Below are 144,179 nucleotides of genomic sequence, written 5' to 3' on the forward strand. Positions count from 1 at the left end.
TCGGGCTTAGCACGCTGGGCAACAGCAAACAGCCATTTCATCAGCTGGAGTCCCATAAGCAGGCTTGACGCGTCACGGTCCTCCAGTGGAGAACATACACAGCCGTGCCAAAAGCCCAAGGGTGACTCCAAACAAGGCCGGGGGTGTCTGTGCATTTGCAAAATGATGATGCGTCAAGGCAGAAATCATTTCTTCTGTCACTCCAAGCCGCCGTGTGCAGCAACACCCCCAGTGACAAACAGCAGCTCCCATGAGGGGACAGCGGTGCCAGGGGCGGGGTACAGCCAGACACTCTCATATCGTGTTCATTCCTTCTCCCCTCCCCCTTTTCAGCTGCTCAACTCTTATCATGGATTTTTGTCTCAAGAACTATTATTTGGGGAGCGGCGCCAAAAGGATAGCGTTCCAACGACTTCTCCAGTGTTTCTAATACTCGCCAGCCTGCCAGGCAGTTTCGTACTTTGACCAAATTGCTGTGGCCCCTTGTGGGATCGCTTCTGCTGAACTGCGTTTGGCATCATGCCCTCAGCAAGCATCAGGGCAGGCGAGGAGAAGCAGTCATAGGAAACAATTGTAGCTTTTATTGAAAGGATGTTTTTAAGTATGTTGCTCATCATCCCTGTCTGCTTTACGAGGCCCGCAAGCGGCATTTCTGTTAAGCCTGGGCCAGACGAAGCTGTCAGCCTGAGCAAGTGCTATGTTCCCAACTTACAGACGCTGGGCACCTTCTAAAAGCAAGCTCGAAGAAATTCAAGTAAATAAAACAATAATAATGTAGCTAGGGTACACAGCAGTCATGCTACTGCTGATTATCTCATCAAACAGGCTATAGTTCACTTGGAATAAAATGGTCCTATCACTGATCATAAAAACAGCCAGGGTATTTCCATGCGGTGGAGAAAATGGTCTGGATGTAAACATTTCCATTCACAAGAGATATTCATGCTTCCAACTGGATGAGGATGGTGATGATGATGATGATGATTTGTTTTGAGGAGTTGTTGCTTTTTATTTTTTCCTCTTTTGACCGCTCGTGATGTCAAGGACTTTTGTTGTGGTTAATTAATAAGAAATCGAAGGCGATGACAAGGTAAATGGCAACTTAGAAATTCTGACTGGGGCAAGGCAGAGAAATTTATCGATAGGTAAAGAAAGCAAGCACATCTCAGGGACCACAAGCCTCTGGAGATTTTACTCTAAGTACTGAAATGTTCATTGGCTGATTTACTATAGATCAGTTTAATATGAATCAAAACGTAAAGACTTTTTTTTTTTTTTTAATTTTTAACCTTTATTGATTTTTGAGACAGAGAGAGAGAGATGAATGGGGGAGGTTCAGAGAGAGATGGAGACACAGAATCTGAAACAGGCTCCAGGCTCTGAGCTGTCAGCACAGAGCCCGACGTGGGGCTTGAACTCACGGACTGTGAGATCATGACCTGAGCCGAAGTCGGACACTCAACTGACTGAGCCACCCAGGAGCCCCAAAACGTAAAGACTTTTAAAGTTGGGCAAAACCTGTTGCAATTTGGAAAGTAGAGGACAAAACTTAGCATCAGTACCCAGGGGAGGTGGTCAGGATCAGCAGCCTCAGCGTCCCCAGTAGCTGTGGAATTGTAAGACCTGCAAATTCCCCCCGAGGGTGATTCCAAGAAGCTAGAGAACCACTGCCACAACTTCTCCACTGTCAAACTTCTCCATGGTGATGGTACTGAGTCCTTTTCTCACCCAGACTGATCGTCCATAGGCCTAATGTCTCAGAAGGAACTGCTCTAGGCCATAGTGTAAGAAATGTCCTGATGAGAGAAGTCTCACTTACTGATCAATTTTACATTTTCCTCTACATCACAAGGTAGTGATTCAAATGGATCTACAGAGAAATTATTCACATTTTACGGATCATCAAATACATTTATCTTCATATGGTACTTTTTCTTCAAAGACGTCATAGTTGGCTATGATCTGGTAAGCCTTCCATGGTCGATGTATTAGTAGTGACTGAATTTGTGTCAATCTGGGAGGCCTCTGGGTAGCGGGGTCTCACCCTGTGCTTTGGAATTGCCGAGCAGCGCTTCTAGAAACATGGAGTATTCGTAAAAACTGAAGGGAATCACACAGTATCCATTAATTCTGTCCTAAGTTTTTTTTGAAATTATAAAAAAAAATAATGCTCACTCTACAAAAATGAAAACAAACACAATATTTTTTTTTCAAAGGAAAATTAAAGTCTCTTACAAGCTCCACCACCTTTCCCCATCCCGCCAAAACCCTGCATCGTTATTTATTCTTCAGAGGTAATTCCTGGGAACAGTTTGGGGTACATCTTTCTAGAACTTTTCCATCCCATAGCAACATCTAAAAAGATTCCATTTTTTAAAATGCAAATTAAATTATACCCTGCATACTATTCTGCTACTTGTTTTTTGCACAAGAGTATATTGTGGGACAAATTTTTGTAACTAGGATTTACAGAAAATACGATTTTGAAAAATCAGTGTGCAACCGGGTCGCTCGCGCTGCTCTGTTAAGGAAGGATCAAGTGTTTGCGCTCAGTAGGTCTACGGTGTGGTTGGGAAGGGCACACTCATCCTCGGGAATCCGAGCAATTAACAGCTGAGTCGCCAGGGACTACTTTATGTGTGGTTTTGTAAAGAAGACAGGTGAGAGGTATCGTTAAGTCTCAACTGCCAAAAAATTGTTCATGAAAGAGGACGTAGTTAAAATGCAAAGGATCAGGAACACTAAAAAAGAAGTAGGGGGTGGTGATGCTGAGGTTTTCAGCTTTTCTAAAGCAGGAAAAAGTCATAATAATAATAATAGCAGAACTGAGCACGGCATCTGGAAGGATACATTAAAAGACTGGTCTGGAGTGAAGGGGAATGTTTGGGATTAGTGGGAAATCCTTCGGATTAGTGGGGGAGGGGGAGAACATTTGACACGAAGGCAGGGAAATTTAGACATGATATCATAAAATACTTGGATAAAAGAAAACATGAAAACATTATGTGATACAGACATGAAGGAACATCCTATTTTCTTCACATTTATCTAACAGATACTTTAGATTTTTGAAAAGCAAACACACGCGCGCGCACACACACACACACACAGCCCTTCTTTTCCAAGCAGTTTCATAAAAAGGGTAATTTTTTTAGTAGTATTTAGTTTCATAGGGTGGATGTTTCAATAATTAATACATACATTTGAACTTGCATAATTTATTATGTGATGATTTAAAGACCAAAGCCTTGATTTGCATAACGGTTAAACTCGGGAATAGTTGTGGCTTTAAAAGACTCTTTTGGGTAAGTGTTGAAGTATGATTTATATCTACATGTTAATTTTTAATAGAAGGGTCCATCTTGAACCGCAATCAGCTCACTACTTGTCATCCATAACAAACACTGTTCATGGTAATAGTTTTACTCTAAAAATACTTAAATGGCACGAGGCAGATGTTTGGTACTTTTCCAACAAGAAACTTTCTCTGACAAAATATATCTAATTCTTCCTTTGGCTCCTAGGATTCACTGAATGTTATAAAAGTGTAATCATCATTGCCAGAAGAGTCCAGCACTGGGTAAGCAGAGTGTTAGTTGCTTTTGAAACAGACTGAACACTTAGCAAGATTTATTTACTTTGTCTCCTTAGACTAAGATCAAACGAACAAACTCCAAGTGAATGCTGTAATAGAAGGAGACAAGGGAAAATGAGCACCTATATTCCATTGCTGACCTTTCCCCAGTATTGAGATAGAAGGCTCCATGGTCCCGACTCACACATCGGATGAGTAGGGTTTTCCCAAGGAAAACAGCAGAATGTCATGGTGTTACAAATGTGTATTTTTATGCCTTTAAGTCTTTTATGATGTAGCTGATTATCTTTACAAGGGAAGATCACCACACTAAAGAATCTCCCTAGGCTTTATGTAATAATAAGATATGTCGGGCGTGTTTTTTCTTATTTCCTTTCTAAGTACCACACAAACATAAATACACAATTTGTTTTAAAAAATCTGAAAGAATGAATAAATCATTTGCAATAGGAGGGAAACACATTAAAAGCAGAAATTTGGAAAAAGCCAAAGAAAGCCTCAATCTGTGTATTCTTTCTATTCTATTTCCCTCTTGTTTTTCAAAATCCAGCTTGTATTTTAGTATTTGAAACTATCGTACCTAAAATGTCCCTCTCTCCCTTTTTCCAATGTTTCTTCCCACTTTTTTTTTTTTTTTTTTTTTTTTTAAAGCTCTACGCTGGTGAGAATTTGGTGTATGAGTCTGGGGAAGTTTATGGGCACAAGTTATTTTGGTCTACTAATCTTTCCCAGGCTTTCCCTATTTTCAAGACACATTCTAATTTGGGGTCATATGGATCATTTATAAGGAAATGCCTTTTTGTAATCCACTTGCCCCTACATATATTTTTATTTGTAATATTTACACAGCTAATTTGACCAGAGGAGAAACTGCTCTTGGAACATGAGTGATTTCTACACAGAGACCAAATTTAGTTCCAATCAAGATCTCTATGATTAGGAACGGGTGTTCAGAGTAATTTGGAATTCAGGGCGGCTACTAATGTAGCACACGCTTAGATTTTTAGATGTGGTGGCGAACTGTTGAAAAGAAACTGGCTGAGATTTGAACCTCATTTGCAGTGGAAAAAGAAAAATAGCTTGTCTTTGGGCTTCGTGCCATTTTCTTCCTTTGGTATCTGAAGAAGAATTTTTTTTCTGGCCCAGGGAAAAAGTGAGGCACCAAGGACTCTAATGGTAACCAAAAATGGTTCCTCTATAAGCAAGGGATTTCTGCCTGACATATCTCAATAAAACTAGGTCTAGGAAATTTCAGACAGACTCTTATTGCTAGGATTAGGATAGAAGGAACAGAGGATTACGGTGTTCTCTATTCTGAAATATTTGATATTGGGTTGTTTAGAATAGTTTTAGCTGTAGTAATAAAAACCTGACATAAACTGGTTTAACCCAAAGGAACGTTGTTATACTACATCCTAGAAATCCCAGAAGTAAGGCTTCAGGTGTGATTAGTTTAGTAACTGGGACGCAGCATCACGGACCAGAGTTTTTTGCTTTCCTCATGGTAGGTCTGGGACCATCCCAGGTATTTCTTCTGGCTGTGAGAGAACAGCTAGGGATAGTCAGGATTCTCCCTTCCTAGATTGCTCCCAACGGGAGAGAGAGAAAGAAATTGTTTCCTTCAAACACAGTGAGAGATCTGTCCCTTCAGTCTGGTTACACCTTTCAATCCATGGGAGACCTTGGGAGATAATTGATTGATAAATCAATTGATAATTGATTTAAAGTAATCACGATCCACCCCAGGAGCTGGGCATAGACTCAGTTCCTGCCTTTTTTTTTTTTTTTTTAAGTATTTATGTTTGAGAGAGAGAGAGAAAGAAACAGAGCATGAGTGGGAAAGGGGCAGAGAGAGAGAGGGAGACACAGCCTGATGCGGGGCTCGAACTCACAAACTGTGAGATCATGACCTGAGCCAAAGTCAGATGCTTAACCCACTGAGCCACCCAGGCGCCCCTCAGTTCCTGTCTGTTCATTGCAGTATTGAAATACTATTTGTTGCCATTTCTGGGAAAGCGTTGTTATGTGCCACAATTTAAATTTATTCTTGTTAGAATAAGTTAGTACCGGCAGTTTAGTACCTTCCCAATTAGGATACAGAACTAAGAACAAAGGATGATCCAATAGAAACATGTGGTATACACAGTTGATTTGGGGGTGTCACCTGGAAACGTAACCTCATTTTGAAGCACTGCCTCAATGGAAAAGTGCATTCTAAGTTAAAAAATCAACTTCCAATTGAGTAGGGTGTATTTATTCCCAACAATTAGCAGATTCTGGCAAGGGTAGGTGATCAATAAATACATATTGAAAACATGTATGACTTTGGAAATACAACCTATTTGTAAGTTCAGAATGCCTGCCTGCGACCCAATTCTTTTCTCAAGGAACTTTAGTGGGAGATATGACATCTATAAGAAAGCGTTAGTGATCACAGAACAAAGTATGTAATAAAATACTAAATCCAATATCACCAAGAATTCTAAATATAAAGTGTAACCATTAATGTCTAAAGATAACCAGGGAGAAAAAGACAACAATTATTGCAAGAGCATGTGTTTTTATTTTATTTTATTAATTTACTTTTTCAGAGTATGTGTTTTTCAAGAGTTAAATCAAAGTTGAACCTGACAACAATAAAACAATGAGTATATCATAGTATTTAAAAATATAACTCAATAGACTATAGAATTTAGAAGAATTTTCACCAGTGTTAGATATTTGGATTCTATAGCTACAGGTATAAGTTAAAAAATATCAAAAAAAGGGGTGGCTTGGTGGCTCAGTCGGTAAGCGTCCAACTTCAGCTCAGGTCATGATCTCGTGGTTTGTGGGTTCGAGCCCCGCACCAGGCTCTGTGCTGACAGCTCAGAGCCTGGAGCCTGCTTCAGATTCTGTGTCTCCTTCTCTCTCTGTTCCTCCCCTACTCACACTCTGTCTCTCTCTCAAAAATAAATAAACACTAAAAAAATATATCCAAAAATATTTTTTTAGGTCAAACTGGTATTTTGAACATGTGGTCAAATGTTTTTTTTAGCCATATCATTGCAACATGTGTTAGAATTTCAACCGTGATTTTAAGAAAAATAATTTTTAGTTTGAAGAACTCATATAGTGAAGGGCAATGTCCTAGATGTAGCTTTATTTCTTTAGAGCAGGGCAGGACCTGATCATGTTGGCACAGGCCATTGCCCTTGAGTGATGATTTGAGGAACCTAGAAAGCCTCTTTTGCCTCAAAATATGTTTCCTATTCTATAGTCTCCCTTGTGGAATCTCACCACCAGATATTTGTTACCGTGAGTCAGCATATGTGCTCTTTTGAAAAGCTACTCATTCACCTCTTAATATAAAAAGCAGCTCTAATTCATTCTTCCTCCTCTGTAATTAAACCTGGCCATTTAGGCAATTCATTAACTTGTAGTCATTTAATGACACCTGCCATGAACTGGACGTTATGTAAATCTCTGGCTTGCAAAGAGATTATAATTAGTCTCTTTTTTGTTTTTATCTCTTTCAACTTTTTAAAAAAAATTTTTTTTTAATGTTTATTTATTTTTGAGACAGAGAGAGACAGAGCATGAATGGGGGAGGGTTAGAGAGAGGGAGACACAGAATCTGAAACAGGCTCCAGGCTCTGAGCTGTCAGCAGAGAGCCTGACGCAGGGTTCGAACTCACGGACCGCGAGATCATGACCTGAGCTGAAGTTGGACGCTTAACCGACTGAGCCACCCAGGCGCCCCAATCTCTTTCAACTTTTTATTTTAAATGTTTATTTATTTATTTTGAGAGAGAGAGAGAGAGAGAGAGAGAGCAAGCAGGGGGAGAGGCAGAGAGAAAGGAGAGAAAGGATCCCAAGCAGGCTCCGCACTCAGCACAGGGCCTGATGTGAGGCTTGATCTCACAACCACAAGATCATGATATGAGCCGGAATCAAGAGTCGGAGGCTCAACTGACTGAGCCACCCAGCTAGGCATCCCATCAGCAGTCTCTTTTTTCTTTTTAATTTTTTAAAATCTTTATTTATTTTTGAGAGAGAGAGAGACAGAGTGCAAGCGGGGGAAAAACAGAGAGAGAGGGAGACACAGAATCCAAAGCAGACTCCAGGCTCTGAGCTGTCAGCATAGAGCTTGACACGGGGCTTGAACTCACGCACCACGAGTTCATGGCCTGAGCTGAAGTTGGATGCTTAACCGCCTGAGCCATCCAGGCGCCCCTCAGCAGTCTCTTTTTTAGAAGTCCGTAATTTCATTAAGAGACCAGCTTGAGTACAGTGATGTGCTGGGGAGTGTTACGCGGGTGGCAATGCTAATCCACATACTAGGGATGAAGGAGGGACTGTTTTGTGAGAATGTGGAACTTTGGCACAGGGCAGGTGGCAAAAGGGGCCTTGGACTTTTGGTGGGATGGAATTTCTAAGGTAAGGAATAGGGAAACATATGGCAAGAAGTAAAGATAGCACAGGTTATATTTTAAATATTTAAAACTAATTCTTGTAAGTGGAACCTTTTATAAAATGATCTCTTAAACGGAGACATTCCTGTAACGCTGGTTTGAATTTTAGGATAAAATTGTGGTCCGTTGATAACCTTGATGAGAGCGTGTTTAAGACAAATGTTACAAGGTGCTTCTTGAACAATACATGGTGACGTCACTTCTGTCCTCCTTCATCTCCCAAATACACGACAGATGAAGGCAAAGTGACAGACGTGTATACCAATGATGGTTATGGTTGCAGCATTTGAAGTTACTCATGACTGGCAAACCGTCACAACATTCCTTGCTGTTTTCCAAATACTCCTCCTCAGGTCGGCAACGATTTCCTGTGCAAAAGCCCAGAGCAGTTGTTCTCGGGACTGAGTCTCACCATCATCATTCAGATGTTAGTTCTCAGTTATTTTAAATATTAACTTAGAACATAAGTCCTGATGGTAAGATGCACGAATGTATACCTTGATTGGTCTATAAAGCTGGTTAACAGTACTGTCTATGTCACAGGTTACATTGATGCGATTATACCATCCATGTCTGAAGGCTGAGCTTGTAAGACTTGGGTGCCAAATCACTTGCACGTTCCTAGTTCTCCTTTTAAGTATGAATTATGCTATCATGGCGGGTCACATGGTTTCTCAGTCTTGGTATTTATTAACCTTTTGAGCCAGATAATAATTTTATGGGGGAGGGAGATTTCCTTAGCATTCCTGGCCTCTACCCACTAGATGTCAGAAGCATACTCTTCCTCTACCAAATTGTGTTGACCAAAAATGCCTCCAGACATTGCCAGATAACCTCTGGGGGGTAGAATCGTCCTTAGCTGAGGACCACTGGGCTATCTACTACACTAATATCCACTCTTCAGTCATGGAATTGATATTATTTATAGATCTATTTTATAGGGCTATAAGGTATTGAAAAGAAGCCTACACATGTCTCAGTGAGAAAGAATGACAGACCAACTGGATCAACAGCACTCATAGCCAATGATACATTAGAATGCACTTGACCACAGATGACAGTATCGAGTTTGATCAGGAGGAAGTAAAGTAGGAGGTGAACCATGTGGTATGATACAAGAGGTCTCATTTTGTGTTTGATGTTTTTTTTTTTCCTGCTTTTAAAAGTAATATATGTGTTCGTTACAGAAAAAGGCAACGTATATAAGCGTATGAAGAAGAAAAGGAAAATTAGCCTTAGAATTATACCAAGGTTATTGTGGAAATTGTATTATATTTTTCTAATATTCGCTATTTCTCCATGTGATGTGTGGCATCCTCCTTATAAGAGGATTACTCCTCTTGCCCCAGTGAAGACACTTTTGTCCAACTTGCTTTGGCCAATGAAATATGAATGGAAATGACGTGTTATTCCTGAGTACCGCCTTTACAAGTCGTCACATGGTTTCTCCTTGGCTCTTCTTTCTCTGACATGGAGAAGGACAAAAAACCAAATGACTGTATCTTCAGACTAAATAGTAGAACAAAGAGGATGCACGGAGAGACTCCCAGATGACGTTAAACAAGAGCAAAAATTTAATCTTGATTGTTTTGTGACTAAATTTTAGGATTATTTGTTACTACAGCATCACCTCCTACAATCTAACTTACAGTGTATTTCATTCTAGTCCTTTACTATACATGTGTGTATATGTCAGAGAGAAAATATACCTATGAGTAACTTTCACCTATGTTTCTTTGTGATTCACTTTTCTCTCTTGGGAAATTTTCAAGTATAATTAATCCCTCTCTTACATGAAGTTTAATAACTGCCTCGTATCCTATTGTGCTAAGTCAACGCTCTATTTTATTGCATGTTTACTGTATTTTCTTACACATTGTGTATCTCTGATTATTTTCTTAGGATAAGTCAAGGAAGTGAAAAACTGGGCAAAGAAGGTGAACATTAGGAGAACTTTTAGTAGAGATTGCAAAGTTGCTCACCATAATTATCGCACTCAAAGAGTCCCTCCACAGTGGGTCCAGGTGTTACTCATTCACACCCTGGTCAAAGTTGGAGTCCACCTGAAATTCAAAAAAGAAAAATTTTGAAAATGTCCTGGAGCAAAATAGTATTTTTCAGTTTCCTTTGTTGGTGCCATTATTTTTTGCCTATTATTTTAAGTGCCCTGCTCTTATTTTCAGAGTAAACAGGAAATAGGTTTAGGAAACCTGATTTTCCTACTCAAATTCGAAGATTAACATGGATAGGATTAAGGTTCCAAATCAATAATTCTGCAATATGCCCTTAGTAACTTGGAACAATAAAATACAGTAGAAATGTCATCATGGAAAAATTCACATAAAGACAGTGTCAAGTGGGTTTTGAAAGGAATGAAAAGGCAGAGAAACACGTATACACCACTCATTCACCCGTGAATTCATTCAACAAAGAAGTGTCAGGAAGAACCAGGTATTGTGTAGATGTTGAGGATAGAGTGTTGCGCAAGATAGACAGGCTTCCGGACTACACTGAGCTTGTAGCCTAATGGCCAAGACAGTTACACCAGCAAGGGTCATTTAATTTGATGGTGCCCCAACAGGACAAGGTCAGAGCCAGTAACTGCATAGAAGAAGTTTCCAACCATGTCAGATACCCCCTTCAAAACATTCCTGTGAGGAAACATGCCACTTGGAAAGTGGCTGATTTGAGATTTGAATCCAAGTCTTCTGGATGGTCCAAGTCTGTGTTCAGTCAAAGATTTGTATAGTATCATTTAGGAGGGCAGGGTATAGGATACGTAGAAAGAGAGAATATATTGACAAAACAGTATCACCTTATATTTCAGGCCTGCAGATATGTATCTCTAGTCTAGAAAGAAGTAGGGTGTGTCTTAGCTCTTTAGTGACACCACTACGTTAAAATGTCTCTGTCATTATTATTACCTCCTCTAACCATTTCCCATACAATAATTGAAAAGTTACGTTCTGGGGCATCTGGGTGGCTCAGTCGGGTTAGGTGTCCGACTTTGCCTCGGGTCATGATCTCATGGTTTGTGAGCTTGAGTCGGCTCTGTGCTGATAGCTCAGAGCCTGGAGCCTGCTTCGGATTCTGTGTCTCCCTCTCTCTCTGCCCCACCCCCACTTGTGCTCTGTCTCTCTCTGTCTCTAAAGAGATGAACAAACAGTAAAAAAATTTTAAAAAAAGAAAAAGAAAAGTTCAGTTCTTCGGCAAAAATTATAATTACTACATATGTATGTGCACAAATATGCTTATTTTATCTTTATGACTAAACATTAGTTATTGAAGCAGAAATGGGTTTTTAGAAGCGGGATGGCTGTTTGGATTTGTAAGACAAGTTAAGCCTGACGATAAGGCATGTGCTTTAAATTTCCTTGGTTTGCAGCACTGTTTACTCTGGTGGCAACACTGTGCTTGAGTCAAGCTTTCTTGCTTTCCCCTATAAACTATCACGTGGTAGACTGATGTCTACTGATGTCTATTGGAAAACAACCCATTTATTTTTTTCTCGAATCCTGACCAGTCAGGCCTCCAAGTCCCTCTTTAGACTATGTGGGAAAAGCTTTCGAAGTCTGGGAGAACATTATAATGGAGGTCACCAAAATTTCAGCATTTTATAGAAAGGAGACCATGGCATAATTTAAATGTGACTTTGCCAAGTAAGCTATTGTTTGCCTAACTCAGGGTCTCAACATCTTCATTAGCTTATTTTAAAAGTATCTGGAAGCAGTGGTCCACCAGATGACAGAGAATGGTTTTTTTTACTGAGTTTGACACATTTTACCTTTCAGTTGACAGTGTTAATGAGCCTGGATATCTGGGTCTTGGCTGACCAGAAAAGACAGGTCTCGTATGTGTATGTTTGTTATCTTTATTTGCTATGTGGCGGTATGCGAGAGCTCCTCAGTTAAATAGGAACTTAAGAAGGATCCTTCGAAAGCTCAGATAAGTTCTTAAGCACAACGAAGGCTTAAGAGTTATTCAAGGGTTTTGATTATTTGGGGGAGGGGTTGCTGCACGTTGCTCGGGGAGGAATGATTTTTCTGCGGTACTTTCTGAACACTGCTCTCTTCTTTGGCCCCACTCTGGTTAAGTGCTGCCACTTACTTCCAGCCACAGCCTCCACCAAACCAAACATTCCCACTGTTCATTTGTTTATTTGTTTCTTGGTTTGTTCCACAGATGTCTGTGGACAATCTACCATATTCTAGTTCGTGTGTTACACTAGGGCTGCGTAAGAACTTCAAAACTCCATGCCCCTGATGGTAGCCTAGAAAACCACAGTACTTACAGGCATGTGATGCGTTGTGGCTTACAGAAATCTTCCTTTGCGTTACGTCATTTGATTTGCAACAACTCTGTGAGGTAGCGAAGACAGATGTTATGTGCAATTTATAAATTAGGTAGCTGATTGTTGTGTTTTTGAGTAGAATTTGGTCTATATTACACTAGAGCTGAAATTTCATCTGTTTTGGTACCTACAAATGTTGACCTAGACAATAACAGTCTCAGTGGGATGGCAGGACGGAAGGAGGTTTGGTTGAGGAGACGGGGAGGTGAGGAAGTGGAGACAAGGACTATTTAGAGACCTCTTCTGAGGAAGTGGGGAATAGGGGAATAAAGGCAGACATGAGGTCAGGGGAGGTTTTCCCTAAGTGTTGTTTTCTATTTTTAAGATTTTATTTTTAAGTAATTGCCACACCCAATGGGGGGGATTGAACAACCCTGAGATCAAGAGTTACATGTTCTAGCAACTGAGCCAGCCAGGCGTCCCAAGAGCTTTTTGTTTTTTTTTAATTTTTAAATTTTTAAATTTTAAATTTTTTATTTTAAGTGATCTCTTTGCCTAATGTGGGTCTCGAACTCACAACTTTGAGATCAAGAGCCGCATGACCTGAGTGAGCCAGCCAAGCAGCCCTTTTAAAAGTTTTTTGAAGCATGTTCATATACTGATAAGAATGAGCCAGTAACAAGGAGAATACTGATGACGTAGGATAGAGAGGGGGTAACTACAAGAAAAAATTCTCTGAAGAAGTTGGAAGAGGATGAAATCTAGGGTAAAAAGTAGACTTAGAAGAGAAGGGGAAGAGTTAACTCAGCTTAACAGAAGGCAACAGAGTATGGACATGGTTAAATAGGTTGGTAGATTTGGTGATTGGAAATGAGATGATTGTCTTTTTTTTTTTTAATATAATTTATGGTCAAATTGGCTAACATACAGTGTGTAAAGTGTGCTCTTGGTTTTTGAGGCAGATTCCCATGATTCATCGCTTACATACAACACCCAGTGCTCATCCCAACAAGTGCTCTCCTCAAGGCCCATCACCCATTTTCCCTCTCCCCCATCCCCCCACCCCCCCTCAGTTTGTTCTCTGTATTTAAGAGTCTCTTATGGTTTTCCTCCCTCCCTCTCTGTTTGTAACTATTTTTCCCCTTCCTTTCCCCCCACGGTCTTCTGCTAAGTTTCTCAAAATCCACACATGAGTGAAAACATATGATATCTGTCTTTCTCTGACTGACTTATTTCACTTAGCATAATACCTTCCAGTTTCATCCACGTTGCTGCAAATGGCATGAGGTCATTCTTTCTCATTGCCAGGTAGTATTCCGTTGCATATATAAACCACATCTTCTTTATCCATTCATCAGTTGATGGGCATTTAGGCTCTTTCCATAATTTGACTATTGTTGAAAGTGCTGCTATAAACATTGGAGTACATGATTGTTTTCTAATTGACAACTATTTTTTCAGTGAAATAGGAGAATAGCTGAGAGTAGAGAAGGGAGTAGATATTGCTTGAGTTATAAGAAAAGGAAAGGTGAGGAAGGGAAAAGTCATTATATATTTCATTTTATATTTTTAATGTAGTAGCTTTTTTCCCTTCAATTTCCTCTATAAAGATAGAAAACATGAACCCTTAGAAATTTACCTAATTGTAAAAGTCTTCACTATTGTCATTATTATATATTTACCCTGTAGCCATCCATTGAAAGTTTTACTTTAATGTAAGATCGTATACACTACTTGAACATTCTTATGGGATTGGTTCACACTGTGCCACATGAAAACAGTGCTTAATATGTTAAACTTTTTGTTGGTTTGCTAGTTTTGAGAATCAAAATACTTTCTGAATTAAAGGTGGTTATGTTTGTTGCTGAACTCTGCAATGATGTTTTATAAAGTTGAGTGGTAGTTCTTATAAACTTCCAACAGAATTTTTATTTTTTTTAATTTATTTTATTTTTCAAGCAGGCTTCATGCCCAATGTGAGCCTGAACTCACAACCCTGATATCAAGACCTGATCTGAGATCAGGAGTTGGGCGCTTAACCAACTGAGCTTCCCAGATACCTCCAAATTTTTATATTTCCAAAGACTACATGAAGGGATGGATATTGTTCAGGTCAATTCTCCATGGTGTTTCTACAGGTCTTGTGACAGCTTTCATTCCACACTATGTTTTCAAGGCTATTTTCTGTGCACATGGCATAGCACTGGAAAGAAAGAGATCTTTCTGGAATTGAGGGTGGATTTGCTTTCTGATTAGAATGGTAAATATAATAGCTCTCTCTGGAAGAGGGTGGGCAGATATATTTAGCAACTCCTTATAAGATTGGGATTTCCCAAAGCTCAGAATTCCTCAGCTGTGATACATACCCATTAGGATGCAGCCCCCATCTAGACCTACTTGCATCACTCCCAAGGGACTTGGGGCATAAGGGGAACCAACACAAACTTGAAGCTCATGTTGCCTGCTGTGCTGTGAGTAGTAAAGTCTTTTGTCTCTGAACCAGGAATCTCATGTGTTCAGCATATATGACTGCAGCCAGCTAACTTGTTAACTTACAAATAAACATCACAGTCTTTTCACAGTTCCTGACATTTCAAAAGACAATATCAGCACAGTCATTTAATAGCATTTAAAAATGCAAAACACTTTTCACTTATTAGAGCCCTGCATTTGCCCTTAATCCTTTCTTTCTTTCTTTTCTTTTTTTTTTTTGCTTTTCCTTCCCTTATATTATTTTTAATTTTCAGGATTGAATTTAAACTCCTGGTTATCTCATTCAACATTTAAGACACATAATATATTTTAAAGTCTTTCAGTAATAATATTTAAATGTTTGAATTTTAAAAATGACAACTTTTCCTCAATTTGTTGTTGTTGTTGTTGTTGTTGTTGTTGTTAAAGAACAGTTATTCTGTTATTTAAGAAGAATTTTCTTCTGGGCAGAAATAGTAATTATTTCTGAGCCCAGAAAGCAACAGATTGAATTTTGAACTCTGAAGATCACATTCCAGCTAAACTATTTCCCAAGGAACAGAAAGCCCAGCTACTTCCCTAAATATCAAGCAAATGATAGCAATAATTGGTAGGGGACCGCTTTGAACTGACGATGGAGAGCAGCTCACTGTGGTTTACCAAATTTAGACTTGGTAAAATGAAACCCAGTAGGTACAGGCAGAGTAGACACTAGGGTCAGTCAATGGGGCAGGCCAGGGAGAGCCCAGCTGCCTTCTTTCAAAGGATACAACCAAAGAGGGGGTCTTGGAAGTCATCAAAGAGCGAGAGACATGAACAACATAAAATACTCTGGAGATGGCAAGGGAAAATTGCATCCTGTGCTTTTAGAACAGCAGGATGTGGGTTGACAGAATCAAGCATGGAACTTTCCTACTCAAAATGAGTCAGGGGATACGACTGGTGATCAAAGGCAGGAAGTAAATAAAGTTCCCAATGCAGCTGGGACCCATGATGCATACTGTACAATGAAACCCAACTGAATTGTTTCCCAACTGGTAAGGAAGCATCATGAAACAAATGAGAGCAGGCCTAATTCTGAAAAATGTCGTGCATCTTCGTTAGGTCCCTGAATTGTCCAGGTTAAAACTCCATTAAATATAATTCTTAATTATTTAAATTTGCAAACATGTATCTATTTTAAGAAATTTGATATAACTTTAAGAAGTTAAAGTTATAGACCATTAAAATACTCTTTTTTTTTAAACCTACTTCCAAACAAAGGTGTTAGGAATGGATTCAATTTGTGTTGTTTTTTTTTAATTTTTATTTATTTATTTATTCATTTATTTAAAGTAAATTACACTCACTCTGCAGCTCAAACTCATGACCTGAGATCAAGAGTCGCATGCTCTACTTAACTGTGCCAGCCAGGAACCCCTGTTAAAATACTCTTGTTGTGAAGTGTACTGATTCAGGAATCATTGTTTAGATTTCCTCCAAAATGTATTAAAGTAAAAAAAAAATTCATAGAAATGCTAAGCTTTCATAAGTATTACTCTTTTTGGAGGGGAGATACAATGTCAAATAAGGCTATTCTATTGTGCTATTTCTACGTATTTATAAAAGCAGGTGGCCTCTGAGATCTATTTTGGATCATGCTAGATGTGTAGCCCCTCTTCTTGAGAAGGAAGTCAGGATGGATCATTGGTGATAGAGTGTTTTTCCTTAATGCCAGTTGAAAGGAGGTATCAAAAGAATCTTGATTAACATTTTAATCCTCATGTTTACAGAATGGTGGCTATCCCACCAGAATAAATTGCCCCTGGAAGAAAGGGCAATTAAATACATGGGTGAGTTTGAAGGTGAGAAGTTGTATGAAGTGTGCTCCATATGCCATTTATGTAATGAATGTTTAATGCAAGACAGGTGCTTATCTATCTGTTCTTATTGAGCTTACACTCTGGCAGGGGGAGACTGACAACCAACAAATCAAATAGTATGCCAGGTGGTGATAAGTGTCATTGAGGAAAATAGAGCACGGGAAAAGGAAGAAGGAATGCTGGGAGTAGGCTGGGGATGTTGTCTATTAGATATTTTGAAAGCACACATCTGATAGCAATGTTCCCTTGCTCAAACCTTTCAAAGCCACCCCATTACCTTCAGCACCAAGATCACACTTCTAAGCCTGATATACTCCGCCCTATATGCTATGACTCTCGGCAAACTGTCCATTCTGAACTCCTTCAATGCCCTCAGACATACTCTTCATTCTGGCCATATTTAATTACACAAATTGCCAGATTAGGCCATGCTATCTCATGCTTCATGTATATATCAATTTTTATGCACCTTAAAATACCTACCCCTTCTTCCCCAATTTTATTTGCCTAGTAAACTTCTTCTTATCCTTTAAGACTCAGATCTCTAACTCTCATATCTTCTTAGAAGTGCTTTCTGATCCATTTTTCTTCTATCACAGGTCAGTTTCAAGCCTCTCCTCTTTTCAGGGCCCTGTAAATGGATCACCCCTGTTATGAAAAGTTCTTACAATTCCACAGCTCTGTGCTCTGTGCTTCTCTGTTCTAACACCTTTCACACTGCTATAGACAGAAATTTGCGACTAGGTGGGCATGAACGAGTAATATCCTCACTCACTTCAAATTGGTTTTCACTGCAGTGTGAATTACTTGAGGATGGGGTTTATGTACGTTTTCATATATACTCTATCCAATATCGCAGTCCCTGCCACATGGTATGCATTTCATAAATGTTTGTGTAACCAACAGTTTTCTATGTCAACATTCCAGTCAAGCTCTAGATATCGATTGATTCAGTGACGAAGATCCTTTACATTACTTTCTACTCACTAGTATCAAGGTACATAACATGAATATATCCACCCCTATTTCTTTTTTTACTTTTTGCTATATAGATGCCATGTCATATTCTAAGGACATAATAATATATAACATTCACTGAACTCATCGTATGTGCCAAGCACTGTTCTAAACATTTTACACGTAACAACTTATTCATTCATCATGACAGCCCTAGAGATGGGTTTTATCAATTTCCCCATCTTTCATGGCCAAAAAGTGCTTCAATAACTTGTCCAAGATAAGTCACACAAGTTGGTTTTAAACCCAGGTAGCCTGACATCCATTCTTGTGTTTTTAACCACTATCCCATGTTGTTTAATTTTTATTAAGCTTCAGAAAGTTAAATTATTCATTCTTTAAGAGAAAGGAAAAGAAGCGGCTGAGAAATATTGGCAGAGAATTTGAACTACTGAGATTTTTAAGGGTTGTTTGGAATTATGTGGAGGGTGCAAAGTACCTTAGGAGTTGTGCCAAAGCTTTGAACTAAGCCTCTAGGTACAGTAAATTAGACACATGATATTCTCGTCATCTGCTGTCTTCAATAATAATTCATTTAATCCAGTGAGGGATGGTAAATGCTTTGGAATCAATACAAGATGCTGTGGTTTCCATGGGGTGAAGTAAGAAGATTTAAAACAAATAAGCAACTCTTTGTAGCCCACAAATAGTTTTCCCACCATATACTCTATGTCCTGTTGGTATCATAACAACACACATTTGAAGAGCGCGTGCCCGGGCCCTGTTTGACTTGATTCTTTCCACAACTCTGGAAGGTAAGTAGTGCATATATGATTCGTATCTTACAGAGGCGAAGACTTGAAATGTAAAAAGCATGAATGCGACATGTGAATTGCACCTCTTATTGATTTTTCTCTCCTCCTCATCTTGCTTCTTAAAATTATATCAGATAAACAAGCTTAATTGCAACTGATGCTCTTGGTATCAAAATTGGTACGGTACAGTTCCTCGTTAAGGCTGAGAAAATGATTCATCGAGAAGCCATCCCTGAAGTGGTAAGAATTGATATACACAGGGCGTAGTCTTTTGCAGTAACTTTTTAAAAGTTTATTTATTTATTTTGGAGAGAGAGAGAGAAAGAGAGAGGCGAGAGAGAGACAGCATGAGCAGGGGAGGGGCAGAGAGAGAATCCCAAGCAGGCTCCATGCTGACAGCGCAGAGCCCGACTTGGGGCTCGAACTCACAAACCATGAGATCATGACCTTAGCTGATGCCAAGAGTCAGTCAGATGCTTAATGGACTGAGCCACCCAGGTATCCCAACTTTTAGGAACTTTTAATTGCTGGTCTTACCTACCAGCATCCCAGCTATTCTGTGCCCATGCTTAGCAGCTCCTGCCTCCTACATTCCCATGTGGGGAGAGCCTAGAAAACCCACGAATGGTGGTTCCTAGGAATCTGCATGGAGCTCTTCATGATACTTTAGTGATAGTGACCCACAGTTCTCTAGAGGAAGCAAAATACTTCATATATTGTACTACACATTGGGTCATTCCCACAACCCTCTTAAGAATGTATAGTAGATACTAATGTTCCAGGTTTATAGAGGAAGAATTGGTTAGAATAACATGACTCTGTATTCTTTTTTATAAGTTTCTCATTGGCCTCTCCATATATGTTTTTGTGAATTTCGTTTTGCTATGAAGCATGAGAAAATGTTTCTCTTCTCAAACCTATCCCTTCTCAATTCTCCCCATCAAATAAGCAGCGCTATAATTTACCAGTTGCTTGAGTAACAAACTTAGGACGTTTCTTGATCTCTTTATTTCCCTTCTCCCCACATCAAATCCATTGGTAAGTCCTGATGGCTTTATTTCTAAATTATAACCCAAATTTGTCAACTTCTTTTTTTTTTTAATGTTTATTTATTTTTGAAAGAGACAGAGACAGAATGCGAGCAGGTTGGGGCAGAGAGAGAGGGAGGCACAGAATCTGAAGCAGGCTCCAGGCCCCGAGCTGTTGGCACAGAGCCCAACGTGGGGCTCAAACTCACGAGCTGTGAGATCATGACCTGAGCTGAAGTAGGACGCTCAACCGACTGAGCCACCCAGGCTTCCCTTGCCAACTTTTTTACAGTACAGATATTTTTGTCTATTTTTAGGGTTAGCATTCCCAGGACCTAGAATAGTATTTACTATGTCATAGGTTCTCAGTAAATATTTGTAAAATTAATATTTTTCCCTACACATGCAATGATACTCAAAATGTTATAGGGGTACCTGGGTAGCTCAGTTGGTTAAGTGTTCGACTCTTGATTTCGGCTCAGGTCATGATCTCATGGGTTCGTGGGATCAAGCCCTGCGTTGGGCTCTGTGCTGACAGCCCAGAGCCTGATTGGGATTTTTTTCTCTCCCTCTCTCTCTTTCTGCTCCTCCCCCACTTGTGCTCATGCGTGAGCTCTCTCTCAAAATAATAAACATTTAAAAAATATTTAAAAATACATATGACAGGAACTTGGACCATCAGTAGGAATACTGAAGTCCTATAAGTTCTCTGCTATGCCACATCTTAACCCATTAGTTACTGAATGATGAAGACATTTAGAGGTCCTGAGGGGCCATATAGTATAGTGAGGATAGGAAGGTGGGCAGCATTCAGGGGATTCAGGCCGAGGACTACTTATCCATCAGAAGGGCAGTATTTCAGTATTTTAACAACGGAACGTTATATTATGACTTTATCTGTGTGTAACAACAAATGTCAGCTATCACTTGGTCTAAGCTAACATCCTTGCTCCCAGGGTTTCTTAGTTTCCACTAACCACCTAATTTTTATGGCGGTGTTTTTAACACAGTAATCAAATCAAGTTATTCCCCTTTTGGAATCCTCCAAAGGATTTCTCAATACTCTTGTAATAAAACGCAACATATTTTAGCCTTATGGGTCTTTTTCGATCCTCAACTCATGGTCCTTCAACCAGCTGTTCCTCTCCAAATTCTCACATGACTGCCTTTCCTTAATCATGGGGGAGAACTGAGCTATCATCATGCTCCTTCAGAGGGAACTTTCTGGCTACCCAGTCGAACAGAGCTTTGCCAGTCATTCTCTGTCTCATCACTCAATTTAAATTCTCTGCATGGAACTCCTTGCTACCTGTTGTGTTTGTATATGTATTTTCTGTCTCATTCTCTCCACGTACATCAACCAGAGCACTGGAATTTTATCTCCCTTGCACATTGCAGGATCCGCAGGACCACCTAGAGCAGCACCAGGCACATAATAGGCTCTTAATAAATATTTATCTATTGATCGAATGAAGGAACCAAGATAGGCATCACGGGCTAGAGCGCTGATGATCCTTTTTTTTTTTTTTTTTTAAGTTTATTTATTTATTTTGAGAGAGTGAGTGCGAGCATGCCCACATGTAAGCACACGAGCAGAGGAGGGGCAGAGAGAGAGGGAGACACAGAATCCGAAGCAGGCTCCGGGCTCTGAGCTGTCAGCACAGAGCCCGACGCGGGGCTCGAACTCACAAACCGTGAGATCATGACCTGAGCCGAAGTCGGTCACTCGACCGACTGAGCCACCCAGGCGTCCCTGAAGTGTTTTAAAACATATGAATACATTAGGGAAAAGGAAAAAAATGATTCTCTTATAACAGAGGCAAATTTTTGCCTGAACCATATAATTTGGGAAATGTTACTAAAAATGTATTCATTCTTCAAGAGAAGTAACTTGAGGGTCGCCTGGGTGGCTCAGTCGATTAAGCGTCCAACTTCAGCTCAGGTCATGATCTTGCGGTCCGTGAGTTCGAGCCCGTGTCGGGCTCTGGGCTGACAGCTCAGAGCCTGGAGCTTCTTTCGGATTCTGTGTCTCCCTCTCTCTCTGACCCTCCCCTGTTCATGCTCTGTCTCTCTCTGTCTCAAAAATAAATAAATGTTAAAAAAAAAATTAAAAAAAAAAGAGAAGTAACTTGAGTCCTCATCTCCTTTTACAGAAAACATTGTGGCAGCCGATGTAATCATGTTGCAGTAATAATAAACAAGTGTATTTACCTAAATATTAACCAATCATCAGGAATACTCCATAGATTAAAAGTAAAAATAGATACTGAGATACAAAGATGGGGGCTGTAAAGTGCTCTGTTGAGAGCAGGAAAAGAGCAATCAGGTATATTATTCTATTTTATTTTGAATTTTGTAAATTCTAAGTAGTATCGGACAAGAGTGCATGATTACTTCCTAATCAAGCAGCTTTGTGATTTTGTAGACTATTTACTACATTAAAAAAAAAAAAAAGGCGAACAGGCAAACAAACCCTGGTGAATCCTGAATTCATGTATCAATGTGAAACTATTACGACTCTGTTGGACTTGACTTGTCCTCGATTCCTCAGGAATAATCAGTTTTAGAGGGTCCGGGGAGAACCCTGACTGTTGGAGATTTTCTTTGTCTGTTTCCGTCAGCTGTATCAGATAGGAGTTAGGTTAAAAGTGAAACATGACATTCTGACAGTGAATCCGGCCGACAGATTCTTGGCTGCGCTCTCAGCTGCACTTGAACTTCTGCTAAGCATGTGTTGAAAGAGCGCTTTCAACTGCACCAGCTGTGGAGAGGTTAATAAAACAAAAGAGGAGAAACAAAAGTGCTCACTGCAGAAAGCTTCTGACTCTGCCGATTCTTCTGGTTACAAACAAGATGTCCTAGAGCTGTAACTGCTACCGCGTTTTGGCCTTGGAACCGTTTTAAGCAAGTTGAGCTTCTGAGTTAAAGGTTGAAGGCTGATAAATAAGTCACACATCAAAATGTAATTTTACCTCTTCTGACCTGGGAACTTGGAAGTCCTTACTTTGCCATGGGCAAGTGGTAATTAGGAAAATTGTGTTTACTTTATCGACAACTTAGGTAGCTCCTCCTGCAGACAGAAAACTGCACGGGCTCTCTGATTCTCAAGATACGTGGAAGTCAAGGTGGTCTTGTCTTCCGGGCTGGGAGTAGGGACTTGTGTTTTCTGTCCCTCTTCCTGTGTTCCACTGCTCCAGGAGAGCTCCATGTAATGTGGAGCCTTGCCCAGCCTGCCTCTCAGGAGAGGATTTTGCAATCCTGTCTTGCGCAGAGAAGGTCAATTGCTGACCCACGGAGCATTTAAACTGGAAGAATTAAACAATACCCGGGAGACTGACTGCAGAGGATATTTCTTTAAAAGGTAGAGTATGGTGTGCAGGACAGGAGGGCTATCCACAACCTCCGTGAATCCTCCAGAGGCCCTCTGCTCCCCATAGCTGAGGTCCAACACTCAACAGTGCTGGGTCACCTCTGCTATATTATTGTCCTGGCATGAGCTGAAGGCAGATGGGCTAAGGAGTCCAATCGCTTCACACAACAGTAAGGCTTCCATCAGGAGGAGGGACATAAAACCAATCTTTTACTGCCAGCTTCACTCCTGGCCATCAAACTGGAGGGCTGTGATGTAGTAAGTATTTGAGGGTACAACGAATGCAATTTACATCTGTCACCTGGGAAATAGGGCATTTACGTTGGCTGAATTGAACTGAGGCAGAAAAAAGTTGCGGACACCTAAAATTTGTAATGACCTCTTGAGAAAGGTATTTTTTAAAGTTATATTTTTAAAAAGTTATTTCTGTCTAATATTTATCTTCATCATTTCCTCCATCCATGATTTAGGAAACACAAAGAATCAGAAATTTCTACTGAGATAAAATTGATGTGTTGGAGACTGTTTCTGAGTAGCTGTAGGGCTCCCCAAAGTCCTAATGCTGGACTCCTTCCCCTTCTCCTTCCGACCCCCAGGATTCCACCTGCTCAAGCTCACCCATCCTCTTCCCTTAGCATCTTCTCTTCCATTGGGCAGAGATCCTCCTGGAGGCTTCTCGGCGGCTTATGGTTTTATTCTCTCAAGCACTGAAACATTGTGGCAGCAAACACGGGAGGCAAACGACACCTTTGTTCTGCACCAGAACAATCGGCTGTACCAACATCTTGATTTATTGGGTTTATGAGTTAGGGAATAGGCTCATCACAGCAGTGAGGAATCTCCTTTTCTTTTTCTTTTTAATGTTTATTTATTTTTGAGAAAGAGAGAGAGAGCGAGAGCACAAGTGGGGAAGGGGCAGAGAGAGAGGGAGACATACAGAATCCGAAGCAGGCTCCAGGCTCTCAGCTGTCAGCACAGAGCTCCATGCGGGGCTCGAACTCACGGACTGGGAGATCATGTCCTGAGCGGAAGTCGGACGCTTAACTGACGGAGCCACCCAGGCGCCCTGGAAACTGCCCTTTTAAACTGTATTTGCACGTTTGATAAGAAATGTGATTTGGTTTAGGCAAATGTGATCTGCAGAGAAGTCTGGGTGTACTTTAAATCACAAACTGAGGTGTACTTCAGATAAAGTGTTTGAAGAGGTGAAGAGAGCAGTGGGGCAAAAGTGGGGAAAGTGTCAAGTTGGTTGGACAGTACGGGAGAAGCTGTTTCCCCTTTATTCTATACAACAGTAGTAAACATAAAATTGTCAAATACCGGTTTGCATATCAAGACAATGGTCACTTTCACTTTGTTTTACTCTGCAGCTAGCCTATGGAGAAGAAAGCAACACCTACTATTTTTCCATCTCCCACCTTGCCCTCAATAATCTAAACAACCTGACATTTACCTACATATCACTTATGAGAAATCTCTGGCAATTTAAGAAAAAGAAACAATATGACAGTTGGGGGAGACATCTTCAAAGATCACATTTATAGCATTATTCTTAGCTTCTGAGCAAAACTGTATTTTTATTACCATTATTTTTTTAATTTTATTTTTTATTTTTAAAAATTTACATCCAAATTGGTTAGCATCTAGTGCAACAATGATTTCAGGAGTAGATTCCTTAGGGCCCCTTACCCATTTAGCCCATCAACCCTTGCAGTAACTCTCAGTTTGTTCTCCATATTTATGAGTCTCTTATGCAAAACTTTATTAAAAAATTTTTTTTAACGTTTATTCACTTTTGAGAGACAGAGAGAGACAGAGCATGAGTAGGAAAGGGGCAGAGAGAGGGAGACACAGAATCTGAAGCAGGCTCCAGGCTCTGAGCTGTCAGCACAGAGCCCGACACGGGGCTGGAACTCACAAACTGAGAAATCATGACCTGAGCTGAAGTCGGACGCTCAACCGACTGAGCGACCCAGGTGCCCCTGCAAAACTGTATTTTTAATGTGAGTAACTGATTTTTCCAGACCTCAGTTTTCTACATCTAAAATAGGACTAAAAGTACCTGGCTAGATATAAAGAAGATCATTCCACGCATGTGTAATCAAGTTATCTAGCGGAAAATATGCAAACCAATGTGAGGTTCCACATCCTTCCGTATGAGAAATACGATTTACACTTACTGAATTTGATAGCAGAGGTAAACATACATTAATTCCCATTAGACAGCCTTTAAAAACACGTAGGATCCACCAGTAAAATGAGCTTTGAGGAGACATTTGGCTTCTAATTCAGAGACGACTTCATCTTTGCATTTTCTCCGGAATTTTTGGAATGTGTGAATGTGTTCAGTGAGCAGCCAGCAAACAGAAGTTTCAAATCTTCCTCTTGGTTCGGAAGAAGTAGAAATAGCATAACTATGGGCCCCGAGACTCTGCGGCTTTCCCAAGAGACAAGATGTGCCGGGCGTGGAGCCGTAGATTGTGGAGGGACAAGATTACAGGGCTTGGAACAAAATATTATTCTACATGGCCCGACAAGACGTGTTATCAGATACTTAGTACTGGCTGCCTACCTGGGCAGTGCACCAAAAAAGGAGAAGAGTGTGGGATAGAGGAAATCACTATTGGAGGCTGTTATTCAACACTTAGAACCCATGTGAGGGAGCCACGGCACAGTCTCTTTTGCTGCAGTCGGTAGGAAAATGTCCACTCTTTCTGTTTTTAGGAATATGTTGTTGGCTTCAAAATGATGACGTCAAAATTTCAGAATCACAGCAGGAGGTTTAGCAAACAGGAAAGATCACCGGCTCTTCTTGGCCAGTGTCGGCCACTGAGGGAGAACTCCTGAGAGTTGCATCAGTGAGGAGGCCAAGAGGGTCTCCACCTTCGGTGGGGGGGAGTGGGAGGAGGGCTGCCTTTTCAGAGGGCCCTTCCCCCGTGGGAGGCGAGCAAAGCATGGAACGTCTGATTTTTGTTTATTCTAAAATTGTGAGCACGGGCCTTTCTACGTATGGACCACGGCACATAGAATATCTGCTTGTCTTGCCTTACCGGGATTCAGATCCTCCCCTGGAATTTCTGCCATTTAATGTCACAAAACAAATACAGGATGGTAGAAGGAAACTTTAGAAATAACTTTTCAGGATGTACATTTGGCAGCATATTTCTTCTCTCTGGCCTGTCTGCTTCACTCTCAGTTACAAGTAATTTTAAGTGGTGGATTTTTAACAAGGTTTTATGATCTCTTATCACGTACCGGATCCTGAAAGACATTGGAAACACCCATCGTAAGATGCTAATAACTGTAAATTTCTATAACATTGTTTTAAAAAATTACTTATTACATCAAGGCCAAACAAATATTTATAGATTTTTCAGATTAGTTTCTGTGGGCCTTAAGGGTAAAGGTTTTGGGGTTTTTTTTGTTCCTAGAAGACTTATTTATTGAATCGTCAATATGATTTTTAAATTGTTGTTCCTGTTTAAAATTGTCACAGTTGTAAGTTATTTTGTGTCAGTTATATCTGTTAGGAAGGTTTTCTTCTGTTCCTCCTTTCCTTGGTAAGAGAGCTGGGTAACATCCTCAACATCACCATCATCGTCGTATCGCTTACTCGGAACCATTATGTGCCAGGCACTTTGCGTGCATTATTTTAATTGTCATAACAACCCTGAAGTGTTTACAGGTGAAGCCCAGAAAGTTAACGCTCCAAGGACCCAAAGCTAATAAGTGATGGCTCTGGTAGAATTTGAACTCGGGTTGGTCTCTTTCAAAATTCTTCCCTGTCCCTAATTCTGAAATACGTAAAATTCTCAAAATCTAAAACATTGCCTCTCCGAGCACGGTAATAGTACATTTATAAGACTTAACATATTCAGTGGAGCAAATCCTTTGCCTTTAAAGTGCCCTGTGTTTGTTCCTCAGAATCTCTGATGATCTAGGACTATACCACACCATAAACTCTTGGTTTTGTTCTGTTCTCAAAGCATCCGATTCTCTGCCAGAAAATAGTTCAAACATGTTGGAAGAATCAAGCTTCCTGAATTGGGCAATGCATGATTTGGTTTAAAACTGATATAACAATCGGAAATTCTGCTTATCCACTGAATCATATTGACTACACGCCAGAATCTCGTTGTTTGCCCTAACCACACTCATCTCATTTTTTTTTTTTTTCATCTACAGAATTCTCATAGCCTACAAAGCAAATTTCAAAACAGATATTCAAGGGGATGAAAGGGCTTAGGTAACTTGATAAAAATTACAAAGGGGAAATTAACTTCAAAGATAACTGTAAGTATCTGGAATGTGTAAATAGCATCCAAGTTCTTGATAATGAAGTCATGTTATTTTATATTTTCAGAAAATGGAAAAAGCAAAAAAACTCAGAATAAAAATAAAAGTAGAGATAAGGCCTAAAAATGGAAAGCAACCATGGAGATACAGTGAAAGACAAACAGGAATGCTTAGAAAAATCAGATAACAGTGATCCAAAAGAGTGAGAACCCTCAGGACAGAGAAACATACAAAGATAAATACTGATGGAAAATAATCAGGGCACAAGGTTATAATTCAAAATAAAATTTCCGAATTGCACATCCTGTTTGAAATGTGTATCTTGGAATTTACACGGGCCTGCTGCAGTGGGGAAGTGGGCTGGATCGGGAATCAGAGGTCCTGGTTTGGGGTCTGGCTCAGCCACTTGTTATCTCTGTTTACTTGGACCAGAGACTCAGGGCCCTGTTTTCCTACATATAGATCAAAGAGATGCTATTAAATGCCTTCCAGCACTAAAGAACTTAATGTAGCAACGAGTAGAATTTAGAATGACATCTCATTTATGGCAAGATAATATTTTCTTACCTTTCACTGATGACAAGCTACATAGGACCCACATGCACTCAGAGAACGTATTCTTGAACAAGAGTAGTTTTACCCCAACACTGTAACAACCATATTTTGCTAACGTTATGCCAACATCATCATAGATTTTAGTGTATGTGGCTCATATTTGATCTTCCTTGCTGATTAGAAGCTGACTAAACAAATAAAAGGTTGATATAATCAAGGCCCATTGCCATTTTTGAGATCTGGATGAAATCAGTGTACAATTGGTCACTACTGTAATTTGGGTCGTCTGTAGAATATACATTAGTTTTCTGTTTAAATTCTTCCTGCAATTGCCCAAACAGTAATCTTTTTAATTTCAAGTACACAATAATGCAAAAAAGTATAGTGCTGTAGTTAGCATACATTTTGAGATGGTCTAATGGAATGCATGTTAGGAAAAAGTAAACATGAGTTTGACATTGTAATGTTCACATAGGTTTTAAAGTAACATGGATAAAATTTTTTTTCTGGCAATAAAGAAGAAATCTTTTTCCATCTCTTAATTATGTTTTATGCAAATAACCATCCCTGCCAATACCCGTGAGTAACATATATATAAGTAAGCCCTGCCTCCCCACTCCATGTTCTCTCTCTCTCTCTCTCTCTCTCACACACACACACACACACACACGCATGCACACACACACACACACACACACACTCACACACCATCAGTGGAAGATGCAGGCATTTCTCATTTAAGGGATAATGACCATGGGCACAAAGGAAGGCAGGTGTTAAACATGAGCCCATGTTGGAGTTTGAAAAGCTGGTTTGAGGGAAGGAAGCATAGATGTGAGTCAGTATTCTGAACAAAACTGTACCTTCTCTCTCAGTTCCATAACATGTAGCTATGAAGTAGATCTTGAGGCATCGTTTAAACCCCGTGAAGTGCAATATCCTATTCTGTAATGTGAGTATAAAAATAGTATCTGGGGCGCTGGGTGGCTCAGTCAGTCAAGCGTCAGACATCGGCTCAGGGCATGATCTCACTGTTCATGAGTTTGAGCCCCACAATTGGGCTTTCTGCTGTCAGCACAGAACCAGCCTTGGATCTGTGGTCCCCCTCTATCTCTGCCCCTCCCCTACTCTCTCTCTTTCTCGAAAATAAATAATCACTTACAAATTTTTAAAAATCATACCTATGTTATAGAATTATCAGTAGTAAATGAAAGTACTTGCTTCTGAGCTCTGTAAGCTCTCTAAAAAGGTAAACTGTTTGGTCTATTTTTTTGGATGTAGGTGGGTGGATTTTTTTTATTAAATTAAAATAAAGGATACTCAAAGGAATAAAAGTAAGAAAAGCAAATGTGAAACATTTATAAGGATTATAGGAGAGACTTTTGAATTCTAGAATAACATGTTTAGAATATGGGAATTACTGAGACCAAGTCATGAACAAATCAGATCCTTTTATTTTTGTAAAGAAAAATGTAAATAGTTAATTATTCAGCAAGTGTCTTTAGATACATAGAAGTATTTACACAAGAGTCAGAAAAAAAATCAGTGAGTCTGAAGCAGATTTATAGGAGAAATAGGGCTAATGAAAGCTGGTCTCTCTGTTCTCTCAGAGAGATTTACCAAATCAAAATGATCACCTAGTGCAATAATAACTACTTAAAACTATTCTATTTTTGTCACTTGTCTTAACTTGGAAGAATTTCTTTCTTCTTGGTTTTCTCAGCCATCCTTGTGTGGGTAGATTAAAAGCATCTAGTGTTAGTTAACATTAAAAGAATCAGTAGCCAGATTATCGCAAAAAAAACATTAGTAAGTGAAGGCAGAAGCCAGTGTAGTAAAGGACTCCCTATGCTTCCTCTCCAAGGTGGCCAGGAAGGAGGTGGGCATCATGGAGGAGAAGAACTTGGGTCAGTTCTGTCTCCCATTCACTCCCACTCATTCATGCCTTCATAACTGCAGGACCCCGGGGTAGGTAAACAAGACTATATTTCAGGATTAATGAGTTTCCAGTCTCAGTAGGGAGCCTGGTTAGTCTCAGGCTATAGAGGTGCATAGACAACAGGTATGTGGCTTGGTTAAGGGAGTTTGAAAACTGTGAGACTCCCATGTGACATAGATAATCTGAAGCCACGATGTGATAAAAAGCTCTTTCTACCATCTTTCCCAGCTGTGGGGTTCTTAAAAAATATCATATTCCTGTATTTTTTATTACTCTTTAACATAATTCCATCCAACCTGATGAAGCGTATGTGTGTCTGTGTTTCTCATAAGCTAAGAGACCACTTTGATGAATTCAGTTGTTGCGTAATTAGAATTTTATTTTTTAGTATACAATTATTTTTCGTATGGAAAATACAGGTATGGATAGAAAATCAGATAGTTTGTAGGTTCTTGAGTACCTTAAACAGTAGGAAAATATAAGAAATTGGTAGAAATGTAAATTTTACATTTGTTTTTGGATATGTAAACATCGTCCTAGGGTCCTGATTAAATTAATTTTGCCGTATAATTTAAGACTTTCGTAGTGGTCTAAAGTTTATAAATATAAAAGCTATATTCCTTCTATATTATAAGCCCTATTTTCCTAAAAATGAACATTACCTTTCTCAACAATGTAAATAAGCAATTAGGAAACATAGACAGGAAGAGATAGCATGTTACTTTATGAAACCCTCATTCATTTGGACTTATTTAATAAGTACCAGAGTCACACATTGTAAAGACCATTTATATACTTTGTGTATACTTTCTATGCAAATAAAAAGCAAACCCAGGTATATTGAAAGAACAGAATAATAAAAAAAGTTACAGTAGTTACCAGATTTCAGGACTTTTTCCAGCTGCGGAGATAGAAATCCAGGAGCAAAAGGGACAAACACCTCTTAGGGGGAAATCTGAGGGCATGAGCTAGACCAGACTCCAGACCACCAGCTAGGAGCTGAACCCTGGGAATAGCAATGTGACTTTCTCATGGGTGTCTTTATTTTCACATTGTGGCCTCTCTTTCCTTTATAATATTTGTTTCTCTGCTCCACCCCATCCCATTTTTTTTTTTTTTTACAAGTCTTTATAAGTTATGGGCATGATGTCCACCATAAGAAGAACTCTCAAGGGTTTTAATGAGGTTAACTGCTAATATTTCTTAAATGCTCGGTGTCAGGTATTTCATTAAATTCTTTATGGGGCTCCTGGGTGGCTCAGTCCGTTAAGCATCTGACTACAGCTCAGGTCATGATCTCATGGTTCATGAGTTCAAGCCCCACATCAAGCCCTACACTGATAGTGCAGATCCTGCTTGAGATTCTCTCTCTCTCTCTCTCTCTCTCTCTCTCTCTCTCCTTGTCTCTTGGCCCCTCCCCCAGTTGTACCTTCTCTCTCAAAATAAATAAACATAAAAAAAATTCTTTATCTGTAAAGGCACTTATCTTTTCTCTATTGTTCAATGCCTCGGACAAAGAAGGAAGCTTTATCAAGATTGTAAGTGACACAAAATTAGGAGGATTAGCTAATGAGTTCGAAAACAAAATAATCCGCTAGAAGAATTTTATATGCTAGGAAGGCTGGTTCCAACAAAGAAGTGGAAATGCAACAGAATAAATGAAAAAAAAAATCTTCCATTTAGAGGTGAATAATCCATTTCTCATGTGGAGAATGGTGAAAATATGATTTGGTAATAAATGTAAAAAAAAAAAAAAACTTGGGAATTTTAATGCAAGTTCATGTAACCCAAGAGTGTGCATCTGGTCCTGAATACCTAACTCAGTCATATTAATTGAAATATAGCATTCACATCAAGGGAATTATTAGGCTAACCTCATTCACTGCCGGTCACACAGGAAGTGCTGTGTTGAGTCCTGGGCACCACATTTTAAGAGAGAAGTTGACAGCAAACTGGAACGTGTTCAAAGGAGGGACGGTGAAGGGTCTGGAAACCATATCATATAAGGAGTAACTGGGGGAATGTGTTCATTTAACCTGAGAAAATGACGAGTTGTGTTAAAAATTTCAAAGTCTGTTCTACAGTAGAGGAGGTAGATTTTTCTGCATAGTTACAGAACTAAAAATGAATGGGGGGGAGTAGTCACAGGGTGCTAAGTTCAGGTTCATAGAAGAAAATGCTTTTCTGATAATTAAAGTGATTTAGGAACAGGGTGACTCAGTAGATGGCGGGCCACCAGGAGTGTTGGGCAAGCTCTGTGTGCTCACCTGCCAGAGTGGTGGGAGAAGAGAGTCAGGGCTGAAAAGTCCTTATGAGTCTGAGGTAGCATCTATGGCAATACCTTTGTTCACTTCCTATAAGAATCATATTGGGATCTTGGGTAAATTCTTCTTTCTTAGTAACTAAGGCCTATTTTCATTTCCATGCCACCCAGGCTACTCTTATGCCTTTGGGACACACAACTGAGGCTTCCCTTACACACACACAGACAGATGTGTGCACGGGTATGTGCACACGCATACGTGCACACGCATACGTGCACACACACAGGCACACACACACAGCTACTCTACATTTACATTTTACATCCTATATACATTTAATCTTTATTTATTTTTGAGAGAGGGGAGGGGCAGAGAGAGAGAGGGAGACAGAATCCCAAGCAGGCTCCATACTGTCAGTGTAGAGCCTGATAGGGGGCTCTGACTCACGAATAGTGAGATCATGACCTGAGCCCAAACCAAGAGTCTGACGCTTAACCGACTGAGCCACCCAGGCGCCCCTACATCTTTCTTCTTTTTACCATCTCTTAATTTTTTAAAAAAGGGAACGAGGTAGGTCGAGGAATAACAGTGAAATACATTAAAATCAAAGTTATCATCAGCAACTGTAGCAGGAGTCCTTTCTCCAGGTTTATTTGTGACTCTGAGGGCAATAGTTCCTGATCTAGCTGGACACACATCAGTCGGGCTGTTACCTTGTACCTTGTGTGGGAAAAGGTATGCTGGGAAGGAAGAGCTAACCCCTAATAGCGTTTGCTCTATAGCAAAATCATGAAGGTGTTGCATTAAATTACAAAATACGAGGTTGCAGAAGCCTGTGGATTTTCTTGGGATTGTAGAGCAGAAACATTGGGTGAAAAGAACAGGTTGAACAAAATGTCCTATTGTCGGCATCCATCTTGATATAGTTTTCTGAAGACTTTTGGGCATGTATATTAGCAAAGACTGCAGTCTTCGGTGTAAATCCTTCATTCGTGCTTAATGGGAGGACCAGGTTATGTATGCATGAATTGAGAAATGGGCGCTGTGTAGATGAGACTTTCTTTTCTTTGATTCCTCCCTCCCTCCGCTCATCTCCCTCTCCCTCCCTCCCTCCCGCTCTCTCCTTCCTCCTCCTCCTGCTGCCCCTCCTTCTCTTTTTCCTCTCCCTCCTTCTCTTCCTCTTCCTCCTTCCCCTTCTCCTCTTTTTGTTCTTCTAACAAAGGGTCGCGATTCTTTGGAGCCACCTCCACAGCCCCCAACCCACACCCAGTCTTCAGCCTAGTGATTAAGAATGTTTTTGAGCTTTGACATTTTAACTTCTTCCTGTGCGTTCCTGTTTGCTGACTCCACAACTTTGCAATGTCTTTCCCCCCCCATTTCTAGACAACAAACAGGACAGTATAAGCTATGGAGAAATTGTTAACAAAATTTCAAGAAGTCAATGCAGCATGGATTGAATAATGGATGTGTAATGGTCGTTGCATGGGCCAGCCAGGCAGCGCTGGCCCGGGTGCATGAGCCAGCTTGCCCTGTGCGGTTTGGGGCCTTTAACTATGGGGCAAGTCATTAAGCGGCTGGAGAAGCAGCATCACATTGTTCTGTTATTTTCAAACCACAACAGCCTCTGTGGAATCCAAGAGCCATAAAGACAAGTTCTGATGCTGCCTGACAGAGGCATAATTCATGGACTCTATAATTTAAAAGGATTTCAATGCGATTGTAAAACTAATAAAAAATAAATTGCGTTTGGGGAAACGGGTACCTTTTAAAATCAATTGATTCTATTAATTTAAAAATACAATCAGCCTGGTAGCTGTGTGTGTGTGAAGATAAGTAAGATTAAATCTGATGCCAGTGGTTTCAAGTAAGTTCATAACATCGCTGTCGGACCCAAGAGGGGGAAAAAAAAGAGCGAGAGCGAGAGAGAGAGAGAGAGGGAGGGAAGAAAAGAAAATCCCAGAACAATTTATGGCCTCTAGCCAGTAACAAAGTGTTTCTCCCTGTACTTTTTTATCATCTCCCCACCAACTGTTGATTATGCCCAAGTTAAAAAAAAAAAAAAAGTTATGGTAACTTTCTAGAAGGTTTAGATTTCAGTCTGGATTGAGAAAAAAAAAAAAAAAAAAAAAAAAAAGGCCTCAAACGAAAGGCTCTCTTTAATCAGATAATTGACCAGTCAGTAATTTTAGCCTGTCTGTGTCATACCAGTTGGCAGGTACAGAGATCCGCAGCCCTGTGCCTTCCCCTCCGTTCCCCCTTCTCTGCCTCCTGGGACTGTCAGCAAGCTTCTCTGTCTTCTTGCTGGTCCCCAGAGACTGTCCCCAAACATTTTCAAGTTCAGAAAAGGAGAGCCAGCTGTCAGAGGGGACCATGCAGATGGCACAAAAGGACCTCCATCCTTCCATCACCCAGCTGGAGGGGGGGGAGGGGAAGTAGGGCCCCACTGAACAGCTGTCTTAGATCCAGAGCACCCACGTTTCAAATTGATCCCTAGTTTCCTGAAATCCTGGCTCGAGAGTTGTTTGGGAGGCTTTGGTGGGGCTTTAAATACAAGTACATTAACTCCTCTATTTTAACTCCCTCATCATGAGTAATGGCAGCTCAGAAATGCCCTCTATAATGTCACGTCACAAAAGGCTCGGAAAATTATCCCTTACCCTTATTGTCTGCCTGTTTTCTTTGATTCCTTCTCTACTCACCACGTTCCCTGGCAGCCATGAATGAAATGTAACATGCTACATGACTGACATCCATTAAAGCTTCTCGACAAGCCTTGGACCAGGTTTTGAAAGGCCCTTGGAAGAAAAAGGATTGTGTGCTCTTTGAATCTTGGTCTGCTGAACGGTTGCCAAGTGAGGGCTGCTCCATTCAAAAGGCTGAGTGAATAAATGAGAATAACATCCTTGGGGACCCGCAGGATCAGCTTACTCTGAAAATGCTCAGCTCCACAAAAGGTCAGAGTCACAAGGTAAATGAAAATGGCTACGAGGGGACTTTGATGGCCGAAACGCGGTAACAGTAGAGGACTTGAAAGAAAACTTTATGTAAAAAAAGAAAAAAAGGAGGAAAAAGAAAGAAGCAGGGGTGGGGGAACATCAGAACTGCAAAAGTCAATTGATAAGAACAAAACACTTCGACAGTGAAATCCCTGAATTTTTGTTTGTAAATTATACACAGGCGGCATATAAACAAGTTTATGTGCTTATGAAAATGTATAAGCTCTTCCTCTACCCACATCTGTAAACATCACGGATTAATTTTATTTCACACATTAATTAAAACTGGGTCAAGTCTGTAAGCTCTCTGTCTTGGTGGGATATAACATAAGTAATCTAATTTCATCTTCGTTGCAAGTTGATAAAGTCTAGTGAGCCATCAAACATGTCATTTCTTAGGTCACACATTGTTTTTTTGTTTGTTTTGTTTGTCTACACGTGATTTCTCAATTAGAATGATTTCTATTACCACTTTAATGGAGGTGCATTAGAAGTTTCTAGACAAAAAAAGTCAGAAAACCAGAGGAACTTGGTTTTGTTTCCACAGAGACCCTGCATGATACCTGCCACAGGGTCACTCCTGGGAAGGCTCTCTGTCTCCTGACTTTTTCAGATCGTTTTTGGATATATACACAGAGGAAGCATTTCTTTATGCTAAAATTAGTTAGATCAGACTGCCTCCCGCGAAGATTTAAATGGAGTTCCTGTCCCTCCTTTGATTCAGCAAATGACAGCGACAGTGGGGGCTGTGGCTCAATTGGATGAAAACCTGTGGCAAAGCACGGCTTTGCCCCTGTGGGTATGGTTTCCAATGGCGGTGATATGTTATCATATAAATTCCATCGCAGAGGTTATAGTGGATTCAACGGTGCCCCCACCTCCAAGAAGATCTGTCTACTCAGAATCTTTGAATCTGAAGTTAGTTGGAAAAAAGGTCTTTGCAGAAGTAATGAAGTCAAAGAATTCAAGAGGAGGTCATCATGCATTAGGGTGTGTTCTAAATCCAGTGACAAGTGTCCTTAGAAGAGAAGAGAAGGGAGAAGGAAACGTGAAGACGGGAGCAGAGATTGGAGTAATGTGTCTACAAGCCAAGGAATACCACGAGTTACCAGCAGCCACCAGAAGCTAAGAGGGAGACATAGAACCGGTTCTCCTGAGGAACCTTGGAAGGAGTGACCCCACTGACACCTTGATTTTGGACTTCTAGCCTCTAGAACTGTGAGAGGAAAAAATTCTGTTGTTTTAAGCCACCAACTTTGTGGTAGTTTGTTAGATCAGCTCCGGGAAACTAACAGATGGCCAGGGCCACATGTGCTATTGTAATGGCAAGACCATCCAGCTCGGGCTTGATGATCTTTGGTAAGAAGAAAATCAGCAACTCCTGAGGCCGCCCACGGAGTCATGGGGTCACAGTGGTGATAGAGGTACCCTCTGCCCAAGCTCCTCCCTTTGATCGTTTTGCCATGACAAAGCTCCCTGGTTTTCAATAACGAAACACGCGCATCTCCTCAATACATTGTTTAGATAATGCTTGTAAAGAAAAAAATTGTTTCCCCAAACTCATCCGTATGTGGGAAAAGACTCCTATTATATTCTAAACACAGTCCACATCATCAGAGTTAAGGCTGCTGGTGTAAAGGAAGGCCATGCTACTTCACAAAGCTACTCTGTGTCAACAGCAAAATTAACTGTTCAGTAACGAGGAATCGATGTTTTCAGCATTTTAGAGTCTCACTGACTAGTGTGTTACACTTAGGAATCATTGTATTTTAATAAATTGGTTGGTATTTGGGGGTTATTCTATAGCACAGGTTTTGTTTTTTTTCAATTTAAAATAATGCAAAATTGGCTTTCAGTTCATGTTTACTTTCAAAATGTCTGATAATCAAAGATGGACACCATGTTGTGTATGAGAGGTCGGCACTTGCTTTTGTGTATGTATGTATCTTAAAGGGGCACGATTGTATTTTAGAGAAAATCTTTTGTTAAAAGATGCAACTTAGTATCTTCACCTAATTACCTAAATTAGAAACTTTTGGGAGGGGCCAATTTAATATAGATTTAGAATCTTTCAGTGTTTTCAAGTTCTGGTAGATTCTTCTTCTTTTTTTTTTTTTTTTTTTTTTTTAAAAAAAAAATTTATTTATTTTGAGAGAGACAGGTGGGGAAAGTTCAGAGAGAGAGAGGGAGAGAGAGAGAATCCCAAGCAGGCTTCATGCTGCCAGCACAGAGCGGGGCACGGGGCTTGAAGTCATGAAACCATGAGATCATGACCTGAGCTGGACCCAAGAATCAGACGCTCAACCAACTGAGCCACCCAAGAGCCCCTCAGGTTCTACTAGCTTCTTCTTAAGTTTTCATTTATGGTACTAGCTAAAAGAAACTTCTGAATGAAGATCATTTATTTAAAACAGACTGTTTTCAGGACATAAAAATGTTAAAAGAATGCATATTAAGCTTGAGTTTTTAGGAATTAGATTGATAGAACAAAATGCTTCCTATTTGTTATAAATCTTTACATTTAACATTTACGTTAAACATATACATTAACATTTATATATAAACAGCATTTGAGGAAGAGTGTTAAGTATGCCCAATTATCAACAAAAAGTTTCTAGGTGTCAGTGGCCTGAAAAAGTTCACCTGTTTTTCTGCTTCAGCAAAATATTGGAAAAAGTGGTTGCAAGTATAAATTAATAGGGCAGGAGTTGTAACTAGCAGTTAATATGTAAATGTCCATTTGACTGTTTAAAATCTGTATGTGGAAGGAATCCTAGTTCCAAAAACAAACAAAAAACCCCACAAAACATATATTATAAACATACAACATATACCGGATACATCACAATTATATGTTCTAAAAATCCTATCTTTTTTTTTTTTTTTTTTGAATGCTAAGTAAGACTGACACATGGAATTCATTACATTCGAGCTAATGGTTTCAGTCAAATTTATAACAGAGCTGAGTAGGCACCAAGCATTTCTGGGCCTGTGTCTCCAGAGACAGGGTACCCAGAGACACAAGCATTCCCACACAGAGGACATTCAGTGCCCAGACTACTGAAGGTTAATTCCTCTGCCTGCACCCACATTTTTTATTCCCACGAATAAAACAAGTTGTTTTGTTTTAAAAACAAACGTAGCCTCTATGAAAGGCCGAAATAAAGGATTGGCGGGATAAATGATACTGTAGGATAAATGGTGTTGAATTTTTCTACATTAGCACCACAATAAATTCATAGTAGAGTCTGATAAAATGGGAGAACACTAGATATCCTTATTGTGGCATTGGGTTTTAAAACAGTTTATACATGGAGGAAATGAAGAACGATTTATTGACACTGAGAGTGCAAATTTGTGTTCACTCTTGTTTTCATGCATTCAGATGTGATTTAAAGTTGGCGTTTAGCTAGATAGCCTTTAAATTCTAATTTTTATTTGGAGTATTTTGTTCATTATTCTGCACTGTTGAACATATTTTGGTAACTTCAGTAAACAAAACTTATGTTTTCTTTGGGATGCGGAGATTGGTGAAAAGAAGAACTCTGTGTGAGTGTTTTTTAAAGTGAATTTATTTTTGCATGGATGCTTTGAAGAGAATCAGAGCCTGTGAAACTTAACTATAAGCTGTGGATTCTGCTGAAGTGTAAAGGTTGGGGGGGGGGGGGCGGGTGGATTCTTTGTCTGTATGAGCACTTTTGGCCTGCAGGGGGCAGCCAAACACAGCGAAGCTAAAGGAACCGGCATGCACCGCCCTGTTTTTCATGCTACCTGAGTAACCCTAGTCCAGAAAAACGCACCAAAAGCCAAAGTAAGCACTCCTTCCCCATCTGTCACTGCGTGGAAGAGAGCTGAGGCAGCCATATTTAATCAACACTGAAGTCTCCCCCTGGGTGATGTTCGTGCCCTTCTGTAATATTTTATTCTAAGCCATTTCCCAGACAGCATTATTGATTCGTGTCATTATTCTCCCCCCAAGCTCCGGGAGCTTGTGCAATGTGACACCAACTGCAGCTCTCTTCCTGAACATAACCTCAGAACCGAAAAGTAAGGTGACTGCCTGCCACATTCAGACTTACCCAGATGGCATATTATGGGGTGTACTGTAGGCATTTTAAAGTCTCACAATCTGACATCCGTTGGTTATAATGCATTTGCAAGAAAAGAAAGTTACCAAATAATAATAATAGTAATAATAAAGAAAAAAGAAAAAAAAAAGAAAGAGAAAAAAAAGGAAAGAAAGAAATGGGGTTTGGCATTTGTTTCTTAGTTCTGCTTTTTTACTTCTTAACTAGCAGATTTATGCTCACAGTGAGAAAATACTGTTCTTTAGGTATTTTGTGTGGGTGGTTTGGATGAGGAACGGGATCCCCTCCCCTGGAAGACTCATTAAAAACAATAATACATTTGATATTTATTTTGACTAGGGTTCTGAAATTCTTTGCTTTCCCTTCTCTCAGAGGTAAAGGAGGACAGTAAACAGTTTCTTTTTTCTTAAGGACAGATACTAAATTGTAAGAGGAGGCCCTGTATGTTGAGTGGGTGAGTGAGGGAAGGAAGGAAGGAAGGAAGGGAGGGAGGAAGGAGGGAAGGAAGGAAGAAAAGGAGGTAGGAAGGGAAGGAAGGAAGGAGGGAGGGAAGGAAGGGAGGAAGGAAGGGAGGGAAGGAAGAAAGGAAGGAAGGATCGATGGGAGGAAGGGAGGCAGGGTAGGAATTTTCATTATTCCCAGAGGTCTTCTTACTCTCAGGAAATGGCCCATTAATCAGTTTTCTCAAAGCCATTTCAAGTTTGAGTCCATAAGCATCCTGAAAGGTGTGCATGCTGTTATTTACCTTGTAGACACCGTATTCTGAAGAGTAACAAGTGCTCTCCATATCATCCCTCAGCCATACCCTCACGCACATATACTTGCATGAAGGTCTATAATATACATCCTACGTGTTTGCAGTTGTAGCACCAACTTTTTGTTTTGTCTTGAGTCCAGTGGAGTCATGAAAGTTGAAACGCCCACTCTTTCCTCCTCCATCAGCAAAGGTTTTCTAATTATTGTATCAAGGGCTGCCCCTGTAGTACTAAACCTGCACGGCCAGTGCTTCAGGAATCTTCTTGTCTAGATCAGTTTACATTTCCTATTGACATGTCTCACTGCACACTAATTATTATCAATTTAGAGTTATCAAGATTGTTGATCAATTGTTGATTGTTGATCAATTGTTATCAATCAAGATGACAATAATCACAATACTACCTCTTATTGAACATCTTCTATGCTTCAGACACTGCATTAAGCAATTTATTTACATTAACATCTGACCTTCATGAAAGCGATAAGAAGTAGGTATTACATCCAGTTTGTATGTGCTTAAACTGTAGCTCAGAGAGATTAAATAATGGTTATTGTTTTAATTACACCACTCAAGTTACTTCAAGGAAGGTAGTTGTTTTCTAAAGAATAACAAAGCCTGGATAATTCTAAGAAAAAATTAATGTAAGACACTTGCCTCAGTAGATATGAGACATAATCATTAAAAGTAACTTATTTTGGGAGTACCTGGGTGGCTCGGTCGGTTAAGCAACTGACTCCTGATTTCTGCTCAGGTCATGATCTCTCGGTTCATGAGTTCGAGCCCTGTGTCAGGCTTGGTGCTGTCTGTACCTGGGATTCGCTGTCTCTCTCCCTCTCTCTCTGCCTCTCCCCCGCTTGTACAGGTGCGCTCTCCCTCTCTCTCAAAATAAAAATAAATAAACTTTTTTTTTTTAAAGGGTAACTTACTTTTACAGGAATGATAGGACTGAAAAGAAAATCTAGTAATAAGCCCAAGTCCAGCTAGGAACTAATTTTACTGAGATTTTCATAATGCCAGATGCCTGGCTAAGTGGTCTGCCTACTTTTTATGACTTAATCTTTATGTGGTTTTAGGAGGCATTATTGTCTCCACACTTTAGAAAAAGAAACTGAGGCTTAGACAGATTTAGTAACTTGTCCAGAGTGACAGTCAGTGTGAGCACTGAGTCTTTCTAATTCTAGCATTAAACTGCTTTACCACTATGTCCACAGGCTTTCTAGTATATCATGGTGTTTAGTACATGATAAAAGTAGCATTTTGAATCAGCCAGTGGAAAAACAATATATTATTAAGTAAATGGTGCTGAGGATGACTCTACAGATTGAGGCAAAAAATTAAACCAAATATTTTCTTTAATCATACCAAAATAAGTTCCAGATGGATCAAATGTATAAATATAAATAATGAATCCATAAACAGCCTTAAAAACTTAGAATGAATATTTTTTTATATTCTTGGGAAGGCCATTCTAAGTATGATAAAAAAAACCAGGAATCATGAAGTACAAGGGTGGTAACTTTGACTATAAAATGTTTTAAACTCTTGACCGCAAAAGATATTTTAAACAATTTAAAAGGCAAATAACATACTAGGGTAATGTTCATAATATATACAGTAGACAATATATTAATGATCTTGATGTATAAAGAACTCTTTAAGTCAACAAAAGAAAATCAACATCTTGACAGCAAAATGGGCAAAGTTTATGAATAGGTGCTTATAAGAAAAATACAAGTAGTCAAAAAACATTAGTAATAATCAAAGGAAAGCAAATTAAAACAGGAATGAGATAGGATTTTTCATCAGTTTGGAAACGATCAATACTGTGTGTTAACAGTGGCTTAGAAAAAATGGGCATCTTATGAAATTAAAATTGCCAGTATTATTACTGAATCAAAAAGAAAAAGTATACCATTTGTCCTAATAATTCTACTTCAAAAATCTTAAGTTGAGAAAATAATTAGATAGTTAAGTAAAAATACGTGTACAATATTTAGATTGTTGAAGTAGATTTATTGCTGCATTACTTATTACAGAGTAAAACTGGAAACAATATAAATGTCTATTATGAAGGCATTTCTGTTAGACATTATAGTATATGGATACAATGGAATACTATGAGCCATTAGAAGTAATGCTACAAAGCTATATTTATGAGCATGGAAATGTGTTCATGACATTTAACTTAAAAAATGCAAGCTCCAAACCAGCCATGACAAATCATACGTGAATTCTAGTATATATCTAAAGAGACGTCTAATGGCTATTAGAGGTTTTTTAAAAAAAAAATCCTTATTACATTAAATATTTTGTTTGTTTCACAATGTCTTATGCTTACTTACCAGGAAAGCAGCAAAACTATTTTCCTTTTGGGAAACTGTTGAAAGAATATATGTGGACTGGAACTGAATGAAGCAGAAATGGAAAGGAGACAATTCTGAGACTTTCTCCTCAGGCTTCCTGGGGATTCACAGCCCCGTTGGAGCATCTATCCTCCTGCTGGGTAACGAGTCTGTTCTTTTTTTAATACTAACATGTTCTGCTCTGCCATTACTTTGCTGGCTTATGGCTTTAGCTAGTCATGGCTCTTACTGTCCGGGTGTCATTTCTGCATTTTTGTTAACTGGCTATACTGCTTTCTGGATATTTCTTACTTAAAATCACGGAGGAGAAAAGGAATTTGACTGATTAAACGAACTATCTTTTCTTTCCTTCCATCTAGACCATGTCAGATATTATTGGCGGGTTGTGGTTTGGCTATCCTTGGGTCAGGTGATTTCTTAATAGAATTACTGGGGCTGGGGCGTCTGGGTGGCTCAGTCTGTTAAGTGTACGACTTTGGCTCAGGTCATGATCTCTCAGTTCATGGGTTTGAGCCCTGCATGGGTCTCTGTGCTGACAGCTTGGAACCTGGAGCCTGCTTCGGATTCTGTGCCCCGCCTCTCTCCTTCTGCCCCTCCCCCACTCATGTTCTGTCTCTCTCTCTCTCTCTCTCAAAAATAAATATTTAAAAATATGAAAAAAAAAAGAATTACTGGGGTTGATTAGAGTATCTCGTGATATCCAAGCCACCGGGCCCAGACACTCAAATAGCCGTTGGAAGCAAGGCCATTTCCTTTACAAGGGCATTTTGGTAGGCAGGCAGGGATTAGCTACTTGGCAATGAAATCTATCATCCAACTTATTTCTTATGATGATTCATTTAACAATTTAAAGAGCTGGCGTGGAAAAACATATCTGAATTTCCTCTATGTAACTGGGTTACCTTGAAAATGCAGAAAGAAGAGTCAATAGAACTACATTCAGTAGAGAAAACTGTTTTTCTGTTTAGGAAAACTTTGGCCTTGAAATAGTCAAATATCTTTAGTGAATTTAATGTGCAGGTAAAAAATACCCAAACCATTGGGCACTCTGTTGTGCATTTTTAAGAACCATTCAGAAATACTTCACAGCATGTGTAGTATGATAAACTTTTGCTTCAAGAAATGTAATGTGTAAATCTTTACAAAATTAAAAGTTGAAAAAGATAGAAAATAGCTTTTAAAATGATAGTTTAATCGTTTAGCCTACATTTCTTCAATAAAAATTTATAGTAGTATTAAGTGGTTCATGTTGTACAATTTAAACTTTGAATTTCTTAAAAAAACAATGTTTGAATTTCTTACAAATTCTAAGTGGCAATTATCTGCACTGAGCAATTACTATGATTTACTAAGTGTCTCCAAATATCTTATTACAAGTCACAAATCTTACGGATTTATAAACTGAGATAAGAAATTTAAGGAATGATTTTGTCCAAATTCATATATTTAATTTTTTGCTTGAACAAAACAAACTCAAAGCTTGTATAATTATCCAGGGGGTTAATTTGCATGACCAGTATCAATAATGCTGTGAAAATTCCCTAAGCAAATAGGGAATTTCAACATAAGTAAACATAATACTTTTCTTTTGTCATTCCATTATTCAAAAACCGTGATTAAAATTCCCAGTGTTTCTTGGAGTATGCCAGCACAAAGGGCAGAGATTGAAAGATGCAACCCCTAATTTGAAGGAATTTAAAGTTTAGTAGAGGACACGGGCGAGCAAATAGCTTAACGCATGTGCTTTTCTAGAAAAGTACTCAGAATATTATGGGAGGCCTGGACATTATTCCTTTTCTCATTCTTGTTGGGAGCCATCCATATATTAATATTCTTATGAACATTCAAGTATTTCAATATCCTGGCTTTGAGTGTCTTCTCAGGGTAGAGCCATAACACGTTTTTGGAGTTAATAGATAGTCTACACACATGCACACAAGCCCATAGGCATAATTTCTACTGATATGAAACATGACTTTAAATTCTTGCCAAACAATACTTCTGTAGTGTTTTTTGCTTGATGAGAACTGTTGTATTGAGTTCTGACAGCAATAAAGGTGTTTCATCAATCCATCTCGTGAAGCAGTGGTACCCATCTAATGCAACCAACCACACACTTTATAAAGTTTAATATTCTCATTTCATTCCAAACACTCACTAAATACAGAGTATATATATATATATATGTATTTTTTTTTTCACACACTTTGTTGATTTTCTGTGTAGGGTAAAAAGTATGTGCCTTATTCAAGTAATTGGTATCCCGTCTCCTACACTCATCTTGTTTAAAACTTCTTTTTTCCTACTTTCCAATATCAACTTACAAGTCATTTTGTAGTGCCCTGGGTCATCTTGTTTTGTAGATAAAAATCACTTAATAGAAAAAGGGGGGCAAAAAAGGAAAAAAGTGAATTGACATACGACCTAAACATTTCCTTGATGGGCAATGCAAAAGACCTAAGGAATTTTCTTGATGACCCGTTTCATTTCCTAGTTATTCAACTTAGAAAAAGATAACCTTCCAAAAAATTCCATTGAGAAAGTGCTCTTCTAACCTAATTGTGGGATTTCAATTTCAATTAAAATAGGACTTCTCTCCACACAGTCTGAAATTGAGAATGAGACTGGAATCTTTCTTTCTTGGCTAGGGCTACAAGCTGGTAAACTCGCCCTGAAGGATAGAAAAGCAGGTAGAATAAACTCTCTAAATCTTCAGAAAATGTGTTACTTCATTTTAAGACAAATATCATATAAGAGAGGAAAAAGGTAAGTCTTTCAAATATATAAAACACAATTTATAGCCACTTGCTTCAACCCAGCTAATAGAAATACAGTTACACAACAAAGATGAATAGGTGTTTTTCAGAGACAAAATGCTGAAGGACATGTGAATTATTAGAACCTTAAATGCTAAATGGTCATTATCAATATCCATGTTGTGATTTGCATACTAGTTAAAATGTTCCTGATTTGAGTGCAGTTTTCTTTCTTTTCTTCCTTCCTCCTTCTCTCACTTCCTCCTTCCTTCCCTTCCTCCCTCCTTCCTTCCTTCTTTCCTTCCTTCCTTCCTTCCTTCCTTCCTTCCTTCCTTCCTCTGTGCCTTTCTCTCTCTTTCTTTCTTTCTTTCTTTCTTTCTTTCTTTCTTTCTTTCTTTCTCAGTCCTCCTCCTCCTTCTTTTCCTCTTTCTCCTCCTGGTCATCCTCCGTCTTTTGGTTTGATGAGAGAGTGGGACAATGGACGCGCATTTTCAATTATGCCCCATGTCTGCCTATATTTCATTTTCAAGCTTGGGACAATACCTGCCTACCTACTTGGCCGTTGGTGTCTGAATTCAAATAGTCTCGTTGCTGAAGTTTCTTTCTAGAGAGTTCGAGTAGTCCCTATCATCCTTAAGTTTAATTAATTCTTAGGTGTGCTGACTGGAGACTTACTGAGGTAGAATAAAAATATCTTTGAACTTCATGTTCCTCTGTGACATTTATAATCGAATTGCCAGAAAACTCAACGATAAATTAAACTGGTAAAGAAATGTTTATGAATGTTTACGAAAGCCCTCAGGAGGATCCTTGGCCCGTTATCCTTGGAGCCATGGCTCATACTTTCAGTACTCTGCCCCAGTCCTGATTCTTGCAGGCTGTAGTTCCCAGGTTCTGGTGCCATATGGCTTTTCGTGGGGCTCAACCAATGGCAAGCTCTGGCAGGAGATAGGAGGGTAGGAGGAGAGGGGAGTGAGGGTTTCTCCTAGCCCACTCTCTGCTTCTGGTAGCATCTTTAGCAATGATTCCTCCATGGTGCTGGGTCCCACCAAACTTACTTGCTCTGCCTTTTTCTGAACAATACTGACTTTTACGATAGCATCTTAAAAGTGGATGCTATCCACTGTGTAACCAGTTCCCAGTGTCAAAATCACTTGAAGCCATTTCTGTTTTCCTGGTCAGATCTTTTTTGATTTAACTTAAGTTTGTAAGTCATTATTGAATAAATTTTCCAGGAGCTGCATATTTCAGGGGAAAATAGACTGGGTTATACCAACCTTATTGGCTGGATATAGCAAAAGTTAAAAAATAAATCAATGTTTTTTTTTTTCCTAGATGACACCAAAAAGCCAGTTTAATAGTATTATTTTTCTTTCATAATTGAGTAATTTTTTGGATTTGTGTTGGTGTAATTTCATACCGTCATTGCTGTCTCCCATATGGTTACTTAGAGAAAGTCTACTCAAAGCACAAAATTTGGAATTGAATGCCTGTTTGGCTTAGTGGGGACATTTTGGCTGTAATCATACCATTGGACATGTTGCATAAAAAATGGGCAGTGTTGGCTGTCTGAAAAATTTGAAATGGTCAAATTTACTCTGAGTTTAGTTAAGAAAAGGGAGGAGAGAAGAGGAGAAAAGAAAGGAAGAGAAAAAGGAAAAGAAAAAAACCAACAACTGCAAACACATGTCTGGTTCTGTCACAAACGGCTACTTTGGGCAACTTCTTTAATCACTTTGAGTCTCAGTTTAACCTAAAGAGATTTGTGTGGTTTAGATGCATCCCGGTGAATCAAAGAGTCAACTCTTTCAGTTTAAACATTAAGGACTATTTGTTATCACAAATGACAAAAGTCCCAAGGTGGCCCTGCTCCAGTTGTCCAGGTTTGGATGCTGGAGCTCCTCACAGGCCCAAGGTTTAGGTTCTTTTCCATTGTTCTCTCTGCCATCTTGGTTGCCCCCGAGGTCATGGTCACAGAGTTCAAGGTAGCGCCCGCAGCTGAGACAATCAAGCAGAAGAGTCATTCTCTTCTTTGAGCCTCGTTTAAAGACCATTTCTCAGAAGTAGCCAGGTAACTTCCCTAAGTTAGAATGAATCACTCTGAAATTTGGTTATATTTTTAGAAGTGATTTTAATTGTTGTCTTTGCTTATACTTTGAGGGAATAAGAACAGCATAAATCTGATCAAAATCTGAATTTTTAGAAGGTGGGCCAAGGTAACATGCATCTTTCTTATTTTTAAACATCTTTTAGGGTTTACGTGGAGAATAGTTTGAAATTCTTCCCCTCTAGGAAATAGTAATAATTACTACTAAAGTTTACTGAGCCTTTACTCTATGCCAGTCACCAGCACTTAAAGCCCACTGCTGTTTCCAGCCAATCAATGAGGTAGGTACTAGTAATATCCTGTTGTCCAGATGAGGAAGTTCAGATACAGAGAGGTTTCATAATTTTTACGCTCTTCCTCTGCTGACAAACTTGGCAGAAAGCTAGGATTGGAGCTCAAAGTTTTAACGGCAGAATCTCTGAGTCCCAGAGCTACAGGAATGCCAACACACATTTTATCCAGAATTAGCCAAACAAAAATCTGGGGGCCTTATGGATTTTGCAGCAATTCTTTGCAGCTGTTTTGAAGCATCTTGATTATTTGAGGTTTTCTTGAAAGATTCTTTCGAGTCCAGCAGTTTAAAAAGTGAATATATACGTACGCATGTGTGTGTATTCATTTAATGTATATATTCACTAATTGGAAAAAAAAATTTAAGTGTATTTATTTATTTTGAGAGACAGCAAATGTGAGAGGGGGAGGGGCAGAGAGAGAGAGAGAGAGAGAGAGGGAGAGAGAGAGAATCAGAGGTAGGCTCCACTCACTGTCAATGCAGAGCCCGGTGTGAGGCTTGATCTCGCGAACCAGGAGATGGTGACCTGAGCTGAAATCAAGGGTCCACCGCCTAACCGACCTAGCCACTCAGGCGCCCCTTCGTTAATTTTTAATTACAATAAATTATATACGTATGTATTTCCCTAAATTAGCATCCCTTCAAGCTGTTCATTAGCTCAGTTCCTCTCAAATTTTGATGTGCCCCAGAACCACTTGGGGATTCTGTTAAATGCAGATTCTGACCCAGGACTGTGGGATGGGGTCCCACAAGCTCCTAGATGATGTTCCTAGTCGAGGCTGCTGGACTGAGGACCACGCTCCGAGTGGAACAGCATTAAATGGCCATTCACGTGGTGACGGTGACTTGTGATGTGCTGATGTTAGCTTCTACGGCAGCGTGAGAGCCCGTTGTTACATTTTCAGGAATATTGGGAGCCGTTGTCAGGCACAGTCATTACTAACAATTCACTCATAAAAGTGTACAATCAAGTGAATGGTAAACAAAAGCAATAAGCACTCCCATCATGACTCACTAATTATTTTCCTACAATTCTCAGTTACCGATGCTCTTGATGTTTCTTTATGTGTGTTGGGGAATGTGTGCCACTACCCATCTCTTCTCATCTCTGTGCGCGGGGATGTGATGTTGAGAGCCTGAAATCGATCATAGTGGGAATATTTACACCCTTGGAAACTGAAAAATACTGCAATCAGGACTTTCTCCCCCCGGGGAGAGCCTGTTGTTAAAATGCTAACTAGCGTACCCCTCTGGTAAACCTGTGTTGCATTTATGTTTCGTGTTTACGGATCAAAAAAAAAAATCTGGTTGCCATTTTCAACATGAAACTAGCTTACATGGAGCTATCTGCTTAATTTTACAGACTGGGTCAGAGTGTGAGACAGGGTCTTTTAGTTCCAATTCGTGAGTCAGCTGGACTGTCGTTCCTGAGTGGGCATGTCTGCGTTCTCACTTGGGGAGGGGCAGGCTTAGCGCTAATGCTGGATCTGCCCTCCTGGCTGGTTGTTCAGACGAGAGGGGCCGGAAGGAGCCCTGTCTGACCTGTCCAGTCTGTGCCTTTACACATAAGTTGCTACATCCATGAAATGTCAACTCGCTCTATTTGGCCTTCAGCATCCCCTCATTGTGGTCACGTGTTCTGCGTGTCCTGAGCACAGTTTCTTATTCTGCCTTTGGCAGCTGAGAGCTATTATTGGACCCCACAACATCTGTTTCCGCAACAATGGGTCCCTGGCCAGAAAAACTAATCAGAAAAGAAGTCCCAAACAAAATGCCATCCCTTGTGTTGTACATATACGGTAAACAAGGTTACCGGCGAAAAAAGGAAAACCCTTTCATATGGTCGGAGTTATTTACAAAGACTGTGACAAGTGATGAAAGACCTGCCCCGGATTTGGAGTTTGAGGCTGTCGGAGAGGACGCGAACCAGCCAGCTCTCCTGATGTGGGATGCTTTGCAGAGGCCGCGCTAATTGGCAAAATCATTCTCCGGCATGATCAACTGTAGAAATAACAACATGTAATGGGTCCCAAAACATTCACTCAGTCCTGCTGGTTCATTCTTCCATCAAACTTTCACTCATCAAGATGTAAGTACAAAGTGCTGGTGATTTCCTGGAAGGCTAAATAGTTTTTCCTAACCTGGCAGCAGCCAGAGCAGGGATGTTTACATTGAGCTGATGAAATGCAAGTAATAGACAAAACAGAGAGAAATGTGGGACCAGGAACCCGTAAAGACTCCATCACTTTATCTTTCAGTTCGCTGCCAAAGTAAGAGATGATGGCAAAAAACTCAAAATCTCTCTTTTTTCCTCCCTTCCATATCCACGGGATCATGCTTTCTACTGTTTTATCATGAACGGGCCCTCAATGATGATTGAAAATGCTGTGTGTGTGTGTGTGTGTGTGTGTGTGTGCATGTCTGCTTTTGAGAAGCACAACTTCTTTTAAAACTTAGAGCACTTAGAAGTGAACCAATGATTAATGCTACATCTAGAGTTTTAAAGACCAATTAATGAATATTCCTTCTATGAACATTTTCTCTCCTACAGAGGCTGAGGCAGGGCTAGGTCATGCTGGTCGTTGTACTCGGTTTTATTTTAAGCCTCTTAACCCAACGGAACAGCTGCAAGAGTGCTGGGACCCCTGGGGAATACAGCCCACCTGGTTCCATTCTTTTCCTCCCATCCAGATGAAATTTTTAGTTTTTTAGTCGCTAACAAGGCAACGACCCATTTCCACGGTTGACTGCCTCCGTCCCAGATAGTTTTGAAACTGGCTATGCCTTAACCTAGTGGTTGCCTCTCACACTCATTTGGTGTTTAATGGCGTGAATCAGCATGATTCCGAAGCAGTGGTGCGTGCAGGTGAAGGGTGTAGACGCAGCTAAACGGTGTGGGTTAGAATCCTGGCTCTGCTATTTACTAGCTGTGTGATTCGGATAAAACACTAACTTTTTGTTGTTTTTCAACAATTATTCATACGGAACTTGCTGTATGTCAGGCACCGTTGAAGAACTGCACAAATATTGGCTCATTAATTTTCACAACCGGAGGAGAGTACTTTCACTATTGTCCATTTTTCAGATGGGGGCACTGAGGTACCAGAAGCTAGCAAGGCATATTGGTTAGGAGTGCAGGCTCCGGAGTGGCATAGCCCGAGGGTAGATTTCAGGTTTGTCACTTTCTGGCTGTTTGTGGCTTCAGGCAACAAAACAGCAACGTATCTTACCCACCCCGACACTGTCATTCTATTCTTAGATTTTTTTTTTTTAAGACCAAGAGAATAAAAATGACATGCTATCAGCATAAATGACAATCTTTTCAATAGAATGCATTTGGGGTAAACAACCACGACATTCTTAGTTTTCTTATTTCCTAATATACTGGTAAAAACCTTGGCATGTACCAGTAAAAATCTTGCACCCGTCTGAACTGTCGTTTGGGAAGCAATACCTCACTAATGTGTCTCTGGAGCATCATTGTCATTGTAATTAATACTATATAGTGTGCAGAGAGGTCCTTATTGCATTTGGATCATTACTGCCCCCCTCTCCCCCCGTGTTAAAAAAAAAAAGACAAAAGGAAATGCAGTGCCATTCAAACAAAGAAACACAAAACCCACTTACTCTTATTGGGGGAGCAGTAGAACGTATCATGTAACTTCGATAATATTTATGGAAAATTCTAAATTTAGTCATTCCAGAAGGCACATATTCATGCCATAAATTATATCTCCCTTAACTTCTGGATACCACAGAGCACGTCTTTGAGCAAACATAGCGTATCTGGGATTTGAGGTAGTTCTCTGTAGGTTCGTGCCGGTGGGTAATGACCCATGGCTTTGCACATTGCCCAGCGGCCAACAAGAAAGCCTCCGAGACTTCTCTGGACATCTGAAAACATTGCCATGAGAGGAGTCTCTGCCTGGATATTTCCCTCTCTTCCTGGAAAATATGGCCAATTTATTGTGGTCCTATCCCGAGGCAGCAGAAATGTGGCAATCTAGTCTTTTTTCTAATGGATCTTCCATAACATTTTCCACCAAGAATTACTAAATACTCTCGACCTTCATGAAGTAATGGGAAGGCTGCCCTCTTTTCCCTCTGTCATCTGAAAGCGTGTCAAGATAGGACAAGCTTGAGGAGCTTTTGTTTTCCTTTTAAGAACTGACCGGCATGTGGAGATGATCTCCTGGGCATACATTCTTAGCCTCAGAACTGATCTGATAGATATTGCCTGTTAAATAAATGGCAGTGTTATTGTCTCATTTGGAAATTGTGAACAAAAGAGCAGACTGATTTTTGTTTTCATTCCTCTCTGTTGTTTTTGAATTTTTTAGATTATGCATTTATTCATAGAGCCCTTTTAACATATACATTGAAAGGAAATGGGTGGGTTGCTCTTAAGTTCCCACTGTGGACATTCGGCTGACATTAAAAAAATTCCATTCATGCCTGGAGATTAATAGAAAAATCCATGCTTTTAAAAATGATTTTATTTCCAAGAAGTTTGCCTGCCAAAATCTAAATATGATTTAGTGTAGATGACTAACGTGTAGCGGGAGTTCAGGCAAAGGGTTTCTTGGACTCAGACTTTTGTAGATTTAAAACCTTTGGTTTTGTGTATTGTAGAAATGGGTCGACAAACAACATGGTCGGTAACCGTCCTGTGCTTGCCCAACGGCACGGTACGGGCCACACTCACATTTTTAGTTTCCATGTTGAAGGTACATAGCTGAGAACCTAAGAACATAAGCACTCTTTGTAGACTAGTTTTTTTGTTTGTTTGTTTGCTTTTAACTTTGCCCACTTTCAGTAACACGTTTGTTTCATTTCTTTATACTTAAGACAGTGGAGTGTATTCAAATGGAAGAAAAGAACACAATCTGTTCTATCAACATTCTTTTTCAGTTGATAGCTTTGCTGAGATACGGTTCTCGACCATCCTTCTTTATCTTTGCTCAAAGGCTGACTCAAAGTTTGAGAATACTTTGTGCCCGGTCAGAGAATACTTTGTTCAGCTGCCTGCTCTGAGAGAGAAGGAGGCAGTACGATTCTGTTCTTTGGGCAACTTGTTTATATGGAACCAAGATTTGTGTCCTTGACGTTTGGACCTTTGTGTCCCCTAGAGCAATAATCCCCTTTTCATGTGACAAAGTTTATTTCAAGGCAGTGGTCATACCCGACTGAAGTCTACTCTTGAGGTTAAAAATTCTCAAAGTCTTTAAAATTTCCCCAGAAACATAATTTGGAGCACTGTCTCAATTCCTAATTGGAGTTGTCTGTCTTTGCAATTTCGTCTCCTGTACAGCATGGCTCCCAGAAATGAGCACAACTCCCAGGAATGTCTGGTTAGAGTAGAGCAGTAAAGGATTCTGTCTCCCTCATTCAGGGATGCTGCATCTGTGAAGGAGCCATGAACTCCGTTTGGGGAATGCTGAACTTCCCAGCCACTTAAACCAATTAAATCACTAGACATTTTTGTTTTGCTGGAAGCCATATTTCTCCTTTGCCAAGAATGTTTTATTCTCTATCACTCAACTGGCTTTGTAGCAAATGAAAATTTGCTACCTTCATTCCTTCATACTCCAAAAAAAAAAAAAAAAAAAGTAGAAAATGACAGAACTGAGAACAGAGCCCTGTAAAATGCCCCTGGACCTCCCTCCACGGTGATTGGTTAGCACCGAGTTTCACCCGATTAATAATCCACCTAACTGTAAAGCATTCAGGCCAATCCATCCATCTTGTTCATGAAATCGTTTCCTTTGTCCATGAGTTACCTCCCTAAGTGAAAAGTGAACGCAACAGGGGTGTTCCCTTTAAATCCATTCTGTTTTCTAGTCATTGCTCCTGAATGAAGCTCAAGTGTTCATTTTTTCTTCACCATTTGCAGTGGCTGGGCAACAAAATTTCTTGCTTGCCCTCAGCATGTGTCAACAGAGGCTTGGGTTCACTTAATAGACACTACACGGTGTTTCTGTTATGTTGGACTTCAGTTCTTTTTTGGCTTTTTCTCTTCCCTCTCTTTTAGCTCCAAGATCACTCTTGTTTTCAGAAAGTGGACGAGTTCTCATTGCTCAGTCTTTCGCCAACATTTCAACATTACCTCAAGCAAATAAATGGATTGCTTTTATAATTTGTTTATACTAACTAAAATCCCTTCTTAAACATAGAAACTCTTAGTACTATCCTTCCCCACATTTTCAGAACAAGGCTTTAAACATTTATTATTTGTCTCTGCTAAAAGTCTTTCTTCCATCTTTCCTGTATTTGTTGGTAAAGCTGACTTTATTGGGGGCTCCCTGGACTGGACTTAGTTTTAGCAACACGTTTTTGTCCTAATTTTAGCTTCTGGAGGCTTATGCTGGGATAATGAGCCTGTTATCTTGGAGATATTTGAAAGCTTTCTCCCTCACTTCCTTCTAGACCCACCCACTGTGTGCTTTCCAGTGGTCTAGGATCACATCCACACCCTCTTTCTCTCAGGTTCCTGTCATTGTCACGCTGCCCGCCAATCTCTTGGTTCACAGTTGGTCCTTAATAGTGATGCTCCTGGTTGTTTCCTATCATTTGAGGCCTGGGGGTCAGGCCTGGGGTGTAGAAGTATGCTCCTATGAAAACACCAAGAATGAAGTTATCATAGCCTTTCCTTTGCTTTTCAGGTCACTGAAGTTCCTTTTTTTTTTTTTTTTTTTTTTTTTTTTTATATATATTTCCACCTAGCTCTTTGAATGGTATAAGTTTGAGGGGAGAGAACACTAAACAAGGAGCCAAGTGACTGCTTTCTAGACATCGAGCAGCCATAAACCCGCTCTGTGGCCCAGGACAAAAGCTTGGCCTCAGGAGGCCCCTATTTTTTTTCCCCATAGAATAAAGGAGCTCAGCAAGGCTTCACCTCATTAATTGTATAAACTTTAAAAATGAAGCCTGAAGAAGACCTCTTGGTTCTGGACCTTTATTTAGGATATAGGACCACATCAGTTCCAGGGACAGCCCATATAGATCTGCCTTCTTCCCGGAGCTTTAGGTTTCTAAAATTCTGTGCTTCTTACTTCTATCCTTCTCAATACAGAAACATTTAAAAAAAATTTTTTTTAATGTTTATTTATTGCTGAGACAGAGACAGAGCATGAGTGGGGGAGGGGCAGAGAGATTGGGAAACACAGAATCCGAAGCAGGCTCCAGGCTCCGAGCTGTCAGCACAGAGCCCGATGCAGGGCTCAAACTCACAAACCATGAGATCATGACCTGAGCCGAAGTCGGTTGCTCAACCGACTGAGCCACCCAGGCGCCCCTCAATAGAGAAATATCTTAATCAGGGAGAGCACTGGAAAAAGAGAGAGAACACTGATGTAATAATTTGCATACAACACAAGATAGTACATCAATACATGTTCATGTTTCCTTCTCAGAAATTTTTGACACTGGGTGTGTTTCAAATTTAAGGATATATGACATCCTTGGGGGCTTCAAGGCCAAACATTTCTGAAGCCGAACAGACGTTCAGACAATGTGAGATAAGGACTAATAACATTGATATTTCGGCAGCAAAACACGAATATCCATATGAAATGGGATAAAGAATATTACCTCATGTTAGTTAAGGTCACGTTGTCCACCCACACTTATGAAAAAAATGTCTCTTTTCAGATTTTCTTTTGGATTTCAGAATGGGAGATAAAGGATTATGTATGGGTCTATATTAGGAAATAAATTGGGGCATAGATAGTAGAGCTGAAAACTGGTCTTCTTTACTGGTTTTTGTTTTTACTAAAACAGAAGGTGGGAAATTGTATCCACCTGATTTTATGAGATTCATCCCAAACCTTCAAATGAAGTACATACACATGGATGACACCCACTGACCGCCCCCCCCAAGTAGAATTGACTACATTCGTGCTTCTATTGTATGCTAAACAAATTCCTTCATTCCCTAGATTTATTGAACTTGTACGGAGTGCCAATTCCTGAACTAGGTAAATGCAGATACAAGAATGAACATGTTACTTATTTATCACTCTCCTTACCGAACTCACCAGTCCAGAAAGGAAAAGAGGCATTATGCAAATGTTTGCGCGTTAGCAGGAAAACTTAATCTAGTCTTATGGGTCAAGGAAGAATTCTCTTAGAATAGGCATTTAGGCTCAGACCTGAAGGATAACACGGTGCCAGTCAGATGAAGAGGGAAGGGGAGAAGCAATGGTCCAGGAAGTGGGTAGGTGTGATGGCACAGGTGGGAGAAACCCGTTCGGTGAGCCCGAAACATCTACTGTGGTTGGAGCATGGAGGAAAATGGAGAGTAGTAGCTAGACACGTGAGTTAGGGGTCTTGTAGAGGACTATGTAAGCCATTAAAGAGTTTAGAACCACTGGTTGTTATGTCAGTCTTCTTTACAAATGAGCTGTTCTTTGAGACCATATTCTGTTCTTTGTATTCCAGAGCTCATCACAATGATTCGCATGCGGTGAATAAATATTTATGAAAGAAAAAAAGAAGGAAGAAAGGAAAGGAGGGAGGCTAGGGAAGAACTTAAGAATGGAGGACTAAAGGAAAGGAGGGAGGCTAGGAAAGAACTTAAGAATGGAGGACTAAAGAAGCCTTGAAGGAGGACTAAAGAAGCATTGAAGAAAACTGGAGTATGAAATGTGGTGCCAACCATTTTGAAGAGTGGGGAGCCTATTTCTTAGCTAAGCGTTCAGAATCTTGGGTTTTTTCCTCTAACTTCAGGCAAATAGCTTTGCTCTCAAAACTTGTTTCCTCCTCCGCAAAGTGAAATAGTTCATCTATCATCTCTAGCCCTGAGATTCAATAAATCTATGAAAAGAACTTTCAAATAAGTGTGGGGCAGATTTCTATCATTCAGAATACAATCGGCTGCAATTGCAGTGTGATTCTTGTGGATACCACATCATGAGGAAAGAGTCAGGGGAAAAGTCTGTTTTCAGGAAGGTATGTGCCCATATACATCATCTAAACTTTTTGATTCATCTTTGATTGAATATTCATCCTACTTCTAACAATATAGTTCGAAGAGCTGTTTTTCCTCAACTTTATATTCAGTAACGCCCTCGACGTTTCTCAAATTACTAGTGTCAGTTAAGACAAGAGCAAAACAAGAATGTTAAAAATACATTGTGTCTCTATGCCATGGCCGCAAGAACTGGATAGCCAACTTGCCAGCGAAAGCTTTCTTTTCAGGGAACATAATTTGCATGTGGGGCTCCATTCAAATCCTTTGAAAACGTGTCCAAGGAAATATAGCGATTGAAATGATTATCAGAAACTGGTTGTGTTTCAGTCGAAATCACACTTGTTTCCAAGACACTTTTGGTACAGCTGGAGGAGAATCAGGAGAGGGCCTTTGGAGCCCACTCTTGGTCCTCAAACATATAGGACATTTTTTTCTCATTGTCTAGTTTTGGTCTATGGCAACTTGACCTATTTTCCTGCTTTGCTCCTCCAAGCGTGTGCAGATAAAATTTATATTACTTGGCTTAGCACTTTGAAGAACTTTTGTGGCTGTCTATGTGGGAGACATTTTGGTATTTAGTGGACATTGTAGCTTGGCAGTTTAGAGAACGAGCTTGAGAGCATATGGAGACAGTGGGCTTGAGCATGAGTTTTTTGAACTGGGTTTTCTACATGAGAGATGCGAAAGTAGAGGCCAGATAGGTGTCATACAGGGGCAGACATATCTCAGTACCTGGGTTTTTGTAATATAGCTGAAATAGTGAGATACTGAGGCAAGATGGAGAGGTTGAAGTCCAATGTCCCCTGCAAAGTCCTGACTCACGTTGCGTGACCTTGGGGAGTTCATTCAATCTCTCAGGGCCTCATTGTCCTTTCCTGTATGATGAATGCGTGGGACCATAGGAAACCCAGGGTGTCTCAGCTCTAAAAGTCTCACATTTTCTACAATCTTAGGAAGGCAAGTTGCTTTATGTACAAAAATTTAAAAATTGCACCCTTTTGGTCTGAGCTAAAGTATCATAGAGATTTAAGCTTATTCTAATAAAAAAAGTTTACACATTTACTTAGGGAAAGACTGTCAATTTCTGGCAAAAGAAGTATAATAGTTGCTAAATCACGAACTGTCTTACTTCTCACTTTGGGATAAGCTTCGCTCACTTTCCCCAGTGAATGTGCTCTAAATCTCAGAGCCCAAACGTCAAGAATCATTCAGATTACAAACATATTTGACTGTTTTCTTTCACACACACACACACACTCTCTCTCTCTCTCTCTCTAATATAATATACATATTATATTATATTTACATGTTAATATTTAGTTTATTTGAAACATTTTTACTCCTAAGAGCTTATGTCTACTTTATGGTTTAAGGAATAAGGCTTTCCAGGCACCAGCATGCATGACAATGCTATTAGTTTATAAGAAATGAAACAGAAAAATTGTTACGCTCTGGGGTTCCGAGGAAATTTTCTCCAGGAAGTCACCATTACGTGGAGTAAACTTCTGTCTGTCTGTGTTAACACTTCACCTAAAACATACTCTCCAAGTCTGCCAGATTCAATTCAAGAGCAGAGGGTCTAGTATATCACAAAGCGATTAGTAGCGAGGAGTTATCTTTCTGATTTTGTTTGCTTGCTTGCCTCTGCCCTGTACTGAGGGTATGGCATTCCGCTTAGCGTTGTAGTACTTCAGGGTAGGCGTCTCGATTCCTCTTCTATAACATGATTATAATATAATCCTATTCCAGACTACAAAAGAGAGAGGCTGTAAGAAAAGCATCTTAAAAGTATTCTCCGCTCTCAGAGGAAGGCAATACATGAATATAACTTTTTCTTGAAATTACATTAAATTTTAATTTAATTCAGTTTTTTAATTTTTTAAATTTTAATGTTTTAATTTAATTTAATTTTATTTTATTTAATTTTATTTTTTTTATTTTTGGAACAGAGAGAGACAGAGCATGAACGGGGGAGGGGCAGAGAGAGAGGGAGACACAGAATCGGAAACAGGCTCCAGGCTCCGAGCCATCAGCCCAGAGCCTGACGCGGGGCTCGAACTCACGGACTAGAGAGATCGTGACCTGGCTGAAGTCGGACGCCCAACCGACTGCGCCACCCAGGTGCCCCTAATTTTAATTTTTTTAACAGTAGGATACACAAGTGCCATGACACAGAAAACCATTAATACCAGAATAAAAAGACCCCATCTGTACGGGAGAGAAGAGCAGGAGGCTTTTGATTGCGTTGGATATCGTTCTGCTTGTTAATTTTTCAAAGAACTGAAGATCGCACACCCAATTATCCCCCCAAGGAGTTTTTACATACTGATAACATTTGCTTCTTTGTGGGAGAGGGCTTCTCGGTGAAACCACCATGGGATGTGTGTCTCACTTGGAGGCGGCTGAGCCTGGCAAGTAGTAACGATCAGCAGTTACCCTCCGACAGTTATTCTGTGGCTTAAGGAAAATGGCTTGCGGTCACAGTCCAATCCCGGCTGGACAGGTATCCACATCATAAGAAACCACCACTAAATTTGGCACAAAGGCGAACTATTATTGGCAGCGAAGAGAGAAGGCCTGAGTCAGCATTCAGACTGGGAGCCCTGACCATCTAACCTGGTCACTCCAGGCCAGGCCTGAGAGAGGCAACTCTGCAGGGTAAAACGGGAACACGGGAGGGATCATTGCCTGATATGCCTTTCAGTGAGCTGGCAGGTTCATGGCCGGTTTACTACTACCCACCTCAAGGGCAACAGAGGACCTATGGGCTAGTACGATCCAGACGGTGGAGTTCTCCAGGCCTGCTTTTCCTGAAATTTGATGTCCTAGTAAGCCCTGGTATCTACTGCAGAGAAGTATAAATGGCTTATTCTTCCAGTAGGAGCTCACTTTGCTTCCGTCACTTCTCCATATCTGGTTATTTTTATTCAACACACAGTAAAATACATCCCTGAACGGAGAGCGCATGTTAATGGATCAAAGGTGTTCCAAGGGCATTGCCACCAATATGTCAACAGTAGAATTTACCTGGCCCACGGGTCCCAACAGTCATTAAACAGGGTAGCAGTCTGGGGCGCCAATGAGCTCCGCAGTATTATAGTTAACATTGACCTCGGTAGGGTGGGTGCACCTCCTGCTGGTCAATAAACGAGGTAAATTTAATGGCAGCCTTTGAGGTGAACCAACGTTTTATTCCTTGGCCAAGGCTGAAAACATGGCCGGCCGTAAGGAGCAGAGGGTGATATTTAGGAGTGTGGAGAGGCAGGCAAAATGCTCGTAAAGAGCTTGGAAAATGCTTATAAACGTGGTTAAGAAGAGGCGAGGCATTGGAAACAAAAGCAGATTTTCCAAACCAAATCTCTGAGATGCAATTATGCACATATATATTTTGTTCTGGAGGCAAGCTCTGGTTGAACTGTGTGGCACAACGGCTAACAGCCTTTTGCCAGAAGGAGGCAAGTAAACATGGCAGAGAAATGTTTTTCTCCTTTAGGGAATATTGACTTCTCTCTCTCCTGTGACTTTTTCTTCTTCTTACTCTGCCTGGAAACAGTTATTGTTGCTATAATCATATCAAGCTAAGTACACGGAGATGAATCAGGCTCGAAAGTGCTTAGTATTCACACACGATAGTGTCAATATAGGCAACGTCGTTTAGAGTAATTGAAGTTTTGTGAGGTTTTCCATTTCTCCTTTACACTGGATTTGCCTAATTTCTTTGAATAGTCACAATTTTTGACACTTCACTTTAAAATGTTGTGCTTGCTTTTATGCTCAATCAAAGACGATTTCTTACTAAGCTTCAAAGTGAAAGGAACAGAATAGAATTCTAAGCAACAAGAGTGGGACTGACGCGATCAGGGCAAATACACTGTAATTGTTAGCTTCGATGGAAGTTATCGTGACTGAGGGTAGAATCTGATTTCTGATGACTCACAATTCTTAAAATATATTTACCTGCCATTCAATAACAACAAAAAAAAATCATTTTCTTGACTTTTTCACATTAACTGACTTTTGACTTTCAGAGTATTCTCTCTAAACGATTTTTTACATGAAAAGAAAGGTTCCGTAAACTTTTAGTGCTTTCTTATTCTCTCAATGTACGTTTAGGGAAGGTACCATCAGGGGATAGGTTATCTAATATCTCTGGTAATTTGAATTAATCGTGTGCAAAGGAAACACTTCTAACAAATACCTGAATACTTCCTATATTATGTCTTATTTCCCCACAATAATGTAGAAGTCCTTGCTATTTTGTAAATCTTCAACTTGAAGCAGGCTGAGCATTTATAGTGTTTATGCCAATAAAGTGTCCGATTAATGCAGCTTGAAAAAAACAATCAGCATGCTCAGTTAAGTCTCTAAAAAGCAGTGTGTTAAAAGTTGTGATGTAACAACAGTGAGTGTTTGGTTTGCTTGCTTCCCTGGAGAACAGCAGTCTGGCCTCTCCCGGTGGGTTCCCACTCGCAGCCTTCGTATCTTCAAGGACCTCCCGGTGAAGGCACGTGCAACAGCCGTAGACACCAGCAGGGGGTGCCAAAGGACAGCACCAGTTCGCATAGTAGGCTGAAGGGCACTGTAAAAAGAATAGAAGAAAATTACCCCTAAGTGAGAATACTTGCACTTGGGGCCACTTGGGGCCATGGTGGAGCAACTTCTTATGACAGTGGGTTTGTGCACGTTGTCCTCAGTCACTAGAAGTGGACAGGGCCATTGCAATCATCAGGTAAACCTTACTTTATAACTGGGTCCGCTGAGATCCCCAGAGGGAGTCGAGGACTTATCCAAAGCCCTGATGGTGGGGTCTGGCAGAGCAGGAACAAGAACAGAGGTCTCCAGGTTTTTCCTTCACAGCTTCTTCCACTCCGCCATGCTGTCTCCACCTAGTGAAAATCCTGCAGGGAAAGGTCGCACGCCGCGTTTGACCTGGCCCTGTTGTCCTTCTCAACACTGGTGAATGGACAGTCATCTCTGTCCCCGAACCTCCAGGTTTTAACGAATAGACACTGAACATTTTCCCTCTGTCCCCCTTCCTGAGACATTCTTACGGAAGAGAACAGGCTTCACTCCGAGGACTTTGTGTTCTATTTAGGGAAGCCACATTCCTATTGGAGTGTGTTCTGATTCTTTTCTCACTTTTTATCTCTACTTTTCCAGGGAGCACCAGCTGCAGGATTTTTCTTATTTCTACAGTCAAGACCCTGTTGGCCTCTTGTCAAAACTAACAAAATCTCTCACGCCAAAAACTACATTAGGAACTAATATTTTAAAATATATTAAAACGTCTCTGTGGTCATGCGTGCTAAAGACCCATTTTCAACGGAGACGGATCCAAAGTCTTCAGGTACAAAAATCTGCGTTCTTGCTTTGTGTGAGAGCTTCTGTTCTCTTCATAAACAACTGAGTTTGGGCCTATCTTCTGGATCGAGGAGAAGCCCACTGCACAACATAAATTAGAATTAGAATTAGAATCATAACTGAAACCTCTTAGAGCACCTATCGATTTTAATACGTCTGGTCCATAGAGGCAACTTCAGTGAGTCGACTTCCTCCTAATTTGACAGCTGCTTTGCTATGGCCAGAGCTTGGACTAATGAGGTTACAGCTGTCAGGGTTAATCAACAGATCCAAATATGAACAAGGAATTGGGTAGCTGGTTTCAGTTAATTTGTGCAAATGTACAGATTGGGTGGGCAATATTTACACTGGCGACTCAAAACAAACTTTCGGGAATTGAGCCAAGTATGATCTCACCAGTTCTCAGCTCTACCCTGGGGAGATAAGACACAAATTACAGAAACAGGAGATGGAAAACAAAAGAGTTCATCGCTCCAAACTACCCATGAAAAAGCCCATTTGCATCCAGCCTAGTTTCCTCTTACGCGAGTATCTGATTCAATTTCCAATACTTGACTCTGGTCACGCCTGAAAAAGTTCTCAAACTGTCCCGACGACTCAGCTTGGGATTTGTGCGTCTTTGACCCTTGCCGTGGGACTTTATGTAAGAGCTACCCCTCCCCCGCAGTCGCTGCACTTGTGAGAGCATCCAGAGTGAGTGCCACAATTGCTGCACATCCATTTTGTTATGAAAACATCATTCTATTAATATAAATACAGACTGCATCTGCCAGGGCTAACCAGAACAGGTGCAAAGTCTTTAGATGCTTGCTTGTGCTGAGAAATGAAAAGAGTGGACAAACAGTTTTCCGTGGTGGTGCTGCTGGGGTCGATGTAACATTCAGCTCTGCTGCATTCCTTGATGTTCGTGGAAGGTAGCCCGGGGAAACTCAATACGACTGGCTTGTAGGGGAGAGAGGGAGGAAGGAGGAAGAGAAAGACAGCGGCGACGTGGTCTCTAGGATTCTGTTTATGCAAATACTCTCCTCTTGATCTGGGGCTCGCATGGGTTATGTATAGAGTGCATTCTGTCAGATCTCCTGCTGTGAGTTATGCGGATGCTGCCAACATAAATATTCCGCTGGTTCTGAATTTAGAAAACGGCTTAAAGGCTCCTGATGTTTCTGTTTTTCCTGTTTTTTTTTTTTTTTTTTTTTTTTATCTTATCCATGTGACTGCCACTGTGTTGCCCGAGGTTTCAAATTCACTTTGTAGTTTTCCAGGCAAGAGAAAGTCATTGCCTGAAAGGCACATCTGGGTTCCTGTCCCTATCATCAGAATGATCTCGAGATTTCATTTTGTTTCACAGAATGAAAATATTAAACATGTGAGCCTTTTATAGCACAGTCTTAATAAACAAACAAGAAATACTCTGCGTGATAGCTGCGGATCTTAAGTGTGGGACTTTACACTTTTGGGGAGCCCATCCTCAGAAGTGAGTTCCTAAGAATAGGAGTGTGTCACGCTCGCTCACACACACACACACACACACGCACTTATGTATGGTAGTTTGGGATTGATTGCTGTCAATGCCAACACGGTAGCCTTCCCATAGTGGTAGGTAGAATGCTAAAATGGCTCCCAGGATTCCTGTCTCCTATGGGGCACGTCCTATGCACCCAAGTGTGGGTAAGACCTATGAGTGCGATGAAATATCATCCCTGAGATTATCTTGTGTTATATATGGTAGAGGGGGAGGCGTTTTAAAGATGTAATTAAGGTCCCTAATCAGTTGACCTTGAGTTCGTTAAAAGATTATGATGGGGTCCCTGGGTGGCTCAGTCAGTTAAGCGTCCACCTCCTGATTTCGGCTCAGGTCATGATCACAGTTTGTGGGATCGAGTCCTGTGTTGGGCTTTGCGCTGACAGTGCAGAACCTGCTTGGGATTCTCTCCCCCTCTCTCTGCCCCTCTTCTGCTTGCAGGTGTGCACATGCTCTCTCTTTCTCTCTCTCTCTCTTTCAAAACAAATAAATAAACATTAAAAGATAAAAGAGATTATTCAGAGTGGTCTGACCCAACGAAGCAAGGCCTTTAAAAGAGAAACTGAAGCCTTCCCTGAGGTCAGAGAGATTCTCTGTTGGCTCTGACATCAGCTGCCATGCTGTGAGAGGGCCCATGAGAAGGCCACCTGGTAAGAACTACAGGAACCTCCTGAGGCTGAGCTAGACCCCCAGCGGACATCCAGAAAGAAAGCAGGGACTCAGTCCTACAGCAGCAAGGAACTGAATATAGTCACAACCAAGTGAGTTTAGAAGAGAACCCTGAGCCCCAGATGGGCTCCCAGCCCTGGCTGACACCTTGACCTAATGTGCTGAGACCTTGCGCAGGGAACCCAGTTGGGCTGTGAAATGATAAAGGAGTGTCACTTTACCTGGCTAAGTTTGTGGTAACTTGTTACACGGCAACAGAAAACGAATACACTCGTGTTCAGTACAAACTGTATCTAGACTTTGAACATCGACAGAACTGGCATTGCTAAGAAAGAGAAGAGTGCGCCCACATTGTGGATGCCACAAATGACCCGTTACCAGGAACTTCAAATTATAAATGGTGGCGGTGGTTGTTACATTCTTCTTGTCAAACATCTCATTTTCTTCTCTGCCTTAGGGTTACTACCTACTCTTTCATTTCTCAGAAGGGATAGGAGTTTGTTGGAATTCTGATTTAAGGCTTCAAAACGCAGCATCATAATCAAGGTACATCATACATTTATTATGGAACTTATTAATTATTCATGAGGGTTCCTAGCTTTTTCTCTGCGTGACCTTCTTTGTCATCGGCCATCAGCTTTGGCTTTAAGAGGAAGAACCAGAAGGAAAGAGAAAGAGAAAGGAAAAGATGACAGCAGGCATGAATGCGAGGGGTTGGGGCTTGCGTTTCTGAGGATTTGTTACGTCAGGGAGCATCCTGACCGTGAAAGCGGGAATCCCGTGTCCCTGGTGCTATAGTAACATTCGATCAGCATGGAGGTGGTCTTCATAAATCCTTTAAAAATAAACTAACATTAAACATAGACGTCGATGGTAGGCAGAAGTGGGATTTTAAAGAGGAATTCTTTGCCCTACTAATCCCTTCAATGATTTGAAAAAATGGAAATAAATGACTAAGGTTTTCTTTTCTTTTTTTTCTTTTTTTTTTTTGGAAATGACTTTTGTAAACTGGACTCTGCTCTTTGAGCTGTGATAGCACTCAAAGTCTGCAACGGAGGGGAACAAAGATTTGTATACATAAGTCCTTATGGCCACCTTGATGTGTGAGAGGCAGGTCCTGCCACAGTGCTTCGATGTCATGGGTGGTCACACTGGGGGACCCATCTTAACCTGCTGTTGATAAGGTCACCAGGAGGAGGGTCAAGTCAGACACTCACACAGGCTTCCGTAGAGGCTCCTCCAGCCGTGCCAGGGGCAGGACGCCCACACATGCCCAGCTTGTTTTCCTGAGCAGAAGTGAAACCCAAGAACCAAACTTTCTTTTGACTACAATGAAAAATACCTTTGGCCCTGATTTCATCTCACAATGTATAAACTCAGTTTACTTACCACTATTCTGAATATATGCAGGGGTGTAAAGCTTTAAGGAAAAAGGATAAGGTGTGGTTTATATTTGAGCTTTTTCTTTTCTTTTAAAAAAATTTTTTTTTCACATGTATTTATTTTTGAGAAACGGAGACAAAGCGTGAGCGGGGGAGGGGCAGAGAGAGAAGGAGACACAGAATCTGAAGCAGGCTCCAGGCTCTGAGCAAGCCGTGAGCACAGAGCCTGATGTGGGGCTCGAACCCACAAACTGTGAGATCATGACCTGAGCCGAAGTCAGATGCTCGACCGACTGAGCCACCCAGGTGCCCCTTCTTTACTTTTTTAACGAAGTACCAACACACAGACCCTGGTGACAAATGAAAAGGGAAAGCTGCTTGTTCTTTGTTTGTTTGTTTGATAGGGTCAGAGAGCACGAATGGGGCAAAGGAGAAGAGAGAGAGAGAGAGAGAGAGAGAGAGCAAATCTTAAGCAGGCTTCATGCTCAGTGCTCAGCACAGAGCCTGACGAGGGGCTGGATCCCATGACCCTGGGATCATGACCTGAACCAAAATCAAGAGTCGGATGCTCAACTGACTAAGCCACCCAGGCGCCCCTGTTTGTTCTTTTTAGAATAAATATTAGCAAAGTGCAGCCTGTGGGTCAAACCCAGACAATCCCTTGTTTTTGTAAATAAAGTTTTATTGAGACACAGCCATGTTCATTTGGTAACATAGTGGTTTTGGCTGTCTTAATGCTACATTACAATGGCAAAGGTGAGTGGCTGAGATAAAGACTGTCTGGCAAAGATTAAAATATTTCTACCTGTTCCTTCATGGAAATGCGTGCCGATAGCCATTTTGGAAAAACTGTCCTTATATATTGTTATCATGGAAAGCCATGGAAAGTATCTCTACAGCAGGAAAGTTTGGTCATTTGGAAAGACTTAGGGAGAGAACACATTTGTATGGAACAACTTGGAAATTGTCCAGCTCTGAAAATAATCATCAACAGTAGCTATGTGTTTATCACCAAGCTAAATGTTTTGTCAGCGTCACTCTACTTGATCCCCTAATAACTCCACCAGGTACTGTTAGTCCCATTTTACAGATTAAAAAAAAAAACCGAAAAACAAAAACACAAGCCTGAAGCTGTGTTGGGACAAGGAACTGGCAAGAAACTGCTCCCTGTTGCGTCTGGGATTCAAACCCATGTATCCACGTTTATCTGAATCCAGCCCTGGGACCTAGGTATCAGACTACAGCATATGTCAACGTGGTAAATACTGGTACCTCGTACACAAGTCAACCAAAATATAAGAAAACCTTTCACTTCGGGGCCAAATGCCTCATTTGGGGTTGAAAATGTATGGTCTAGAAATGGTGTAGAATAAGACGAATAGATTTATTTCACTCACGAAAGAGGAACTTACCAATATACGAATTTGCTAGCGTGTCTCGCCTGAAACTTTTTATTTTTATTTCTTATCTTTGAGGACCAAGAGCCATCCTTGTTCCAACAAACATTTGCTGAGTGTTTGTTTTGGAAAGGCGCCCGCCGTCACAGAAGACCACCCTTCCCACTAGATGGCGGGCTCTTGATTCGCATAAACTTTCCTTTTCACCCTTAAGACAAGGGGAGGATGATGCTTGCGAAACTGACCCATTTCGTAGGTAAGAACTCCCAGATATGAAGAGGGACACATTTGCAAGGCTACTTTAGTAAGATTCATGCGTCAAGGGATCTCCAGCCTAACCCATCCAATGAGAAGTGCTCAGGAAACAAAATTGAATAAGATTGGTTTGCCTGTGAATAAAACAAGGCTTTCATTTACTGGGGTTTGGAAAAAGTCTCCAAAGGCCATGAAAACTGGGGATTAGGGAACATCAATTATAATTCTTTTTTTTTTTTTCCCCATTAAAAGTTTGCAATCATTCCCTGAAAAGACATTCAGAGCCGTGGTTCTCAACCAGGGGGTGATTTGCCTCTCAGGGAATATTTCAAAATGTCTGTAGATGCTGTCACAGCTCTTGGGGATGTGGCCGCTGGGCATCCAATGAGTAGAGGCTGGGGAGGCCGGTAAATATCCCACACATATGGGACACCCCCACTCCAGAATTACCTGACCCCAAGTGGTAATAGTGCAGAGGCTGAGAAAATCTCACTCAGGGGTTTTATTAGTTTTGGAGGGTAATAGAGCACCTCTATAGTTTAGGGAGTCACAGAGGTAGAAGGAGAGAGCAAGTCTAATTTGCTTACAAAGAAGCTTGCCCGACAGCAGCATCTAGGTAGCCTGTATTTCTATAACTACCACTGACTTATCGAGTGATTTTTCAGGTCCAGTGACTACTTTTTAACATCCTGAATGACCTATGAATGTCATTAGTATTCATACCAGTTCCCCAGTGCTGCCATAACAAAGTACCGCAGACAGACGGCCTTGAACAACACAAATGTACTGTCTCACGGTTCTGGAGGCTGGAAGTTCAAGACCAGGTGGCAGAAGGGTTTGTTGTTGTTTTTTTTTAATGTTTATTTTATTTTTGAGAGTGGGGGAGAGGGACAGAGAGAGAGGGGAACAGAACATCCAAAGTAGGCTCTGTCTGCTTTGCGTGCAGCCCAGTGCGGGGCTCGAACTCAGGAACCGTGAGATCATGAGCCCAAGTGTCACCCAGGCGCCCCAAGGGTTTTTTTCTTTCTAAGGGCTGTGAGGGAGAATCTTCTCCATGCCTCTCTCCTAGCTTCTGGTGCCTCGCTGGCAATCTTTGGCTTTTGCCATACCATCCCAATGTTGCTTTCATTCTCCCTGTGTGTGTCCAGTTTCCCCTTCCTATAAGGATGCCAGTCATGTTGGCTCGGAGCCCATCCTGATGACCTCATTTTAATTTGATTACTTCTGTAACATATTTATCTTCAAATAAAGTCACATCCAGAGGCACTGGGGGTTAGGACTCTGACATATCTTTCTGGGAAGTGGGGTTGGGGACACAATTCCACCTGTACAGCACCCCAGGTCAATACCATTTTGGAAACGGGCAGTTCAGTAGCTACGCAATTACACAATTTACCGCATTCCCACTTGCCTTTTGAGACTCTCGGGAGGCAGATATTTCGGAGATACTCAGTGGGAAAGAGTTCAATGAACTTTCCACTGATAAAATTGATATGAAAAGCATTTGGCTTTCAGTTCATTCATGGCACCTTTCTCTGCCACCAGAAGTCATCTTAAAACTTGTTGCAAACACTCAGCACTATAGAGTACATAAGCAAAAAGGGAGGAAAGTTTGCTGGCAGAAAGCTGCCTTTGTCCCGACGCCGAATAGGAGCAACTTCATTCGTGCTGAAAGGGAGACTGAATTGGGCAACCTTGCTTCCATTATTGCCTGTGAGCCTTTCTAAAAGGTCTCCCTGCAGCACCTTTGGTGCTCAGGGGGCTGTTTAAACAAAAGGGCCCATGTGCTTGCTGCAGTCCTGCCACCCGAAAGTGACCAGCCCCAAATTACCTGTGACCTTTCCCAGGAGTATGAGCAGAAAACCCTTCTCGACAGAGGGAGCGATAAAGAATTCTGGACTTCATTCTTTCATGGGTTTGCTCATAGGAATGTTTATTGGCGAGACACTAAGAATAAACCCAGTTATTGAAGAGGGAGCTGGGAAGTTGACAAGCATGGCTAAACCCAGCAGAGAAATTTGATGAGGAAATTAGATGCTGTGTAGATGGTGTGTAGTGATTAGTCTTCTGAAAGCCAGGATTATTATATAAGTGAGTGGGGGAAGGGCAGCTCATTGTGTCCGATAGGCTCCATTTATATAGGTATTCTTCCAGCTAATTAGACCCATAATGCTGCATTTGTTTATAAATTTCTAGCAAAGCCTTTTCCGTGGGGGTACTTTAATGAGATGAAACACCGAAGCAGCGGCGTTTTCCCTTCAAAACCAGATCCCAGCAAAAGGAAATAAGATTTAACAAAATGTACAGCTAACACCGATTCCCATAACACGTTCTTTAGGCTGTACATGTTCATGAATTTGGGGATTTGAGTGCACCTACAGCAATGAAGAATACTGGCTGTATCAGGAGGAGCCCTACAGTCCCATAAATGAGAGGAACAGAGATGCATAACAACCCTCTCCAAGTGAGCATTTAAAAACCTCATTCAGCGACTTTTATCCCAACCGGCCAAAACAGTTCATTGGTGCCACCTCCGATTTCTCAAATGATCGTTCATTCCAAAAGGCTTTTCTAATTCTGCTTTCATTCAATTGATCAAATGGGATAATACGCAGTGGGCTTACCCAGCACAGCGCCAGGCACATAATAAGTGCTCAATAAAGTGGATCATCTCCCCCCCCCACTCCCCCCTCATTTTCATTCCGGTCATCACCTTGGCTGCCATGCGCATCGTCACACATGGAAGCAAAGCTGCCATGTGTTGACGGGAAATGGTGAAGAGCACGAATCTTGGCCGTGCACGTGGTTGCTCAGCCCCCTGCAGCGTCACGAGCAGCCAGAGCAGCTGCAGATGGGATGGCTTGTTTAACCTGCGGTAAGCAAGTTTTATACGTCGATTTCTCTGACAGCCATCACGACCCTTTTGGGGGGAAAAACGCAACCTTAGCAAGCTAAAAATTCAAGTGAATTCAAATGTGGTCCAGGTTTCTGATCGCATAGACCGACTTTTCCGCCCGGAGTTGCAAGATGAAGGGACAAAGGATTTGTCTGCCTAGCATCAGACACAAACTAGCAACACTACATCTTGGGGACTCTCTTAAAGTCATCTCAGCCTGGATTGTTTTTTTTAATTGGGCACTTAATTGGGCCTTGTAGTCATTGCTTTAAGTGAACTCTTTGCTCCTGCAGGTTGTTGGTTGTTTAAATAATACATCTACCAGGGCGCTCAGAAGACGAGGGATACAGATTCGTAACGAATAGATTTCTGGAGCTTAATTAGCTAATAATGAACTAATTCTTGTCATAGACAAGACATGCAACAGAGACGTCTTCAAGTTTTTTGTGTTGAAATTGCACCCATTGGCGTAGATACCTTCACTGGGTGATAGACGGGGTCAGCATTACAAGTGGATGAATTCATTTTCCTTCTCCATGCTAACTACAACCCAATATTTTGCATATATATACATTGATACATTGAAAAATGAAGCACAAACAAAAACCCCAATGAACTATTTACTAATGTTGATGTGTTATTTATTGTATTATTTTTTTAATGTTTATTTATCTTAGAGAGAGAGATAGAGCATGAGCAGGGGAGGGGCAGAGAGAGAGAGGGAGTCACAGAATCTAAAGCAGGCTCCAGGCTCTGAGCTGTCAACACAGAGTCTGACGCGGAGCTCGAACCCATGGACCACAAGATCATGACCTGAGCTGAAGTCAGTCGCTTAACCGACTGAGCCACCCAGGCATTGATGTGTTATTTAAATGAAGTCGGGTTTTTAAAAGGTAGACTATACCTGATGGACTCCACACGTTTTATAAATTCATGCCACTTGCGATAATAATAGCACTCAAATTGTCCACCTTACAAAGAATCCAAAGTTCTTTATGTATCTTTACGTACTTATTCCTTATAACAGTTAAATGGGCAGGAAGTATCTTTAGTCCCATTTTACAGATTAGAAAACTGAGACCCAGAGGGCTTAAGTAATTTTCTCAAGATCACACAGCTAGTAAATGATCTTAGATCAAACCCAGGCAGTTTGGCTCCAGATTGGACACTTTGAAACACCATACCACCACTTAATGAAAGCAAAAAAAAAAGAGAGACAGAGAGCACATGGTGGAAGAAAGTTCCAAAAAAAAAAAAAAAAGAACCATCTCAAGTCAACTATCTAAGCTTTCACTTCAAACAACTAGAAAGAGAAGAGTATAATAAACCCAAGAAGAAGAAAATAATAAAAAGAAAACAACAGAAATTAGTGAAATTGGAAACAGAAATCAATAAAGAAAAGCAGCAGACTACCTTAGACACAAAACTAGACAAAAGAGAGTTTGGGTCTATTTATGCCTTGCATTCAAATAATTGATTTTATTTGATTCACAAGTTAGAAAGTTCATTTTTAGGATCTTAATATAATTTTAGCCCTTGTGCTGAATCATCATATCTAGTTCCTGGATTTATATACTACTTACGAGTTTGTATTATAAACTCGAGAGTGTTTCTTTTGTAGCCCATCAATTTCACACTTAAATAAAAGTCATGTGTTTTGAATATGTATTAACATTTTGTGCACGCCCGTTCTTATTTCACAGCGGTTTCATGTATTGTTGAATTAATTGTTTTAGGCATAAAAATCATCAGCTTCTTCTGAAGCGAACATCTTGCCTCACAAAAGATATGGAAGAACTACAGTGCCATTGAATTAGTCACGAATGCTTGCTCTGTTTTTCTTGCAAACTCTGCCAAACCAAAAGTGTTTCAGGGGTTTATTTTACCTTTCAATGGAAGGACCAATTCCTCGGAGGGAAATTATATTTTGCACATTACCGTTAAAAATTATGTTTATTTTATTTTATTTTTGCAGCCGGGATATTGTGACAAAACCATTTTCTCTTCGCCGTCACTATTTGCCAGGATAGCCTTGAAAAGTTTGCTCATTTTCCTTTCTGAGAACTCTGTTATTTCAAGGGTGTTTTTTTCGGTCTATTTTTTTGCCAGCTGTGCAAATTTTTAGAAAACAGCTTCAATATGAATCTTTTATGACTTCTTCAGTCATCTGAGTTATACCAAGCGCAAAAGGCATGAGAGATACCCACTTTGGATACTGGCTAGGAGAGAGAGTTGCCCATACTGCACACAAAGGAAACTCAATCCTCTAACAGCTAATTAAAAAAGCATTACTTTCCACCAGGGCTGACCTCCAGCCATATAAAGGATAAAGATGGCTGCCTGTCAATCATGTTTACCTAACAAATTCTGGCACGGGATCATGATGAATGGACAGATCTAAAAAGGGACGATATTGCTCAGAACTGCTAGGTACTCTTAATACCACCTTTAAAGAGGCGGAAGACCTCATCAGTAACTCGAAACCCCTGCCTCAGTGCTAGGGATACACCAGGGCTAAATTTGCCAAGGACGTCAGATACTAGATACAAGAAGGCAGGAGAAACATATCTTCACATCCACAAAGATTTGGATGTAGGTGTATTTAAGGTATCGTAACGAGCTCATGTACCCTAATGGTTTTGTTTTGGTTTTTTTTGACTTTTTAAAATCACTTGGGGGATATACCAGACACCTAACAGTAGACTGTGTTTGTTCTTCCCTGTAATTATCCCCAAATCGACCAGCAGGAAGGAATCCTTGAAGTCGTGTTTAGTGCATCCCCCTGATTCCAGGCAGGCCCGCAAGATCCTTTTCTTCTTTGGTCATAAAAACACTAGAAGGTGAGTCAATAATTTACTTTGCCATAGCGCTACGGAGACCGTAGGTTTTTACAGCCAAGACATTTCTCCTATGCCTAAACTGAGTCCTAGGATTTTTAAAGCAGCATTTCATTCTGCCCTTCATTAGAAAAAAAAAAAAAAGGCTTTACCATCAGCCATAAAATATCTCTTCACAACTTTTCACTGTGAGGACTACTTTGAAAAGAACCCCGATAGGAAAAGTTCACTCAAAGCTCATGCAAAGGAAGCCAGTCAGATCCTCTCTATCTAGCAAGGGTATGGTTATCTCCGCAGACTTTCTGTCTCATTCTCTCTCTCCCTCCCTGACCTTTGGATACTGGCTAGGAGAGAAAACCTCCCTCCCTCCCTCCCTTCCCTTCAGTTGAGGTATAACTGACATGTAAAATTATGCTAATTTCACATGTACAACATAATGATTCAATATTTGTATATGTTGCAAAACTATCACCACAGTAAGTCAGGTTAATATCAACCTCTACATATAGTTACCAATTCTTTTCTTCTGATGAGAACTTTTAAGATCTACTCTCTTAGCCACTTCCAAATGCACAATACAGTGTTATTAACTCTAGTTACCACGCTGTGCGTTATATCCTCAGGGTTTTTTATTTTATAACTGGAGGTTTCAAAAATCTTCACCCATTTTGCCGACTCTCCAACCTCCTTCCTGTGGCAACCACCAGTCTCTTTTCTGTTTCTGTGAATTTGTTTTTTTAGATTCCACATATAAGTGAGATCATACAGTATTTGTCCTTCTCTGAGTTACTTCATTTAGCATAATGTCCTCAAATTCTATCCATGCTGTTGCAAATGGCAATATTTTTTTTCTTTTTATAGCTGAATAATATTCCACTGTGTAGATATACCAGATGATCTATTCATCCATTGATGGACTCTTAGGTTATTTCAATACCTTGGCTGTTGTTAATAATGCTGCAATTCCTTAGGATTTCTGACCTGTATTTTTCAACAGTCTTCAATATGTCCAGTCTGTCCTTATCATTCTTGTTGAACTTGCCCTTATTTGTTTCAATGCTTATTTTGGATCACACAATCAGCAAAAATTGATTTTTGTCATTAATTGTAATAATGAAAATAACAATACTACTGCTACTAAAGCACAATGTCTGGAGGATGGAAAATATAAGTTTACTGTTTGGATGGTTTCTGCCTACACTTTTGAGCCCCAGCTTCATCCACAGATGGCCCGATGGCAAAGAATAACCTGACCAAGTATGCCAGTAGGACGTTCTCAAGGTTCTTACTTCTTGGGGTTCTAATTATGATTTTTGAATTTGTTTTAATTTGCTAACTCAGGTTGAGATTATGGTGTATCATGTCTCTTATCCCATCTTTGTGCAAGTTTTTTTTATTATTATTTCTTCCCTGAATCAGATGAAAGATCTGAAATTCCCTTATTTTGCATTTACCCCAATTAAGGATTACAGTTGTTTTTTTTCATTCTTTGGCCACGTTCCTCTCCAAAACACATATCCATTCTCCACGTTTTCTTGATATGCATGTATAGCTTTTCTGATACATTTACAACTGTTTTCTAATTATTTAATGTAAGTTAGTCTTGTCTATTCAAAGGCAAGGGGTAGTAGAGAGTAGTGGCTTTGGTTCACTCATTTCCTGGGGAAAGTTACATAACTTCTCATGCCTCGGTTTACTGTTATTATGCGTATTAAAACCAGGTATAATGACAGTGCTTTCTCATAGGATTGTTATGAAGATTACAGGGGTTGATGCAGTGTTAGGACAATTTCTAGTAACATAACAGGCACTGTATATATAGTTATTATCAAGTGCTAACCATCCACTTAATGTAACAATATGATCGGGAAGTCCAAGCAATTGATAAAAATACAAAATTCTCTGAAAACGATTTCTGGGTTTTTGCTCAGTTGCGTTTGTCATCTGTGCATCTCTTTTTCTCCCCTTACTGGCTGATGATATTCCAGCATAATCAGTTTTCCTTGGCCAGGTACCCTCTCAGGTGTACCTCCTTCATAATGTGCAAAACTACCTTATCCCAGTTACTTCGATGCATGTGGATGACATACTTAGACAATTGTTTTCAGAGTCAACTTACCATACCAGCATTCTTTAGTTTTGTTAGATGTACAAATCTATGAAAAACATTAGAAAGCTAATTTGTTTATTGGTCTCCTTCTTCACATTCAAATTTTATCTTTATAAATAGATATTTGGGTGATGAGTTTTAATATATTTTCAACATTTTGTCTATAATTTTGATGGCCATGACCTCGTTCCATGTCATTGTCCTTTAACTGGAGAATGAATCAGGACCAAACTTTGGTTTTCCTTAATTGCTAATAGAGATTAAGTTGTAATTCTCTAAATATTCTGATGAGGTTATAGCTCTTTTTTTCCTATGTTGCATGCCCAAAATTTTATTATTTTATTGTGCAAGAGAATGAAATGAAGAAATTAGGGACTTCAACTTAGCGATATGAAGTCAGTGTCATCTTGGGGCTGTGTGTGTGTGTGTGTGCGTGTGTGTGTGTTTGAGATTTCCTTGCTGTTTCTAAGGAAGGAAAGAGAATTTAGATAATTTATGACATGTTAATGATGCCTAGGTGAAATATATCTGTAACTTGTAATATTTAATAGTGGTGAGAAAGTTTAACTTGCCCTCTCTTTTACCCATGTTATTAAAGAAAAGAATATTTGAGTAGAAAGAAAGTGAAACATGAAGCAGAGAATATTATGTGGCCCCTTATTTTTATTTGCTTTCCATGAGCTTTACCCTAAAATTCCTGTAAATGTCTGTCCTCATAATGGCTTTTGGCACTGTTAATTTTGGGTAACATAACAAAGAATGGAATACAAGAAATAAGTGTAGGGGATTTGGGCCCAGCAGAAAAATTTTTGTAATCAATCACGAAATTTACAACAAATACTAAAAAGAGAAGCAATTTTAAGAGAAAGGATCTAGGACGGCATAATGTCATCATAGTAAAAAACTCTAAATGGCATTTAATTCTAGCATACTCCAGAAGTGCAACTGATAGTCCATAAATCATTTACACTATAATTTTATGTCAAATGGTTATACAAATTGAGGCATTAATGAATAATTTAAAGTATTTGACCTCAGGGCATCTGGGTGGCTCAGTTGGCTAAACATCTGACTCTTGGTCTCAGCTCAGGTCTTGGACAAAGTCGTGAGTTTAAGCCCTGTGTTGGGCTGTGTGCTGGGCGTGAAGCTTACTTAAAAATAATAAATAAAAGAACATATATATGTATATATATGTATGCATTTTAGAATCAAGTATTTGACCTCAAAATAAAGTCACTTCCTTGAGACTGATAAGAAGCATAACTGTCTCCTACGTAAAACTTCATGATAGAACCTATTGAATTTCATAATTACCATGGTAGAAGAAATTTTGAAGTGCTCAGTTAGTGACTCATAGACTTAAAAATCCAGAAAGTTACTTCCCTATACCATGTTGCTCCTGTATGATATCACTTTAATGGGGCTGGGGAAAGAGTAGACCAGTTGTCCAGGGTGAACTTTCAAGAAGGAGAAATACAGTATGGTACAAAGTGAATTGAATATTAGACAATCCATGAGGTGGCCAGACATCTGTAATGCATTATATGAAAAATGTTAAATGAATATTTCAGTTGAGGCATCAAGGCAATCAATGCCACAATTCAAAGAGACCCATGAGGGCATGAAACTGTGCTTTCCCATTTTAGTTTCACAGAAAATTCCAAACATTTACAGAAGTAGATAGAATAGTATAATGAATCCTTAGTATCTATCACTTGGCTTCAGCATATGGCCAGCTTTGTTTCATCTCTGCCCTCACTCTGTCTACTAATACATTATTTTGAAACACATTCCAGACGTTGTATTAGTTCATCTACGAATATCTTAGTGTATATTCCTAACAGATAAGGACTCAGTGTTTAACATATTCACAATACCACTATCCCTCAAAACAATTTAACTATATTTCCTTAATATCACCAAAATCCAGCCAGTGTTTACATTTCCTTGGTTGTTTCATATTTTTTATAGGTAGTATATTTGAATTAGGGACCAAAGTTCATGAATCATATTTAGTTGATACATCTCTTCAGTCTCTTTTAATGTATGGATTTTTCTTCCTTTTATTTCCCCCTCTTATAATTATTTGTTGAAAAAACTGGGATGTTTGTCTTGTAGTTTCCCACATTCTGGGTTTGGCCGATTGCATCCTTATTTAATTAAAGTTCGTCTGTTCTCCTTGTAAACTGACAATAAAGTTTAAAAGCTAGAATAACACAGCATTTTCAAAGAGAATGGTAAAGAACTAATCCTATGAACCCTTCACTCACAAGAGGGTGGAAAGAGTAAGGGTTAGAAATAGGGGCAGGTTTGAAGACAGGAGTCAGTGTGTTATGTCTTTTTAACCTCAGATCAAGAGGAAAGGTCCTTAATGAGACCACTCTGAGACCTTAATACAAGCCCTTTGCATTTAGTCAGTGTTTGGATCCTGACTAAAAACCTAAAATGTCAGTGACAGAAGGAGTAGCTTCTTTGATGTGGAGCCAAGAAGAGCTGACTGGGCTGAAATTCGCACTCTTGAAGTTTGTCAGACTAGTGGATGTGTGGGATCATCTTGTGAGATCATAAATGGGAGAGTGGCATGGCATTAGTTTAGCTTTTACCAACAAGGCTACTAGAAAGAAGGCACTGGTGACTCTGGGGAAAAGAAGGAGCAAGAGATTGGCCAGAGTACAATGGATTTGCCCTTGATAAAGGAACTTGAAGAAGAGATAGGAAGCCATTGCTGTGCTATAGTTTTTAGGGGATAGTTCTCCCAAGGACTGACAAAACTTCCTAGAAGTTGGCGTCAGATCCTGCCTTCCATCTATTTCACCGTCCAGCTGAGGGGACAGCTTGATTGGAGATGCCAAGTTGATGTCTCATATGAGAGTACATGGGAAGGAAGACTACATTTATAAGAAACAGACACAATTATTTCTTAAATGCTTTCAGTACAATCCAAGTCATGCTGATACCTGATGTTTATTCTTTGGCCCACCCCACCCTGATTCTGGAATGTAAGCTCCCATATGGACAGGGACTCTTGCATATATCACCAGCCCCTACTATAACTGTGCCTGGCATGAACAGTTGCTCAGGAAATTTTTTTTTAATGTTTATTTATTTTTTGAGACAGAGAGAGACAGAGCATGAACGGGGGAGGGTCAGAGAGAGAGGGAGACACAGAATCCGAAGCAGGCTCCAGGCTCTGAGCTGTCAGCACAGAGCCCGACGCGGGGCTCGAACCCACGGACCGCAAGATCATGACCTGAGCTGAAGTCGGACGCTTAACCGACTGAGCCACCCAGGCGCCCCAGGAAATATTTGTTAACTAGCTTACTAGAACCTATCGTTATGTCTGAATTAAATTTTAAATATCGATACCACTTCAGCAGTATTCTGCAAAATTTACTTAGCAAACTATTAAATTGATGTGTTTTGCATTCTTTGCAAGAAAAGAATGTCAAGTTTCTTAAGCAAATTTTTTCTTTTATTTAATCTTATCTACTCTAAGACATAAATTTTAGAATTTCAGTGATTGGAAAGAACAAAATCAATCCTCTTATTTTGCAAATGAAATAACTCAGAGAGGGTAAGTGTGTTATTCAAAGGCATAGAAAAATCCATAAGAATATGGTTTTTCCATCAAAGGAGTTATTTGCTATTTCTTCTATTTATGTTACATTTGTTCTATTAATTAGGGGTGCCTGGGTGGCTCAGTCAGTTAAGCTCCGACTCTTGGTTCTGGCTCAGGTCATGATCCCATGGTTTGTGAGTTCGAGCCCCACATCAGGCTCCGTGCTGACAGTGTGGAGCCTGCTTGGGATTCTCGTGCTCCCTCTCTCTCTGCCCTCCCTCCTCCTGCTCGATCTCTCTGTCTGTCTCTGTCTCTCTCTCTCTCTCTCTCCCAAATAAATAAATAAACAAAGTTAAAAAGATTTAAAAAATTTTTGTTCTATTAATTAAATTGTAAGATTTGTTGCTGCACTAATCTATGCTTCTACATATACCTCCACGGCATGTATCCTAGTGATGGGCACATATGTAGTCTTCAAAAATACAAGTTACTTAATTGACTTATTGGAGTATCAGAATGTCACTCAAAATAATATCAAGAAAAAATACATTACAAAAAATGTGATTTATTCAAGTCCCATCTTTCGACATTTAAGTATTATTACAATGGTAGTTATTTTAAGTGAAATAGCATTTTATACTCAGAACTGTCTTAATACAAGTGTGTAAAGACAAAGTATTCAAAAAAACATTTGCCCAGAGTTTTGTTTGCTGTTTGAGCCAAGGTTTTCCCATTTTAAGAAATAAGGGGAAATAAAGGAAATAAAGAACAGCTAAGTGGGAAAAATATTTTTATTAAAAGGTGCATAAAACAGCCAAAGGTCTAAATAATTTTCTCCACCACGGATGAATTTAATTTAGTGGAAAGGACATATGGCTCAGAGTTGACTTTAGACCTAGTTTGTCAGGAGCTAGCTGTGTGATGTTGGGCTTAATGCAACTTTATGTGCTTTTATTTTCTCACCCCTACTATTGCTATGCAGAGCTCTGAGTAAAACACAATGATATAAGTAAAAGCACTTTTTAAAAAATAAATGCTTCATGTTTTTATTTAAATTCTAGTTCGTTAACATAGAGTGCAATATTGGTTTCAAGAGTAGAATTTAGTGATTCGTCGCTTACATCACTTACACCCAGTGCTCATCGCAACAAGCGTCCTTCTTGGTACCCATCACCTGTTTCGCCCATTCCCTGGTCCACTTTCCCTCCAGTAAGCCTCGGTTTGTTCTCTATAGTTAAGAGTCTTTTTTTATGGTTTGCCTCCCTCTCTCTCTCTCATTTTCTGCCCCCACCCCCACCGCCATGTTGACCTGTTTGGTTTCTTAAATTCCACATATGAGTGAAATTATATAGTATTTGTCTTTCTATGGCTTATTTCCCCTAGAATAATTCACTCTAGCTCCATCCATGTCATTGTAAATGGCAAGATTTCATCCTTTTTTTATGGCTGAGTTATATTCCATTGTATGTACATACCACATCTTCTTTATCCATTCATCGATGGACATTTGGGCTCTTCCCATAATTTGGTTATTGTTGATAATCCTGCTACAAACATTGGGGTGCATGTACCCCTTTGAATCAGTATTTTTGTATCCTTTGGGTAAATACCTCATATTGCAATTTCTGAGTTCTAAAAAGTTCAACTTTTTGCAGAATCTTGATACTGTTTTCCAGAATGGCTAGTAAAAGCACTTTTGAAATGATAAAAGTCTACCGATATGGAAGGCTCTATGTGACCTGTGCTTTAGCAGCAGAAGAGAAAAAGTCGTGCTTCTCCCTTATTTAGAATCGCAGACCCCAGAGGGAAAAGGACACTAAGGGTCCCTCTCTATGCTGAATTGTCTTTTGCATCATATGTCCTAAAGTCGAAATGAGGTGACTTTAGATGGTACATGAATGAAAGTTTTTAAGTTATTTAAAACACTTACTTAAAATGCTTAAAATGTTTTAGGAAAAAAAAAAAAGCCCCCTGACATTAAGCCTTTACTATGACAGATATCGTTGCTTTTTCTTTCAACAAAGTATTCAGGTGAAAAGTTACCTTTTTAATGTAAAAAATTAAGACACGGTACATAAGTATGGTGAATTAATGATATAAAATTTTAAATGACTAAAGCTTGGGAAATATTTTTCTACAACCATCTATGAAGGATAGTCGTCAATGGGCCTCTGCCTGACAAATCCAGAAATGGAAAATTCTCTGCTGGGTTCCAAAGTTTACTGTCTTTGGAAATCGTTGAGCATCTCAAAATCTTGGTCTCATTTGTGCCAAATCCATTTCATTGTAGCTTCCAACATTTGATGTCAGTTATGCAAATTGAGGACACCCAGAACAAGTATAATTGTTTTTCCTCCCTGCAGTCTGTGGTCCTCTACCTAAAATGTCCATAACTGAAGAAGGCGGCAGAGCTGGGCTTTTAATAACATAGGTTGGCGAAACTGTCATTGTTTCAGATTCCTAATTCTCTCCAGACCTTTTTATATATTTTGATTCTGGCCAATTTTATATGGTCTAATAACTTATTTTTCAACTTCAAAAGTTTTATCAAAACTGGGAGAAACTTGTTCATGCACTTTGAATTTTACTACACTTAGATAATTGTGCATCTGTTTCTGGGGGAGAAAGGGCCTTTCCAAATTTTAAAATGGTGTTTCTGTGAGATATTTTTACCTCTTTAAAATTACAGGTCGCTGTTTACTGAAGGCAAGCACCAGCCTTGAGTATTCTCGCCTCTCATTGTCTTCTAAACTTAGCTTACATTGCAACTTTTGTTTTCAAGCTATAACTGCTATCAGTTCTTGAGGAGATGTCAATTATATTGGGGGGGGGGAAAGAGTTGGTTTAACTTATACATCAGCATATTTTACTCCAAACCCCTTCCTTGGACTGAGACTTCTGAGATTTCATGAATGTAACAGCTGACATTTTTTTTTCCATGTGTGCAAAGGAACTAGAAAAGAAAATGCAAAGGCACAAAACTGTGCTAACACACCAGACTTGTTAGAAAAACCGTTTCTGTCTATTTCATTGTCCGGTTGAGAGGAACAGAGTCGATGCCCCACACGTGACTCGAGCACATGGAAAGAAAGACATAAGTTGCAAGAAATGGAATTAAGTAATTTTCTTACTGATTCTCCCAGACCCACACCGTCATTATAATTCTGCCAGTCCTCTGCAGTCCTGATGGGAGGTGAGTCGAGTAACTTCCCAAAGCAAGCTCATGGGCCATGTGGGACCTCAAAAGCCATCCTTCTCTTGGGAGTTTTTCCAGTGGAAGTGAGTTTGCCTCTGGGAATATTATTTTAAAAGGAAAATCTTACTGCTCTGATTGGGGTTTTTACTAATGACCACTAGAGCAAGAAAGTGTATAATGATACCCTCCTGACTGGAGGGAACTTCTGCTGCGTGCTTAGCACCAGAGCAACAGGGTCTGGCTGCGATGGAAGATGGATTGAGGCTAAAAAAGGATGATGAAGAAGGGCGCTGAGAAACTGACTTGGCTAAAGGGATTAGATATCCAAAATGAGGAGCAAGTACTCAACCAAATAGTGTACAAAAAGAGGAATGAACTTGACCTTAGTTCTCACAGATGCTAATACTATAGGTTAGTTAATTTAATGGATGAAGCAGATCAAGGGAATGAGTGATAGACTGAATCAGTCAAGCAATGACCCCGTAAATCTGAGAGTGATCAACGCATTTATAGGGCACACGCACATACACCTGTCAGGATCCACTTTTGTGGCCTCCTCTGGCTTCTCTTCCTTCCACACTCCCTTTGTCTCTATCCATTCCAGCTTCACTGTCTTCTCTGCTGTTCCCTGAGCATGCCAAGTGTGCCCCCGATGAAAGTTCTTGCACATATTATCATTTTTGTGATGCTTTTCTCTTTTTTTAATTAAAAAGAATTTTTTAATGTTTTTTAAACTTATGTTTGAAGGAGAGAGAGAGAGCATGAGCGGGGGAGGAGCAGAGAGAGAGGGAGACACAGAATCCGAAGCAGGCTCCAGGTTCTGGGCTGTCAGCACAGAGCCCGACGCGGGGTCGGAACTCAGGAACCGCGAGATCATGACCTGAGCCCAAGAGGGACGCTCAACCGACAGAGCCACCCAGGCGCCCCCGTGATGCTTTTCTTAAACCACTCTACTTGAAACTCATATTCTCTTTTATTCAGTACACATTATTTCTCCTCTTTGCTTTCTTTTTCTCCATAGCACGTGCCACATTCTGATATGCTGCATATTTCACTCATTTATCATATTTATCTTCACACTAAAATGTAATCCTTCCATGACGGCAAATATTTTTGTATGCTTTATTCACTGCTATAGTTCCAGAACCCAGAAAAGTACCTTCAACATAGTAGATGCTCAAATATTTGTTGGATTTTCTTTTTTTTTTTTTAATTTTTTTTAACATTTATTTATTTTTGAGACAGAGAGAGACAGAGCATGAATGGGGGAGGGTCAGAGAGAGGGAGACACAGAATCCAAAACAGGCTCCAGGCTCTGAGCTGTCAGCACAGATACCGACGCGGGGCTCGAACTCACGGACCGTGAGATTGTGACCTGAGCCGAAGTCGGCCGCTCAACCGACTGAGCCACCCAGGTGCCTCTGTTGGATTTTCATTTAAATACTCCTGTTACCTATCTTTCTTTGTCCCTAAATCATTCGTCCCCTTTGCAGCTTTCTGTTACCTTGAAACTGAGGTTAATCCATAACTGCAGTTTGTTCATGGATTCTATTCTTTCTATAAACTTTCTCTAGGTTTCCATTTAGATTTGCTTTGGTCTCCTACAACCTGAATCCCTTCATACTTCATAGCTCTAATTACTGAAACAGACTGTTCAAAATTAATTCCTATTGGGCCACTTTTTTTTTTCAGGAGGCAACTGGTCACCCTATAAATCAACTTCTTAGATCCCACATTAAGATCCCTCAGCTGTGGCTTAGAATTCAAACCATGGTTACCAAGGCCTATCTGCCCTCTCTCCCTGGGGTGAGGCAGATACCTAATCTATACAGGTGTTAAAATTATTGGCTTTGTAAGATCTGGAAATGCAATTGGAATTGGATATCAACTGTTTTCAAAATGTATTCCTTTGGATTACCTTTTTTGAACATTCTTCTAGTTAATTCTTCTTTTTAATTTTTTTTAATGTTTATTTATTTTTGATAGAGACAGAGTCAGAATGCGAGTGAGTTGGGGGCAGAGAGAGAGGGAGACACGGATCTGAAGCAGGATCCAGGCTCTGAGCTGTCAGCACAGAGCCTGATGTGGGGCTTGAACTCACGAGCTGTGAGATCATGACCTGAGCTGAAGTCGGCTGCTCAACAGATTGAGCCACCCAGGTGTCCCTAATTCTCTTTCTTTTTAAATGTCCCTTAGCTCATGTAATATCTAGCCATTCTGGCTAGAGAGCTCAGTCTCTATAAATGATTACTATCCCTTGTCAATTTTATTTCTGAAAGATCTTGAATATGTGTCTTTCTCTGAATTCCTACATATGCTTCCTTAGTTAGATTTCTCTAGACCTAACTTCTCATTTCAATAAATATCACACACATCTGCCAGAATGTATTTTAAAAATAGTGTTGCAAAGAGGTCATTTTTCTCTTCAGAATGCTTCCATGATCCTAGGTAGTTCAGTAAGATAAGAAATAGAAATAAAATGTTAAAATATCTTTAAAAGGAAGCAAAAGGTAGATCACATAATTGTGAAAATAGAATCCAATAAAATAGATTCTGCTAGAATATCTGTAAATTATCTAATGTAATCAATAAGTAAATTTAACAAAGTTGTTAGATACAAGGTAAACATACGAAAATAAATTATTGAAACTTTTTTTATTTATTTGTTATTTTTGAGAGAGAGAGAGAGACACAGCATGAACAGAGGAGGGTCAGAGAGAGAAGAAGACTCAGAATCTGAAGCAGGCTCCAGGCTCTGAGCTGTCAGCCCAGAATTCAATACAGAGCTTGAACTTACGAGTTGTGAGATCATGACCTGAGCCGAAGTCGGATGCCCAACCGACTGAGCCACGCAGGCGCCCCCAAAGATCATTTATTTTAATTTGCTGGCAACACACAATGGAAAAACTACAAAATAAAATAATTCCATTAAAATGAGCATCAAAAATTAAATAGTTAAGAATATATTTAATAAAAGATGTGTACTATTTCTACACTAAAAATTATAAAACATATTAGTGGGTGTTAAACAAATGTTTATTAGATTAACACCAAACATTTGTGTCCAGAAAATATTCTCCAGTCACTTCTGGAGGTGTTATATGTACTTCACCCGAAGCAGAAATGCAAAAAGTGTTGTCAACTTACTTGGAAATACAAATGTGCTTTGCTCATCTTCAGCAAAATAGATTCTTGTACTCTTGTGGGGATTGTAAATAAGTTTAAAAATATCTTAGTGGCAGTCTGCACGTTAAAGTTCCTTTTATTTTGTCTCCATGAACATTAAATGCATAGAAAAATAAAGCTAAGGGTTGTGCGTATTTCTATATGTCCTAATACATGTGTTTGTTGTGGAAAAAAAAAAAAACCAAGCAGCAGATTCAAAGAATTGTTTCTATTTCTGGTAACATGCTGGCTTCTTCAACAATACTTGAATAAATTCATTTTGGCCACACGACAAGATCATCTAATTGAAATACAATTTTCAAAAGGTGCATGACACAAGGTTTGTTTGTTTGCATTTTCCTTGAATGGGGCCTTGTCAGGTACTTGGTTGGGTTCAACATTGCTGAAAGTTTGCCCTCGATTGTGACTGCCCTCTACAAATGTAGGAGACTAGCCAGTTTCAGCACATGATTCTCAGGGTTCATTTAGGGTTCTGATGGCAGGGTGCAAAAATACATATATTTGTTGTTTGTCGTTGAATATCTTAACTGGCATTTTTTCTAGACGTCTCATAACTATATGAAATTATATCTTGGATATTAAATTGTTGGTGCAACATTTCTTATTTTGAAGAAACTAATTAGGTCTAAATGACTAATTCCCAGTTGCAGAGTCATGAACACAAAATATGATTCATGGAGGTAGGCATGACTTCACATCCAGGACATGGTAACGCTTTATTTGTGTGCATTTAAGGAAGACAGGGGCAGAAGTTCATTTGCTGCACCTGTTACAAAAAGTTGTGAAGGCAAGTAATAGTCTGGAATCGTCCGTACATCATGCCCAGTGGCACTTCAAGAATGACCGCATAAGCCAGCCACATGCTGGCAAGCCTGCGTCTTCAGTCTTACCATGACTCACAGTTAGTACAGAGCAGTTAGTGCAGAGGAAGAAGAAACTGAAGGAAGAGACTCAAAACCTCCCCTAGACTCCGGGTCAAGAAAGAAAGCTGTGGAGGTGGGGGCAGTGAACATGCTTTCCTCACAGATTTATAATAAATGATAGGTTTGTACTTGTTGGTTTAAGACTGTTTATAAAATGCATACATTATAGTCATTGGTTAAGCTTCTGAATTTGAATCCGGAGTTACCTGAATCCCACACATGAAAAAATTTGGCATTTTCTAAGAAATTCAATAAGCAGCATTTTAAACAAATCTTTGTTTCTAGTGTGGTATGAATTTCCTTAGCTCTTCTCTTTAAGAAAGAAAACATACGGGGTGCCTGAGTGGCTCAGTCAGTTAAGCATCCAAGTTCAGCTCAGGTCATGATCTCACAGTCCGTGGGTTCAAGCCCTGCAGCGGGCTCTGTGCTGACAGCTCAGAGCATGGAGCCTGCTTCAGATTCTGTGTCTCCCTCTCTCTCTCTGCTCCTCTCCTGCTCTCTCTCTCTCTCTCTCTCTCTCTGTCTCTGTCTCTCAAAAAATAAACATTTAAAAAATTTTAAAAAGAATGAAAACAGAACAAACATTGCTTACTGAAACTGCTATATATGTGGCAGTATTTCTGAGCTGAGATCTATATGCTTACAGCACACTTATGGAAACATAGAGGTTACAGATAATACGTCATTCCAGGATGCAAGCTGCAGTGGACATAGGTTTTGTTTTGCTTTGTTTTATTTCACTGCCCAGCATTCATTTTCCCTTAAGCCGTAGTTTCTGTTTATTTTACTATATGTTTTTAACTGAGATGTAATTGGTATGTAACATTGCATTAGGTTTAGTTGTACGACGTAATGATTTCATGCCTATATATTGCAAAATGATCACCACAATGAAGTTAGTTAACATGCATCATCACGAATAATTTTTTCTTATGGTGAGCACTTTTAAGATCTACTCTTTCAGCAACTTTTAAATATACAATACAACTGTAGTTTCCATGCTGTGCATTATGTCTCCATTACTTTATTTATCCTATTACTGGAATTTTGTATCTTTTGACACTTTGCACCTATTTCCTTTCCTTTCCTTTTCTTTTTTTAAACAGCGTCTTTACTGCCATTATCGGAGGCCTGATGTCTTCTGGCCAAAGACAAAGCCAGAGCAATCAGATGCTTTGTTTGAAGACTTTAATCTTGAGTAGAACAGACAGACCAAAATGCTTAGGTTTCTTCCTTCCTGTTTGTGAGGTCCTCACTATCCTTGCTTGGCTATGAGACTATGGTGGTGATTCCTGTTTCCTAGTTTTGAGAGCTGACTTGTTTCCTTTGTATGCTGAAGACTTACTCTTTATCCTCTGATAAACTGTGAACCGTAATTTCCTTCTTGATATCCTTCCAATAAATTCTATGTCTGTAGATTTCAATGAAAGAGATTTCACTGATATATTTGTCCTAATTTCATTTTTATAGTTGCATGCAGATTATTTGCAGAATGCAAATAATCATAATGCAAATGACATTGTGAATAAAAAGCAAATCACTCATAAATATTTTACATTTATTGTGAATAACAGAGTATAACTGGGGCCCCTGGGTGGCTCAGGAGGTTAAGCGCCAGACTTTGGCTCAGGTCATGATCTCACAGTTTGTGGGTTCTAGCCCCACGTCGGACTCTGTGCTGACAGCTCAGAGCCTGGAGCCTGCTTTGGATTCTGTGTCTCCCTCTCTCTCTGCCCCTCCCCTGCTTGCACTCTGTCTCTCTCTCTCTCTCTCTCTGTCAAAAAATAAACAAACATTTAAAAATTAAAAAATATATAACAAAGTATAATTATCTCACAATTATTAAAACAAACAGGTGTCAGAGCTCTGTTTTTGAAAAATGCTGATATTTAGCCTTAAAAGCTATTATGTAATGGCACCCTGTCTCTTGTTAACTTTGAGTAGAGATGGTCCCTGGGATGCTCTACAGGTCTGGGGCTCCAGGAATTCGATGACAACCTAATGATACCATTGGTAGGAACCTGCTGGAGTTGTGGGGAATTCTACTGAGGGGATTTTTTTGTCTAAGCTGAAATGGGAATGGAGGGTGTGTGTGGGAAAGCAGGAGGAAGGATACGATTGGAGGTGGCAGAAACAGAAAAAACAGCTTTATCACGCAACTTTGGGACTTCTCCTTTTTCTGGGAGACCACATTTCTGGGTTTTCCAACAGTGGCAATGCACTATATAGAGAGGTGATTCACAATTACTTTCAAAATTATAGCCCCTACATAAGAGAACTACCTCACTGACAGAGCCTAATGAGACAGCATCCATCTGTATACAAATGGCTGCACTGTCATGCTCATTGCTGATTGGTCCAAGTGATGGGCAGCTAACACTGGGGCAACCAATCCAGTGGCCTATGGTCTGGTATGTCTGCTTAAACGAGGAATAATGGTGTTTGGCAAGGACAAGCCTTCCTTTCCCTTGGGGATATAAGTAGGGAAATTTATGAAGAGAGTCAAAGAGAATGTCCTTGTTAGCAGGGTCATGGAAAGTTAGTTCTGAAGAAGCTGAAATTAGAAGGGAATAGAAACCATAAAGTTAAAAAAATAGGTAATAGGTGAAGTAAACCAAAAGACTTCTATTTTCTGGCAACATGGTAGATGAGACAACCTGAAAACCCTTCTGAACCACCTGGAAACGCACACCGTACAATAAATATCAGTTTATAAAATTGTCATAAATTACTCTAGAAAGTGTAAATTACTACTTAAAAAAAAATTAGAGTCATGGTTTTTGGCTCCCAGACCCTACAGAGAAGATAAATTCAAATCTCAAAGTCACAGACCAGAAGGCTCCTGGATGCAAATAATCAAGGAGTCTTTTCGCATTGTGACTCCAAGACAAGACAAGCAAACTCCCTGTGCTGGCAAGCAGTTTACTCCTGGTCTACCATTTCATTTAAGTTGCAGTCCTTACTTTAGGCAAAACACTCAGGATTTCTATCTCAAGATACCTCAAAGCTTAATATCCTATTTCTAAGGATATATAAAAGCAGAATCTTTGGCCATGAGCTTGGCCAATACCCCAAACAACTCCTACATAAACTCTCTCTTAACTGCTCTGGTTTTCATTTTCCTCTTGGGTTCTAGCTTCCAGAAATTGCTTTTACATATGCATACATGTGTGTGTGTGTGTGTGTGTGTGTGTGTGTGTGTGTGTGTGTGTGAAAATATATACATGTATGGATACATGCTTGAAAGCTCAGGTAGGCATTTAAATTGATATTTATTATAGCTTACCATAACACAACTCTGGAGGAAGACACGTTTTTAATATTTTCTGCAGATAAGATTATAATCTGCATTATACACTCATTTAAAGAAATAAGCCGCTGTAAGGGAAATGGGCAGGTTGCAATAAACACCAAGATTAGGCCAATAAGAAATTCGGATAGTAAATTTTTTTTAATGTTTATTTATGTTTGAGAGAGAGAGACAGAGAGACAGAGTGCGAGCAGGGGAGGGTCAGAGAGAGAGGGAGACACAGAATCTGAAGCAGGCTTCAGGCTCCGAGGTGTCAGCACAGAGCCCGATGTGGGGCTCGGACTCACAAGCTGTGAGATCATGACCTGAGCTTAAGTCAGATACTTGACTGAGCCACCCACGCACCCCTGGATAATAAAATTTTTAAACAAAGACTCTATGGGTTTTTAAATAAATGCCAAAAAATAAGAGAGGATATAAAACTCGAGACCAGAATCAGACGTAGAAACGTCAGGAGTTTGGAAAAGGTCTTGCTGTTAAGCAATGGTCTAGAAGTAGCTATAACAAAGGGGGAAGAGGAGAATGCAAACAATGCTTTTGTTACATTTTATAGTCACAGTGCAGGAAAATGAACGTCCATCACTTCAAAAGCCTGAGGGCAAGAACAAGATATTAGTATAAGACAAGATTGTCATGTGAGAGTATTTTGAAGAATGCAATGAAGAATTTATTTTAATGGAAAAATGTTTCAAAAGGCATTTTAAGAAGAATTAAGACAAAGGTTAATAGAAGGAAAAATAGCTGAGAATGTAAGCACCGAGTCATATGCAAATAAGAGCACTTGAGAGTCTTTAATTAGCTAGAGAGATTTGTATTTTGTCTGATGGCTCAGAACAGCCAGTTGAGAGAATGACTGCTGTTTGCTCTTAAAGTGACATGCTTACATCCAAAGTCTCAAGTAGTGTCTAAGATGTTAGTAGGAGGAGATCTTTTCTGTTTAAACAAGGCCATAGTGTTTTGAAAAGAAAATTCCTCATGTGGAGCTATAAGAACACGTAAAAACGATGATACAATGCTGGGACTTCTGGTAAGCACTTTTCACACAGTATCTCATTTAATCTTCACTTCAAGCCCAGAATATAGATGGTATTACCACTATTTACCTATGAGAAAATGGAGGCTAAGATATTTTATGTAATTTGGCTAATATTGTACCCGTAAGTTACGGACATTATATTTGTGTCGTTCCAAAATATGAAAGGGAATTAGCTAGTCAGAGAAGTAAAGAATAACCTACCTCATGTGTGTACCATGTGTGTGAAAGCAGAGTACAAAAATATCATGTGTTTGAAAACTGATACGGCCAGAGAAAAGTATTTCTTAGGAAAGTTATAGAAGGTAAAGAAGGCACTTCGTCAGGAATCAAAGCATGGCAAGTATTCATGCGCTGAGCTGAATTGTCTCCTAAAAAACAATAAAGCTCTCTATAAAGAAAAGGGCTATAACTTGATTTTCAGTTTAGGGAGATCAGTCTTGTGCTAACATGGTGGATAGGACTGTCAGGGATTAGACAAGAAGCCTAGAGACCAGCCGGGGTTGCAAAAATCTCGGAAAAGCATTTCACTTAGCAGAATCTATGATATCCAGTAATCAGTTGTGTGTGTGTGTGTGTGTGTGCATGCTCGCGCATGTGCACACTGTTGACAGCTGGGGAAAGGGACTAAGTAGTGACAGAGAAGAGTAGATGGCGATTCCATACAATGAGACAGAGAATGAAAATTCAGTTCTGATTTAATTGAATTTGTGTTTTCCTTTGGGATATTAAAATGTTGTAGATGTGGATTCTAAGGCCTCAAACTTAGTTGTGGGTAACAACAACAAAAAGTAACCCAATTTTCTACGACATATTGTATTAGTTATCTATTGCAGAGTAACAAATTGCCTCCAAACTGAGCTGATTGAGGTTCATTCCATTAGACAAAAGCCCTATTGTATTGATTGAGCCGTGTTCTGAGCTAATGCCTTAGCTCTTTATGGAGTCTCAAGAGATTTTGTGGTCACATCTTCAACTCCGTCTCACGTTTTTCTGATAGTTTCCTGGCTTTCATCTTTGCCCAGAAGCCACTTCTTGGTGTTGGCCATTTGGAATATTCAACTTTACCAATTCTTGGCTCCTTTTTGTTAACCGTCCTTCCTTTAGCTTCTCTCTCTCTTCTACCATCGTAATATAAGTGTCAGGAAGAAATAAGGCAGCACACTGCCTGGAAATCTCCTTAGTTACTTGAGAGGTTAGTTGACCAGAGGAATTTGCATTCCGTTAGTGGCCCAGAATGGCCAGTTGTCATTTGCACTTGAAATGACATGCTTGTATCTGAGGTTCCAAGTAACGTACCTAATTAATTGGTATATTCTCTACTTTCCTCATTACCACAGGTGGCAGTGTTGCTAAACTTTCTGCCAGTACGTAAGTATCTCCTTTCCTCCAGTTTCCAATAACATTCTCCCTACTTTTCTTTAAGCCTTCTCTGGCAGTGTTCTCAAAGGCCATTAGGATTCTGCTAACAATATCTTCAAAGCCCATTAGATTTTCCCTAATACTCTTCTTAGAGTTCTTCCAGCTTCTGCCCACTGCCAGTTAAAAAGTTTTTTCCACCTTTTAGGCTTTTCTTATGTCAGCACCCCCTTCATGCCCAGTTACTGAAATTCGTAGGAGTCACCACCTGCTATGAAATAAGTTACCCCAAACTTGGCAATTTAAAACAATAAATGTTTACTATTGATGGAATTTCTATGTGTCAAGAAGTTGGCACCAGCTTTGCTGGGTGGTCTTTACCCTGGGTCTCTTATGAGTCAAGAATTCAGTCAGGGCTGTAAGTCATCTGAATGATGGATGGAGATGAAAGGATTTGATTCCAAGAAGGTTGATTTGCATGGCTGGCCAGTTGATGCTAACTGTTGTCTCATAGACTTCTCCTTGGACTTGAGTATTCTCACAGCATAGCACCTGACTTTCCCAGAATGAGTGATCCAAGAGAGTAAAGTAGAAGTTGTGATGTCTTTTATGACCTGGCCTTGGAAATCATACGCTGCCATTTCCATGATATGCTTCTGGTTATGCAGGTCAGCCTTATTCAGTGTGGAGAAACACTATACAAGGACACAAATACTCGTAGTGGGAATCATTGGGGTCTATCTTGGAGGCGACTACAATAATTTAAACTCATTGTGTCCTCCCATTTTCCTGGTCTTTGTCAACTCAAGGGTTTTCTTTTCCTTTCTCTTTGTGACATTGCTGGTCTTTGAACATTTTAGTCCAACTATCCACCTAAATTCCAGAGTTGTCACATCCACAAAGTCCTATCTACAAAGTTTCCCTTGTTGGGAGAGGGTGATCTGGTTTTCACCTGTTACCATCTACTGACAAATATATGTCTCTTATCCTTAATTACTGCGATTCCTCAATCGATTCCTGGACCACCAGATGATGGTCTTTGTTGGGGTACTGCTGAGTTCTCCTTATCTTGGCTCGGGACTTCTTTAAATTCTCTTGCTCTATATGAGCTGCTTTCACATTTTTGAGAAAGACACAGAAATCTTCCAAGTTCAAGGATGCAAAAAACTCAGCAGGGCTCTTTCATCCTAGATATGTTGGATGCAGGGGAAACAACATGAGGCCGAACACGTATCTTACTGTAATAGTCAAGGTACTGGCAGGAAACAGCTGGGACACTAAAAATACTAATTTGAAGAGACTAACAAAAGCAGTATTTATAAAGCTGTGGGCAGGTTTGGGGAAAGCTACAAAGAATATGTAGGAACCCAAGGCTAAGAACAGTGGCAGCAAAAGCTATTGTTGCCCTAGACCTGAGAGGTAAGAGAGAGAACAATTATGGCAGCCTGGAGAAGTCCTCACGACAGCATCACATCTGTGTTCCTCGTATAGGGAGGCAGTCAACCCACAATGACAGGGAAGAAAAGGAGCCTGGGGAATAAGTACCCCATGTCACTCTCTTCTTTCCCTTCTGTTGGTTCCTCCATTAGTTTAAACCAATCAGGAGCCAAGGAGATACATGGATTCTATCCATTCTGCTCAGAGACGGCCTCCTGGAACAGAGTCAGGTGGAGAAGGGCAGAGAGCAGATCTAGAGAAGCAAACAGACAATATTCAGGTTACACCCAGGAAATAAAAGACAAGTGCTCTGTATCTGTGGTTTCAAAGTGTGCTCCCTAACCAGAACCACAGTTCTGAAACATACTGATATGAATAAAAGTTAAACTCCTCCCTTTTCCATCTTCAAAGAAACCAGAAGAGAGCCATTTCCTTAAGGTTCAGTCTGCAAAAAAGTATCTGCTCAAGACAATGGTTCTGAAATGAATCAAGGAAAGATGCCCCAAATCTTTTACCCACATCTCCCCAGATCTCAAGGATGGATTTCCATGAGAAAGGAAAGCCCGAGTGGTGCAGGATAAATGGATTATTCTTTAATTGGAACTAGAAGAACAGGAGGAAGAGAGGACCCAGAAAACAAGCTTGGTAGAAATATATTCCTGTTACTGAGAATTACCTCAGTTCATTTACCTAAAGGATAGAGATAATGAGAATGTCTATGACAGTGTCCACCCATAGTAATAAGGGTTAGATAGCTTAGTACATGTAAAGTGCTCATCTTGATGAACATAGTGGGAATTGTTAGCCATAACCACAGTTACTGGTGATTAAGAGTTGGGATGCTGGATCTAGGTAGCACAGGGTCAAATCCCGGCTCTAATACTTACTAAGGGTATGAACTCGTAGAAGTTACTTAATCTCTGCATGTGAGTTTCTTCAGCGGAAATATCAAAAGCACCTACCTTGTGGGGCTATTCAGAAGGTTAGAAGATTTAGAAGAATAGTTCATGTATTAGGTAGTTTTATTTATTAAAATCAAATAATGCATATTACTGGACATTTCAATGTTTCTGAAACTCCCTATTATAGGGGGTGTGATGACTATCCTTGTCACTAAATCCTCAGACCCATGGATAGAAGTAGAATTATTCAGTTAAAGGTACGCATGGTTTAAAGGTTTTTAATTTGTGTTACTAAAAGATTCTCATAAGAATTTACTGTCTCACCAACAGTGTATAGATGATCATTTCCTTGTATTTTCACTTTTACCCAGTTATAATTTTTAAAAATCCACCAATTTGTATGAAAAGTGTGCATCCATGTAAAAGACTCACCCTCCACTCCATCGATAAGCAAATTTCTAAAGGTCTCACATAAAGAAAATCTTAGATAATTTGAAAACTCTTTCTAGATTTGTGCATTCTCAGCTCCCTAAACTTTTTGAATTTAAATAATTCCTAAGGGAGCCACTTTAAAACCTGTTTAATGTGGGGCACCTGGGTGGCTCAGTCGGTTGGGCGGCCGACTTCGGCTCAGGTCATGATCTCGCGGTCCGTGGGTTTGAGCCCCGTGTCGGGCTCTGTGCTGACAGCTCAGAGCCTGGAGCCCATTGCAGATTCTGTGTCTCCCTCTCTCTGATCCTCCCCCGTTCATGCTCTGTCTCTCTCTGTCTCAAAAATAAATAAACATTAAAAAAAAAAAAAGAAAAAAAAAGAAAACCTGTTTAATGTTTATTTGTTTTTCAGAAAGAGAGAGACACACACAGAATCCGAAGCAGGCTCCAGGCTCTGAGCTGCCCGCACAGAGCCCGACACGGGCCTCAAACTCACGAACCACAAGATCATGACCTGAGCCAAAGTCAGACGCTTAACCGACTGAGCCACTCAGGCACTCCTAAGGTGCTACTTTTAGAGTGATGTCATTTATCCAAGATATCTCGAGGACTTGGGAAACAGTATGTGTGTTCATACAGAAGCCAGTACATAGTTATTTCTTATTATTGCCAGGTAATGAAGAAACGTTGAATTTTCTAGAAGGCATAACTCAAATCTGTAAACTTTGGTTTCGCTCTTACTTTATTTTATTTATTTATTTATTTATTTATTTATTTTTACTTTTTGCCCACCTGCCACCCCGGTTTTTAAAGAAACAATACAGCACTCTTTTTCCTTTAAAGAAAATATTTTAAAAAGTACAAAAGGCTCCAATAGTTTGATTCTATTCAGTTTAGATAAGCAGCCAAAACATTCAGAAGCCCAATCCAAACTTATTCTGTTTTAGCTGCCATAAAATCAGATTAAATATCGCATAAGAATAGGCTTTCTTGGAAGATTTCTGGTTCAGGACTTCCTGGCTTTGGCATGAAAAGGACACCACAATAGAGCAAGTCGTTGACTCCAATTGGAACATAAGCAGCACCTAGAAGTCTGAACTTGCAACACTATTTGTGTCTTCTATCTGAGTAACTCATGGGGTCTGTCTTTATCCACCTCTATACAAGTATCAGATATAAGTAGCATTTTGTCAGCTAATGATTTTAACTTAATAGTAACAAAAACTATTTAATGGCTTAAATACACTTTCGCTTTCAGTTTGTCGAAATGCCGTTCTTCAAGAAACAATCGCTTGCCCTTAAGTAGAATACATACCCCTTAACCGCCTGATCATTACATTTCTTTTTCATGCTTCTGTGTGGTATAATTTTTGCACTTTAAATAGTACACTATTAAGCCATGGGGAAGATATTTTTGACTGTATCATACCTATGGGTATTTGGTTTTTAAACATTATATGGTCTCTTAAATGGTCTGCTATTGCAAAAACAAATTTAGAATAAAATTACTCTCTTAACCATATCCCTGAAATGGTTTGAATTCTAGCTGTGGATAAATCTTAGTTCCTTTCGAGGTTACCTCTCCCCCTTAGACCGGCCATCTGCAGTAACTAGATGGACTCACGCAGTCCTGCTGACAGGTCCTGTGTTGATTTACAAGGTTTGGAATTAAGGATTTTTTTTTCACAAAGGACGCTTGCTGAGTGTTTTCCCAAAGTCTCCGAGGGCCACAAAGCCTATGCATTCTGAGTTTGGTGTTTATAAATTGTGATCCATACTAGATATTTATATTCCTTTTTTTCTTTATACTTCAAGTCACTTCTATTCTCATTACTTGATTTAGATTTTTTTTTTTCTCAATGAAATAAACTAGCCTGAAAAGGCTCTATATTGCACGATTCCACTCTATGGCATTCTGGAAAAGGCAAAAGTATACACGTAGAACGATCAGTGGTTGCTAGGTGTTCAGGGAGGAGGGATGAATAGGTGAAGCAAAGGGGATTTTTGGGGGCAGTGAAACTATTCTGTATGATACTCGAATGGCTGATGCATGCCTTTCAATATCTGACAAGACCCATAGATCTTTTACAGCATAAAGAGTGAACTTTAATATATGCAAATGAAAAAAAAATATTTAGGAGGTTGGGGGATATCAGGAAAGAATACAGACTACAACAAGAGAATATACATGTATTACAAATATATGAGACAACAGCATTGCAGGGGATGGGGTAAAAGAGGCTGACCTAAACAACTCTGCAAATGAGCAGAATCTGTAAGACTAAAGGTAAAAAAGTGCTACCCTCTGTTTGATAAAGTCGTTTCTCATGGGGGCACAGGTAAACAATTCTGATACGGACCTATGTATACTGGAATTGAAAAATTAAGTAAATAGGTGGCAGGTGGTGGGTGTTGAATTTGTCACTGTTGTCCTGGAATCTACAGACAAGCAAGGGAAGAGGCTAGAGAGATTCAAGTGGTAATGGCTGAGAACTGGAGACAATCATTATAAACTCATATTTAGCTACATATGGACATGGATGGTTACACATAGAAACATTTATAGATATTTGCATACACTTGGGTTAGTGAATATATTCATATTTATTTGCTTTGTCAGCTGAGGGAGGCTAGAAGCAAAATCTCAGTAGTGAAGAGCAAACTTAGTGCCCAGATGTTGGTTGCGAAAACCATTCTCCAATAGAAGGAACCAGAGCTCTCTGGAGAAATGGCTGACCCTGGGGCTCAGGAAGGAAATATATGGGATCAGTCTGGAGCATCTTGTAGTGCCAAACAGTAAGGAACTACTCAAAAACAAAACAAAACACTACCGATGGGGGGTGTGTATGTCCAAGAGGCACAGGGCCCTACTGAAAGAGCTCCCAATGGCCAAAACTGGGCCAATTTGAGTAATAAAACAAATAAAGTAGTATTGGTTATAAGACAGGGTATACAATAAACATCTCTGAGTCCATAATTCTATAAATAAATAATTGAATAAATGAATAAATATGGGAGAAGAGATAAATCTCCTGTTTGAAGAATTCCAAATAATTTATGTAGGCACCCTGACCTCAAGGGGGGGATAAGTCTATACTTCTGTTTTTAATTTTTTATTTTAGAAAGAGAGAGAGAGAGCAAGTGGGGAGAGGGGCATAGGGAGAGAGAAAGAGAGAGAGAGAGAGAGAGAGAGAGAGAGGGAGGGAGAATCCCAAGCAGGTTCCACACTCAGCATGGAGCCTGATGCAGGGCTTGATCCCATGACCCTGGGATCATGAACTGAGCTAAAGTCAAGAGTCAGAAGTTTAACTGACTGAGCCACTCAGGTGCCCCTAGTGTCCATCTTAAGGAAACATCTGCCAAATTAGTCTGTTGTTTAAAAGAATAATTTAATTTTTTTTAAATCTCTCATTTCTTTGCACTATTTTGTGTCTTGATTAGGGAGATCATAGAAATAATTTTACTACCTTATCTTCCATTATTACTTTTCATGTTTAGGTTTGGATATTTAATCCATCTGGAAAGTATTCCTTACAACTTCTTTTTCTCCTAAGTGGAGGGTTGTTTTAATAACATCATTTGTCAAATGGGCCATTTCCTTCTGAAATTTGAAATGCTACCTTTTTAATAGACTAACCTCTCATATAAGCATGGAATTAACTACTGTCATCATTTTATTCTATTATTTGTCTATTCCTGTATCACCAGTTTTAATTAATATAGTCTTATGGTATATTTTGATACCGGGTAAGATGCTTTTCTCCTTACTATCCCTTCTTTTATAGAATTTCTTCATTTTTAATGTGCAAGATAAATTTGCGAATTAATTCTTTAAAAAGAATTAATGCTTTCTCTTTCTCCGTCTTCCTACTTCTCCTCATCACCCGTCTCCTCTTCCTTCTCCTTCATTTTTGTTGTTAAATTTTGCCTGGAAGTTTTTGTTGGGTTGTTTGCTATGTTTTTAAATTCTGTGGCTGGCGCTTGGAACAGGATGTTTTGCAAACATTTTTTTTTTAACTGACTGTTGCTATGAAACATTTACAAAAGCTATTTATTTAATATCAATAATTCGGCAGACTATGTTACTGCAAGCCGTTTTATCAGTTCTAATTTTGCTATCGTTAGTCTTGGGTTTTCTCTTTGGGAAATGATATCCAATTCACATGAAGAAGGTAATTAACTCTGCCACAGTGTTAATCTTATGGTAAGAAAACCATGAATAAGAAGGGCACTGCCTCCATATCTACTTAATTTATATATTACTGGAAGTTATTGATTTGCTCCATTAATTGATTGATTTTGCTGAAACATATCACATGAAAACAACAGTGTTTATTTATGTTTGTAATTACGATTAATTTTTTTTTTTTTTTTTTTCTGAATGAAGCCAGTTACTAGGCCAGGGGATGACTGTTCTATATGGAAACTACATTCTGATTAGATGTAAGTATTTGTAAATGTTGGACCAGAATTATGCAAACGATTTTGAACTTGTACCATTGTGTCCTGAGACAAGGGGTTGTTATGCTAAAACCTAGTGAAATCAAACTAATACATGACCTTGATGAGAGCATAAGCCCACTAACCAGTCAGATTTCATTTAATCCCCATAATGACCTTTTTAGTTCTTTTTCTATTCTTCATGATTGCCTAACAATCAAGTTAAGAGAGAGACAAAATCAAACATCTCTTGGCATACAATGTAACTTTAATTTGTATAAATCTGGATTTTTTTTTTTTTTTTTTTTTTTTTTTTTTTTTTTTTTTTTTTTTTTGCTTTGAGTAAAGGCAATATATCTTCATTTGGCTATGTCTTTAAAGCAAGGAATCCACTTAAATGCTTCAAAGCCAAATTGCTTTTGTCCTTCCTCTCCTAACCATGAGAAATGGGGTTTTCGGTGGGAGGAGGGTAGCTGACAGGCCTAAGAGAAAGAGAGTTCAAGGCTGGGCAAAAAGAAACCAGTTGAGGGGCACTTGGGTGGCTCAGTCCGTTAACCGTCCGACTTCGGCCTAGGTCATGATCTCATGGTTCGTGAGTTCGAGCCCCACTCCTGCTCTTTGCTGACAGCTCAGAGCCTGGAGCCTGCTTCGGATTCTGTGTCTCCCTCTCTCTCTCTCTCTGCCCCTCCCCTACTCGTGCTCAGTCTCTGTTTCTGAAAAATAAATAAACATCAAACAAAATTTTTAAAAAAAGAAACCAGTTGAAAAGGGACAACATAGGAAGAAGACTGTGTGAAATGGGGACTCAGGGACTGTCCAGGGGCCAAGTGTTGGTAAGATGTGATGGGTTGGTGTCAATGAGCAAGTGTTGAGGGGTGAAAGCCTACGCGTAGGTGATTGGGTAATGGTGGGTGGCTTTTGATTCAGAGAGGTTGTAAGTTAAATTGCAATGTAACATGTCTCGCGTTTACTGCTAAATGGTGCTGAAAGTCAGACAAAACTACAGTTTGGAAAACTATGTCACTGCCCATATTAATCAAGTAACATACAGAATTTCACATGCCTTCCCTGCAAATGATACTGCAATATTTCAAACAGAAACATTGCCTTGGAGGTCCAAACACTGATCCTCTTGTCATCTTCCAACTGCCCTAAAACATTCCTGTTGTGTCCTCTGAATAATGTAGTAAGCGATTTCTTTGGGTTGATATTTATATTAAAAAGCAATGTGCCTATAATCTGAAGACAGATGCTCCTGGTATTCATTAGTATGGATTTAACTGTATCTGGGAAAATGCGCACTGGAGGAAACCTGGTTGTTTTAACAATTTTCTATTAACTACATAACTGTTAAGGCATTTTGGTTTTAACGAGTAAGCCGAAAAGGGTGTCAAGATTTGGAACAGAACTTTAGCCAGAAACTTCACTTTTGAGAACCGAGGAGAGAACGCGGGAATAAAAACACTTTGTAGTGAAAATCACTTGACAAGACGTATCATTAGAAAGTACAAGCGGGCTGGGTGGCTCAGTCGGTTGAGCGTCCGACTTCAGCTCAGGTCACGATCTTGCGGTCTGTGAGTTCGAGCCCCGTGTTGGGCTCTGGGCTGATGGCTCAGAGCCTGGAGCCTGCTTCTGATTCTGTGTCTCCCTCTCTCTCTGCCCCTCCCCCGTTCATGCTCTGTCTCTCTCTGTCTCAAAAATAAATAAACGTTAAAAAAATTTAAAAAAAAAATTAAAAAAAAGAAGAAAGTACAAGTGGGAAGCAGTAAGCAGTGCCATGACTGAAAGCGGGCATCTAATTTCTCAATGTCGACATACCAAGTATTACTGGGTGCAAAAAACTGCCTTCGATACTGTCAAAATCATGCAATTCTACCCACTTAGGAAATTATAGATTGCCATCTAGCGCTTTGTATGTGTTTCTATGTGTTCATCTATGTGTGCGTGTGTGTGTGTGTGCGCATGTGCGTGTGTGTCTACGGGACCATTGACTTACGGATAGTAGCATCACATTAGTGTTCTTCTTTTAGCATGTTGATATCGGGAACAAATACAAAAATTAGTGCTGAAGCGTGGGGAGGTCTGTCATTTGTCAGATACCGCTTGGTTAACGGTAGTCAGAAAGAGTCACACTTGGAAGGAGAAATACCCAGAACTAAAAATGTCATGGCGATTGGTCAGATGCTGAAGAGACAGAATCAATCCTAAATTCCGAGAGGCTGTCCCGTCCAGCGGAGTGGAGACAATAGTAGTTCCGACAGCGCCAGCCCAGACAAGTCCGCATCCAGGTGTCCCACGTGCAAGGTGAATCAGACAGAGTCAGCCTCAGAATTAGCGTCAGCAGTTACGGCTTTTAGTTACGACAAGGGGCTCAGGGTCAGATCTCCTTTTCAAAGGAGGCCCAAGAAACAGCCAAATTCGAATCTCAGCACCAGGACAAGTGCATCAGAGCGAACTAGTGACATGATGTTGAGTCCCTGAAAAATGGCCTGTCGCTGGCTAAAGGCTCAAGGCCAGAACTACCCTGATGTGGTCCCAGCGTGCAGGAAGGAGATGCAGGGGAGGGGAGGGAAGGACGGGTCCGATCCCGGCGGGGCGGAGTTTGAGTTTACGATGTGATATCTTTTCCACATCAATATATGATGAGTGGTGAATACCATGTTGAGATATGCAATGCAATTACATACTCAAATTTAATATTCTGGAACCTATTTGGCAATAAAGGGTTAGCAGGTTTTGACAATAAATGTACGCTGTCTTTGTAAAATGAATTGGGGAGATTTGCATCTTTTTCTGTGGTCTGGGATAGTGTAGCAGCAATGGAAGTTTTAAAATGTGGCCAGACTTATTGGGACAGACTTCCTGTCTTAATATTTTGTGTTTATTGCGTTTATCCCTCATTTCTTAGCAATCTGAAGAACTTTACAGAATCTACTTTTTTATGCAGGAGGCATAAATTGTGTAAAGTTGGAAACTGGAAAAACAATGTTGAAGTCTCACAAGAGGGGAGTGATGAAGTCAAGGCCAGAACAGCGTCTTGAGGGTTGTTCTATAAATACTTTGGGGCTTTTCAAAGAGACACTGCTTTAAGGGCAAATACCCTGTCTTTTATTTTGATTTTGACCTAAGCTCTTTTTATCTAAATTACATGATAAATATAATTTATTTATATTTATGTAAATAATACGATGTGTTTTTCAGTAACAAAATATTTTCAATCCTAGAAAAGCAAGGCTCTGGTAACCACAGTGACCTTGGCAATAAGTGCAGTGTAGAGCCAGTAAAAGAAGGTGTGAGGTTCTACAGCTTTTTTTTTTTTTTAATTTTTTTTTTAACGTTTATTTATTTTTGAGACAGAGAGAGAGACAGAGCATGAACGGGGGAGGGGCAGAGAGAGAGGGAGACACAGAATCGGAAGCAGGCTCCAGGCTCTGAGCCATCAGCCCAGAGCCCGACGCGGGGCTCGAACTCACGGAACGCGAGATCGTGACCTGAGCTGAAGTCAGATGCTTAACCGACTAGCCACCCAGGCGCCCCGGTTCTACAGCTTTTAAATGATTTGTGAGTCATGTCTCCTTTTTATAATGGATGGCTTTGGTCAACTCTATACATGTAAAAATAGGAAAATGACAGTAAGTTTTGCTTTTACTGAAGTTCTTCTAACAACGGTCTCTTTCTATTTCCTACACACACACACACACGCACACACACACACAGGAATTTCCCCATGTTCAGAATGCAAAAGAAATACATATGTATGTATACTGACATATAACATTTCTTTTTAAGTACAATTTACTATGTGAAAAACTCTTAAGTGCCTGTTATGTGCTATATTCATTATTATCCATTTGATAATAATCTCTGCATAGGATCCTGGGCTGAACATAAAAAATTATATAGTTTGGTTCAATCTAGATAGGAAAATCTAACCCTAGCCTTATTTAAAGAGAGAGTCTGGACTTTTTAAACCAAACTTTGTGGCACTAACTGTATTAAACTATTTAATTTTTGTTGATAAAAATTTAAAGCACTCTTGGGGCGCCTGGGTGGCGCAGTCGGTTAAGCGTCCGACTTCAGCCAGGTCACGATCTCGCGGTCCGTGAGTTCGAGCCCCGCGTCAGGCTCTGGGCTGATGGCTCGGAGCCTGGAGCCTGTTTCCGATTCTGTGTCTCCCTCTCTCTCTGCCCCTCCCCCGTTCATGCTCTGTCTCTCTCTGTCCCAAAAATAAATTAAAAACGTTGAAAAAAAAATTAAAAAAAAAAATTTAAAGCACTCTTTAATTAAACAAGATGAGGATATCCTAGATATAAATAATGAATTGAGGGCCAAAACAAAGATGGCTTTAAAATGACTTCTGCGTTTCTAATTTGTATGCTACCCATAATAGTACGACATTTCCTGCGTGGGAAAAGGCATGACGTTATGGTCTTAGGGGCCTGGGCGCAAGCCTGACCTTCCAGCACAGCCAAGTCAGGCACACAATGAAACAAATCTTTTGTTTTGTGCTTGAAGGCAGTTTAACTTAGAAAGGAGTTGTATATATTGTTTACTTTGTCTTTATATCACTCATATTGTCAAACTCGGGTTATGATTTCTTTGAGGAAGCCAGAAAAGTAAAATATACAATTTAAGTGCTTTCTCTAAACAAAATGTGTAAACAGATTTTTGCATATTATGTGTATTTCTTACTTTGCCTAAGAAACAAAGGGCTGAATCCATTTAACAATATAGTTATCTATTTCAATTCTTTGACTATCATTTCCACAATTTAGGAATTGCACACGTATTTTCTAAGTCCACATATTTTATTAACAATACTTCCAAGCAAACCATTTTTAACCAGTCAGAAGTCAGAAAATATTTTTAAATGGCTATCGTGTTTGGCTTTGAGTTTCTTTCTTTCTTTCTTTCTTTCTTTCTTTCTTTCTTTTTTAATATTTACTTATTTTTGTGAGAGAGACATAGTGCATGAGCAGGAGAGGGGTAGAGAGAGAGAGGGAGACACAGAATCCGAAGCAGGCTCCAGGCTCTGACATGTCAACACAGAGCCCAATGCGAGACTCAAACTCACAAACCGTGAGATCATGACCTGGGCCGAAGTCAGACACTCAACCGACTGAGCCACCCAGGAGACCTATAGTGTTTGGCTTTGAGCAATGTTTTGCATTTGAGTATTTGCCTCTCATGATGAGCCTTTGAATGTGTTACTCAGATTATTATACACCATGTACTAAAATGTGATCCTTTATGTTTTGAAGCTAGGCATATGCTCAATTTGAATTCCACTAAAAACCTATGCGATATAAACGTATACTCTATATATCTTCTTTCTTTAATAATTGAAAAGCAATTATTAAAAACTTGAAACTGAATCATGCTCTCTTTACTATAGTGAGAATTGTTGGCTGTTTTCTCAGGATCTATTGTCCCATTTCTCCCTCCTTTCAATGCCCTGATTTTGAGCTACGTGTCTAGCTCATGTCTGGTCTACAGGGACATGTTTAGGAACTCAGGGATAAACCAATGAGGCCACGGCCATTATTTCACATGTGACACGTTACACGTTTTGGGCACTTAAGACCTGAAGAGATATTGTTGAGTTCTCCCGGGAAAGAAGTCTCTTCTATGTTGTGGTGTACAAGTTGGAGGCCTAGAACCGCTGTAGAACCATTTGCTCTCCAACTGGAGGCTCCAGCCTACCTGGGAGAGCACACAGCTAAAGGCAAGGGGAGAAATGGCGACAGAGCCTCTGGATTAGTCAATTCTATCACTTGTTCCACCTCTGAAGTTCATGATGGATATTTCCTCATAGCCTAAGTCAGTTTGCATTTTCTCATCAAAAACACCCTAAATTTATACATTTATAGATGCAGAAAGCATAGCGTTCAGATTTTTATCATATATATACATACATATGCACGTATATATATGCTATCTTATATGCTTGTATGCTATTCCCAAGAGATTTAATTATTTTTAGGGAAGGCAATTTCTTAAGTGTTAAATACAGTTTATTTTTAAACATTTTACATTGTTTATGTAGATGGATTTAGCAATCACTAGAATCATTTGTCCCCACCTGTTCTGGTTTGGGATTTGAAAAGTATGGCTTCCGATTTTGAAGCTAATCTTATTGGTGTGATATTCTCAAATTTTGGCAAGACACTTGAAACACATCTTCAGCCAATCATGAAAACATTTTCCCATCTGTAGATGGAATATGATTTCATTGCTTTAGTCCGTCATGAAATAGTTGCCTATATACCCTGTTCTTGCCTTTCTTCCACTCAGAGTTTCAGTGCCTACTATTTAATAGTGGACAATAGTACCGCATACAATTATTATTATTTTTCAAGAATGTACCCAGTCTGTGCCAGCACAGTGCTAGCCATCAGTGTTAGCCACATTGCAGACACAGCCCCCGCCCTCTAAGGCTTATGAATTGTGGTTCAGGCAGAAAATGAGATGAGCCATTAATTCAAAGCGATAAGAAAGTCAGGGGGCCAAGTATAGAATCTTATAAAAACACATGCTGGGTGGCATATAATCCAGACTGGGATCTTGAGAGAAGGAAACGCAGAAAAAGTGATATCTAACCCGAGACTGAAAAGGCCAAATAGGAAATAGCCATTAACCATGTGAAATTCTCAGAGGAAGAAGGGAGGTGTAGAAGTGGGGTTATGGGTAGAGGAACGGTACACAGGTGCAGAGAGAGGAGAGAACACAACACATCTTGGGCAACCAATTCAAAATCCTGGGGCAAACAGCCTCTTCACATCTTCAGAGGTCTGATCACGAAGGGTTTTGGGGTCTGCTAAATGAATTTGAAGTTTATTCTGAGAATTCTGGATACTTTGGAAGGAAGAGACTTTAAACATGGTGGTAAGAGGGTATCCTTACTTTTTAGCGTGATCACTAAGAAGGGATCAAGATTAGCGTGAGGGAGGCCAGTAAGAAAACGTTCGTAGTAATTTGAGCAAGAAATGATGGTGTCTTCAGGAAAAACAACGAGCAGGATTTAGTGATTAAGTGGGTGCTGTGAAAGGTTGGGTGTTAATTTAACACATTATTTAATAGGTTTCAGATCCTACAGACTTTCTTCCTTGGAATTACTTTTGACTCAAACAGAAGTTTTATTCATAAAGTCATCAAAACGTCTATACTCCAGGAAAGGGAGCCCACATAGATCTGCCATATCAATACAATAAGCTGACTCCATCTTTAGAGTAATTGCAAAAACAGGCTTGTGTTTGAACAAAAGCAGTTTGGGCAGAAGCTATGCATGAACGTGTAAGATTCTCATCCTCAGGGGGTTCTAATGATCACAGTCTCACCAGTGCTCTTGAGCACCAAGGAGAGGAGTGACACTTGGCACAAATCCACGATGGATTAGTAGCTATGCATGTGGTTTTGAACTTCAGAATAGCAGTGAGGTCATCATTGTTAGGAAATTGTAAAGTCGTAGCCAATGGGAAAACATACATTTCAACTTATAATTAAAGGCATTTAATTAAGGTTGTTTGGGGGTACTTGTAATTTGAAGAAACTCTTCAGGGAAACAGGAAAACTAGAGACAGAAGGTCCAAACTCAAAAGCAGTTTGTGAAAATGAACTAAGAATCAACAAAGGAAAAGGGAGAGGTCAACATATTCTTATACTGAATTTCAGTTGCTTTTACATAGTAATGTATCCTTTGTAGTAGTTTTTTTTTTTTCTTTCTTCTCTTCGGTACGTATTCCGTATGTATGAAAAGAAAAGGAAGAGAAAAAAAAGTAGTCTCCTTCGAGAAAACATTTCTGGTCACAACATACTGCTACTCAATCTCTTTTTGAACTGCTAAAAACAAAAGCAAAACAAAACAAAATAACAAGCATGCAAACGTCTGGTATATCCAAAAGGTATCAGCCCTTTTCCTTTCAAGATGGAATATTCCACATTTGACACATCACTCTCTACTATTTACAGTCTGAAAAGAAAAATGGCAAAAGGTGATCCTTACAAAAATTTGACTCTCAAGCTAAAATTTATTTTATTTACTTTATGTTGGTTTAGTTTTTAACTTTTTTTATTGTGAAATATAAACATGCATACAGAAAAGAAATACAGAACCAAAATGTTAAGTTCTATGATCTATTACAAAGTGTACATCCTGTCCATGATCTAGGAATAAACAGAAAATTGCCCAGACCCAAAAGTACTCTTTGTGTACCCCAGTCAGTATCTCTTCCTTCCTCCTTCCCCAAATTTCCACTACCATAATTTTTTCCACTTCCATAATTTTTATTATAATCACATTCATGCATATCTTTGTAGTTATGCCATATACATATGCATCATTTAACATTATAGTTTAGTGTCAGGTGTTTTTAAATTTACAAGAATGGAATCATATAATGTAAGCAGTCTTTCAACCCACATTATATTTGCAAGATTTATCCACAGTGTTGTTTGCAGTTATGTATTCATGCAATTCATAAGAATTGAAAGGATATACCAGAATTAATTGATCTGTTCTACTTTTGCTGGACTTTTGGATTGCTACCCGGTTAGAATTATTGTTAGAAACAATGCTACGGTAACATTCTTGAGCATGTCTCTTGGTGCACACATGCTCATTTCTACTGGATATCTACATAGGAGTAGAATTATTGAGTCAATGGATTATGTGTAAATTGAGCTTTAGTAATTAATGCCAATAAACTTTTCAAGAGGCTATACAAATTTACATCCCCATCATCAGATTATGAGAGTCTCCTCTGCTCCACCTCCCCACCAACACTTGTGATGGCCAGTCATTTTCTTTTTAACAGTTCAGGTGGGGGAGGGGGAGGTACTCATTTTGGTTTTACTTGCATTTTCCTTATCACTAATGCAATTGAACCCCTTTTTTGTGTTTATCAACCTCTTTGTATTTTCTCTTCTTTGAAGTGCCTATGCAAATCTCTTGCCCATTTTTCTTTTGGGATGTCTTTTTCTTATTGATCTTTAGGCATCTTCTTGTAGACTCAGTAGGTGAACCTTTTGCCAAGTATGTGTATTGCACATACTGTTGTTCAGTGTGTGACTCACTTAACTGTCTTAATAGTGTCTTTTTAAAAAATTTTTACTTAGCACTGTCTTTTGAAAAATGGAGATTGTTTTAATGTAGTCCACTTTATCAATCTTTTCCTTTATGGTTAGTGCATTTTCAGCCTTTGTTTGAAAAGTTTTTCCTTACGCTAAGGTCACGAAGATATTCTCTTAAAGTATCTTGGAGAGTGTTGTTATTTACTTTTTACACTTATTTTCTAAATTTATTTTCATTTTTATTTTTTATTTTCCGTGTGTGAAATTTTTATCTTTAAAAAATTTTATTATTATTTTTTTTAACATAATTTATTGTCAAACTGGCTAACATACAGTGTGTAAAGTGTGGTTTTGGTTTTTGAGGTAGATTCCCATGGTTCATCACTTACCTACAGCACCCAGTGCTCTAAAATCTACTTGAAGGCACCTAGGCAGCTCAGCTGGTTAAGCATATGACTGATTTGGGCTAAGATCATGATCTCACCTTTCACGAGATCAAATCCTGAGTAGGGCTCTGAGCTGACAGCACAGGGTCTGCTTGGGATTCTCACTTTCCTTCTCTCTGTGCCCCTCCCCAACTTGTGCTCTCTCTCTCTCTCTCTCTCTCTCTCTCAAAATAAATATATAAACTAAAAAAAAATCTCCTTGGAATTTATTTTGTGTGTGTGTATGAAGTAAAGGATAACTTCCATTAAAAATATCGATATCCCATTATGCCCGTACTTTTTACTCCCCACTGCTCTACAGAGCTAACTTTTTAATAAATCAGTAGTCTATATATGCATAGGTCTATTTATGTGATTCCCATTCTGATTCATTGCTCTAATGTATCCTTGCACCAATAACTCACTATTTTAATTACACATTATCATTGGTATATATGGTCAGCATTCATTGAGATTGACACATATATATTGCCCTTTCTGTTGCTTTCTCTTCCTTCCCACATCCCAAACTTTCATCTGAATTTACTTTCTTTCTGCCTGATGACTGTCGGTACAGGTCCTCAGGAGAGGAGTTGTCTCAATTTCTGTTTGTCTGTAAAATATTTACTTTTCCTTCATTCTCAAAGAATACTTTGTTGGATATTAAATTCTAGGTGACCAGTTATTATTCTCAGGCCCATAAATATATTATTCTATTCCATTGTTTTTACTTTTTGCCTATCAAGAAGATGGCTTTCTGATTAATTGTTGTCCTTTGATGACTATCTTCTTTTGCTTTTTAGGGAGCAGTTGGTATTCAACAGGTTTGCTATCAGACCTAGGTATGAAATGTTTTAATCCTGCTTAGGAGTTTTAGGGATTCTTAAATCTATAGTTCAATATTTTTCATCAACCACTATCTCTTCAAATATTTTTTCTGTCCACATTGTCTCTTTCTTCTGTATCTGATGTTTCAAATTCTTTTATATTAGAATTCCCACTCTGCCTTCTAAACCTTATATCCACTTCTCTGTATTTTTCTTCTCTTGCTCTCTGCTTTCTTCTATATGTTTTCTTTTTCTTATTTTATAGCTACTAATTATGACTTTAGCCGGGTCAAATCTGCTCTTATACCTATGCATTGATTTCTTAATCTTGGTAAATATTATTTAAATTGCAGAATTTCCATTTAGTTTTCGTCTTTATAACTTTCAGTTCTCGTTCTTCATCTTGTCTGTTATTTCACTGAACACAGAACGCAGAGTTATCTTACAGTGTGTGTTTCGTATCTCCATATAGTGCCGATATTTGGAGACCTTCTCGATCTGTTTCTTGCTTTTGTTTCTGCTGATTTCCTCGAATGCGTTATTTTCTCCTAATGTGACTGGTTTTTCATTGCGTACCAGAAATCGATTTTGCAAAACTGAATACAGAAGTAATTTGAATCTCACAGTGGTGGTCTCTTCCTCCAGAGAGGACTGACATTTGCTTTTACCAGGTGCCTGGGCAGTCCTGACAACCTGGGATTCACTCAGTCCAATTTGAAGGGTTTCATGACTTAAAACTGTCTTTCAGCCACCGTGGAGGGCTTTTTGCTTCTTGTTCACCCTTAATGTGTGGCCAAGCAAAAGCAAGGAGAATTACCAGACTCCATTCCTTTGACAAGCCCTGACCCCAATTGTTGATCCCTGCTCCCGCTAGTTTGCTGAAAGCATAGCCTAGCCTCACAGCTGCCCCATCTAGAGTCAGAAATGTTCATGGGGGACGTGGGGGTGGGGGTGGGGGGGTGAGGTGAGGGAGGGAACAGCCTCAAATCTCAGACTCACCTTCTCAGGCTCCTATACTCTTTCATATTCTGTCCTGATATTTCTTCACTATCTTGGTAGATTTCCCTTTCCCTAAGTATACAGTTTGTCCAGTTTTCTCATGTCCTTTATGTTGGAGGGTTGGTTGGAGGCGTCTGCTTAGAGCGGAGTAATTTTTTTAAAGCAGGAACTTATTGCCTTGTCTTCTCAAGTAAAAGAAATATATTGAAAGGTAAAATTATTAGCACTTCATAACTTAACTCAAAGCTGCAGAAGTGTTGTAGATCACATTTTGGTGGAAAGTATGAAATATGAAGTTTTTAAAAATTCTGATCTAATTATATTCTTTACTAGATTCTTTTCTTTGTTTTATTAAAGCTGCTAACAAAGTATAACTTGAAACTGCTACGTGAGTAAGTAAGAGCTTGGAAAGTGTGTTTTCAACGGGTACCAGAGGGAAAGAAAATGTTGGATTGTAGCTAATGTGCTTTTAGGATCCTAAATGTAGCCAGAATTTTAAATGCACAATTTGGTTCATGGTGAAAGGAAACATGAAAAGTATCACAGTAGATTGTGATTTTCTGACTATGAATTTGAAGGCTTTATCCGTTGTGGGTTAGACATAATAGAAGAGAAGCAGACAGGATATTTTATATTTTAGAACGAGAGCAAAGCAGGAAAATCATAGTAGTCGAATGACGTCCTTCAATATGTGATTTAAAATTGAGCTGAGCTAAATTTGTATTTGAAGAGCGAAATGGCTTTCACTTTTCTGTCTGGCTATAGGTCAGAATTGCAAAGTGCAAACAGAATTGTGAACTATTTTAGAGTTTGTTAACCAAATTCTCCATTGTTTCACGTTATCCCTGTAGTCAGCTTACTCTCTGTTCTTATCCTGTGATATAATTTAATCAGACCAAGGCACAGGTTCTGATGAATAATCATTTCTTTTTTGCTTTTAATTTTTTTTAATGTTTTATTTATTTTTGAGACAGAGAGACACAGAGCATGAACGGGGGAGGGTCAGAGAGAGGGAGACACAGAATCTGAAACAGGCTCCAGGCTCTGAGCTGTCAGCACAGAGCCCGACGCGGGGCTCGAACTCACAGACCGCGAGATCGTGACCTGAGCCGAGGTCGGCCGCTTAACCAACTGAGCCACCGAGGCGCCCTCCTTTTTGCTTTCAGAATAAAAAAAACAGTAGAGAAAGGGCTATAGTTTCAGGTGAAGAGTCAGAAAGTCACTGGCTGGCAATCTTTCATACTTCCTCATCTTGGAGCAGTTGTAAGATTCCTTAAGCATTCCACATTGAGGGGACTAAAGTGCCAGAAATGATGGAAAGGGAGCAATGCAGAGTTATCAGCAAGCATGGGAGGTTTTATAGGAGGGAAAGTAGGTATTGCTGTAGTTTGCGAACAGCCAACGATACATGGCCAGGCTCTGTCCAAAATTATGTACCCAAGGCTTTGGCTTCTGTCCCTCTGGCAGACCAGACATTGTGGAGGGCCCTCTGAGGGGGAAAAATAAGATCTGCATAAAACTTATTTTAATTGGACTTCTGGACTTGCAGGAAATAAAGAAAACTCTAAAGAACCTGCCACCTGGAAACAAAAGCACAAAAATATGTGCTGAAAAAGGAATCATTAAACAAACTCAGAAGTAACTTTGCCTTAAATATACATGCCTATATTTAAGGCTACAGCTGGGAAACTGCCTTTGGCCAAGGGCAAAATGGGAGAAATAAATCAGAGACTCTAGGATTAATCCAAGAACTTTCCAAAGGGGATAAAATTGTCCAAGGCCAGTAGTCCCTTCCTGCTTCTAATAGAAACAAACATAATTCTTCTCCAAACTTAAGCATCTTCAATTTTTCATGGGTAAAGGTGAGCCAAACAGCGATCAGAACCAAAGATCACGAAGCGTCTCGGAAAACTACACACTGATTGAATTTCAGTGGAAATCGCAAGCAACTTACGATATTGGAATTATCAAATAGTAACTCCTAAAATAACTAAATAGTTATCTGTAAATAAACGCAAATGAGTTATGGCTAAATGTAACGAAAGTAACTGTCATATGGTGGCTTCTGCCCGCCATCATATTCTTTCCAACTTGCCTCTTCTTCAGCCACTGAAGAAGCCTTGAAACATCTCTGTCACCACAGCACGAGAATGCACTTGACACCCATGCATACACTACCTGGGGGGGTTCATACCATGGTAACCTTCTAGAGCAATGAAGATCCTCTGAATGCAATGATGTTTATTAACATTTTTATAGTTAATGTTTTCTGTCTTATTTTACAAAATGTTCCGTATCGAAAGTCTGTAAAGGTCTCTTCTTATACTGTCTTCTAAAATCTCTCTTTTCTTAGCATGAGTCTTAATCTGAGCTTGTCGTTCTGTTCAGTGGATAGATTTATCTGCCTCTGCTCTAATACTACAGTGTGTTAATTAATTTAGTTTTATAAGAGATCTTGATATCTGGTAGGAACACTTCTCCATTATTTGTTTCAATTTCCTTTATGTGTTCATTCGTCTTGGATTTTTGCTCTTCTATATAAATTTTAGAATGATTTGTCAAATTATTGGGAAAAGAACTACTTAGCATTTTTTAATTGAATTTAGAATTTTGTTGGAGGTTATTTATATTCTTATGATTTTGCGCCTTCCTACCCTTGATTATGAGATATATTTTTAAGTATCTAGGTTTTCTTTTAGGTCTTTCAAAAAGCTTCAACATTTTCTCCACACATAGCCTGTGCAGCTTTTCCTCTTCGTTTTGACTATAAATGGTATCTTTCATAGATTATTTTTATAATAAGATTTTATAGCAAATAATAATGCAGTTCTCTTTGTACACTGATCTTGTCTTTGGCTACCTTGCTATAGCTTCTTACTCATCTAATATTTTTATCTATGCATTCTTTGTCTTCTAGGTAGACAATTATATCATCTGCAAATAATGAAAGTATTTTCTTTCTTTCAAATGCTTAGAACATTGCGCTTGGCTTCATGACTTGGTTCGGCTATTGGGATGCTATTGAACATGATGGGAGCAGAAGCTTCAAATATGGATGCACAGTTGGACCGGTCTTCTGAACTCCTATCTTTAGCCACAAGAAGACCATGCCTTGAATAACCCTTGTTCCAAGGAAGATGAAAGACATGAGTTGCCGATCTGGATTCAACCCACGGCTGGGAGCAGGCCTAGCCAAGCCCAGACTGTATCAGCCAAACCTCAGCAAAGTGAGAAATAAAGGCTTCTTGTGGCATGTCACTGAAATTATGTGGTTGTTGTGGCAATAGCAGACTGCTACAACATTGAGCGTCCTGTTATCGAAGAGTGCTCCCTTGTCAATAAATGTTTCTGACCAACCTTACAATCTATTCTGCCCCATCTAGTCCTATACCCTTAAAGACCACCCTCATGCATAGCCTCTTGGTTCTTGCTTTTATATTTTCGCCAAGCTTAGCAATTTTTTGATGTGCAAGCTATCTTCTCTCAAAGCAGGGCTTGTATTTCCCCATTCGGGCTATGCTGAGACTTGACACTATTGTTTGGCCTGTAGACGATACATGATGAAAGGTAGATCTGGAGGAAGATAAGCATCATCCTGCAAGGCAGCCGCCTTAGGTAAGGCCTTTATGGGACAGGGAGGGCTGCTCTCCTCTTGCAAGGGGGAAAAGATTTCTGCCAGGCAGTGAATTCAGTGAACTGTAGGTGTTCAAGAATTCTCAGTCTCATCCACTCAAATGTCTCCATCATAGGTCTTTGTGTCCCATTCCTCCTGTTCCTGACTTTGTCAAAGAAGAACGGTCACGGCTGTGCCTTAAGTCTCCTCTGTAGTTTTTCCACCCTTATCATTACGATATAAATCAAAGCTCAGAAATATCTGATGTAAGTGCTTACTATGAATCAAACCCTGATTAACTTTCTTACATGCTTTCACGTAATCCTTTCAAGAGGACTGTAGCCTAGATTACTATCATCCTCATTTTTGAAATGAGGAAAATAAAGTTTACAAAAATGAAGTAATTTTTATCGGTTCTCAGCCAACAGGTCGCAGAGCCACAATTTGAATAATCGGGTCCGTTGGACTTCAAAGCCCACACAAGGATGTGTGGTATGCCAATGGAAATGAATGGAGTACAGAAATCGTTTATTTTACAAAGATTATGAAAAAACAAAGATAATTTAAGCAGGTTTTTAAAAAACTACAGATGTTTTGAGAAAAAATACCACCATTAGAAGCTGACAAATTTAAAAGAGCCAGACACGAGAGATATAACAGGGTGACAGGGAGAGTCATTGACATGGTGGGAAAGAAATAAAGATTACTGAACAACTGTTAAATTCCAGACGCTCTTCTAGGTGCTTTCATATGCATCTGCTTATTTAATCTTACCAATATTCTTTTGTTTTAGGTATTTCCCAGAGCTAGTAAGAGAGAGAGTCATGATTTGGGGTCAGCTGTGACTTTAGTTCCCAAGTCCTTTCTGTTAGGCCCATCTTTTTTTTTTTTTTTTTTTTTTTTTAGTTTATTTATTAATTTTGAGAGAGACAGAGTGAGAGAGTGCACCTGCAAGTGTGTGGGGTGGGAGCAGAGAGAGAGGGAGAGAGAGAGAATCCCAAGCAGGCTCTGCACCATCAACGAGGAGCCTGATGCGGGGCTCGAACTCACAGACCATGAGATCATGACCTGAGCCAAAGTCGGACACTCAACCGACTGAGCCACCCAGGCGCCCCACTGTTAGGCTCATGTTAATCAGAATGTGGACCATGGACCGGCATCATCATCATCATCACCTGACACGTTAGAGATGCAGTATTTCAGGCCCGACCCAGACACTTTCCATCAGAATCTGCATTTTAACAAGCTCTTTAGGTGAGTCCTATGCACATGAAAGTTTGAGAAGCACTGCATCATTGCATATAATCTTCTCAGCATGTGTGTACTGGTAGGACTTTGAAAAGTTTAACAATGGACCCTCAGGAAATTGGTCTTAAAAGAAGTTGTATAAATAGCAATAGCTGAAATCTCACAGTGGTCTTAAAACATGATCTAAACAGGGCTTAGTTTTATGGAAATTCTAGGTAATTTTGTGTCTAGCTCTCTGCTTCATCCATACTCCATCCATTAGAAAATCTCAAGTTATCTGAATAAGTTACAGTGAAGGATATTTATTAAGGAGCCTCTGTATGTTGAACATATTTCTGGCAAAAAAGTCTGACTAAAAAGTCAGACTCGTTTCATTCCTTAGAGAGCTTTTAATATAAATTTGAAAGAAAACCCAGATGAAACCAAAAAGAAAAGAGCATAGAAAAAATAACCATAAAAGCACATAAACAGGGTTCTAGAATAGAAGTAGGCATACGACAGAGGTAGGTGTTTTGTGAAAGTTGCTAGAGGTGTCATTGACCAGAGCCATAAGAGTTTAAGTCGTGAGTCTCCCCGCAAAGGTGATTCTAGTCAATGTTTTGAGAAAAGAACTGTGGTTCGTAAGGCAGCAAGTACCAGGGCATTTCATTAAGTGGATATGGCAAAAAATATTTTCTTGGAGATGGGGCCAAGAAAATCATGATTCACATATAGAAGTGCACAAAATTTGTCTAGTGAACAAGATTTGTCTAGTGAACAAAAAATAAGTTGAGCTAAGGATCCACGTTTGACCAAGTGCGTCAAGCATAGGGAAAGAAAGTAAGAGATAACAGAGAAGGAAAGGAATGGAACAATACTATATACACATGTGGTAGAACCGTTAAAGAAATAGAACAAATAGATGAAGAGAGACAGACAGAGAGAGATCTATTGTAAAGAATTGGCTTATACAATTATGGGTTTGTCAAATGCAAAATTTGCAAAGCGGGCTGGAAGACTAGAAATTCTGGCAAGGGTTGATGTTGTATCCCTTGAATACAAAGGCAGTCTGGAGGCAGAATTCCTTCCTCTAGGACTTCAGTCTTCTTAAGGCCTTCAACTGGCTGGGTGGAGCCCACTCACATTACGGAGGGTTAAGTGCTTTACTCAAAGTCTCCTGATTTAAATGTTAATTGCATATGAAAAAAACATCTTCATAGCAGCATCTAGAATGGTGTTTGACCAAACAAATGAGCACCATAACCTAACCAAGTTGACATATAAATTAACCATCATAACATTTGCAGAGGCACAAAAATTGTTTAAGGTGTCCTTCTAGGGCTGGTGAGACAGGGTGAGGATAGCCGGTGTTCCTGCCAACATCCTCAGTGTAAGGTGTGGCCAGTGAGTTTGGATGAAATTAAACTTTTTTTTTTTTAATTAGAACATGTGTTTTAACTGCATTTTGACTATTAGGTGGATGTTAACAGATATTGTGTCAATATCATAGATGTTACCATGACCCCCCACCCCCACCCCCACCCCGTTATTCAGCAAAATCAGTTCTGGACATCATGATTTAAACAAAGTAAAGCTCATCCACAGTAATATGTCTGGAATACTTTACTCTTGAAATAAGATTTAGGAAGATTCAGTGGTTGATTATTAAAATAACATAAGAGGAAGTGAAACCTATTGTATGTTGCTGCAGAGTTCTGATTAGGACCCGTGGGTAGGAAGTATATCACGTAGGTAGAAGTTTTTGGCAAAGAGAAATTCATCAAGCCAAGCCAACTCTCCAGAAAAGCCTTCCCGGAAACATTGAACTGAATCTGGCTTACACTCCCTCAGAGGTAGTGTGAGGAAATTCCTGGGTAGGGTTTCAGGTTGTCTATTCTGCCTCTAAGATGCTGTGATTCAAAGGCAGTTCTTTTGTTTAGTCATTTTGCTGCCAGTTGCTTGGCTAAATAAATATTTGGATATGAACAATGTAAAAAGGAACCAGAAAACCTTGGGCACACTTATCTGCCTTTTTGATCTCTGTGTTTGCTCTTAATTCAGCAGCTAAGGAAGCGAGCGGAGGGGTGGGCCTATGGGTAATTCTTATTTTCTTTATGCTTTTCTCTATTTTCCAAATTTTCTACAGTGAATGTGTATTAATGTTATTTTTAACAAGGCAAAGAGAGCGGGGACAAGGCTACAGTCTACTTTATGTTGACCACAAATGAGCCTGTGTATAGAAGCCTTTCCGGCCCTTAGAATAGTGCAGGGGTCTGTGAGACAGCAGTTGGGAGACAAGAGGAGCCAGAACTTGGCGTAACCTCTTATTTTTTAAAAAAAAGTCTCATCGTGGTTTTGACCAGTATTTTTTAGCATACAGCTATTCCAGGCCCCCTATTTTCTCGCAGATTCATAATACCAAAATTAACATGTGATTTTGCTTTCCTTTCTTAAGTTGGAAATGCCCGAAACTCAATGTCTCAGGGTGTGCCACAGAGGTAAAACCTAGAGGGTGGTAGAGATTCTGCTCAATGCTCCCTTTTCTGTGATATGACAGGAGGTCAAGTCAGCGGGGAAGGCGAGCCCATGCAGATTGTAGTGCGATAAATTATGGAATTTAGCTGAGTGGAAAGCTCTTAGCGAAAGGCAGATCTCTCACATGTGCGTGTTCATTTCTGGTTGGAGAGATCAACAAGCAGATAGGCAAACACACTGCAAGCTAGGAAGCGGGCTACATTCTTAGACCAAGGACTTTGTATATCACTTGAAGGCAGTTTGGCTTTACAAACTCCTCCCCTAAGGATGAGCGACACAGGTCACTGTTAGCTGTTGTTTTCTTTTTGAAAGAGACCCTGCTGGAGATACAGCGATGTAAGAACTTGAGCACTGTAGATTTTACTGCTGACTCCGGGTTCACAAATCCCAAGAAAGACTTCAAGCATCAGATTGCATCAGGACTTGAGAGAGCTATTGGCACTAGAATACTCCTTCTCTTTCTCCCTCTCCTCCTCCTCCTCTTCCCTCTTCTCCACCTCCTTATGAGAGAGAGAGACAGACAGACAGACAGACAGAATCATAAGCAGGCTCCCCGCTCAGTGCAGAGCCCAAGGAGAAGCTCGATCCTATGACTTTGGTATCATGACCTGAGCCCAAAGCAAGAGCTGGATGCTCAACCGACTGAGCCATCCAGGTGCCCCTGAAACTCTTTTTAAGGACAAGGTTTTATTTTTAAAAACTTAATGGGGCGCCTGGGTGGCTCAGTCAGTTAAACATCTAACTTTAGCTCAGGTCATGATCTCAAGGTTCGTGGGTTTGAATTCCAAATCGGGCTCTGTGCTGGCAGCTTGGAGCCTGGAGCCTGTTTCAGATTCTGTGTCTCTGTCTCTCTCTGCCCTTCCCCTGCCCTCTCTCTCTCTCTTTCTCAAAAATAAATAAACATTAAAAAAAAAAAAAAAAAAAAAAAAAGAACAACGACGCCTGGGTGGCTCAGTCCATTAAGCATCTGACTTTGGCTCCAGTCATGATCTCAAGATTTGTGAGTTCAAGCCCCACGTCGGGCTCTGTGCTGACAGCTCAGAGCCTGGAGCCTGCTTCAGATTCTGTGTCTCCCCCTCTCTCTGCGCCTCCCATGCTCATGCTCTGTCTCTCTCTGTCTCTCAGTAATAAATAAATGTTAAAAAAAATTTTTTTAAAAACAACAAAAAGGTTTTACTCGTATAAAAGCTCCCCAATTGGTCAACTAAAATTTGGATCTGACTTTTCAAGCTCTGACTCAGCATTAAATGAAAGTAAGTAATAATTAGCCAGTAATCTCAATCTTGTTCTTTGGATCCACCAGAAAAAGACAAGCTGAAGTTTATATCTTTTATCGTTATTTCTTTTATCGTTTATATAGCATGAATTTAAACTTTGAAAAATTAATTCAAGAGTTTTCTTAATTAAAATGATGAGGCATTAAAAGAATAAATCAGATGGGAAGATTTCATCGCACTGCCAAGATCAGAGTTGAAGAGAGCAATTTCAGTACTTTCTCTGGTGTAAGGATGGGCTGATTGTTTTTATGCTAAGGCTGAGGGCCGTATGCCAACCAGAGGATGAGATTTAAAGGGCGATGAAGTGAGAGAAAGAAGATAAAATAATTGTAACTCTCCCTCTGTCTTATTTCTGACATGGCCTGGGGCTAAAACCTGTGAAGTTGCCCTCCTTCGCCAAGATATTCTTTTTGTTGCCTAGTTTACCCTTGATGGTTCTGATAATACGGATCTCTCTATGTAGGCAAAATTGCTGTGAGTGTTAAATTCGTTAAAAAGCATAAAGCACAAAAAACATGGCCTGGTGTATAATAAACATTCAATAATTTTTTAGCTGGATCATTGCCCCAATCCAGTGCTCAGTGCCCCTCCAGTCTTTCTTTATGTTTGCTCATGGTGTAGTTTTGCTTATTGCCCTGGATTTTTACATTTCAGTCTAGAGGGAAAAGGACCAGGAGAAAGGACGAGAAAGAAGAAAAGGAAGGTAAGGATTAGCCCTAAATGTAGGATTCTCTGTAGAGTGTGAATGCTGCTGCTTGTAGAATGCATTTTTGATTGATAGGCAATGAAAACAGATTCTGCAGATTCAGGCATTTTTGAGCTGATACAGAAGCACCAAAAGAAAAAAAAAAAATCCCTATAGACTGCATCAAGCATATTCAGTTTCTGTGTGAACACATATTCCCATGAAAACCTAATAAATGCAGCGATAGAAAAGAAAGGGAGACTCTCCAATATTTTTCCAATCTGTCGCCTGGTTTGCTTTTTGACATAGGGTCTGACGTCCTCCAAGTCTACAGGCATGTGACATTGTCTATTCAAATGACTATTTCAGTCTACTCAGTCTACTAGTACTAAGTATATGTTATTTCCCCTTGCCTTCAATGTGGTCTTCAAAATATCAGTAATAATTTTCAAATGAGTTTTGATTTATTTAAAAGACTAAAGAGTACAGGGAGTATGTATCTGAACTATTGACTTTTATACACAGTTTCGTGACATCAAACTCTTTCTTTGTAAAAGGACTTCTATTCCGGGAACTAATACAAATGTGCAGGCTAAGTTGCTCTATTTATTTCAGAAATAGTTCTTTATCTGAAATTCTGTTTATGGATCTTTAGAATTTTACTATAAAATGCATCAATGTGTTTTTGAAAAGGAGACTTCCCTTTTTTCTTTGTATTTTCTTATTTGATTATTTCCAAATTACTCAAGTACTCAATTCTGGTATTATCAAGTGAAAAAGCAAAGTAAAAGGTAACCACTTCTGTCTCTCTTGTATCTCTTTTTCTCCTCCCCAACCAATAATAAAACACTGAAATATATCTCTCCCTATCCTTCTTGCACATGTATATACACACACACAAGTACTGTGTATATATGTGTATATGTAGTGTGTCATATTAAATATATTCTATGAATATTCTATATATATATTCTAATGATTTTACTGAAATAGGATCACACATATTACATGAAACTTATCTTTTTTTGTCTGACAATATAAGGCAAAATATTTTCTGACCTAGTGGTCTGGGTGAATCAACTGCCAACATTTCAAAAATTTCAGAGTTCAGACAACATTTTTTAGTAGCTTTCTACATTTTTCTTTAACTAATAAACATATTTGTAGACTAATGGCTCTGTTGGTTGCTGTAACAAAGAACTACAAGGTCTCCACCCTAGAACATTTTATGAGCTCAAAGTAGAGAGGAGACTACAATAAATAAAACAAGGGGAACCTGGGTGGCTCAGTCGGTTGGGCATTCGTCTTCAGCTCAGGTCATGACTTCCTGGTTCAAGAGTTCAAGCCCCGCGTTGGGCTTTGTGCTGACAGCTCAGAGCCTGGAGCCTGCTTCGGATCCTGTGTCTCCCTTTCTCTCTGTGCCCCTCCCCCACTTGTGCTCTGTCTCTGTCTCTCCCTAAAAAGTGAATAAACGTTAAAACATTTTTTTTAATAAATAAAACAAATAAGAAACTGGACAATCGGACCAAAGGGAGGGCAGGGGTTCAGAGAAGAGCTATCAGGAAGTCTGGGGTAGACAGAACATTTAGTGAAGAATTAGGATTGTGTATTAAGCAAAAAGTCACTGGAAAAGATCTGGAAATGTTTCCAGTTGATGAATTCGCTCTGGCAGACAATGTCGGTCAGTTAACACAACAGCTATTTCCAGTACTCCATTCTCTTGCCATTTCCCTTGAAGATGGGGAGAGATACCATCATCATCTTAAAATTGGAAGTCTACTGCAGGATCTAAGAACGTTTTCCCTATCCTCAGCCAAGGGACAGATGTAGTTGGCTCTCTTTCTCCCCCCTGTTTCTTGTCTGGATGATAAATGTGATTTCTGGAGCTGTGGTAGCTACCCTGTGACCATGAGGTGACAAGGATGAGGACAAAAGTCCAGCACACTAAGAATGATTATATGAAAATATGTAAGGCATGACTCTTTCAGTCAAGCATGACATCACTGAGCAGCTGAAACTGCCTGCAACCACTCATCTCTGGACTTCTTATTATGTGGGGGATAAAACACCTATTGAAAACAAATAGTGTTGTCATGGTTGGTCCACATTTCTTTTAATTTGTAACTGAAAGCGTTCTTAACTGATATGCCATCATAAATGAGCAATATATACATTGAATAGTCTTTACGCTGTTGTTATAAACAACTTAACCGTACATAAACAGAAGGCTGGTTAAATCATTTCTCCTCCGTTCATACAGTGGGCTACAATGTGGCTCCGAAAAAGAATGATAGAAATTTATGTATATTGTGACAAAAAATCATCAAGACACAGTAAATGGAAAAAGCAAAAACAGAGTAATAATGTATATTTCAATCTCTCAAAATGAAGATGCCAAACAATGAAAACAAAAGATTGGGGCTTCTCTGTGGTTCAGTCGGTTAAGCATCCCACTCTTGATTTCAGCTCAGGTCACGATCTCATGGTTTGTGGGTTCTAGCCCCGAGTTGAGCTCTCTGCTGATGAGCAGAGCCTGCTTGGAATTGTTGTTCTCTCTCTGTCCCTCCCCAACTTGCGTCTCTCTGTCTCAAAAATAAATAAAAAGGCACCTGGGTGGCTCAGTCAGTGAAGCCTCTGACTTTGGCACAGGTCATAATTTCATGGTTCTTTAGTTGGAGCCCCGCATCGAGCCACATCGAGCCTTGCATTCTCTTACTCTCCCTCTTTCTTGGCCCCACCCCTGCTCACTCTCTCTATCTCAAAATAAATAAGTAAACTTGAAAAAAAATAATAGAAAAACAACTACTTTAAAAAATAAAAAATTAAAAAATGAACCTAAAAATATTTTTTAAAACCCAAATATTAAAATTAAAAATATATTATTCAAACTGTAAAAGACTAAATAACTATAAATAAAATCTAAATAATCAAAATTTTAATTTTTTTGGTGAAAGCTTGTAGTGTTTATACTTCTAAAATTACTAAAGCTTGAAATTGCACCAAAACTTTTGGAACAATGCATAGTATACTTTACTATATTAAGAAACAAAAGGATGACAGATAGATGATAGATGGATAGACAGATAGATAGATAGATGATACATAGATAGATACACATACATGCATACATACATATACATACATAAATACCCCTATATGTGTGTGTGTGTGTGTATATATATATGTCACCTGTATATAGTGACAATCTAAACGGTTGTCCCAATGGACAATCAGATGTGAAAGCAGGCCAGATTGTGGGACTGAGGCAAAGGAGTTGGGGAAACTTTTCATATATACACCATTTAAATGTTTGGTTTTTTTTTTTTTACTTTGCATTTAAAATACCATAAGACTGGGGCACCTGGGTGGTTCAGTCGGTTAAGCATCCAACTTCGGCTCAGGTCAAGATCTCATGGTTCGTGAGTTTGAGCTCCGCATCGGGCTCCGCACTGACAGCCTGAGCCTGGAGGGTTCCGCTTCAGGTTCTGTGTCTCCCTCTCTTTCTGCCCCTCCCCTGCTCACACTCTTTCTCTCTCTCTCTCTCTCTGTCTCAAAAATAATAAGCATTACAAAAATTGTTTTAATGCCATAAGACTGCTATGGTATTTTTTAAGTGAATAATGTGAAAAGGTAAATAAAATGCCATGTGAAGAAATGGTTTGGCAGGAACTTTCTTGTGCCGGGACACAGTCCATTTAACATAGTTCCACCCATTACCGGCACGTTGAAAATGCAAAGTACTGACTTATGAAATGGGAACAACAATGAGGTACACAAAACACCCCTCAACTAAGTGGGGCTGCTTTGGAGCAAGGGATTCGCTGCCCTGCAGGGAGACAGAGGTGAACGGAGAGCTCTATCCTCAGAAATGAAAGGAGAGACAGAAGCCCAGTGATCATCTCAGAGGGGTATAAGAATTCTGAGATATTGGTAACTTTCTGTGTTTGCTACTTCTGTGTTCTCTGCTTTCCTCCTAGTCAAGGACAACAAACTGGATGAAAGAGGAAAGATCTTGTCCTCTGTGGCAACGTGGAGGAATAATGCCCTGCCGACCTCCTTGTCTCTGTAGCAAGTCTCGGGTCAGGGTGTTGATGCTGGGGAATGTGCCAGGAGACAATGGGTCAAGTTGGAGCTAAGGAGAGTCTGTTGGGGTCTTATGACTTGCTAAAAGGAGAACAATGCCGCCCTGCCATCGAGAAGGGGTCCTCAGCTTTAATGTTCTCATGCTTGCTACATTTCAGACTTGTCAGACTTCTGCTCTTTTGGCCTCTTTTTGTGGGTAAGAACTACCACGACCTCAGTTGCCTTCTGCAACCGTCACTCTACTCGGTACCCCTGCCCCAGTCAAGTTCTTCCTCCCCAGGAAGCATTATAGACGAACCAGAGGGCCCCCAGGGCCTCTCCGGACCACGCTTGGGAGTAACTCCGGCTCAAATGATGCATGACTGGGAAATAAAATACAGTATATCAAGTAGTTGTCCTCACTTATCATATCCAAAGTGTGACAGTTACAAGGAAAAACTACAGAAAACCCAGTAACACAATATACTTGCTTTAAATGTGACATCATCTTTCAGTGAAGGCAGCCCCATTTTTGTGATGTATGGGATGTATCTTAGTTAAATGAGTTCTTTACCCCTGGGTTTTGAGCTGTGGTATGCCATGGTTGAAAAATGAAAGTGTAATAGGCATTTCCCTGTACCCAAAAGTCTCAAACACCTTTTCTCAGATTTTGTGGGGCAATTTCTGTACATTTTCTTTCCTGTTGGTCAAGAGAAAAGGCATTTCCGTAAAAACTATGGAACTATTTGGCACCGATATCTTAGGCCATGTTGTAAATAATAACCTGGTTTTTAGAGAATCTGAAGTTCCCAACATTTTTGTTCTACAGCATTTGATTTTGACTAGAACATGAGTGGCGTATGTTGTTAGATTTTTTTTTTTATCAGTAACATCAAGGAAACAGTAACTATTCTAGGGAAACATATCAGATTTCCACACTGCCGCACACAAATACACAGATTAATTTCCAAGAATGTAGTTTGTTTCTGATGATATACATGTGTTTATTTAGAGGAGAAAGTATATATGAATTTGTCAGTTCAAGGAGGAGAGAAATTTTCCTCTGCTAGTAGGTAAAAAACATAAATATCTAATATCTTGTTAATAGACCGCTATGGACTGATTTGTGTCTCTCCAAAAGTTATGTTAAATCCCCGGTGTTACTATATTTGGAGATAACGTGTAAGGTGATAATTAGTGTTAAATGAGGTCATAGGGGTGCAGTCCTGATATGAAAGGGTGAATGCCCTTATAAGAAGAGACACCAGAGACCCCATGCTTTATTTTCCCCTGCTTTCTTCCTTTTTCCATCTGAGCACAAAGCAGAGGCTGTGCGAGCGCACAGCTGTCTACAAGCTGGGAAGAGAGCTCTTACTGGAAACTGACCTTTCTGGACCTTAATCTGAGACTTCTACCTTCCAGAACTGTGAGAAAACCCATTTCTGTTGTTTACACCACCCAATCTGTGGTATTTTGTTATGGCAGCCTGATTAGACCAGTACACAGGCCAAATAATAGCCGGGGAAAACAGAATCCTACATAAGATCTAACTTTAGAGGCCTCTTAAAATTTTGTGCATTGTTACGCATTTTGACGGCACAAAACATGACCACTTAATTTTTATTGTAGAATTTGCTTCATAAAAGTTGAAAGTATTTAAATATAGCACCTTCTAGATTAAAGCCTCACTCAAGAACTAGTAAATTCACTATATAATTCACATCTTTTAGCTTCTTTTGAGGAAGGATGTTCTTGGAGAACTATCACAGAAGGCTGCAAACGTCTGAATCTAATATAGCGTGGAATATTTTCAGCCGTGCTTTGGTTGTACCTCCATGGGGTAGCCAAACTAAAGAGCTAACACTTCATGTTTCCCATCTTTGAGTATTTAATATAAGAAGATGAGTCCTTGGGAGCTCCAAGAACAGATACAATCATTCCAAATTCTTGACTGTGTGATTTTTTTCTTAGAGCTTTAATAATGCTTTCCAATCTTATTCCATCGGTCTAGTTCTGTTAGCTACCCACCCCCTCCCCCATTTCTTAAATGTAGTAGGATGTGTCTATATCTCCATCTATCTCAATTTCTACTTCTACTGCTACATCTGCATCCACCTCTGTGCCTGCATCCCACGAGACGGTTCCTTAAACCCATTTTCCTAGGAGAGTCTGGCGGCTGGCTTTTAAGCGTGCCGCAACCTTGTTCCTGCCCCATGGCTCACTAGTTCTGTTGTCCACTTGATCTACAGGAAATTGAAATCTTCAAAATAAAACGCAGATTGGTGACTTGCCACATATTCCACAAAGTGTGACAAGAGAGGGGGAAATCGGAGGAATAGAAAAGCTTGACTCATACTGTCTCAGAAAATTCTTTGACAGCGGAGTGGCTCTCCATGGGCTTGTTGTTTGACTCTGAAACCCCACATAGGTCTTAAACATTAGCTCCATTTTCCAGTTGAGGTTTACGTCAATGCATTGCTGACTTGAGAATGCATCAAAATCTCTAGACTCAGGTTGGAAGCAGCAAAGGTCTGGAATCCTTCTTTCTTCTTTGAGGGAAGGGGAGGACTCCTCGTGCACTGGCTGTGACCAATCAAGTTTTGCTTGATGCCAAAAAATTAAACACAGTAAGGCCAGACCCTGTCAGCAACGAGTTGATTGCTTTAAATAAGGGAGATTTCCTGAATGTTTAAATTGAAACTTCGACTTTGATTAAAGCAAAGAGAAGTACCAGGATGGCTTCCTAACTATTTAGTTCCTAAAATTCCTGTGAGGTCTGGAGATGACAAATTCAATTCTGATGTGCTGTGTTTTACACTCTGCAGGCTGTAGTAAAAGGGAAAACTAATCAAGCTTGGGTTTCCCATGGGCTGAGCTTTAAGATGTTTTCCTATTTAAAGCCATGGAAATATGTTAAAACCCACATAGGCAGGATGAAGTTTATACAAGGCAAAGGCTATGTGACCATGTTTTTGCACAGTGTGCATATTTTGACTTTTCATTATTTTTGGTTTGCTTAATCTTTCGTTCTGTTTAAAATTATATTCCTACTGCATTTTTATCATCAAGATGAAAAAGAATGGTTAATACATATATATATGTATATATATATATATATATATAACACAAATGCATAGTATATAATGCAAAATGATTTTTTTATGTCAAATAGAACACACTAGCTTGAGTTTAAAATTTGTACTAAAAAGAAAAAATAGAAAGTTGATGAATGACTGACCAGAATATAACTATACGGTGATATAGGTAGGCATGCCAAGATAACAATTAAAATTTATTTTTAATACATAAAATCCAATACCCCTATTGTGTGATTAAAATATTAATTACCATATAAAAATCATCGAATGAAAAAGAAACAAGAATCAATGAATCCATATGTCATTCAAACAAGCTAAGCATTTCATACATAAACAAAGAATTGAAATGTACATAAACTATTGTTTGCAAACAAATCATAAAGGTAGTGCTTTCCATTAGAAGATAAAGCAAAAGACTTCCATTCATGTCTCCGCTCCATTTTAAGCTGGTTATTAGGCTGGATGAAGGTATAGGTAAACCCATAAAGAAGTTAAAAATGTTATATATGTACGTATGTACATATGCTCTACCTATTTCTATCTATCTATTATCTATGAATCTCTCTATGTATCTATGTATCTATCATCTATCTATCAATCTATACCTACCTATCTATCTATTTATCTATCTGTCTATCTACATTTTTGGAGGGTATTAGAATGTTATCCACATTGAAATTTTATGCAGTAGGGGAATGGAAATTCCTTCATAAATATGCATGGTTATTAAACTTAATCCTTGACTCCTAAATAAGTAAGCACAATCAAAAATAATTATCTTGTCCATCTTCAGGATATGACACATTTAATGTTATGTTTTGGCAAAGAGAATAGTACTCAACTTTCGGAGATATATTAACTCCTATAACTCAATGGTTTACTGTCATCTACTGAAACGGGGGAGAAGAAATATATGTTCACTAATAGCACCCATGGACTTTCTGTTATGTTACGCTAGATTATAAGGTGGACATATTAGACAATGAACAACAATTTACACATTTAATAGTCTATATGGGGTCTTTCCCTTTTTTTGTTGGCTTTGGAAGAAGCGAGACAGAGCCAACATTGAATTAACTTGGACGCTTAATGGAAGTGGCAGAATCAAGCAATTGTTAGCCTTTGTATAGATAAACCTGATTAAATGGAAACTTGGCGTGGATGACTTTTCCATGGTTGCATTTGAAAAGGCAAAACTTCTTTGCTCAGCCTAACAAGGGACGAATCTTGCAAACTTTTTACCATGATTTCCCTAGTAATTTACAGAACATAAGATGTCTTGAAGTTGATTTATTCTTATTTTCAAATTTTATAGATGAAGACATTGAGATCCAGAGATTTGAAATGCATTTCAGTCCTGCAGCTAATCACTGCGAGGCCAAGTTCTGGGCTTTCTGCACTGATGTCCGCCACCATTCGCTGCTCCCTTTCAATGATTGTTTAGCATTTGTCATTAAAACCAGGTAGTGCATGGTAAGGCAGCGCCTTAAAATATGAAAGTCATGATGGAAAATTCAAAATTCTCTTGGAAGAGGTTTTATTTTTCATAAAAAAGTTTTTATCAACAGTTTACCTAAAGGGTGGATGCACAGTTACCATGGGCTTGCCTGTGTCATCATTTTACATTTTTTTTAAAAATATAAAAGTTTTTAAACAAACAAAAATAAAAGTTCAGTAATAGAAAAATATCATTTTGACAAACCTTTCCACTATAGTTAAGTATAAACTTGGCTCTTGTGGTCTTTGAGGAATTCATACTTGTGTTAGAAGGGAAGTTAAGGACATATTTATGTGAATTCCAAATAAGCTGTTTCAGAAACAAATAGACTCTATCTTTTCGAAATGAGAATGTTTGAACGCACGATTATAGATCTGGTTGGTTTTGATCTTTGGAAGTCCGTGGTGAATTGCATTGCATGCTCTTCTCCTGCCAAACTACACCAGGAACTGTCGGTATTGCTGATGAGCAGTTTGACTTTTATAAATGGTAGTTTAAAGGTCCTTATTTTCTCTATGAGCATGTTCATTTGGATTGATAGGAGTGACTGTATTTCACCCAGAGAACTGGTTGGTGGAACGTTTGGGTTTTGTGTGATGGCAAATATTTTTTTTTCTAATGTTTATGTATTTTGGGGAGGGGGGAGAGAGAGGGAGAGAGAGAGAGAATGTGTGCAAGCAGAGAGGGACAGACAGAGGGAGACAGGATCAGAAGTGGGCTCCAGAGCTGACAGCAGAGAGCCAGATGTGGGGCTCAAACTCAGAAACTGTTAAGTCCTTTGGCCTGAGCCAAAGTCAGACACTTAACCCGCTGAGCACCCAGGCACCCCTGGCAAACATTGTCTAGAGTTGAAAATACATTAATGACAAAATTGTATTAGATTTTTAGGTAATTGGTAGGGAAATATTTAAAAAATATTTTTTTTAACGTGTATTCATTTTTGAAAGACAGAGAGAGACAGAGCACAAGCAGGGGTGGGGCAGAGAGAGGGGGACATAGAATCTGAAGCAGGCTCCAGGCTCTCAGCTGTCAGCACAGAGCCCAACGCGGGCTCGAACTCACAAACAGTGAAATCATGACCTGAGCTGAAGTCGGAGGCTTAACCAACTGAGCCACCCAGGCGCCCCTGGGAAATATTTTTGATTATTAGTCACTTGTTGAGTTGAAGTTTTTGCTTAGATCATTGTATATTTCAAGATTTAAATTGGATTATCTTATCTCTTTTCTCAAAAAGCGTGTTTTTTTTCCTATGTGAAGCTTATTTAAATGATATAAAAATTTTCATTACCAATTGGTTGTTTGAACCAGAAGTTTAGCACTAAGTGTTGTGCAATTCGATGGTAGCATCTCTTACTGTTTTAAGAATTCTAGGGGCGCCTGGGTGGCTCAGTCGGTTGGGCGTCCGACTTCGGCTCAGGTCACGATCTCGAGGTCCATGAGTTCAAGCCCCACGTCGGGCTCTGTGCTGACAGCTCAGAGCCTGGAGCCTGCTTCAGATTTTGTGTCTCCCTCTCTCTCTGACCCTCCTCCGTTCATGCTCTGTCTCTCTCTGTCTCAAAAATAAATAAACGTAAAAAAAAAAAAAAAAGAATTCTGTAGATCTACGCTGCCCACACACTAAGACAACCACTAGCCATGTGTGACCACTGAACACTTGAAACGTGGCCGGTCCAAATTGAGACATGCTGTAAGTGAAAAATACACACTGGATTTCCAAGACTTCATAGAAAAAAAGAACACATACTTCATTAATTTTTTAAGGTTGATTACATTTTGAAATGATACTTATTTCAAGATATTGTGTTAAATAAAATATAATGTTACACGAATCTCTCTCTTTTGCTTTTTTTTGTCATGTGGCTACTAGAAAATTAAAAATTACACGTGTAGCTCACATTGTGTTTCTAGCGGATGGTGACACCTAGGAAACTTGAAATTACATATGTGACTCACTTTATATTTCTATTAGATAGTGCTGTCACGCACAGTCATATCCATACATAGAATCTTTGTCACTTCTCCCTTAGCATGTCTTAGAACCATCACCTAGAAGATTGATTATCTCAACTCCTTCCTGGAGTATTCTTTTCTTAACAGGTCTGTTATTCACAGAAGCATCATTGAGTTAATAAGGAAGCCAACATTAGTGGTTGTTTAGTTAGCCTTACCTTCCCCCAAACTCTTCTTAGTCAACCCATGAGAAATCATTTTTGGTCAACTTAGATAAGGTTTCCTCCGCATTCTCCCCACCCCCAAGAACAGGCCTGGCATGACAGACCACTAGAGGTCATAATAGATTTTCCTATCCTTGCCAAAATTGGCATAATTATCACCTCACTTAAAATGGCTGACGGGAAACGTAAGAGTTACTGAGCTGCAATCTAACTGCTCCGTACAGAGTTCCCATCCCTTTTTTTTTTTTTTCTCACAAGATGGAAAGGCAGGATCATCGTATGCCAGCATCTTCTTAGTGGGAAACACAAACTAACCAAGGTAAACCGAGAGCCAAATTAAAAGACTATCCCCTCTTTGTACAGCCTTTGGAATTTGTTGATCCTGAAAGACGATGACGGTGAACGAGATGTAAGATGTTAGGGAGTATCTTGCCTATCTTTCTCCCCTCACTAACCCTAGCACCAAATATACAGTAGGCGTTCCGGAAATTTTTGTTGCATGGAACTGAATCATTCAGCAATGCAAATTAGCCTAATGAAACGGATGTGTTAGGGAGACCATTTGTAATAGAATAAAGAGAAGGCACTCAGAATAAGCACCAACATGTGAAATTATTCTTGAAGCGTCCTTCTAAATTTTATAGATGTAGCAGGTTCAATTGCGCTAACTTTAGTTTGGGTAGAAGAAAGAGATTTCTACGCTCTTTTGAAGCTTATATTGCTACTTACCAGAACGCCAGAACTTCTGTCTGTCAATAGCACATGCAAAATTTATCCAGTATATTACTTGACATAGGGGTTACTCTGGCATTACCAACTGACTTGAGTCTGCCAGAGAATTTTGTAGGGAAGTACGCGCTGCCAGAAAAGAAGTGTCTCTTGATTGATTGCCACAGCTGACCTCAAAGCTCAAGGATCACTGGGTAATAACCCCTTTATCATATATTAACCACAAAGCCCAAGTCTAAATAGCAGCAAGAGGTCTTGTTCAAACCCACAAGACTTCAGAAAGGCAGAGACTGGGAGGATTTTTCTCGTTTCTGCAACCCGCGACATCCCACAATCTCTGTGTGAGATTTGGTGTCTGATTTGCAATCCCTGAGAACAGATACGCTGAAAAATCTTTTGAATTAAAGGTTGTTCCATAATCCCAGTATTTCCTTCTTTTCCTTTGGTTTCTCCTCTTTTAAAAAACCCATTTTATCTGACAAAATGTGAGGTATAATCATAATATTTTAAGCCATAAAATGATTATACATATAGATTGCTGGAATGTAAGCCAGACCAACAACATGTCATGAAAGTGGTTTATATAATTTCATTTCCTCTTTATTTTGGTACATGCCGGCTGAAAGGGGGAGGGCGGGAGGGAAGAGTGGAAGTGAAAATCTCCATGCTTTTGAAGTGAAGTACGTACACGAGAGTCTACACGATTGACTGTAATAGCACCTCAAGCCTATATGGTCTGCCATGTGTTATTCTAAATTTTCTTTGTGTTCTAAACTATAAGCTGCACTGGAAGTACCTAGGGAGTCTCAGAAGGGTTTAAATCGGGAGGACCTCAGATTTGGTCCTTGTATGTTTGGAAGAGAAGGGTCTGGTAACTGGGTCCTCAGTCAATACGGGCATCGATAGATTTGAGATATTTGTATATTTTATATTTTATATAATAAATGTTATACAGCATAATTTATAAGGTTATATTTACTAAACTTATTAATATAAATCATTATGTTTTATTCATTAAATAATTGTGATATATAAATTATATATATATATCATGACAAGCTCACTTCTGAGTCTAGGTTCTATTGAGGAATCAAGTGTAAGGACTGTATATTAATGATGGCCTAATAATTGTCGGGTAGAAAGCTAGATATGCATTTGTATTTAGAGCAGATGAATAAATCACAGAAACCCCCAGGGATTATTTTTCTCTCATTTGTCTGCCATTAAGAGTGTGGTGTTTTGTTTTGTTTTATGTTGGCAAGAAGATCATCTTTCTGGAAGTGAGGACAAGGGCAAGATCAGTAGCTCTCAGTGAGACAAGGCAGTTACAGTGTGAGATAATTTCAGCAATACTAGAAAAGTCTTTCCAATTTGGCTAAATTTTTCTATTTGCTGACTTGTGATTGAAACTTTGCCACTACTGTTTCATTTCTGCGATAAAGGCTTGTCAATGATCAATACTGTCCTCACTTCCATCATGGGGAGTAAGGTGGAAATGGGTGGAAATCTTCTTACTTGTGTTTTCCTTGGGTTTGAATCCTGAGAGAACATATTCATGGTGTAGAAGTGGAAGAAAGAAAACATCACAGATGGAATCATGAGAGAGAGACCGGCTGCAGATTTCATGAAGCTGAGTAAGGTTGATCCTAAGGAAGGGTATCTACCAAAACCTCTTTTATAGGCAGGGTGATGGTTTAACTGCAACCATGAGATCTGATCCTTAGGGAGATAAAGTGAGTAAGTTATTCTTGGAATGGCATCATATTTTAAGAAAAAACACAAAGGGATCCAAGCTCCAGCTTGAGAAAGAGGGGGAGAAAGATAGGGAAGGGGAGAGAAAAAAAGAGGGAGAGATACAGAGAGAGAGAGAAAGAACCACAGAATCACCACCTGGATCAGTTTGAGAGCAGCAAAACTAAATGGTGAAAATCTGCAGAGAGAATTCTGAATGCATGTACTGAGCTGATGTGTGCAGGTCTCTGGGGAGGGAAAGCTTACATTTTGGTCCCAACTAATTTTTATTTCAAAGCTAGAAGTGTTTATAACCAGCTATGTTTGGCATTGCAGCGTCACCGTGTCATCGATGGCACTAAGTAGTGTTTAGCTACCCAAATACCACCAAAGACTCTGTTATCATCTTCCTCCCTCTCTAGCTAAGGAGCCAACATTCTCCCGTATTTCCATACGAAATAAACTTTGTTTTAGAAAGTTATAATTAGTCAATCTATTTTATAAGATTAATTAAAGGCATTTATAGCTATTTGTTAGAGCTAGTCCATTAAAAGGAAGATCTGTTAGATATTAAGATGATTCTTCTATTTATAGAACTCCCGGTGGAGAGCTTGTTTGTTTATGCAGCTATGTAGCCATTTGTTGGCTATCCCCTAGCGTCTCCTCTTCTCCTGTCCTGTACCTACGTTTCCTTCCTGGTTATCAGTGGACTACAGATAGGCAGATATGTCCCTTGTCTTTGCTGACTTGTTCCTTTGTTGTGGTCACTTATTCACCGCCTGACAAGGCCCGGCGCCTGCTTAGGGGTCAAGGAAATAGCTGCATACCTGGTGATTATGGTTCAGTGAAATCCCATTCTTAATTTGCCACCTGATATCCAATTCCCAACCTCAGCAATTGCTTAAGTACACTCACTCAGGTTTAACAAGAAGCTGACCATGTGATCTCCAAATCTGTCTGGAAGCTCAGCTAGATCATGGGAAAAAGCAAAAGACGCTTCCCAAGTCTATTCCATTATAGGTTACATGAAAGAACATGGAGTTTTGTTTGGCAAATAATGTCTTGGTAAGATTTGCTTCATTGCCAATGTATCACTAAACAATTAAGCATTTCATTTTCTTCATTTTCTCTCTCTCTTTTTTTTTTTTTTAACATTTATTTATTTTTGAAAGAGAGAGAGAGAGAACAAGTGTGAGTTGGGGAGGGGCAGAGAGAAGGAGACCCAGAATCTGAAGCAGGTTCCAGGCTCTGAGATGTCAGCACAGAGCCCCGACGCAGGGCTTGAACTCATGAACTGCGAGATCATGACCTGAGCAGAAGTCGAATGCTTAACCAACGGAGCCACCCAGGCACCCCAAGCATTCCATTTTCAATTATTGATTCAGATGACCTGTCTGGAACAAATGTTAATGAAATGACTTATAACTACCAGTTTCTATTCAGTATATTCCTTAAAAATAGACTCTCCAGGGGCGCCTGGGTGGCGCAGTCGGTTAAGCGTCCGACTTCAGCCAGGTCACGATCTCGCGGTCCGTGAGTTCGAGCCCCGCGTCAGGCTCCGGGCTGATGGCTCGGAGCCTGGAGCCTGTTTCCGATTCTGTGTCTCCCTCTCTCTCTGCCCCTCCCCCGTTCATGCTCTGTCTCTCTCTGTCCCAAAAATAAATAAAAAACGTTGAAAAAAAAAAAATAGACTCTCCACTTTCTTGCCTAGTAATATTATGAACAATAAGATTTCAAAGGTTGACCTCTTTTTTTAATTTTTATTTCTTTACTTTGAGAGAGAGAGAGAGAGAGAGATTGAGAGTGAAGTCAGGGAGGGGCAGAGAGAGGGAGGGAGAGAGAGAATCCCAAGCAGGCTCTACACTGTCAGTGCAGAGCCCAATGTGGGGCTCAAACTCACAAACTGGGAGATCATGACCTGAGCCGAAGTCAGACGCTTAACCAGCTGAGCCACCCAGACACCCCAAAGGTTAACCTCTTATAGTACCTTGTTTCTATGAACAAACTCTGACAGTTAATGATACTGTTTTACATTATTCTCTTATTAGTTCATGTGTTGAAGCCCTGTTTTCCCGGTTCTGGTTACAATTCATTGCAGGCAGCGTTCTGTCTTTTATTTCTTTTTCTTCTCTTAATATCCCACAAAAAAATTCAATATAGTGCTAAGGGCAGAAGTCAGTTCTGGACAGTTGCTTGTTCAATGGAATTGAATGGTTCCCCTAGTTTTCATACTTGAAACTGCTCCCCATGACCACTATCCACTGTGGTCTGTGATGCTTTGGTCGCCATTTGAAAATGTTGATCCTTCTCCTCCTCATCCATCAAGACCAACTTATGAACCACCTCCTCTGGTCGGCTTTCTCGGACTATTCTGCAGATAATGAACCTCTCCTCCTCCGTGCCCCACTGTGTTCTGTGTGTGTTTTGAGTCTTGTGTCTACCACCTCCTCTAGAACTTCTTATTATTCGTCCAAGTGGTCATATTCTCTGTTCGAATACGAACCTTTGTGAAGAGCGTCTCCATTATTAGTCCTTCACTGGCCTCAGCATATTATAGGCTGAATAATACGTTGAATCGTGAATAAATGCAAGTCATTAGGGGCTGTGTCACCTTTAATAAACTGCTGTTGATGCCTATTGATCAACTTTTAGTGAAAATTCCAGCAGACTTTAAAGGAAATTCCCTATGTTGTTTGATAGTTGAGGGTCTGTGTTGAACTTTTGGGTTATTTACTTTATGTTGTGCCTTGGCACGAGGGTCTGTCCGCATTTATTTCTTTTTTTTAATATGCCCGTAAGACTTGAGTTCCTCAAATTTCCCTTGCCTTTGCCTTCTAGGTCCTGCTCTCTTCACTTGCCCTTTGGGTTTAAACAATTCTCTTTGTACATTTCTACACTTGATCTGTTTGAGAGAATATTTATTTCAAATTCGGCTTTACTTTCTGTGCTGCCTAGAAAAAATAAGAGAGACCTCGTAAGAAGAGAAGACAATTCGGAACTCTGGAAGTTGTATGAGCCTCTGAGCTCCCCAGGCTATTTGGAAGAGAAGGTCTCTGTTGTGACCAAAGAAAAGTATGAATAAGAACAGGACTTAGAAACAAATGAAGCAGGGGTCATATTCCATGATCGAGAAAGCACCTCTTCCTTCAAAATTATTCTCAGAAGGGCTCCTTTTGTAACTAGCTCATGGAGGTCAGCTGATATATCATTGAATTTGCCGAAAGACATCTTCACGTGAGACTTGTTAGCAACACAATATAATAAGATTTAGTCCTGCAGTGGTATCTGCAATCTTGAAAAGCTTTGCAGCGTTGCGGGTTTTTCACAAGTTGCCCTTCTTAAAGTAGTGGGATACCTATGCACCCAAAACCAAAATCATGCCTCTGACAAGGACACTGTTTATATCACCACTTGCTATAAGCTGCTATGCTTCCTTGGAGACACAAGGGAGAAACTTACGTTATGCTTCATGCGGTTGAAGCAAGGATGACAGAAAGGACTGAAAGGGTCTCCATGTTGGGGAGAGGGAAGAGACGTATGACATCATCGAGACTTGTTGCTCTCTGGGCACGGTTCCACTGTTGTGTTTGAGGCTGTATATTGTTTGCTTTCCTCATTTTTTTCTTCTTACAGGTTATAAGGAGCCTCCTCTCTTGAGGTTTCAGTTTTTAGATATTTCTTTTTATTTCCTCCCATATGTGATACTTCTTGGTGCCAATACTTTCTTGTCCAGCCGGTACAGTTTTCCTGCACGGTCTTGAGGGCCCCAAGAGAGTGTGGATCATTTTATATTTGGTTCTGCCTGGGGTGGACTTAAACTTTCCTCCCAGGTCAGGGGTATGTACCTTGGGCTCCTCCTGTTGGCTTCGGCAGGACCTGACAGAGCGCTGAATCAGTTCCCACCATACTCGTGGGTGGTTTGCCAACCAGCGATGGTTTTCTCTGTGCCTCATGCTGGGCAGGTTGCCTGAATTCTGCTCTCATAGACGGGCGTGCTGGAGAGGGGGTGCCGAAGCAACAACACAACTAACTACTCATTCTGTTCCAAAGGTTACTGTCTCTTTTCCTGGTAAGTGTGCATTGAAAAGCTTTTCATTCTCAATCACGTAGTTTCTTGTGAGGCTAAAACCAAGAAACATAAGAAAGTGGAGAAAAACTAGTGCTTTCTAGAAGTAAAAGAGGCTGACCTTGATTGAACATGCGTTATGTTTCCGTTGTCTTGATTGTCTGTAAAGTGGCTGGAAGTCTGGTGAGGAGACTTCCAGGAAGAGGAGACAAAATGTGGTCAATGGCTAGAAGGCCTGGCCTGAAACTGCAGAGCCCCCTGTGGCATGGAGGTCTTCGTCCCTAGGGGATGGCAGGGAGAGAGGAGGCAGGAGTTTCAGAGGCCAGACGCTGAGAGGGTACATTTCCCCCTCAGCAGGCTGGACTTTGGGCTGTAGGTGATAAGGAGCCCTTGCACAACTGCAAATGAAGGAGGCACGTTGTGGTGGAAAGAAGGGGAGCTTTGGAGGGAGCAGGTGAACAGATATCCAGACGGTCTGCTTAGCTGCGCGAACCTGAACAACAATAGCAGAAAAATTCATCTTCAGTTTCCTTATCTGAAAAGTAGATATAATCATGGTGGTGAAGATTGGATAAAGGTGTACATGCAAAGCATCTTGCCTAGAACACGGCACCCAAACACAGGCTAGGTAACTTAATGTGTATCCAAAACAAATGCACACAAATAGGGATATTTCTCCTTTACTTAGAAACTTGGGTGTTTGAATCAGGGGAAAGGTATAGTTGGCTAATTTGTCCCACATGAGTCGGGGACAATGCAGGCCACGACATAATATACTTGCTCCCCAACAAAGCTGAAAGGCACAGGGAGCATTCAACACGTTACATCAAGAAAAATACCCTAAACTTAAACAGAGTTGGAAAACAGAATAGCAGATTCACCCAGTTTTCTGGAAATGGAATGGAATGTTGTAAGCAGGCTGGCTAGCTGACTGATTTATAACAGGGACCTCAATGTCTAACACTTTAATATTCCCCTCCTCTGGCCTTACAGCTGGCACTTACTTGAAAGTGACGTGAAGGAGACAACTAAAAAACAGTAGAGTTGATCTAAATCACTAGAATCGCTTTTGGGTCTAAATGTATTTTGTGAATCTTACTTCATATTTCTAGGTTCAATATAGTATCGTCACTCCGACCCCAAGGCCCTTCTCCTTCCCCAGCATCTGCTCAGTCCCTAAATCTCCTCTGGCATTTCTGTTAGAAATCTGCACTTCAGAATCAGAGAGACTTTAATGCAAATCACAGCTCAGTCACACATACTGACATAGGGAAGTTCATCTTTCTCTACATGTCAATTTCCTCGCACGATGGGGCAACGGTATTATCGCCGTTGGTGTTTCGAGACAATGCATGTAAAGTCCTTAGCACAACGTCTGATGTCTGGCAAGCTGTAATTACATATATAAAAAAAAAACCTCCCTTAGAGAGCTCTCGAAGGTGACTCTTCGTCTTCCCCTGGAATACAGAAACTGAATTGGTTCCTCTAACTCCAGTCCAACTGTTTGCCCTGGCAACAGAGGCCATCTTTCGAAAGCCCATGACATCACAACAGTGATAGGAAAACTTATGTGGTGGTCACCATAGAAATGGACATGGAAAAGGGGGATGCCTCGAAAAGCAGAGCCTGATTTGACATATTTGAGAGCAAATCTCTTGTGGTCCTGTTTAAGAGTGACCAAAGGAAAGGTCTTCTTGAACTTTCCAGGCCAATTTAACTCACGAGATTGAAGAAGAGTGGGTTGAGGTGGGGCGACATTGCCACCCTTAGCAACGGTCCCCTGTACATGGTACTCATGGCTCCCTAATTTTTTTTTTTTTTTTCCTGAAACCTTCTTAAGACTTGTTTTGCTTCAGGAGAAGAGTCGTTGGTCTGTTGGGCAGAGGTGTGGTTGATTGACCTGTGCAGCCACTGGCGTGTGGTCCGACGGGGACCCGGGCTTAGGTAAAGGACGAACACCCTAAACGAAACCAGGCCACATCCTGACATTTTCAAATGTGATTTGGAGCCCAGCACCACTGCTCTGGCACCTTGCTGGAGCTTCATCCGCTTCCCCGTGTCTTTACTGAGATGTGGGGAAAAGGAGCCAGAAAAACACACGGACTTAAACTACAGCATCAGTGATTTCAGTTAGACGCAGGCGTTTCCTGATACGAGTCAGTCCTACGCAGTGTCGTAAAATTCCCCGGGCTTTTCATTCGGGAGAAGAGTCTCTCTTGCCTGGAAAACGGGAGAACTCTCCCACGCCTAAGAACTTCGCCTTCACGACTGCCCTGCTAATGCTCGGGTTCACTGCCGAAGAAAAGTTAGCAGGACACAGCTATCTCAGAACTCAGGGAGCAGAGAGCTCTAGCGTGACACCCAAGAGAACTGAAGGCTTTTAAATCCCTTTCCATTTCAGGCCAGTGGTAGCGGCAGGGCCCAGGAGTGGAGAAGGGCGAGGGGGGCTGTCCGGGGCAGATGGGCGTCACATTACAGGGCCAGAGGGACTGGAGAAAGGGAACATTTGGCTCTCATTACAGAACAAAGGGACAGGGTGCTAGAAAACAGAGCGAATCTGGGTCAGAGGTACCTGACTCTCCCACAGGTGCTGGAGTCAATTTGCACATCTCCACTCTGGAGGGAGCCTCCCGAAGTCGTCTCTCCACCGACCGAATTTGCCAACCATAACATTTTACCAGGAACGCAGCTTGTCAAGACCAGCCTTTTAGCTAGAGCAGCGGCGTGATGAAAATCGCGTTTGCTCAGGGGCAAAACTCACCGCTGTTGAGAAGCTGGAGGTGTCAGTGTGTGATTTTCTTGAAACCTCCTCCAAATATTCGAAATCTTTGGTATCCTTTTAGTTTTTTTACAGACCTCCTTCTCTCATAAATTCTTCCCTTTCTCTTGGAGGGGGTGGGGGGGGGGAGGAAGAGACAGAAAATCTGGGATTCTTGTGACGACTAGATATTGACCGATAAGTCAAGATCTAAACGCAACATTTTCCCTCCTTATGACAGAGTTGCACCCAATTTGATTGACACAGCGTCGCCTTTTTCCCCTTCCAGTTTTTGTTTCTAACTCATCACTCCTCCCCCCCCGCCCTTTCCTACCTGCCTTCTGATGAAGCATTAATCTGAAAATCTGTATTTTTGGCAATGTGGCCATGAGTCAAAGTTTTTGGTGACTCCCCTTACTTTTTCCTTCTCCCCCCCCCCCCTTCCTTCTCTTTTGAAATCATCTCCAGGCCTTAGAAGAGAGCGGCTTGGATGCCACACTGACGGCAGACCTGCCAACTTCCCACCCGAACCTTGTAACTGTATTTTAAGTCATTAACGATGAAGCCCCAGAAACGTTGGCGGAGGGTACGTTTCATCTGAAACAATATAAAGTGTACAATGAGAGAAAAGCAGGCCTCAGGTATTTGCAGGGGTCCTGTTATGTGGTGGTTGTGATGAAAATAGGCTTAGTGACTTTAACAGCTGGCAATTTATTAGCAAACCTGGTTCTACTAAAAAAATATGGAAAATCAGAATCGATGTCGAGTGTTAATCGCAAATCCTTTGTATTAGCGAAACTTCTGTATCGTGTTAACTTTTACTGTTGCGGAGAGCAGACATCCTCTGGAGCAAAGCTGGGCACATGACCTTCCTTTGTCAAACACCACTCTGTAGGGATCCAGGCCGTGTCTGCCTGTGACATTCAGCCCAGAAGACAAAACCATGTTCCCTTAGGTGACTTGGCAAAACTGAGGTCAGTGTTCAGTCTCAGCGACTGTCCCTGGTGAGAGTCCTTTAAGGAGGCCTTTTGGGGCTGTCCCCTCCGTGTGCACTTGCGGTAGCTCCTTCTCGAGGCACGTCATCCCGCAAAGCTGTCCCTTTGGCTGAGCGTTTACACACAGCAATTGAAAACAACACATTTTCTGCTGCCAACTGGAGACAACCAGAGCGATCACTCTCTCTTTCTACTTTGGATTTAACAACGTGGCGGCGGATGAGATGGGAGACGTGCTCTGAGTATTCAAAATGAAAAACACCAGAACACAACCGCTATTTTATGAAAGAGGCTGGAAAATGGTTAGTAAAAAAAAAAAAAAAAAAAAAAAAAAAAAAAATCGCAGATGTGTTTCCCAGATGAGGGGGAGATAGAAGGACTACTACATACATTCGGAAAATACCATGACAAGCGCAAATCTAGCCCTCGTTTTTCTCGACTTATTACTCGTGCGTTTGTCTAAGCTTGACTTGGGGGTTTATGGTCACTCTCAAGAGGATTGGTGCCGAGGGGAGGATTTTTGACCTTCCAGGGCAGCACGTTAGTGTTTGCTAGAATATTGACCGTAGTTCTTTCCTGTTTTTTTTTTTTTTTTATTTTTGGGACAGAGAGAGACAGAGCATGAACGGGGGAGGGGCAGAGAGAGAGGGAGACACAGAATCGGAAACAGGCTCCAGGCTCTGAGCCGTCAGCCCAGAGCCTGACGCGGGGCTCGAACTCACGGACCGCGAGATCGTGACCTGGCTGAAGTCGGACGCTCAACCGACTGCGCCACCCAGGCGCCCTTTCCTGTATTTTAAGTAGCCACACTAAAGGAAACTTGATGAATTGTGGAGATGACTACCCTCTCAAATTAGAAATTACATTTTTGAACATTGTTCCGGAAAAGAAACTCAGAAACATGGGTCTATTCTGATGATAGCCCACTCAAAATAGACCTTTTGTTTTGTAAAAAACTACGATCATGAATTGCTCACTTTTGCCTTAATTTCGACTCTACAGAAGTTTTGTTTTTTGAACGTCGAGATGGTGGCTTGTTTCGCTGGGCCACGTGCACAGCAGGCATTCAGTGAATGCCTAACTAGTGAATTAAGGAAATTTGTAGATGAGATTTCTCTATCCCTTCTGCTGTCTAAATAAAAATTTAAAAGAATCTTTTACTTAGACTTGACTTCTTTGATTGAGCCTTTCTGTATATTTTAGTGATAATTTTTCAGATAGTTTAATTATGTGTCTAAGTGACACAGCTGGTTATTACAGTAAAATAGACACATACTGGTATTTAAATGTCTTAAATGATTGTGTCTGGGGGCGCCTGGGTGGCTCAGTCAGTTGAGCGTCCGACTTCGGCCCAGGTCATGATCTCGCGGTTCGTGAGTTCGAGCCCCGCATCGGGTTCTGTGCTCACAGCTCGGAGCCTGGAGCCTGCTTCGGATTCTGTGTCTGTCTCTCTCTCTCTGCCCCTACCCCCCTCGTGCTCTGTCTCTCTCTGTCTCAGAAATAAATAAACATTAAAAAAAATGTTTAAATGATTGTGGCTGATCGGCAGCTACCGCAAGTGATGTCTAAGGATGATTGTTCTGGGCTCCGACAGTTCCAGTCCTGGAAGAGAGAGGACTACATTATAGGAACAAGAGTAATATTTTGGGGTCTTTGTTTGCCTTTCATAAAGTGTTTTAAAATATACTTTCAGGTAACTAAGCTTTTGTAAGAATGTATGTTTCGGTTCACCTCTGTTGTTGAGCATCCTTTTTATGGGACTTAATCAAATACGCTAATTCCTTATCTATTACAGATGTTCAGCTTAGGGCATCAGAATAACTGTAGTCAATTTACGCTCAGGTAGCCTCCATTGAAAGAATGGTGACCTACCTCTTCTAGAGAGGAACAATTGGCTTTCCTTTTTCGTTTGCAAGTGCATATATAATGTTTTCTCTATGCCAGGCACTATTTTAAGCACTTTACAAGACTTAATGCATTTAGTCCTTGTAACCCTATGAAGTAGGTAGTTGTATTATCACACCCGTTTTATAGATGAGAAAACCGGTGCACGGAGAGGTTAAATAAATTGCCCATGGCCAAGCAGTAGTAGGCAGAGGAACTGACTTTGATCCCATGCAATCTGACATGAGAATCCTTGCCCTATTTCCTCTAGCACAGTGCTATCCCATAGAAAGACATCAGTCATTTATTTAATTTAAAATTTCCTAGTTAGCCACATTAAAAAAGTAAAGAATAAAATTTAACTTCAATAATATCTTACCCGATGCAACAGTTAAGGGGACATGTAGCATTTACCAAAGCAATACAGTTGTGTTTAACAAAAACGTGTTACATACTGCTTCTGTTTTAAAACGTAGACGCATGTAAGTTAAGCAAACTAAAAAATTCAGTTTCTCGGGCGCCTGGGTGGCTCAGTCGGTTAAGCGTCCGACTTCGCTCAGGTCACGATCTCACGGTCCGTGGGTTCGAGCCCCGCGTCGGGCTCTGGGCTGACGGCTCAGACCCTGGAGCCTGCTTCGGATTCTGTATCTCCCTCTTTCTCTGACCCTCCCCTATTCATGCTCTCTCTCTCTCTCTGTCTCAAAAATAAATACATGTTAAAAAAAAATTTTTAAAAATTCAGTTTCTCCACAGCACTAGCCATATTTCAAGTAGTCAGTAGCCACATGTGGCTTGTGGCCACCATATTGGACAGCACAGCCATGAAGAACAAACTTTCTATAGGAATATATTCCTTGGAGATAGCTCCAGAGGATAAATTAAGGAGAATTAAGTTCATGAAATTTTGTTTTCCTGGTTGATCCAGGCATATTGCTACGACAGAAGGAAAAGCAAACATCGTTCTCAATTTCTGACTTATCAGAGGGCTGACCATCGTTCTCAATTTCTGACTTATCAGAGGGCTGACCATCATTGGTTGGCATGAAGGTATCCTCTTATGGAGCTTTCTGGTGGGTTTATGTTCTTCAAGGTGCCATTTCCAACTGTGCTCAGACTATGACCTATTAAGGGCGGGGGGAATCTGTGTGCTTATCTGGAAGCATTTCTCTCTCTTTTTTTTTTTTTTTTTTTTTAATTTATTTTTGGGACAGAGAGAGACAGAGCATGAACGGGGGAAGGGCAGAGAGAGAGGGAGACACAGAATCGGAAACAGGCTCCAGGCTCCGAGCCATCAGGCCAGAGCCTGACGCGGGGCTCGAACTCACGGACCGCGAGATCGTGACCTGGCTGAAGTCGGACGCTTAACCGACTGCGCCACCCAGGCGCCCCTGGAAGCATTTCTCTCTTGAGAAGAAACATTAATACCACCAAACACAAGCGAAGAAAAGGAGGAGAGGTTTAGATACTGATTCTCCACTATCACCAGCCCCACGCTCGCCAGATTTTACCCATGTTTTCGCCATTCACACATTAACAAAAGTCTAAAACGATCTTACTGAGGTTTTGTATTCCTTTCTAAATATAGACATAACCGATAACAAAATCTATTTGGAAGCTGGAAATACTAAATCAAATATGAGTGCCTCAACTCTGAGTGGCAAAGGCCTTTTATTTTGTTTTCTCTTGATCACTGAGAATTAAAACATAAATCAAGGGGAGGTATATTCTACATTTAATGTGGCAAATCTGCATGTATTTTGTATTTATGTATGAGCCTAATATAAATTTAACTTTGCGGGAACTATTAATGTCATTTAAACTATGTTTTAATAATAATGGGGACAAACTTCCCACTCAGATCATTTATTATTAAAATAAAAGATTGGGGCTTCCTGGGTGGCTCAGTCGGTTGAGTGTCCAGCTCTTGATTTTGTGGGGCTGAGCTCAGTGTTAGGCTTCACGCTGTGTGTGGAGCCTGCTAAAGTTTCTCTCTGTTTTTCTGCCCCTCTCCCCCACTCATGCACTCTCTCGCTCTCTCTCTCTGAAATAAAAAATAAGTTAATTAATTAAAAAGAGGAGATAAAGGTTTAC

The 144,179-nt window shown here is 39.9% G+C and overlaps 1 long non-coding RNA gene across 1 annotated transcript; it reads left to right on the forward strand.

Annotated features, from left to right (window-relative positions):
• The first annotated feature begins 21,901 nt into the window (after nucleotides 1-21,901).
• Nucleotides 21,902-113,114, forward strand: LOC125938000 (uncharacterized). The gene is made up of 3 exons (XR_007462577.1): nucleotides 21,902-23,102; nucleotides 42,088-42,245; nucleotides 112,732-113,114. It is a non-coding gene; the product is annotated as an uncharacterized LOC125938000 (long non-coding RNA).
• The last annotated feature ends 31,065 nt before the right edge of the window (nucleotides 113,115-144,179 follow it).

Source organism: Panthera uncia, assembly GCF_023721935.1.
Source record: "Panthera uncia isolate 11264 chromosome B2 unlocalized genomic scaffold, Puncia_PCG_1.0 HiC_scaffold_24, whole genome shotgun sequence".
Classification (NCBI taxonomy): domain Eukaryota; kingdom Metazoa; phylum Chordata; class Mammalia; order Carnivora; family Felidae; genus Panthera; species Panthera uncia.